At 43.7% G+C, this 144179-nt stretch overlaps 1 protein-coding gene across 2 annotated transcripts; it reads right to left on the bottom strand.

Moving 5' to 3' along the window:
• Positions 1 to 43368: 43368 nt before the first annotated feature.
• Positions 43369 to 133753, bottom strand: ADGRG7 (adhesion G protein-coupled receptor G7). 2 transcript variants are annotated; one of them, XM_063957362.1, is made up of 5 exons: positions 133430 to 133753; positions 126836 to 126911; positions 97334 to 97495; positions 86412 to 86571; positions 43369 to 44641 (listed from the first exon to the last, which is right to left on the bottom strand). In XM_063957362.1, exons 1-5 carry the CDS (start codon positions 133677 to 133679, stop codon positions 44438 to 44440), a joined length of 852 nt encoding a protein of 283 aa, XP_063813432.1. In that variant the 5' UTR covers positions 133680 to 133753; the 3' UTR covers positions 43369 to 44437. The 2 variants fall into 2 exon arrangements, with proteins under 2 accessions (XP_063813432.1, XP_063813433.1); XM_063957363.1 differs by lacking the exon at positions 97334 to 97495.
• Between the last annotated feature and the right edge of the window lie 10426 nt (positions 133754 to 144179).

Raw genomic sequence — 144179 nt, 5'->3', positions numbered from 1 at the left:
ATCACTACATCACCTCACTTTCAAAACAACTATGTACTGTATAAAACAACTTTAAAGGAAAACTAATAAAATGTGAAAGAGCTGAACATTCTGGGCCTTACATTATAAACTTGAAAATATGACAAACAAAAGGATATATATTACAATACTGCCATCTATTGATATCTTTGTAGCACAGCAGAAGTTTTAGATAAACGTCAATAAAAATATACTTTTATATCTTTTTTTAAACTTAATTATACACATAACATGCTCTAAAATTGTAACAATATCTATGTAAGGTACCAGGCAATGTTACATTGTCACTCATAACTATGGTGGCCAATCCCGGGATTTAGGCCCAAAAATGGCCGGGATTCAATCCTGGGATTGGAAGCTCCAATCCCGGGGATTGAGGGATCAGCGTTGAGCGTCTACAGGACGCTCAAACGCTGCCCGGCTTCCTGCTTCCGGGTCCCCAGCGCAGCGTGAGAGGTTACGCTGTGCTGTCAGCTGCTGGTAGGAGCCGCCAGCAGCGTTCAGAAGATGTTCCCCTCCCGCCCGCCCCCAGTATATGGTGAGTTATATGTGCGAGGTGGGCGGGGTGGGGCAAGGGGGCGGCCACCTAGGAAAAAGCCAATCCCGGGTATCCCGGGAATCCCGGGATTGGCCATTTTTCAATCCCGATACCCGGGATTGAAAAAATGGCCCGGGATTGGCTTCCCTACTCATAACAAAATGATTAGCGAGGCAATCATTGTCACAGCTTAATAGGAAAACTAATCTTTTCCATTATAAGTAGCAATCGATAATAATAAAAAGGTGTCAAACTTTAGCTGGATGTGTGTGACTGGTTAACTTTTATGTAATAGCATTAAAATATATATATATTTTTTCAGTTATTATGGAAATTCTTAATGGTCTACACAATCTACTTGAAGAAAAAATACATCAGAAGTTGAGAAACATGTGTGATCATATTTTTAATAATACAATACACAGGTTTATAGAAAATGTAAATGCAATGTGAAACATCATAAGAACTGTCTTACAGTATTATGATGATGGCCACCTGCACAATTACTAGTTTTGTCTTTCTATAACTCTAAACCAGCTGCTTGTCCTACCTTTGGATTTGAGGAAGGTTGCCGTTGCATGGGATTCTTCATGATGACATCACTGGGGTGAGATTTCATCCACCCTCAGCATGCCCATGAATTTTAACGCATGCAGTCTTACTAAAGCAGATTTGAGGGACTGCATAGTCTGCAGTCACTACAAGTGTTAGTAGTTTGGGCTTTCTGCTGGAAGCTCTTACTGCTGCTATTAGCTCACGGTACTGGCAGCCCCAGGTGGAAGACTTTCCTCCCCCTGGGACTGCCAACCTGGTGTAAAATGAGCACTAAGAGCTTTCAGTAGGATGACACTACTGATACCCTCTTGTTTAGGGGCCAAGCTATGTGCTGATGCGCCTTGTCCATCTCCACCTCTTTACTCCAAGTACTGCTGGGATTGGGGCTCCCTGGGGATAGTGTGTGGTGGTGGATTTTACTGGAGGTGCTGCACCTAAAAATCTGTTTTTAGCTACTTAACTGGCTAATACTTTTCCAAAAAAGTTATCAGAAATTGATGTTTTAGAAGGATTAAAATAAGTTAAGAACATCTATTTAGAAAATATCCAACACCATTTTGTTTAAAAAAAACAAATCCAAAACATCAATCTGAGAGATGGTGTCCTGTGTATCAGGGAAGTGCGGTGAGGTAAATGGCTCAGGAGGCACTGGCAAGTACCAGAGCCAGATTTACATGCAGTATATGAGACCATGGGTACATCTGGGCATTATACACAGGTGCAGCAGTATAAACTCCACGAAATTTGTTGAGTTTTGATCAGAGATGTGTAGAAACAATAAACAGAGAAGGCACTACCTCACATGCCATTGAGTTTTTACTACAGAGTATTGGATATAAAAATTATTACAATAATACAAATTACAAAGAGGATATTTCAAACATTTCCTGTCATACTAACATTTGTGCCAGTCAAAACTCTGGCACAAATGTTAGTATGACAGGAAAGGCTCTGCCTCACTCCACCGCGTGTCACTGCTGTATATCGGCCCATCGCTGATCGGATGATTGCAGCTTTACAATTTCCCGGCAGCTGCTTCTCTCTAAAGTCACCATGTTTCAAGGTAAGGGCAAGTTTTTTTTTTTGCCACCACCAGCGCGGGTGTTGCCAGGCTACTGAATCAGCAGTAATTGGCTGCATAGAAGGCATTAGGGGAGGTAACCATGAATCAGAGGGGCTAGGAGGTTCCTCTGTGAGTGGCAGCTGTGGGAAGATCATCCTCCACCAGCTGCCCAGTGGGAATTTCTGACAGGTCGCATCAGCATGTGCGAAAATATGCAATATTGGAATAATTTTTTATTTGCAGAAATTACTATTTTTTTCTGATTTGGCCTCACTATTTGTAAATCAATGCAAGAAGAAAAACCATGTAAGTGCATCAACCTCTCTACCCGTTATCTCAATTAAACAAAAACTCATCCTGAACAACAGAATCTTTTCTTGCCATATGGTGCATAAACTGTGCCTATTCTGTCCTCTGCAAGGAACCCCTCTGATCTACTCTGCTCTGCCCAGAAAATGGTGCAAAATTTTTCATACCCTCTGTTGGGGTTCTCACGTCACAAAAGGGCACACAGTTTTCCACTTTTCATTAAACCCTTACTGACCAGGTTGATTTTACCATGTAAATGATTGCCACTTTAAAAAAAAACAGGAGAACTCTCTCATGTTCTGATTCTCACAAACTATTACATTCCCCCCATAGTCTTTTCTATTATGCTACAGTGTTCAGGTATTTTTTCATTCATAGCTTTGTACCACACATACTGTATATTGCACCTTATATTGAACAGTCCCGATGCATGTTCCATCGGACACTGTCCGTTTGTGTAGTGCAATAAATGTAACTGTGAATGAGACTCTTATTCATATTCACAATGATAATTAAGCATTCATGCCTTTTTTTAATTCAGATGCGTGCATATGGCCTGTAACTATCACTGTTACCACTCTATAAACATATGTAAATTAGCTGGTATTTGCCAGCTGCCTGCATCTTCATCACAGCGGCCCGGGCTGTGTGTATCTCATTCAGGCAGAGCCACTATAGCCAGATCACTGATCACTCCTTAAGGGCCCTACACACTGGCAGATAATACTGCACGATATGAATGTTCTCGTTCATTAATGAGAACTCATTCATATCGTGCAGTGTGTAGGCACCAACGATTAACGATGTGCGGCCCCGCGCGCGTTAATCGTTTGTGCCCCGTCGCTTGTGCATGCAGGCCAATATGGACGAGATTGTCCATATTAGCATGCAGTGCTATGGAGCCGGGTGACAGGGGGAGTGTAAAAACTTCAATCCCTCCGTCACCTTCCCCCCGCCGTCGGGCAACTCGTCGGCGGATCTGCCAGTGTCTAGGACCTATCACTTTGAGCCGCTAAAGGCCCTGTACTGCTCGTATATATGTACCGGTCAGGAACACTACGGGCATATAATTAGATGCAGTGTATTTGGTGCATATCAAGATTCACATTTACAGCAGTCCCTGAAATGCCTATGTATGTTTCACACAAGGCTGCTTTTTCACTCTTTATTTTAGTATATTTCACTTTGACTGACATAATGTTCATGTCATTTTAATATATGTTAATAAAATTAATATGTTTTAACTAATTAATTAGGTGAGGTTCTTAATGCACCCACCCAAATGCTCTCTTTTTCTTGCGTAGGTGTTGTACAATTGTATACCTGCTAACATGGCCCACTTTAACTTCTATGTCCCACTTACAGTAGGTTCCTTCCTGAATTACTGTAACATAAGCTGTAGTATCAGATATTGAATCGTGTTGAATAACTGTTAAAGCCTGACCAGAACACTTTGTCATAGGAAAATAGATTATATGTTATAGAGGAACAGACATCTAAACATGCATCATTCTAGTCCATTGCTCCCTTTTTAAATATTCCTGTGTGTGTAAATGGTTCTTATAACACAGCAATTTATTCTCCGTGCAAACTACCATGGACCTAGAAGAAAGAAACAGTGATCAATCCTAGATGCCTAGGTTTCCAATCTCCACTCTGGGAGATCATAAAATATTATAGAATGTTGTAATTTGGAATGAGGAGTTATGCCTACTGTCCTTGGAGTCATGGAGAACTCACTGAAATTCAGAATTCTCTTTGACATTTACAGGAAAATATGGTTTAAAGAGGGCACACAGGTCAAAAATACTTATAAAATATCACAAACCTTAACATCCCAGAATCTGTTTCACAAGTGGACTTAGAACCCTGGGGGTTATTCAGAGTTGTTAGCAAACCAAAAAAGTTAGCAAATGGGCAAAACCATGCTGCACTGCAGGTGGGGCAGATGTAACATGTGCAGAGAGAGTTAGATTTGGGTGGGTTATATTGTTTCTGTGCAGGGTAAATACTGGCTGCTTTATTTTTACATTGCAATTTAGATTTCAGTTTGAAAACATCCCACCCAAATCTAACTCTCTCTGCACATGTTACATCTGTCCCACCTGCAGTGCAACATGGTTTTGCCCAATTGCTAACTATTTTGGTTTGCTAACAACTCTGAATAACCACCCCTGTCTTCATAACCTTTTCTCATTCTTTTCTAAGATCAGTCCACACAAGTTGTCGTTGGAGTGAATGCATTATACGCTTAGACCCAGACGTTGCCATATGCTTTCTAAGCTTCAAGGATAAATAATTTGTTCTCGCCCCCACTAGAGGTAAACCCCATATCTTGCATATATGACTTCATCAAGCTATAATTCTACCAAGACCTCAACCCATTGATGATAGCAAAGGGATGAGAAATCCAAGGCGCTTTGAGACAAAGGTATCTGATACTGCTGGGGCTTCCTCTTCAAACTCATTATTGATCTCAACAGTAAGAAGGTCCTCATCAGAAACCTATGTGAATACAAGGACTTACTAACAAATCTAGATGAGTATGGTTCCCTCTCTGGTGAAGCCTCCTCCACATCATGAGAGACTGTCCTCCCCAGTACTTAGCCTTGTTCCGGTTCTCCTCACCGACATTGGAAAGGGTAACATTATCTCCTATTGGTTTTATTTTTATTGGATGTTTCAATGTCTCCTATGTTTCCCACTCTGGTATGTGTTTTTTTTTTGGATCTTTTAGTTTATCTGCTGAGAGCCCTCCCTTATATGTTAATGTGTATGTGCTGACTATGTTAGTTATTGTTTATCGTATTCTTAGACTGCCACCTGTTATTACAGATGTGTCTGTTACAACAGTCACTGATATAGTTTTCATGTTCTGTTTAGTGATGAGCGGGTTCGGATCCTCGGGATCCGAACCCCCCTCCCCCCGAACTTCCCACATTTTACACGGGTCCGTGGCAGACTCGGATCCTCCCGCCTTGTTCGGTTAACCCGAGCGCGCCCGAACGTCATCATCCCGCGGTCGGATTCTTGCGAGATTCGTATTCTATATAAGGAGCCGCGCGTCGCCGCCATTTTTCACTCGTGCATTGGAGATGATCGTGAGAGGACGTGGCTGGCATCCTCTCAGTTTCTATGTTCAGTGGGCTGCAAATTGTGCTGCAAATATCTGTGCTCAGTGTGCTGCAAATATCTGTGCTCAGTGTGCTGCAAGTGCAAATATCTATGATCTCTGCCTGAAAAACGCTCCATATCTGACTGTGCTCAGTGTGCTGCAAATATCTGTGCTCAGTGTGCTAATTGCTTTATTGTGGGGACTGAGGACCAGCAGTATTATATAGTAGGAAGACAGTGCAGAGTTTTGCTGACCAGTGACCAGTGACCACCAGTATTATACGTTCTCTGCCTGAAAAACGCACCATATCTGTGCTGCATTGTAGTATATAGTAGGAGGACAGTGCAGAATTTTGCTGACCACCAGTATAACTATATATATAGCAGTACGGTACAGTAGTCCACTGCTCTACGTACCTCTGTGTCGTCAAGTATACTATCCATCCATACCTGTGGTGCATTTCAGTTTTGTGCAGTTTGCTGACCACCAGTATATACTATATTGCAGTATGGTACAGAAGGCCACTGCTCTACCTAACCTCTGTGTCGTCAAGTATACTATCCATCCAGACCTGTGGTGCAATTCAGTTTTGCACAGTTTGCTGACCACCAGTATATACTATATAGCAGTACGGTACAGAAGGCCACTGCTCTACCTACCTCTGTGTCGTCAAGTATACTATCCATCCATACCTGTGGTGCATTTCAGTTTAGCACAGTTTGCTGACCACCAGTATAACTATATATATAGCAGTACGGTACAGTAGTCCACTGCTCTACCTAACCTCTGTGTCGTCAAGTATACTATCCATCCATACCTGTGGTGCAATTCAGTTTTGCACAGTTTGCTGACCACCAGTATATACTATATAGCAGTACGGTACAGAAGGCCACTGCTCTACCTACCTCTGTGTCGTCAAGTATACTATCCATCCATACCTGTGGTGCATTTCAGTTTAGCACAGTTTGCTGACCACCAGTATAACTATATATATAGCAGTACGGTACAGTAGTCCACTGCTCTACCTACCTCTGTGTCGTCAAGTATACTATCCATCCATACCTGTGGTGCATTTCAGTTTTGCACAGTTTGCTGACCATCAGTATAACTATATATATATAGCAGTACGGTACAGTAGTCCACTGCTCTACCTACCTCTGTGTCGTCAAGTATACTATCCATCCATACCTGTGGTGCATTTCAGTTTTGCACAGTTTGCTGACCACCAGTATATACTACATAGCAGTACGGTACAGTAGGCTACTGCTCTACCTACCTCTGTGTCGTCAAGTATACTATCCATCCATACCTGTGGTGCATTTCAGTTTTGCATAGTTTGCTGACCACCAGTATATAATATATAACAGTACGGTACAGTAGGCCACTGCTCTACCTACCTCTGTGTCGTCAAGTATACTATCCATCCATACCTGTGGTGCATTTCAGTTGTGCGCAGTATATATAGTAGTAGGCCATTGCTATTGATATATTACTGGCATATAATTCCACACATTAAAAAATGGAGAACAAAAATGTGGAGGGTAAAATAGGGAAAGATCAAGATCCACTTCCACCTTGTGCTGAAGCTGCTGCCACTAGTCATGGCCAAGACGATGAAATGCCATCAACGTCGTCTGCCAAGGCCGATGCCCAATGTCATAGTAGAGAGCATGTAAAATCCAAAAAAATAAAGCTCAGTAAAATGACCCAAAAATCTAAATCAAAATCGTCTGAGGAGAAGCGTAAACTTGCCTATGTGCCATTTACGACACGGAGTGGCAAGGAACGGCTGAGGCCCTGGCCTATGTTCAAGGCTAGTGGTTCAGCTTCACCTGAGGATGGAAGCACTCATCCTCCTGCTAGAAAACTTAAAAGAGTTAAGATGGCAAAAGCACAGCAAAGTACTGTGCATTCTTCTAAATCACAAATCCCCAAGGAGAGTCCAATTGTGTCGGCTGCGATGCCTGACCTTCCCAACACTGGACGGGAAGAGGTTGCGCCTTCCACCATTTGCACGCCCTCTGCAAGTGCTGGAAGGAGCACCCACAGTCCAGTTCCTGATAGTCAAATTGAAGATGTCACTGTTGAAGTACACTAGGATGAGGATATGGGTGTTGCTGGCGCTGTGGAGGAAATTGACAAGGAGGATTCTGATGGTGAGGTGGTTTGTTTAAGTCAGGCAGCCGGGGAGACACCTGTTGTCCGTGGGACGAATATGGCCATTGCCATGCCTGGTCAAAATACAAAAAAAAAATCACCTCTTCGGTGTGGAATTATTTCAACAGAAATGCGGACAACTGGTGTCAAGCCGTGTGTTGCCTTTGTCAAGCTGTAATAAGTAGGGGTAAGGACTTTAACCACCAAGGAACATCCTCCCTTATACGTCACCTGGACCGCATTCATCAGAAGTCAGTGACAAGTTCAAAAACTTTGGATGACAGCAGAAGCAGTCCACTGACCCCTAAATCCCTTCCTCTTGTAACCAAGCTCCTGCAAACCACACCACCAACTTCCCCAGTGTCAATTTCCTCCTTAGACAGGAAAGCCAATAGTCCTGCAGGCCATGTCACTGTCAAGTCTGACGAGTCCTCTCCTTCCTGGGATTCCTCCGATGCATCCTTGAGTGTAACGCCTAGTGCTGCTGGCGCTGCTGTTGCTGCTGCTGGGAGTCGATCGTCATCCCAGAGGGGAAGTCGGAAGACCACTTGTACTACTTCCAGTAAGCAATTGACTGTCCAACACTCCTTTGTGAGGAAGATGAAATATCACAGCAGTCATCCTGCTGCAAAGCGGATAACTCAGGCCTTGGCAGCTTGGGTGGTGAGAAACGTGTTTCCGGTATCCACCGTTAATTCACAGGGAACTAGAGACTTGATTGAGGTACTGTGTCCCCGGTACCAAAAACCATCTAGGTTCCATTTCTCTAGGCAGGCAATACCAAAAATGTACACAGACGTCAGAAAAATAGTCACCAGCGTCCTAAAAAATGCACTTAACCACGGACATGTGGACAAGTGGAGCAGGGCAGACTCAGGACTATATGACTGTGACAGCCCACTGGGTAGATGTATTGCCTCCCGCAGCAAGAACAGCAGCGGCGGCACCAGTAGCAGCATCTCGCAAACGCCAACTCGTTCCTAGGCAGGCTACGCTTTGTATCACCGCTTTCCATAAGAGGCACACAGCTGACAACCTTTTACGGAAACTGAGGAACATCATCGTAGAATGGCTTACCCCAATTGGACTCTCCTGGGGATTTGTGACATCGGACAACGCCACCAATATTGTGAGTGCATTACATCTGGGCAAATTCCAGCACGTCCCATGTTTTGCACATACATTGAATTTGGTGGTGCAGAAATATTTAAAAAACGATAGGGGCGTGCAAGAGATGCTGTCGGTGGCCCGAAGAATTGCGGGCCACTTTCGGCATTCAGTCACTGCGTGCCGAAGACTGGAGCACCAGCAAACAGTCCTGAACCTGCCCTGCCATCATCTGAAGCAAGAGGTGGTAACGAGGTGGAATTCAACCCTCTATATGCTTCAGAGGATGGAGGAGCAGCAAAAGGCCATTCAAGCCTATACATCTGCCTACGATATAGGCAAAGGAGGGGGAATGCACCTGACTCAAGCGCAGTGGAGAATGATTTTAACGTTGTGCAAGGTTCTGCAACCCTTTGAACTTGCCACACGTGAAGTCAGTTCAGACACTGCCAGCCTGAGTCAGGTCATTCCCCTCATCAGGCTTTTGCAGAAGAAGCTGGAGACATTGAAGGAGGAGCTAAAACAGAGCGATTCCGTTAGGCATGTGGGACTTGTGGATGGAGCCCTTAATTCGCTTAACCAGGATTCACGGGTGGTCAATCTGTTGAAATCAGAGCACAACATTTTGGCCACCATGCTCGATCCTAGATTTAAAACCTACGTTGTATCTCTCTTTCCGGCAGACACAAGTCTGCAGAGGTTCAAAGACCTGCTGTTGAGAAAATTGTCAAGTCAAGCGGAACGTGACCCGTCAACAGCTCCTCCTTCACATTCTCCCGCAACTGGGGGTGCGGGAAAAAGGCTAAGAATTCCGAGCCCACCCGCTGGTGGTGATGCAGGGCAGTCTGGAGCGAGTGCTGACCTCTGGTCCGGACTGAAGGACCTGCCAACGATTACTGACATGTCGTCTACCGTCACTGCATATGATTCTGTCACCATTGAAAGAATGGTGGAGGATTATATGAGTGACCGCATCCAAGTAGGCACGTCAGACAGTCCGTACGTATACTGGCAGGAAAAAGAGGCAATTTGGAGGCCCTTGCACAAACTGGCTTTATATTACCTAAGTTGCCCCCCTTCCAGTGTGTACTCCGAAAGAGTGTTTAGTGCAGCCGCTCACCTTGTCAGCAATCGGCATACGAGGAAACTTCCAGAAAATGTGGAGAAGATGATGTTCATCAAAATGAATTACAATCAATTCCTCAGTCGAGACATTCACCAGCAATTGCCTCCAGAAAGTACACAGGGACCTGAGATGGTGGATTCCAGTGGGGACGAATTAATAATCTGTGAGGAGGGGGATGTACACAATGAAAGGGGTGTGGAATCGGACGATGAGGAGGAGGTGGACATCTTGCCTCTGTAGAGCCAGTTTGTGCAAGGAGAGATTGATTGCTTTTTTTTTGGTGGGGGCCCAAACCAACCAGTCATTTCAGTCACAGTTGTGTGGCAGACCCTGTCGCTGAAATGATGGGTTTGTTAAAGTGTGCATGTCCTGTTTATACAACATTTGGGTGGGTGGGAGGGCCCAAGGACAATTCCATCTTGCACCTCTTTTTTCTTTCATTTTTCTTTGCATCATGTGCTGTTTGGGGACTATTTTTTTGAAGTGCCATCCTGCCTGACACTGCAGTGCCACTCCTAGATGGGCCAGGTGTTTGTGTCGACCACTTGGGTCGCTTAGCTTAGTCACACAGCTACCTCATTGCGCCTCTTTTTTTCTTTGCATCATGTGCTGTTTGGGGACTGTTTTTTGGAAGTGCCATCCTGTCTGACACTGCAGTGCCACTCCTAGATGGGCCAGGTGTTTGTGTCGGCCACTTGGGTCGCTTAGCTTAGTCACACAGCTACCTCATTGCGCCTCTTTTTTTCTTTGCATCATGTGCTGTTTGGGGACTATTTTTTGAAGTGCCATCCCTTCTGACACTGCAGTGCCACTCCTAGATGGGCCAGGTGTTTGTGTTGGCCACTTGGGTCGCATAGCTTAGTCATCCAGCGACCTCGGTGCAAATTTTAGGACTAAAAATAATATTGTGAGGCGTGAGGTGTTCAGAATAGACTGAAAATGAGTGGAAATTATGGTTATTGAGGTTAATAATACTATGGGATCAAAATGACCCCCAAATTCTATGATTTAAGCTGTTTTTGAGGGTTTTTTGTAAAAAAACACTGGAATCTAAAACACACCCGAATCCAACAAAATATTTTCAGGGAGGTTTTGTGAAAACGTGTCCGAATCCAAAACACGGCCGTGGAACCGAATCCAAAACCAAACCACAAAACCCGAAAAATTTCTGGTGCGCATCACTAGTTCTGTTGTACTGTCTGGTGGTTGTGAGAGATCCCGGCACACTCAGTTATTTGTACATTGCTCTTCCCCAACTAGCCCACTTTTGTTGCTCGCGCCTGTTGCCCTTGCTGCTCCCCAGCCAACATTTAGGCTCACTCCTCACCTTTAGCGACTCCATTGTAAGCTGTTAGCCCTTCAGGTGGTCTCCCTCCTCTTCCTCTCTTGTTGCTCCCTATCCATCAACCTCTTTTGCACCACACTCCTCTCCTCACACCCAGGGGATGCACCTGCTCCTTACTACTCCCCCCCCACTACTCAAAAATGTAACATGCTCTTGTTACCACTTATCTAACCTACCTATGTTTTTATTTTCACTCCTTTATTTTGTAGGGGTCTTGTACCCAACCCTCTTCCCTCACTTTCCAGCTGCTTGTACCCCTCTTGTAATCTTTACTCTTCCTGCTCTCCTTCTTCCTAGCGAGTAGGGGATCTTACTTTCCTTGCCCTACCCCCTTCGTCCTCACTATGCCTTAAGCAAGAATGCCAATCACATTTGCTTCTATGAATGTCTGGGGCCTCAATACCGCCCAGAAATGGTCAGAACTTTTTCATTCAATTCAAAATTTGAAAGTGGACATTGTCCTGCTACAAGAGACCCATTCATGTGACCCCAGTCAAGTGCCAGAAATCCTTCAAGCCACCAGGTCCAGACGGACTCCCATTCTCTTGTGATAAAACTTTCCAAAATTCTCTCGTTCTTCATCTCATGACCACTTTTAATCGAGTTCTTGAAGGTCATTCTTTCATCCAGACACCACCAGAGCTTTAATAACGGTCATTCCTAAACCTGACAAGGTCCTTTATTACAACCTTTCCACATGTCTTGGCAGGCAGTATTCATTCAAACCCCTTTAGCATCTAGAATGGTACCATACAAGGATGCCCACTATCACCACTTACTCTCACCTTCGTTATAGTTACTTGCTAGGCGGATTCAATCCAACCCAGACATTTTGGGTATTCCTGTTGGGAACTCTCAATATAAATTTTCTCTTTTCATGGATGAAGTCCTCCTTACTTTTACTAGCCCTTTGATTTCCCTCTCTAATCGTTTTCAGGAACTCTCCATATGTTGTTCTAAAAAGTGAATCATGATATGTCTGAAGATCTGCCTTTGCATATCTCGATATGAATCCTGGATCTTTACTTTTCATTTCCCACCTCCCATGGCTTCTCCATCAACACAGACTATCCTCTGCTTTGTCAATCCCCATGGTCATTGTCATACTTTCCATCTGGGATTCTCTCACTGTCAGGTTTTCTGTTTTCACCTACCCTTCACCTCAAACTCCCCTGTTGCATTATTCCATCCTCTCCTCCCGGCCAGTCGTCCCACATGGCCTCTGCTGGTATAACCTGTTTCCAACATGTTTTTGGAAGATTTGCCTTGCAATCCTTCGCAGACCTTCAGGAGAATCTTATCCCTCATTCTTTTTTTTATCAATATCTTCAAATTCACAACTTTGTCACCTCTATTACTGACCATGGTTCCCTCCAGAATCCCACAGAGATGGAACGATTATGTATTATCAATACATGGACAAAGGTATAATCTGTCAACTGCTGTACCATTCCATTTTAATGCTGGACACCCCTTTTTTGGAAGACCACAAAATTGCCTGGAAAGCGAACATGTGCATAAACATTTCTAAGTGCTCCCTTAGTGTCTCCATTAAGGAGAACTCATACAAAGTTTACACCCGGCGGTAACTAGTCCTGACTCACCTGCAACAAATGCACACTACCACCTCAAACTTGTGTTGGTGGCAATACGGCCAGGTAGAATCTTTTTTTTTTCACATTTGGTGGACTTGTTCACACATTACAGTGGGGGGAATTCTGAGTTGATTGCAGCAGGTACTTTGTTAGCAGTTGGGCAAAACCATGTGCACTGCAGGGGAGGCAGATATAACATGTGCAGAGAGAGTTAGATTTGGGTGGGTTATTTTGTTCCTGTGCAGGGTAAATACTGGCTGCTTTATTTTTACACTGCAATTTAGATTGCAGATTGAACTCACCATACCCAAATCTATCTCTCTCTGCACATGTTATATCTGCCTCCCCTGCAGTGCACATGGTTTTGCCCAACTGCTAACAAAGTTCCTGCTGCGATCAACGCAGAATTACTCCCATTGTTCTGGACAATGATCCAGTCACTGATAATGTCTGTAATCCCTGTATGCCCCTTCTTACTATGGCCTCACTGCTCCTACTTTATACTGTATGCTAGAGATGAGCGGGTTCGGTTCCTCGGAATCCGAACCCGCCCGAACTTCATTTTTTTTTACACGGGGCCGAGCGACTCGGATCTTCCCGCCTTGCTCGGTTAACCCGAGCGCGCCCGAACGTCATCATCCCGCTGTCGGATTCTCGCGAGGCTCGGATTCTATCGCGAGACTCGGATTCTATATAAGGAGCCGCGCGTCACCGCCATTTTCACACGTGCATTGAGATTCATAGGGAGAGGACGTGGCTGGCGTCCTCTCCGTTTATAGAGAAGAGAGTGAGACTAGAGTAGAGAGAGACACAGTAGTAATTTTGGGGAGCATTAGGAGGAGTACTACTACTTGCTGAAGTGATAGATAGATAGTGTGACTGTATAATGTATATCTGACTTGTGGGGGAGACACTGACAGTGGGGAGCAGTTAGAGTCTGAGAGCAGGACTCAGGAGTACATATAACGTACAGTGCACACTTTTGCTGCCAGAGTGCCACACTGCCATTGTGACCACACTGACCACCAGTATAATATATATTGTGATTGTCTGCTTAGGAGTACTACTTGCAAGTTGCTGATAGTGTGACCAGTGACCTGACCACCAGTTTAATAATCACCACCAGTTTAATATATATAATATATATATATAATTGTATATAATATATATATAATATTGTATACCACCTACCCGTTTTTTTTTTTTCTTTCTTCTTCTTTATACATACTACTATAGTAGCTTACTGTAGCAGTCTGCGGTGCTGCTGAGCTGACAGTGTCCAGCAGGTCCGTCATCAGTCATTACATAATAAATATATATACCTGTCCGGCTGCAGTACTAGTGATATTATATATATATATATATATATATTGATTTCATCTCATTATCATCCAGTCTATATTAGCAGCAGACACAGTACGGTAGTCCACGGCTGTAGCTACCTCTGTGTCGGCAGTCGCTCGTCCATCCATAATTGTATACCACCTACCCGTGGTTTTTTTTTTTCTTTCTTCTTTATACATACTACTATAGTAGCTTACTGTAGCAGTCTGCGGTGCTGCTGAGCTGACAGTGTCCAGCAGGTCCGTCATCAGTCATTACATAATAAATATATCTACCTGTCCGGCTGCAGTACTAGTGTGATATTATATATATATATATTGATTTCATCTCATTATCATCCAGTCTATATTAGCAGCAGACACAGTACGGTAGTCCACGGTTGTAGCTACCTCTGTGTCGGCAGTCGCTCGTCCATCCATAATTGTATACCACCTACCCGTGGTTTTTTTTTATTCTTTCTTCTTTATACATACTACTATAGTAGCTTACTGTAGCAGTCTGCGGTGCTGCTGAGCTGACAGTGTCCAGCAGGTCCGTCATCAGTCATTATATAATAAATATATCTACCTGTCCGGCTGCAGTACTAGTGTGATATTATATATATATATATTGATTTCATCTCATTATCATCCAGTCTATATTAGCAGCAGACACAGTACGGTAGTCCACGGCTGTAGCTACCTCTGTGTCGGCAGTCGCTCGTCCATCCATAATTGTATACCACCTACCCGTGGTTTTTTTTTTATCTTTCTTCTTTATACATACTACTATAGTAACTTACTGTAGCAGTCTGCGGTGCTGCTGAGCTGACAGTGTCCAGCAGGTCCGTCATCAGTCATTACATAATAAATATATATACCTGTCCGGCTGCAGTACTAGTGTGATATTATATATATATATATATATATATATATTGATTTCATCTCATTATCATCCAGTCTATATTAGCAGCAGACACAGTACGGTAGTCCACGGCTGTAGCTACCTCTGTGTCGGCAGTCGCTCGTCCATCCATAATTGTATACCACCTACCCGTGTTTTTTTTTTTTTCCTTTCTTCTTTATACATACTACTATAGTAGCTTACTGTAGCAGTCTGCGGTGCTGCTGAGCTGACAGTGTCCAGCAGGTCCGTCATCAGTCATTACATAATAAATATATCTACCTGTCCGGCTGCAGTACTAGTGTGATATTATATATATATATATTGATTTCATCTCATTATCATCCAGTCTATATTAGCAGCAGACACAGTACGGTAGTCCACGGCTGTAGCTACCTCTGTGTCGGCAGTCGCTCGTCCATCCATAAGTATACTAGTATCCATCCATCTCCATTGTTTACCTGAGGTGCCTTTTAGTTGTGCCTATTAAAATATGGAGAACAAAAATGTTGAGGTTCCAAAATTAGGGAAAGATCAAGATCCACTTCCACCTCGTGCTGAAGCTGCTGCCACTAGTCATGTCCGAGACGATGAAATGCCAGCAACGTCGTCTGCCAAGGCCGATGCCCAATGTCATAGTACAGAGCATGTAAAATCCAAAACACCAAATATCAGTAAAAAAAGGACTCCAAAATCTAAAATAAAATTGTCGGAGGAGAAGCGTAAACTTGCCAATATGCCATTTACCACACGGAGTGGCAAGGAATGGCTGAGGCCCTGGCCTATGTTCATGGCTAGTGGTTCAGCTTCACATGAGGATGGAAGCACTCAGCCTCTCGCTAGAAAAATGAAAAGACTCAAGCTGGCAAAAGCACCGCAAAGAACTGTGCGTTCTTCGAAATCCCAAATCCACAAGGAGAGTCCAATTGTGTCGGTTGCGATGCCTGACCTTCCCAACACTGGACGTGAAGAGCATGCGCCTTCCACCATTTGCACGCCCCCTGCAAGTGCTGGAAGGAGCACCCGCAGTCCAGTTCCTGATAGTCAGATTGAAGATGTCAGTGTTGAAGTACACCAGGTTGAGGAGGATATGGGTGTTGCTGGCGCTGGGGAGGAAATTGACAAGAAGGATTCTGATGGTGAGGTGGTTTGTTTAAGTCAGGCACCCGGGGAGACACCTGTTGTCCGTGGGAGGAATATGGCCGTTGACATGCCTGGTGAAAATACCAAAAAAATCAGCTCTTCGGTGTGGAAGTATTTCAACAGAAATGCGGACAACATTTGTCAAGCCGTGTGTTGCCTTTGTCAAGCTGTAATAAGTAGGGGTAAGGACGTTAACCACCTCGGAACATCCTCCCTTATATGTCACCTGCAGCGCATTCATAATAAGTCAGTGACAAGTTCAAAAACTTTGGGCGACAGCGGAAGCAGTCCACTGACCAGTAAATCCCTTCCTCTTGTAACCAAACTCACGCAAACCACTACACCAACTCCCTCAGTGTCAATTTCCTCCTTCCCCAGGAATGCCAATAGTCCTGCAGGCCATGTCACTGGCAATTCTGACGATTCCTCTCCTGCCTGGGATTCCTCCGATGCATCCTTGCGTGTAACGCCTACTGCTGCTGGCGCTGCTGTTGTTGCTGCTGGGAGTCGATGGTCATCCCAGAGGGGAAATCGTAAGACCACTTTTACTACTTCCACCAAGCAATTGACTGTCCAACAGTCCTTTGCGAGGAAGATGAAATATCACAGCAGTCATCCTGCTGCAAAGCGGATAACTGAGGCCTTGGCATCCTGGGTGGTGAGAAACGTGGTTCCGGTATCCATCATTACTGCAGAGCCAACTAGAGACTTGTTGGAGGTACTGTGTCCCCGGTACCAAATACCATCTAGGTTCCATTTCTCTAGGCAGGCGATACCGAAAATGTACACAGACCTCAGAAAAAGAGTCACCAGTGTCCTAAAAAATGCAGCTGTACCCAATGTCCACTTAACCACGGACATGTGGACAAGTGGAGCAGGGCAGGGTCAGGACTATATGACTGTGACAGCCCACTGGGTAGATGTATGGACTCCCGCCGCAAGAACAGCAGCGCGGCACCAGTAGCAGCATCTCGCAAACGCCAACTCTTTCCTAGGCAGGCTACGCTTTGTATCACCGGTTTCCAGAATACGCACACAGCTGAAAACCTCTTACGGCAACTGAGGAAGATCATCGCGGAATGGCTTACCCCAATTGGACTCTCCTGTGGATTTGTGGCATCGGACAACGCCAGCAATATTGTGTGTGCATTAAATCTGGGCAAATTCCAGCACGTCCCATGTTTTGCACATACCTTGAATTTGGTGGTGCAGAATTTTTTAAAAAACGACAGGGGCGTGCAAGAGATGCTGTCGGTGGCCAGAAGAATTGCGGGACACTTTCGGCGTACAGGCACCACGTACAGAAGACTGGAGCAACACCAAAAACGCCTGAACCTGCCCTGCCATCATCTGAAGCAAGAAGTGGTAACGAGGTGGAATTCAACCCTATATATGCTTCAGAGGTTGGAGGAGCAGCAAAAGGCCATTCAAGCCTATACAATTCAGCACGATATAGGAGGTGGAATGCACCTGTCTCAAGCGCAGTGGAGAATGATTTCAACGTTGTGCAAGGTTCTGCTGCCCTTTGAACTTGCCACACGTGAAGTCAGTTCAGACACTGCCAGCCTGAGTCAGGTCATTCCCCTCATCAGGCTTTTGCAGAAGAAGCTGGAGACATTGAAGGAGGAGCTAACACAGAGCGATTCCGCTAGGCATGTGGGACTTGTGGATGGAGCCCTTAATTCGCTTAACAAGGATTCACGGGTGGTCAATCTGTTGAAATCAGAGCACTACATTTTGGCCACCGTGCTCGATCCTAGATTTAAAACCTACCTTGGATCTCTCTTTCCGGCAGACACAAGTCTGCTGGGGTTCAAAGACCTGCTGGTGAGAAAATTGTCAAGTCAAGCGGAACGCGACCTGTCAACATCTCCTCCTTCACATTCTCCCGCAACTGGGGGTGCGAGGAAAAGGCTCAGAATTCCGAGCCCACCCGCTGGCAGTGATGCAGGGCAGTCTGGAGCGACTGCTGATGCTGACATCTGGTCCGGACTGAAGGACCTGTCAACGATTACGGACATGTCGTCTACTGTCACTGCATATGATTCTCTCCCCATTGAAAGAATGGTGGAGGATTATATGAGTGACCGCATCCAAGTAGGCACGTCACACAGTCCGTACTTATACTGGCAGGAAAAAGAGGCAATTTGGAGGCCCTTGCACAAACTGGCTTTATTCTACCTAAGTTGCCCTCCCACAAGTGTGTACTCCGAAAAAGAGTGTTTAGTGCCGCCGCTCACCTTGTCAGCAATCGGCGTACGAGGTTACTTCCAGAAACTGTGGAGAAGATGATGTTCATTAAAATGAATTATAATCAATTCCTCCGTGGAGACATTGACCAGCAGCAATTGCCTCCACAAAGTACACAGGGAGCTGAGATGGTGGATTCCAGTGGGGACGAATTGATAATCTGTGAGGAGGGGGATGTACACGGTGATATATCAGAGGATGATGATAAGGTGGACATCTTGCCTCTGTAGAGCCAGTTTGTGCAAGGAGAGATTAATTGCTTCTTTTTTGGTGGGGGTCCAAACCAACCCGTCATTTCAGTCACAGTCGTGTGGCAGACCCTGTCACTGAAATGATGGGTTGGTTAAAGTGTGCATGTCCTGTTTATACAACATAAGGGTGGGTGGGAGGGCCCAAGGACAATTCCATCTTGCACCTTTTTTTCTTTAATTTTTCTTTGCGTCATGTGCTGTTTGGGGAGTGTTTTTTGGAAGGGCCATCCTGCGTGACACTGCAGTGCCACTCCTAGATGGGCCAGGTGTTTGTGTCGGCCACTAGGGTCGCTTATCTTACTCACACAGCTACCTCATTGCGCCTCTTTTTTTCTTTGCGTCATGTGCTGTTTGGGGAGTGTTTTTTGGAAGGGCCATCCTGCGTGACACTGCAGTGCCACTCCTAGATGGGCCCGGTGTTTGTGTCGGCCACTAGGGTCGCTTATCTTACTCACACAGCTACCTCATTGCGCCTCTTTTTTTCTTTGCGTCATGTGCTGTTTGGGGAGTGTTTTTTGGAAGGGCCATCCTGCGTGACACTGCAGTGCCACTCCTAGATGGGCCCGGTGTTTGTGTCGGCCACTAGGGTCGCTTAGCTTAGTCATCCAGCAACCTCGGTGCAAATTTTAGGACTAAAAATAATATTGTGAGGTGTGAGGTATTCAGAATAGACTGAAAATGAGTGGAAATTATGGTTTTTGAGGTTAATAATACTTTGGGATCAAAATGACCCCCAAATTCTATGATTTAAGCTGTTTTTTAGTGTTTTTTGAAAAAAACACCCGAATCCAAAACACACCCGAATCCGACAAAAAAAATTCGGTGAGGTTTTGCCAAAACGCGGTCGAACCCAAAACACGGCCGCGGAACCGAACCCAAAACCAAAACCCGAAAAATTTCAAGTGCACATCTCTACTGTATGCCCCTGTCAGCCAGCTGACCAAACACTCTAACAAGCTGTTTATACACATTACCTATGATGCCAAACTCCAGATCACTAAGGTTTGGAAACAGTCCTCCCCCCTCATCCAGCAGAAAACTATTAAATCAAATCTGGTTTGTATCTAAAATGCAATATATCTCCAGCCTCCACAATAACACAGTGGACAAGTTCCATGTGGTGTGTTTGCTCCAATCAAAATTCATATTACTTGTGTTCCCTAGACCTATTGTGAATGTACATTTTGAATTACTTCCATCCTCTAGCTTTTCTGCACTGCTAGCTGCAGTTACACAAGATATCTCTCACCCATCCCATTTCCATTCCTACACCCCTCTCCCTTCCCCACCATTCCCTTGCCTACCAAACAAGAATATTTGTACTCTCCTTTGGGTTCATCTGGTCATTTTTCTAAACTAACTTAATACTCTCAAATAATGTTTAATTCTTATTTGTTTTACTTGTTATGACCAATGTACCTTTTTGCTTTTCAACTATTCTGTTTAAAACCCTCTGTACTTTAACTTTGCACCTTCGATGCAAAATTTTGATTAAAATAAAAATCACAAACTTTGTAATTTGTGGCAGATCAGGTATTTAGCAGAGGTGGAATGTTCCTGCAGTATAATTTTTCCAGATCCACTTGTGTGTCATCATCATCATCATCTCAGGAATAGGTGTGTTTGTGATGTACTGTAAGGACCTTTTCAATTCATTCTGTTCTATTGTTATGGTATAAAAGAGAAATCCAGAAGGAACACAAATGACAGAGTGAATTCTGTATAAAACACTTTAGAACAAATTCCTCCATCGGAATGTTCAAAATTCTATTTGTGAATATGGAGTGAAGCAAATGAGCCACCAAACATTTTCTTTCAAAATAAAACCTCCCACTAATCATTAGATAAAATGTTTATTTACACCTGCTGTGCCATCAAACATTATCAGAGTAAACCTTTTATGTTACCAACTCCTGTTTATTTAATAAGCTTCAGTACATTGTCTCATATATTCAGTGAAAGCTTTCGGGCAGCACTGTTCAGAATTGTAGTGAAGTTACCACACCCAGAGCGACTGCCAGATGTCATTATGTACCGAGTACCTGCGAGGCTGGTTTACTTACTGCGATAAGCTCATGCAAGCATGAAGGTTACAGGCTGACCTAAATTGTATACGCACACAACAAAAACCTTGGGCAGATCATGACACAGGCACACAATGCTTTCTGCTCTACTGTTTGAAATAAATATTCAGTTAGAAGAATAGATAGTATATGATATTATTTTATAGTACAATAGATGTGCAGGTTTCTCATCCAAAGAATAAAGATGTATAATTGGCTATTAATGTAAACATTTGTAATGATTGTTGTCATGCAATAAATGGTATTTGTTGTAATAACTGCTGCTCATAATTTATGTTTCTATAATTCTACATAATGGACCTGATTGAGATGTGGTTGTTGATGCAACTGTTGCAATCTTTTGCCGTCCACAATTGTGGCTATATGCTAATATGGGCAGAATCTCAGCAGCATAGAGACGCCCACAGCTGCCTTCTCATTTCCGTCCAACTGCTGAAACATTGGTACCATTGTCACAAATCGACTTATCATGCAGATCCTGAGAACCCTGAAGACACGCAGACTGAGCTGCACTCTTGGGACGTAGATGTCTTTCCAGTAGGGTGTTGAATTAAATGCTTTTGCAAAATTTAAAATGCTTGGGACCAGAAAATGTTCTACCCCTAGGTGGTATTCAAGCCCCAAAGTCTCGTAGTCATAGCTCAATATCTTAGGGTCCCATAATTGGCTCAAAGTTTCAAAATTTCACTTAGATAGGCAGTTCTGCAGTGTATGCTATTCCTGGGCCAGGACTGATGCTGCGCTGACCAGATCGACTCAAATTGCAACACAAACATTACTAAAAAGCAATATAAACCAGAGATGGTATCTTTGGTGTGTCATAAACGTAAAAAAAAATCTTCATTTTACCTTGATTTTGTGATTGTTTTTGGAACAAATCAACTGCAGCTCTTAGTTTTTTCTATAGAGACAAAGTTGGAAATTACCCAGGATCCATCCCGAGGAGATGGCTGCAGTTTGGATACCACCCGTGCTCAAGCTAACCAAAATGTCTGAGAAGTTTCTCTCAGAAGGCACTTTAATTAGTAACCTTGTTCTTTGCTCTTGTTATAGTTTGCCTTAGTTGTGAATTGAGATATTTATTTTCTGGATCTTAGCGTATTGCTTATTATACCATCTCTAGTGAAAAAGCCACAAACAGAAGAGGAGGCTGCTGTTACCAGTTTGACTGTCCTCAACAGCCTGAGTGTGGCAAGGGAACATCCACAAGTCCAAAGGCTGAAATATTGTGGGGTCAGCAACTGCCATTTTTAGTTCATTATTTGACACATTTTTTCGAATTGGAGTAGAGGTCAAACTTATTTTGCTCCAGTCAAGAACATCAACATAATCATTAGCTTTAAAATTTAGCTTTGGAATTCGAAACTGTTGAACATTCTTCACATCATTGGTAGCTCTAGCTTGAATGATCCTTTCAACTGCCAATGCCCTGATGTGCTTGCAGTCATCAAAGAGCATACCTACAAGAATGTTTTCTGGATGCAATAAGAAAACATATGGGGTAATTAAGAGTTGATCGTAGATGTGCTAAATTTAGCACATCTACGATCACTTTCACAGACATGCAGGGGGACGCCCAGCACAGGGCTAGTGCGCCCTGCATGTCTGGCTCTACCCCACTGCACAGGTACAAAAGCATCGCACGGCGGCGATGCTTTTGTACCTAATGAGTAACTCCCTACCAGCACAGGTTCTGCGCATTGGCAGGGAAGTGCTTGCTGCATCCTGGGTCGCAGAAGCTGTGTGTGAAGTCACGCAGCCACCGCGGCCCACCCCCCCAATGGTCTGGACACACCTCCATTGTCCTGACCACGCCCCACCAAATGCATTCTAACGCCATTGGCACACCCCCTCCTGTCAATCAGGCAGAGGCGATCACAGCCCAGAGATGCTGATAGCATCTCACTGGGCTCCCATGGTGCACACGTGCAGTGCGGCTGCTGCATGTGTGCACTCCACAAAAAGATTCAGACTGCGATTGCTGCCACTGCAGCGATCCAGTCTGAATTACCCCCATTGTTTTGGGTAACTTTAGCTCTCAATGAAGCAGACAAGTACCTAGAATACTCCATGGCCCTCCAGGTACTGTATATATGCTTGTATGAGTGATTTTCCAGTCTTTTAATTGAAAACAATAGCCTTGCATATACTTAAATGACATATTTTGTCAGTGTTTGCAGGATGTTACAGGGTCACAGAGTTACCACATACATGCAGATGATATGATTCTAAGCTGTCAGCCATCCAGCGTAATTCAACTTCCCCGAGTCTCTGTTCTCCAGATCTTCTGGCACTAAGCCAACTGAAATGGCTCTACACATCTCAAAAAGGTACTTTTCATCAGTACTTAGATCAGTTGAATTTATATCAGGCAGTTCTGCTTTAATTTTATGAAATTTTGCAACTGGCTGAGTTTCACAGTAGATAACATTTTGCTAATGGGTCCAGCAAAATTTTCTCAGCCAGTTGCTTCGCCATCTAAAAATATGAAGAGTTGATGCAGTGGCAAATTTTTGGAAACTGAGAAGACATATTTGCCTTTGGAGGTTCCTCCCTAAATGACACTCAATGATGGCAATGACACCTACGTTTCCTGTGTTGACATTTGTGCCATCGCTCTTGATAACTATGAGATAGTCAAGACTTAAACCCTGGTTTTGCAAAAAGGTAAGAATACTGGTAGCAATATTGTTGGCCAAGCCTGATTCAGGAGTCACATGCCCAATATATTTGCACCCAGGTTCTGGAACAAGTGAAATGTGTTCTTCTACCACTATTTTCGTATGCAACTTTGTACCTATCTTTTCCTGCATTAATGTACAATTCTTTCTACCATCAAAATATAAGTCAAGCAATTCATTACATGGTCCCCTGATTGTGACCTCTGTCTGCTCATGCACCTCTCTCTCAGCAGTGTGCAATATGCCAAATTATTTGGCAACTTTGGATGTGGACGGTAGACTAACCCTCATTTGGTTGCCCTTAGGTAATCTAACAAACACATTTGAGACATAGGGATCAAAGTGATCAGCACCTGCAATTACTGATCCTTTGTTAACGACATCAACTGTGTCATGTACAACTCTGTTTTCTGGAGTGCAATTCTTAAGATTTGACCTGCAATTAATTAAAAATACCCCTAAAGAAGTCATGTGAAGAAACGCGTTTATGCTATATTCTTGTGGGTGGATTAAACAACTGAAAACTTTGTTTTAACATGAAGCACAATGAATCTAAATACTCGCTGTCAAAAATTAATATGACACAAATATGATATTTTAAATATATTATTGTAAATTTTTAGCGTGTACTCAGTATGTTTAATCATTCTCATCATTTTATAAGACATACGAACATAAAGTAAATCAATAAGAGGATTTCCTATTGGAACGATCAAGTGGGTGCTACCTTATTATTTGTTTGTATCTGTCCTATATATATATATATATATATAAACAAATTCATCAAGGCAGCACTCCTCATAAGATAATCAATGGAAGTAAAAGACATGGAAGTACGGTGCCCTCCGCTTAAAAGTCTGGACGATCGTAACTAAATATAGCATTTCTCCAGCGGCACTCAATAATAAGAGGAGTCAGCAGTGTGACCAACGTTTCAATGCTGTATTTGAACAAAGGTACAAACACAAACATACTTACTTAAATGCCCTCTGACTGTCCATGCCGCCGTACTCCGCCGGCCCTGGTGCCTAAGAATGACGTCACAGGCAGGCACGTGCAGAAGCACGGAGGAGACCAGTCACCTAGGAAACCAAGTGTAAACAGGAAGCAGAGCCAATCTGTGCACAGTCATTGTTACCGATACATGGGATGATAGTAACACTCTATACTAATGACATAATCTTACTGCTGGTCAAAATATAAACGTATAATTAAGACATAGCCTTTTTGCAAAGTATCTGACAGAAACATTGGCATCAGAGTCCAAATAAAATCTAGTGCCACCATATTGGTAGTTACAGCGTAATGGCAGCATCAATACAGCATTCAATATCTTTGACATATAACTGATAACCAAATAACTATACCCACAGATATCTGTCAGCACCATACATTATCTCATATAAGGGAACAATATATCTCAGATAAAGCATAAAATCAAAGAAAGCAGGTAAGATCCTCATGTTCATTCAAGCCTCTGGGAGCCAGAGTGTCCAACCTGTGTATCCACCTGCTTTCAGTCTGGAATAAAAATAATGCCCTATTACCCCCCTGAGATGGCATGGGGATATGTTCAATGATGCGGTGTCGCAATATAGACAAACTATGTTTGGCCTCCATGAAATGCCGTGCTACAGGCTTGTCACTAAAACCAGATGAAAGCGCAGTCCTAATGGACCAAGGATGTGCTGCCATACCCTCTTTAAAGGCACACTTAGTCTTTCCCACGTAATGTCTGCCACATGGGCAGTTGATCAAATAGACAATAGATTTTGTTGTGCATGTCACTCTTTGATGAATCTTGAACTTTTTCCCTGTATAGGGATGGTGAAACGAATCACCTGAGATCACGTGGCTACAAGTCACACAGCTAATGCATCTGAAGCAGCCTGGACGACTAATACTTAAGAATGTAGTGTTCTTGGTAATCTTGGTAAATGTAGACACATCATTCTTAACCAAATAATATTTCAAATTGCGTCCTCTATGGTAAGCTGTCATAATATTCTTGTTTTGTAAGGACTTCAATGCAGGGTCCGTGGATACAATGGGCTAGTGCTTTTTAATAATTTTACTCCTTTCAGAACTCAAAGTGGAGAAGTAATTCACCTAAATTACTTTATTAGCTGCGCTTGCTTTTTTGCGCGTTACACCAGTTAAGTCACGAGGTTGATTTAGAACTTTGTCTTTTACTGATATGAGATGTTTGCGGTCATATCCATGGGCTTCAAATTTATCCACCATCTTAGTCAAAGATGATTCAACTGATGAACTATCACTCGTTATCCTCCATACACCTAGCATTTGGGAGTATGGTAGCCCATTCTTCAATGCCAAAGGATGGTCGCTAGACTCAAGAAGTAAATTATTTCTGTCTGTGGGTTTAACATAGATTGATGTGACAAAAGCATTATTCTCAATTACAATCTTCACATCAAAGACATGCATAGATTTAGTGTCGACTTCATATGTGAACTTGACCGGTGATGACGTATTATTATGTTCAAGTATGAGGTTGGTAAATGCCTCCGCAGAATCAGACCAAACTAGAAGCAAGTCATCTATGTATCTGGTATACATCACTATCTTGTTGCAAATGTCATGATTATCAAAGAAAACTTGTTTCTCCACTTGAAACATAAAACAGTTTGCGAACGATGGGGCCACAGAGGACCCCATAACACACCCCTGTAATTGCAAATAAAACTGATTATTGAACAAAATGTAGTTTTTGTTCAGTGTTAGCTGTAACAACATCAAAAAGAAGGAGATGTTGTGTCTATATATAAAGGATTTTCTGCAATCAGCTCGTGAACTGCTACCACCCCCAAATCATGTGGTATACATGTGTACAGGGATTTCACATCCACTGTACACAGTAAACTACCCTCCGGAACATCAGTGATCAAGGATAACTTTAAGAATAATGCATTGGTGTCTTTGAGGTAGCTCTGCTGTGCTTGCACACAAGATTGCAATAGACTGTCCAAATATATAGATGCAGATTGGTAAACCCACGGGCTGATAAGATGGTTCTTCCTGGTGGTTGCAAACTGTTTTTATGGATCTTGGGGATGGTGTAGAGTAGTGGAGTAATGGGATGTAAAACCATCAATGCATTCATAACATACAGCGAAATCACACCATCCATCAACGCTGTATTTAATATCATATCCAACTCTGCTTTATAATCAAAAGTAACTTGTAAGTGGAAGAGTCACTCAACTGATGGTCGATTTCAGCAACATAATCGCTAAGATCTTGAACCACTATACCCCCGCCGTTATCGCCAGGGCGTATAGTGATGGATGTATCCTCACTCAAAGATTTAAGACCTACCCACTCTTGTTTAGAAAAATTAGAGTCCATTTTCATCTGATGTTTATCAGCTTCACTTGTATCCCAATCAACCAGACGGGTGTGGATAATTAGGTCGACAATGTCAAGGTCAACCACGATAGGTTGACAGTCACTAGGTCAACAGGGTTTCAGGGTCAACAGGGTTTCTAGGTCGACATGTTCTAGGTCGGCAGGTCAAAAGGTCGACATGAGTGTTTCATATTTTTTTGTGTCGTTTTCTCCGTACAGTGACCGGGAAGCCCAATTAGTGCACGTGTCCCCTCGCATGGCTCGCTTCGCGTGCCATGCTTCGGGCAAGGTGCCTCGCTCTGCTACCTCTGCGCTCGGCACAGGTTACTATTCCCAATCGTAGTCCGTGTGGATCGTTAAGTATGAAAAAGGTTCAAAAAAATAAAAAAAAATAAAAACTCATGTCGACCTTTTGACCTGTCCACCTAGAACATGTCAACATAGAGACCTTGTCAACCTTCAAAACCTGTCGACCTAGTGACTGTCGACCTATAGTGGTCGACCTAAACATTGTCGACCTAGGCACTGTCGATCTTCATACTGGATTCCAACCAGACAATTGAATGTTTTAATGGAAGCGTTAATTGAGGGGGAATCAAATGCTGATTTCTTATGCAGTGCTGGGCGAATCCAGGTGGCGACCGTTATTGATTCTGTGGGCCCTTTATCTTTGTTTTGAAAAAACTCCCAAAGACGCAACTGTCTCCCTAATTTGAAGTGTTCAACATTACTCTGAAATTAATCAAATTTGGTGGTGAGTACGAAACTCAGACCCTTTGCCAACACTTTAGATTCCATACTTGTAAGTGGACGTGTATGATAGATTGAAAATGGCATTGGTCATTTGCGTCTCGGTATCAGGGTTTTTTTGATTGGCCAACATTTTGTATTGGCCACCTCTTTTGGTGAAACGTCTGTGGCCAGTTGGGCTCATGTACGTGTCCCTAAAGGGACCTGACTGCGGCCAGAGGACCCATCAGCATCACTAGTAGATGAGGTATCTTCTCTGGATCCCTCAGTGTCTGGACCTTGACAATTACATTTGGACAGTGGCCGTTTTCTGTAAGTTCTCTCATGGCCCGTAAGCCACTGGTAAACCTGATGATGACTTTAATCTTGGTTGACCTTCTCCATTTTGTTCCTCTTGTATGCAATAAGATCTTTTTTATTTTTCTCCATCTGCATGGATAATTTCTCTTTCCAATTGGTCAGAGTATCTGCCTGCAATATTGAGTGATGCTGTTGTTCAAATGTCGCAATTTTGGCTCTGATGGCCGTTAATTCCTGTGTGACCTCCTATTACAGCCAACATCAGGTCAAACGAACATTTGTTGAGTATGGATGTCCATTTTTTGCAAAATGGTGCTTGGAAACATCCAATGGTTGGTATATTTTTAATACGGAATCCCCATGGGATTTTTTTCTCATTGAAATAATCCAAGAGTGTAACTCCATGATAGTAGAAGTCCATTTCTTTCTGATGTAATTTCAATAGTTCATAGTACAGTTAAAGATTCTCAGGTTTTCCAGCCGTAGATGTTAAATTCTCTTTAAATAAAATATCCTCAAAATCCGTGTCATAGAAACTGAATGTGGCTCCATGGGTTAATTCAACCCTGATGTTGAGACCAACATCGTCATCCGCATTTGTAGACATGATTAAAGTAATACTGGCAATACTTCATTCCAGAAAAGAAAGTGCTCAGTGCTCATGAAGTGCAGTGCAGTGGTGATTATTAGCATTATTATTATTATCCTTTATTTATATGGTGCCACAAGGGATCCGCAGCACCCATTACACAGTACATAATAAAATGAGCAAACAAGAAAACAGCACTTACAGTACAGGACACAAAAGGACAGGTATAGAAAACCCGGGGTTAGGTGCCATCAAAGGGAGTATGGAGTGTAAGATAGTGTAAGTAAGAAAATGAAAGGCACATGAGGAAAGAAGTCCCTGCTCTTGCGAACTTACAATCTAAAAGGTGAGGGGCTAACAGACCAGAGTGACACAGACGATGTAGACAGTGAGCATAGTCAAGAGGGTTAGGAGGAGAGTTGACTGGGTTTGGTGAAGAAGTGGGTAATGAGAGCCCGTTTGAAGTTTTGTAGAGAGGTGGAGAGTCGGATGGGGAGAGGTAGAGCATTCCAGAGATAGGGAGCAGCACGTGCAAAATCTTGTAGGTAGTAGTGGGAGGAGGTAATTAGTTGGCAGGAGAGATGGCGTGCATTAGCAGAGCAAAGAGGACGGATGGGAATGTAAAGAGAGATAAGGTCAGAGATGTAAGAGGGAGAAGAATGGGTGAGGGCTTTGTAGGTGAGTGTGAGAAGCTTGAATTGGATTCTGATTGGGAAGGGTAGCCAGTGAAGGCCCTGCAAGAGAGGGGATGTGGATGTAGTACATTTGGTGAGGTAGATGAGATGGGCAGCAGCATTGAGGATAGATTGAAGTGGAGAGAGGCATTTTTGAGGAAGTCCAGATAGGAGGAGATTGCAGTAGTCTAATCTGGAGATGACCAGTGAGTGATTGAGGGTCTTAGTAGCATCCTGGGTGAGAAAGGGTCTGTTCCTGGAGATGTTTTTGAGGTGGAAATGGCAGGTTTTTGAGAGATACTGAATGTGTGGTTTGAAGGAGAGGGATGAGTCAAGGATTATTCCAAGACATCGCACTTGGGGGCTAGAGGAGATAGTTGTGCTATCAATGGATAATGAAATTATGGGAGGTGAGGTTATGCTGGAGGGAGGAAAGATGATCAGCTCAGCCTTAGACATGTTAAGTTTAAGAAAGCACTGGGACATCCAGGAGGAGATAGCAGAGAGACAGTTGAAGATACGAGTGAGGAGAGCAGGGGAGAGGTCAGGGGAGAAAGGTAGATTTGAGTATCATCAGCGTAGAGATGATATTTTAAGTCAAAAGAGCTAATGAGCTCACCTAATGAGGATGTCTAGAGAGAGAAAAGGAGAGGCCCAAGAACAGAACCTTGGTGGACATCTACTGGTAGAGGAAGTGGGGGGAGGTGGAGTCATGAGAGGAGACAGAGAAGGAACCATCAGAAAGGTAGGAGAACAGCCAGTAGAGAGCAGTATCATGCAAACCAAGGGAGTAAAGGATTTGCAGGTGGGGAGGGTGGTCTACAGTGTCAAAACCAGCAGAGAGGTCAAAGAGAATAAGCAGAGAGTAGTGGCCCCTGAATTTTGCAGCAAGGAGGTCATTGCAGACTTTCATGAGGGCAGATCCAGTGGAGTGCTGAGGATGGAAATCAGACTGGAAAGGGTCAAGCAGTGAGTGGGAAGAAAGAAAGACAGTGAGATGGTTGTAGACAATACGCAGGAGTCAAAAGGGAGAAGAGAGATGGGTCGGGAGTTGGAGAGATTGGTTGGATCAAGGGTAGGTTTTTAAGAATAGGGGAGACAAGTGCATGCTTGTAGTCAGAAGGGACAGTGCCTGATGAGAGTGAGAGATTGAGTAGATGGGCAAGATGGGAACAGGCAGAAGAAGAGAGGAAGCAGAGAAGGCGGGAGGGAATAGGGTCAAGTGAAGAGGTGGAGGGGGGTGATGACCGGATGTGGACCATGACTTACTCTCCAGATACAGGGAAGAAAGATGTCAGAGTTGGTAGGAGGGAAGGAGAGGGGGGGTTGAGAAATGGAGGAGGGAGGTTGCTCATGTTCTGGTGGGATGTCATGTCCTGACGAATGGAGTAAATTTTGGATGTGAAGTAGGTGGCAAAGTCAAGAGCAGAAAGTGAAGAGGGGAGTTGAGGTGAGGGTGGGAAGAGGAGCGAGTTGACAGTGGCAAAGAGGCACCTGGGGATTGAGGTTTGGGAGGAGATGAGGTTTTTGAAGTAAGACTGTTTTAAAGTGCTGTTGCGTTCATGCGGTCCTCAGATATAAAAACATGCAGAGGGTGCCTTCCAATAAGCTGTCATTTACAAGCGGCCAGCCAGAGGTCACAGCAATGTAGGACTCCGTTGCTGTGACCTCTGGCAGTTGCTGGCCACTGGCGTCGGAGGTTGCTGCTGCTGTAATTCTGCATATAGGGTCATATATACAGGGAAAGCAACAGAAATCTTGGGGCCCGGTACACTGATATCTCTGCGGCCCCCCCACGACACCGGGATCCCCACAAGTGGGAATATGCCAGGGCCCCCTGCCGGCATTCTAGAGGCCGGGATCCCGGCGGAGGCATGCCACCGGGATCATAACTACATCCATAATTCCCCACCACCGCACAGACATTCTGCTCTAATCTGACATGCACATGCATGCATGCATGCAGATGCATCCATATGTGCAGAATGCAGATGCATACATAATGTGCAGAATGTGCCTTGCTACATCCCGCCCCAAACCAATCCTAAAGCCCTAAACCAAACCCAAATCCCTATACATGCATGAAGTGATAAAAGCGTTACCAGCAGGCTGCAGCAGCAACTCACTGACACAGCCGCTAATTGACCAGGCTCGCCTCCCCAAGTCCCGCCGCAGTACTGTCTGTCCCGGGCCACTCCTGCTTGGTGCTCCATCCGGCTCCTCACTCACACAGCAGAGACAGGGAGGCGAGCATAGCACCTGGCATAGTCGGGGACTGGCTGACAGCGTGACAGGTGACCTGGGGGCACTGAGGGGTGAACACAGGACTCGCAAGGGGGGGAAGGGCAGCGCTGAAAAAAATCTCAACCACACAGCAGGCGGCCAGCAGCTACCGTGATGCTGGGAGCAATATATAATTATTTACGCTTATGATGAAATGTAGCCGCAGCTGCCCGCTGCCTGGACCTTGGGGCCCCTCACAATGACGGGGCCCGGGACGGGTGTCCCCTTTGACCCCCCCCTGTTGCTGGGCCTGCATATATATGTGACACTGCTAGACCAGATAACCTGCCTGTGGTAAACCCTACAGATCAGTCTTACTCACTTTAACAGGTCAGAAGATCAAGCTAGAAAATGGCAGGCAGAGAGAGTTCTGGTAAGGAAGGCACCACTTTGATAAAGACCTCTTAAGTCGAAACGCGTTGGTACAGTACCTATGCCAACTATCCAGTGACTTTTTTGGGACTGACATCTCGAAGCACCATTTGGTATGACTTTCCTGGGACTTATCTAACTCTTTTCCAGTGGATCTTTTTAAGATGGAACTGTGACATCTGTGCTTTCCCTGAAACGAACTGGACTTTTGTTTTTATGCAAAAATGATGTCTAGTTGGATATTTTAACAATAAATTGTTAAAATCCCTTTTAATAATTGGAGGATTTTTTTGGAGTGGATTAGTAGTTGGCTCGACAGTAAAGATACCTTGATGTGTGGACTACATATCGTTAAAAAGTAAACGTTTATGTGAGCACTCCATTTTAAAGATACCTTTATGAATTTGACTATTGCATTTTAAATGTAAGAAAAAAATTGAGCATTCCAACTTAATTTGAAGCACGAAGGGTGAACCCTAAAGATATTGGCCCTCATTCTGAGTTGTTTGCTCGGTAATTTTCTTCGCATCGCAGCGATTTTCCGCTAATTGCGCATGCGCAATGTTCGCACTGCGACTGCGCCAAGTAAATTTGCTAAGAAGTTTGTTATTTTACTCACGGCATTACAAGGTTTTTTCTTCGTTCTGGTGATCGCAATGTGATTGACAGGAAGTGGGTGTTTCTGGGCGGAAACTTGCCATTTTATGGGAGTGTGTGAAAAAATGCTGCCGTTTCTGGGAAAAACGCGGGATTGGCTGGAGAAACGGGGGAGTGCCTGGGCGAATGCTGGGTGTGTTTGTGACGTCAAACCAGGAACGAAACTGACTGAACTGATCACAGTGGCAGAGTAAGTGTTGAGCTACTCAGAAACTGCTTAGAAATTTCTAATCGCAATTTTGGGAATCTTTCGTTCGCAATTTTGCTAAGCTAAGATTCACTCCCAGTAGGCGGCGGCTTAGCGTGTGCAATGCTGCTAAAAGCAGCTAGCGAGCGAACAACTCGGAATGAGGGCCATTGTTATTCCACTGCACCCTTAGAATAAGGGTCATATATGACCTGGCTGATTATGCTATTATATATATTACTCTAAAGACTGCGAAGTTAAGTGTGACCTGTTTTTCTTTCACGCTTATTGGGCCTAATTCAGACCTGATCACTCACAATGTTTTTTTTTGCACTGCTGCGAACAGATAGTTGTTGCCCATAGGGAAGTATATTTTTGCTTTGCAAGTGTGCGAACACATGTGTAGCAGAGATGTACAAACTGATCTTGTGCAGTCTCTGAGTAGCCCAGAACTTACTCAGCGTTCACTTCAGCCTGTCCGGGACCGGAATTGATGTTAGGAACCTTCCCTGCATTTTTCCAACCACTCCCAGAAAATGGTCAGTTGCCACCCACAAAAGGCTTCTTCCTGTCAATCTCCTTGCGGTCGCCCATGCGAATGGATCCTTCGCACAAACCCATTGCTGAGCGGTGATCCGCTTTGTACCTGTGCGATGTGCCTGCGCATTGCGGTGCATACGCATGTGCAGTTCTGACCTGTTCGCAGCACTGCAAAAAAACGCTAGTGAGCGATCAGGTCTGAATTACCCCCATCATTCGGAGATATACTTTCCCTGGTTTTGGAAGGTCACAGTGGACAAAACAAACAAAGGGAAGAATTCTACTCGTTTCATTTCTGACTGAAGGACCTGACCATTTCTCCTTACTATATAAGGTAGTATTTATTTGTATATTAATTATTGTGATTTTTTTTTTACCTGCACTGACTTTCTACCAGTGGAGCGCGGGGAATCTTCTTTGTATTTTGTTAAGCCATCCACAGTTAACAATTAGGGCCAAATGTAATAGAGTGACAGTGGCGCACCCAGGGGGGGTTTCCGAGTACCCAGAAACCCCCCTCCACTAAAAAAAAAAAAAAAAAAAAAAAAAAAATTTTTTTTTTTTTTTTTTTAGCTGCATGAGTATTATTAATGACTGTCTAGCGTCCTCTGCAGCCTGCTGTCTTCCTGGTGGCACTTGCAAGTGCAATAAAAGTTTACTTTTTTTTAATTATAGTACATATATATCCATGTGCCTACATATATACACATGTATATACATACATACGTACGTACATACATACATATAAACACACACACACACACACACACACACACACACACACACACACACACATATGATATATATATATATATATATATACATGTGTATATATATGTGTACTGTATGTGTGTATATATATATATATATATATATATATATGTATGCATGTTTAATATGCTATGTATATGTGTATATGGATTCACTACGATCTCCCGGCGGCCGGCCTCCCGGCGACCAGCATACCGGTGCCGGGAGGCCGGCCGCCGGCTTACCAACAGTGTGGCGAGCGCAAATGAGACCCTTGCGGGCTCGCTACGCGCGCCACACTATTCTATTCTCCCTCCAGGGGGGTCGTGGACCCCCACGAGGTAGAATAAGTGTCGGTATGCCGGCGGTCAGGCTCCCGGCGCCGGTATGCTGGTCGCCGGGAGCCCGACCGCCGGCATACTGAAGACCACCCGTGTATATGTATGTGTGTGTGTATGTGTGTATATATATATATATATATATATATATATATGTGTGTGTAGATATATGTGTATATATATATATATATATATGTGTAGATATATATTATATATATATATATATATATATATATATATACACACACAGACACACTAGTTTTACGGACCCAGCATATACTGGGTCACCTCAGTCCCCACCCCCGTGATTGGCTCCGCCCAGTTCTGGAAACCCCCCCATGCAAATCCTGCGTTTGCCACTGAGTGAGAGTTTCAAAAAGTGAGAGATTTGTTAAGGTATTGCAGTTTTTTTTAAAGTGACAATTATTTACACAGCAAGATCAACCTGCTTTTGCAGTGTAACTGATTGCCACTCTAAAAAAAACCCTGAAGAACCTTACCAAATCTCTCACTTTCTGAAACTCTCACTCTATTACATTTGGCCCTAAGTGTTTAACTGTGGATGGCTTAAACTAGGATTACTAGTGTTAGAGCCTACAGATTTTGCAGTATATATATATATAGTGATGTGCACCGGAAATTTTTCGGGTTTTGGATTCGGTTCCATGGGCGTGTTTTGGATTCGGACGCGTTTTGGCAAAACCTCCCTGAAATTTTTTTGTCGGATTCGGGTGTGTTTTGGATTCGGGTGTTTTTTTACAAAAAACCCTCAAAAACAGCTTAAATCATAGAATTTGGGGGTCATTTTGATCCCATAGTATTATTAACCTCAATAACCATAATTTCCACTCATTTTTAGTCTATTCTGAACACCTCACACCTCACAATATTATTTTTAGTCCTAAAATTTGCACCGAGGTCGCTGGATGACTAAGCTAAGCGACCCAAGTGGCCGACATAAACACCTGGCCCATCTAGGAGTGGCACTGCAGTGTCAGACAGGATGGCACTTCAAAAAAATAGTCCCCAAACAGCACATGATGCAAAGAAAAAAAGAGGCGCAATGAGGTAGCCGTGTGACTAAGCTTAGCGACCCAAGTGGCCGACACAAACACCTGGCCCATCTAGGAGTGGCACTGCAGTATCAGGCAGGATGGCACTTCAAAAAAATAGTCCCCAAACAGCACATGATGCAAAGAAAAATGAAAGAAAAAAGAGGTGCAAGATGGAATTGTCCTTGGGCACTCCCACCCACCCTTATGTTGTATAAACAGGACATGCACACTTTAACAAACCCATCAGTTCAGCGACAGGGTCTGCCACACAACTGTGACTGAAATGACTGGTTGGTTTGGGCCCCCACCAAAAAAGAAGCAATCAATCTCTCCTTGCACAAACTGGCTCTACAGAGGCAAGATGTCCACCTCCTCCTCATCGTCCGATTCCTCACCCCTTTCACTGTGTACATCCCCCTCCTCACAGATTATTAATTCGTCCCCACTGGAATCCACCATCTCAGGTCCCTGTGTACTTTCTGGAGGCAATTGCTGGTGAATGTCTCCACGGAGGAATTGATTATAATTCATTTTGATGAACATCATCTTCTCCACATTTTCTGGAAGTAACCTCGTACGCCGATTGCTGACAAGGTGAGCGGCTGCACTAAACACTCTTTCGGAGTACACACTGGAGGGGGGGCAACTTAGGTAAAATAAAGCCAGCTTGTGCAAGGGCCTCCAAATTGCCTCTTTTTCCTGCCAGTATACGTATGGACTATCTGACGTGCCTACTTGGATGCGGTCACTCATATATTCCTCCACCATTCTTTCAATGGTGACAGAATCATATGCAGTGACAGTAGTCGACATGTCAGTAATCGTTGGCAGGTCCTTCAGTCCGGACCAGATGTCAGCACTCGCTCCATACTGCCCTGATTCACCGCCAGCGGGTGGGCTCGGAATTCTTAGCCTTTTCCTCGCACCCCCAGTTGCGGGAGAATGTGGAGGAGCTGTTGACGGGTCATGTTCCACTTGACTTGACAATTTTCTCGCCAGCAGGTCTTTGAACCTCTGCAGACTTGTGTCTGCCGGAAAGAGAGATACAACGTAGGTTTTAAATCTAGGATCGAGCACGGTGGCCAAAATGTAGTGCTCTGATTTCAACAGATTGACCACCCGTGAATCCTGGTTAAGCGAATTAAGGGCTCCATCCACAAGTTCCACATGCCTAGCGGAATCGCTCTGTTTTAGCTCCACCTTTAATGTCTCCAGCTTCTTCTGCAAAAGCCTGATGAGGGGAATGACCTGACTCAGGCTGGCAGTGTCTGAACTGATTTCACGTGTGGCAAGTTCAAAGGGTTGCAGAACCTTGCACAACGTTGAAATCATTCTCCACTACGCTTGAGTCAGGTGCATTCCCCCTCCTTTGCCTATATCGTAGGCAGATGTATAGGCTTGAATGGCCTTTTGCTGCTCCTTCATCCTCTGAAGCATATAGAGGGTTGAATTCCACCTCGTTACCACCTCTTGCTTCAGATGATGGCAGGGCAGGTTCTGGACTGTTTGCTGGTGCTCCAGTCTTCGGCACGCGGTGGCTGAATGCCGAAAGTGGCCCACAATTCTTCGGGCCACCGACAGCATCTCTTGCATGCCCTTGTCATTTTTTAAATAATTCTGCACCACCAAATTCAATGTATGTGCAAAACATGGGACGTGCTGGAATTTGCCCAGATGTAATGCACGCACAATATTGGTGGAGTTGTCCGATGTCACAAATCCCCAGGAGAGTCCAATTGGGGTAAGCCATTCTGCGATGATGTTCCTCAGTTTCCGTAAGAGGTTGTCAGCTGTGTGCCTCTTATGGAAAGCGGTGATACAAAGTGTAGCCTGCCTAGGAACGAGTTGGCGTTTGCGAGATGCTGCTACTGGTGCCGCCGCTGCTGTTCTTGCTGCGGGAGGCAATACATCTACCCAGTGGGCTGTCACAGTCATATAGTCCTGAGTCTGCCCTGCTCCACTTGTCCACATGTCCATGGATAAGTGGACATTGGGTACAATTGCATTTTTTAGGACACTGGTGACTCTTTTTCTGACGTCTGTGTACATTTTCGGTATCGCCTGCCTAGAGAAATGGAACCTAGATGGTATTTGGTACTGGGGACACAGTACCTCAATCAAGTCTCTAGTTCCCTGTGAATTAACGGTGGATACCGGAAACACGTTTCTCACCACCCAGGCTGCCAAGGCCTGAGTTATCCGCTTTGCAGCTGGATGACTGCTGTGATATTTCATCTTCCTTGCAAATGTCTGTTGGACAGTCAATTGCTTACTGGAAGTAGTACAAGTGGTATTCCGACTTCCCCTCTGGGTTGACGATCGACTCCCAGCAGCAAAAACAGCAGCGCCAGCAGCAGTAGGCATTACACTCAAGGATGCATCGGAGGAATCCCAGGCAGGAGAGGACTCGTAAGACTTGACAGTGACATGGCCTGCAGGACTATTGGCTTTCCTGTCTAAGGAGAAAATTGACACAGAGGGAGTTGGTGGTGTGGTTTTCAGGAGCTTGGTTACAAGAGGAAGGGATTTAGTGGTCAGTGGACTGCTTCCGCTGTCATCCAAAGGTTTTGAACTTGTCACTGACTTCTGATGAATGCGTTCCAGGTGACGTATAAGGGAGGATGTTCCTAGGTGGTTAACGTCCCTCCCCCTACTTATTACAGCTTGACAAAGGCAATACACGGCTTGACACCAGTTGTCCGCATTTCTGTTTAAATAATTCCACACCGAAGAGGTGACTTTTTTTTGTATTTTGACCAGGCATGTCAATGGCCATATTCATTCCATGGACAACAGGTGTCTCCCCGGGTGCCTGACTTAAACAAACCACCTCACCATCAGAATCCTCCTTGTCAATTTCCTCCCCAGCGCCAGCAACACCCATATCCTCATCCTGGTGTACTTCAACAGTGACATCTTCAATTTGACTATCAGGAACTGGACTGCGGGTGCTCCTTCCAGCACTTGCAGGGGCGTGCAAATGGTGGAAGGCGCAACCTCTTACCGTCCAGTGTTGGGAACGTCAGGCATCGCAACCGACACAATTGGACTCTCCTTGGGGATTTGTGATTTAGAAGAACGCACAGTTCTTTGCTGTGCTTTTGCCATCTTAACTCTTTTAAGTTTTCTAGCAGGAGGATGAGTGCTTCCATCCTCAGGTGAAGCTGAACCACTAGCCTTGAACATAGGCCAGGGCCTCAGCCGTTCCTTGCAACTCCGTGTCGTAAATGGCACATTGGCAAGTTTACGCTTCTCCTCAGACGATTTTGATTTAGATTTTTGGGTCATTTTACTGAGCTTTATTTTTTTGGATTTTACATGCTCTCTACTATGACATTGGGTATCGGCCTTGGCAGACGACGTTGATGGCATTTCATCGTCTCGGCCATGACTAGTGGCAGCAGCTTCAGCAGGAGGTGGAAGTGGATCTTGATCTTTCCCTATTTTACCCTCCACATTTTTGTTCTCCATTTTTTAATGTGTGGAATTATATGCCAGTAATAAATCAATAGCAATGGCCTACTACTATATATACTGCGCACAACTGAAATGCACCACAGGTATGGATGGATAGTATACTTGACGACACAGAGGTAGGTAGAGCAGTGGCCTTCTGTACCGTACTGCTATATAGTATATACTGGTGGTCAGCAAACTGTGCAAAACTGAAATGCACCACAGGTATGGATGGATAGTATACTTGACGACACAGAGGTAGGTAGAGCAGCGGCCTATTGTACCGTACTGCTATATATTATATACTGGTGGTCAGCAAACTGTGCAAAACTGAAATGCACCACAGGTATGGATGGATAGTATACTTGACGACACAGAGGTAGGTAGAGTAGTGGCCTTCTGTACCGTACTGCTATATAGTATATACTGGTGGTCAGCAAACTGTGCAAAACTGAAATGCACCACAGGTATGGATGGATAGTATACTTGACGACACAGAGGTAGGTAGGGCAGTGGACTACTGTACCGTACTGCTATATATATAGTTATACTGGTGGTCAGCAAAATTCTGCACTGTCCTCCTACTATATACTACAATGCAGCACAGATATGGAGCGTTTTTCAGGCAGAGAACGTATTATACTGGTGGTCACTGGTCACTGGTCAGTAAAACTCTGCACTGTCCTCCTACTATATAATACTGCTGGTCCCCAGTCCCCACAATAAAGCAATTAGCACACTGAGCACAGATATTTGCAGCATACTGAGCACAGTCAGATATGGAGCGTTTTTCAGGCAGAGAACGTAGATATTTGCACTTGCAGCACACTGAGCACAGATATTTGCAACACACTAAGCACAGATATTTGCAGCACAATTTGCAGACCACTGAACATAGAAACTGAGAGGACGCCAGCCACGTCCTCTCACGATCATCTCCAATACACGAGCGAAAAATGGCGGCGACGCGCGGCTCCTTATATAGAATACGAATCTCGTGAGAATCCGACCGCGGGATGATGACGTTCGGGCGCGCTCGGGTTAACCGAGCAAGGCGGGAGGATCCGAGTTTGCCTCGGACCCGTGTAAAATGGGTGAAGTTCGGGGGGGTTCGGATCCCGAGGATCCGAACCCGCTCATCACTAATATATATATATATATATAGTACAGGAAATCCCACTTATGTGGGAAAAGATAGCACTCTCCAGACTAAGTATCCAATAAAGTCAAAAGTAAATTTAATGCAAAAGGTAATCTCACAGTTCATGTGAAGTTTCAAATGATCTCCAGCAAAGTCTCCAGTTTCCCTGCAAGATTGAATTGTGATGAACTACTGCCATTGTTGACTGTGTTTATTCCTTGAAGAAGGCCCCGCCAGGGACCGAAACGTTGGACTTTGCTGGAGATCATTTGAAACTTCACATGAACTGTGAGATTACCTCTTGCATTAAATTTACTTTTGACTTTATTGGATACTTAGTCTGGAGAGTGCTATCTTTTCCCACATAAGTGGGATTTCCTGTACTGTACTATGGGCCCGGTCCTCTTAGTGACCGGACTTTGATAGGGCACCCCAGCAGTTGGCTTTGTTATTGTGAGAGTGCAGGAACTCTTTTTTGTGTATATATATATATATATATATATATATATATATAAACTGGGTGGTGCACAATTACTATAACTCCTGCAATAATTAAATAACAGTGAAAATAAATAGGGATCACAGTCACTTGAAGGTACAGGAAAGAGGTATTTATTTTCTCTGATATAAAAACATGTCTGGTCCACCCAATGACCATTTCAATAACCTAATTATTAATATCTACATGAGTTGTTAATCATTAGAGAAGCTGAAACGTCAACTGAATCAACAACAAAAAATGTACAAATTTGAGCGAGTGGTTAGAAGAAATTAGGTTGATTGGTGTGTTTTAGCGTAATCCAATTGGATGCATTTAGTATCACAATGGATGGGATGCTGGCGGTCATGTGTGCGACTCTGGAATCCCACCACCACTCACGAGACCAACATCGGAACACCAATAGCTGGCATCTCAAAGGTATGTGTTGTGTAGGTAAGTGTAGCTGTTAGGGTTGGGACCCGGGGAGAGGGTTCGGGTTAGGCACTAATGGGGTTAGGGTTTGGCACTGGATGGGTTTGCCCTAGCTGTCACCCCCAAGGGTTATACCACAATGAAATAGAGAGAAAAAAAAGAAAAAAATACTTTTTTTTGGGAGCACTATAATCAGAAACCAATATAAATACTGCTATTAAACCAATCTATAACAGTCACTTATTTGTGGTGCTCCCAAAATATTTTTGTAGGTCATACTACAATGAAATTGAGAGAAAGAAAAGACAAAAATACTTTTTTTGGGAGCACTCTGATGATAAATTACAACAGATGTAGGTCAAAATAAAGGTTTTCTGGTGAATTGCCTAAAACTTAACTTTTATTCTGTTTATAACTTTAAAATACTGATATGAATGAATCAGCGGGGATCAAGGTGAAAGGCATTGTATCATAGTGAAAGTATTGCTGCATGTCCGTACTCCATTAAGGTTTAAATATAAGACATAAATAGTATGCAGCTTTAAGCCTCTGTCATAGCCTATTGAACACCAGCTAAAACCTATAATTGGAGGAGGGGGGAGGAGACATGTATTGTGTGGCAGCTCGGACCGGGGCTGTATAAGTATAGCGGTATATGTTACCAATCCTGGGTCACCTTGATCCCAGCTGATTCATTCATATCAGGGTGCACATACTTTGTTAACTAGTTTATTTGTTTATTGTGAACCTTTGCTACTTTGTCTAATTCTGATAGTGATTTTTAGGTTTTAGATGATATCTAATAGGCAATGCAGAGCTTTTATTCCAGCTGATTTATTCCTATTAGGATACATACACCTTGTTAACTATTTGATTTGTCTACTATGCACCTCTGATACATTGTCTGTTTCTGACAGTGATTTTCTATCTTTCATAGTTATTTGCGCTAACTCAATTGAATAATATCAATATACATGCAGATTCTCTGTTGGAACTCTTAAAATACACATGTAAAATATATAATTTTTTTGCAGAATATGTTTCTATATTCTCGTGTGTAGCACAGTTATCGGGATATTTATTCCTTAAAGTATTTACTGAATTCTGTGAACATAAGTGCTTTTTGTGCAAAAATCTGTATGACAATTCTTTTGCAGAATATGTTATGCTTTATAGATTTGCAGCCTATTTGTTCTGTATGAAGCGAGATATTATCCTGCCTATAACAACTATATCGAATTTATCCCATATACAGTGTGTATTATTTAAGAATTTATTGGTTAGTGTCAATACGAGTGTTATTTTTGTTGAAATATAATATCTGCATGACACTCTGTTTGTAGAATATACTACGCTTTATGTCACATAGATCTGCAGCTCACTTATCATTATGTGAGAAGTAAGAAACCATCCTGCCTACAATAAATACATTATATTTACTCCACAGACAATTCTTGTTGTATGGGAAAGTTTACTCCCTTACACAATCGGCATTAGAGCATTTATTAAGTTTACACAGTAATGTTATTGTCAATAATCCTAGAGCTCATCTGTGATGCAATCATTTTAATATCATCCTAAATGACCACAATCTTTACTATTTTATTAAATAATACTTTATCACTCTCTCATCTGACTGACAGCAGTACTGACTTGGGCCTTGCTCTCTTCAGTGAAATCAGTGCAGTCACAACAGACAGCAGAAGTGTATTTTCCTCCTTCAGGCCAGGGGATATGATGGATCAACCAGAGCCCTAATTGACACTCCCACTTTATTGGGATATTCTGTCTCCTTTTTCCAACACTCTCTCATCTGAAATAAACCTGGGACCAGCATTTTATGCTTCGGATCCAGGCAGAGTACAGACAGCAGAAGTGGGTTCTCTTCTTTCTTCCATCATCCAGGGACAATCGCCCACAGCTATACTGTCCTGGACACGCCCGATCCTGTTCAAATTCAGAAGCTACGCAGGATAGGCCCAGTTAGTACTTGGATGTGAAACCAACCGGGAACACTGGGTACTGTGGGCCTTTGTTCATAGATGGATGAATACTTTACTCATCTATACTTTTCATCACAGATTATCACTGCAAATTAGAGCCCAATTTGGATATGGCATCCTGAACTATATGTTCACCATTTATCTTGACCCTTATTGATTACCGGGTGAATCGACAATTTTAAGTCATTTGTACTATATGTCATTATTTTAAAGTTATAAACAGAATAAATGTTAAGTTTAGGCAATTCACCAGAACACCTTTATTTTGACCTACATCTGTTGTAATTTATTATAAGAGAGCACCTAAAAAAAGTCTGTGTTTTCTCCCTTTCAATTTCATTGTAGTATGACCTACAATAATATTTTGGGATCACCACCAATAAGTGTCTGTTATAGATTGGATTAATAGCAGTATTTATATTGGTTTCTGATTATAGTTATTATTCATATGATACTATGTTAAGTTGGTGTGGAACTGAATTTTACTCTATAACCCCTGAGGGTTAGCCTTAGCTGCCATACTCTGAGGGTTCATTCTAGCCGCCAACCCAAGGGGATTAGGGGAGGGGGGGGTGTTAAAGATACTTAGACACTCCAACGTCATGACTGCTGGCATCCTGATGCGCTGTATTTCATATCGAACCCATTCCAACAAATTAAATCTTCTCTGTAACGTTTTGCTACATTACAACAGTTTTATGTGACGATACAGTGGACAGAAACCCCTTTGTGTTTCACACGATTGTGGTATAGCTCATAGACAGTTAAAAGATAGACAGTCATTAGTTAGACACTATATGGTCGACAGTCAAAAGTCAGACGGGGTCAAAAGTCAGACAGGCTCATAAAACAAACACAAAAAATGTATAATTTTTATTTTGTGTTTTTTAACATTTTTAACCCAAATTTGGTGAAATTCATCCACTTGCATGCTTTGGGCTCGGTGCCTCGCTTCGCTCGCAACAACTTTACTAAAAGGTAATAGTTTGTGACATGGATAGTAAATGAGGCAAAAGTTGTAAAAAACCAAAACTTTTTTTGTGTCTGACTTTTGACTGTCGACCATATAGTGTCTACCTAATGACTGTCTATCTTTTAACTGTCTGTCTATAGACAGGAACCCATTTCACACACTGTTCCATAGAAAAGTGGGCTTGAAACCTTCACCATTAATATAAGATGCTGCCAAGTACCAAGACTCACTTCTGAAATGGAGGTATTACACAAATAAAGGCATCTTGCAATACAGCATTCTTTCTTTTAGGTGCCAAATAGTAGATAATGAGTACCCCACTCACTCTTTATAAAGAGTTGTTAATCATTAGAGAAGCTCAAATATCAACTGAGTAAACAATAAAATATACAAATTTGAGTGAGTTGATCGAAAAACTTGTGCTGATTGGTGTGTTTTAGTGTATTCCAACAAATGAAATATCTAATGCTTTGCCACATTACAATGTTTTTCAATATTTTTTTTCATTATTTTTAGAATTGCTATTATCCAGAAATTAATTCATCAGAGTCTGAAAAATGCCTAAATTTTTCTAGATGTCTCTTAGATTTTTTATGCTGCATTCTATTGACCCAGTACTTCTGTGAATTCATATATATCTTGCATTTATTAAACAGCCGAATTGCAGCAGCTATCTTCTCCAGAAATCTGCGGTCTCGCAGAGTATAAAATATGAAGATTTGAAGACCCTACGGATAAGAAAAGGTAAAAATTAACAATTTAAATATTTTAGGGTCAATTATCTTGTTACTTTTATCATTTAGCAACTTATTCAGAGTTGCACAAAACTTTTATGGAGAGAACGCATTATTTTTCGCACTGTGTGTGCTTAGGAGCCAGGCATACATGATTTTGATTAACTACTTGCAATTCAGAATTGTACACAGCACAATCGCATCTCCACCTGTAGAATAAAACTGGTGGTAGCTGGGTGTAACATGAGCATGTATAGTAGGTGGATTTAAAGGCTATACAGCTTGTGCCCCCTAATCCTATCTCAGAGTTTTCCCATTGTGCTTACAGGTTTCCAATTGCAGTTTTACATACTGTTTATGCAAGTACAGAGCAATACATGTTTGCGGTTCAATGCTGTTATCTGTATAACTGTCTTCATTTCAGTTTATTATAACGTAAAAGATTTAGGGGCATATGTATCTCATTCCACATCTCCGAAGCAAATGGGATGTGATAAATGTACCCCAATTTGCATTGTGATAACTGAATGCATGTATCAATTATTGAATGCAGGGACAGAGTTTGCATGAAAGCTCTGTCCCTGTGATCCATTCCCTGAACTTCTGCAATGTATTTATCACAAAAAATACCATGAGAGTGTAATGGCGCAAAGAAAGGACGAGCTATCCCACTCCAACAATAACTAACTAACTAACTAACTAACTAACTAACTAACAAACAAACAAACAACATGCAGTTCCAACTGATATTGTCATGGGTGTACACAAACCAAAAATTCCCAAACAGTTACTAACAATTGGTATCCAATCAACCTTCAAACATGACCACCCACCTGGTAGGATGATGACACAGCACCCATCAGGGTGTTCCAGGGGCCAAACAAGTCAATGAAGATGAGCACACCGAAAAGCATAACATTATTCAACTTAACAAATCTGAACCCAAATCGGTGACCTGCCATTCTTTCCCATCTAAAAACAGCTAACAACAAAACTGGGGAGGGAGGGAGAGTGGGAAAATAAAAGGTTTTTTCATAGCCTACAAAGCCTCACATACCACTTAACTACACACTTCTAATCATCTTTGAACAATCTAATCAAAAGGAGTATCACCAGCGGCCCATGTGCAGCCTCTGTCCAGGCCCTCTCCTCTCTAGCCAGCATGCAAAAGACTCTGGGCACTAAGTTCACTAGGAGACCCTACCGCTATCCCAGAGTCTAGTATGCATTTGTCCAATGAGTTTCCAACTGTGCACGTGCAAAGTGACAGGAAAATGGAAGCTGTGCCATTTTTCCCAGTGTTTTCTGGAGTGCTGTTGCTGCTGACGCAGGACTCTGGAGGGTAAGTACTGAAAAACTGTGTGGTCTCCCCTAGACCCCAAGGGCCCATGTGTATCTCACACACTGCACTCATTATAGATACACTGGTGTGTCTCTCAACACAGTCCCTAGACTTGAGGTTTAACCCAATCCACTCTCATGCAATCACTCTTTTTCACACAGTGATCAGTCTCTGTGTCTATCAGATGGTATCCGGACAATAAATAGACAGTAATAAGGTCAACAGTCAATAGGTTGACCCAATGTGGTCGACATGCATTAGGTCGCCCGGTACAAAAGGTTGACATTGTCAATAGGTCAACGTTTAAAAGGTCAATACTGCTTAAGATTGACAGGTACAAACGGTCAATATGAAATTGGTCGACACAAGTTTTATATATTATTTTTTAATCTTTCATATTTTACCATCCACATGGTATATAATTAGGAATAGTAACCTGCTGAAGCTGTGAGGGGGCACGGTACACTAACTGGGGTCATATGGCTAAGCATACAAAATGACACCCAAAAATGCAAGAAAATCTGTGTCAACCTTTTTGGTGTCAACCATTTCCATGTCGACCTTTATACTATGTTGACCTTTTGTACCTGTCTACCTTTTCACTGTCAACCTATTGACAACCTTTTGAGGTGTCTACCTTTTCACTGTCAACCTTTTGACCATGTCGAACATGTGCATGTTGACCATATGGGGTTGAATAATGTATTATTCGAAGAAAAGAAGACTCTTTTGCTGGGGCACTCTCTTATATAACAATTTTGTTAAAACATTAAATATTTCCTGATATTAATTAAAATATCATCTTTTCTTCTGTTGAGAAAAGCCTATACTTAGTGAAACGTGTGTTGAGAAAAGTAGGTCTAAGTCCGTGCACAGGTTCTGGACACACTGCATGAATACTCTGTTAAGTATCTGATTTATTATTGACTTTATTGAACTATTATTTATTTGCAAGAAAAATGTGTTTGAACTTGCGCATCCTCCCCTGAGGGCACTTTTTTCTAAACTGACCTGTAGGAGGAGGCATAGAGGGGAGGAGCCAGTACACCCAGTTGAAGAAATTTAAAGTGCACTGGCTCCTTTGGACCCATCTATAACCCATCAAACTAATCTGTCCCCAATATCCCTTATGGATGCTGGAGAAAATTAATTTTTTCCCTCAAAATTCTGCACACAATACCCCATAATGACAATGTGAAAAAAGTTTTTTTGAGATTTTTACAAATTTATTAAAAATAGAAAACTAAGAAATCATGTGTACATACTGTAAGTATTCACAGCCTTTGCTTGATACTTTGTTGATGCCCCTTTGGCAGCAATTACAGCATCAAGTCATTTTGAATATGATGCCACAAGCTTGGCACACCTATCTTTGGGCAGTTTCGCCCATTCCTCTTTGAAGCACCTCTCAAGCTCCATCAGGTTGGATGGGAAGCGTCGGTGCTCAGCTATTTTCAGATCTCTCCAGAGATGTTCAATCGGATTCAAGTCTGGGCTTCATGGCAAAGGCTGTGGATACTTATGTACATGTGATTTCTTAGTTTTTATTTTTAATAAATTTGCAAAAATCGAAAAAAAAATGTTTCACATTGTCATTATGGGGATATTATGTGTAGAATTTTGAGGGGGGAAAAAGTGAAGCGCTGTGGATACTTTCCGGATGTACTGTATGCATATTTAATATGGAATGTTTAAACTTTTCCTGACCACTTACGTTATTTATAAATATGTTTGCCACACAATGTTTTTTAGACCCTCTCTCCTACTGCCTGTACTACTGACCAATGTTTCCCACACTTCATCCTAAGGTAACCATAACAGTGCATGGTTTATAGATCACCTTAGTATAATAGAAATAATTAGCACCATCTGCAGATCATTTAAAATTTGTAATGAATACACCTATACTGTCTATACAGCAACTAGGAGATCTGGAAAACATGTGTTCTGTACTTACGCCCTCATTCAACACTGATTGCATTTGCAAAGCTGTGCACAGGCAGCCTTGCAAATGCGTTCACTAGAAATGCACATGCAGTAGGAGGTGTTAAACACCTCCTTGCTGCATTTGCAATCCCAGCACTGCAACCGGCGTCGCAGCCTGGGATTAACATTGTGACCAATTGTTGCGATGTTCCCCTAAAATGTCCAGATGAGTAAACTTCAGCTTACACAGGCTGGGCGTCGCAGGGAACCATGCAAGGCCAAGAAATCTGTGTCTCTAGATGCAGACCTTGGCCTCGCCACTACTGGAAAACAGGGCGACACGTCCCCATTTTCAGCAATGCTGGTGGTCCCCGCCCCCGAATGCCTCTGCCTGTCAATCAGGCAGAGGCTTACGGAGGGCTGCCTGCGATCATGCAGGAACCGTTCTGCACATGCGCAGAATGGGACTGGCGCCTGTGCAGTTTCTTGATAATTGTGAAACTGCGCAGGGTATGACAATAGAGATCAGTACTGAATTAGCCCCTGAGTTTGGGAAACATTGTGAAAATAGGATTTTGGTACTGACTAGATAAATCCTTTTCTTTGAATCCACAGGGGGCACTGGAGTACTCTTGGGATATGGACGGGGCGTCAGCAGGGAAAGGCACATTTAAATATTTAAATTAGTAACCCTCCACCCCCTCCATACTTCCAAGATACCTCAATGTTGTTTTACTGAGCTGAACAGGAGCAAAATGGAGGATGAACAATGGAGAATTACATATAACATTATAACATAACGGACAACTAGAAAGCTGACACTACAATAGATAACAATCACCGTAATATTTCAACAAGTCGGTGAGAGTGTGTTACCATAAGATTTACTGAACTTACCACAAGCCGGGTGAAACAGCTCTGGGTGGGCGTCCAGTGCCCCCTGTGGATTCAAAGAAAATAATTTATCTGGTAAATCCTATTTTCTTTTTCATCCACTAGGAGTCACTGGAGTACTCTTGGGACGTTCCAAAGTTTCCATCTTGGGCGGGAGAGCTGGTTGGCAGCTGTAACACTAGACAGCCAAAGCTAGATGCTGATGCCGCAAACGTATAAAACTTGTAATAGAGCACAAACGTGTGAACTGATGACCGTGTAGCCGCACGGCAAAGTTGCGTCGTAGAAGCTCCACGACCTGCTACCCATGACATTCCCACAGAACGCGTGGAATGTGCTGAAACGGATGCAGGCGGTTGTAGACTATCATAAAGTGAGCTTGACGAATGGTCAGCTTAATCCATCTAGCCAAGGTCTGTTTGGAAGCTGGCCAACCTATCTTAACTGCATCATAGAGTACAAACAATGTATCCGTTTTACATACTGTTGATGTTCGGGCTACATAAATGCGAAGTGCGCATACCACATCCAAAGTAGCTGGAGTTCCTGAACCTTCTGAAAAAAACAGGAACTACGATTGGTTGACTAATGTGAAAAGAAGATACTACCTTTGGTAGAAAAGCGGGATTCGTCCAAAGTTCTGCTCTGTCATCATGAAACACCAGATACGGTGGTTTACATGACAACGCACCTAACTCTGAAACATGCCTTGCCGAAGCTTAGGCTAATAGAAAAACTGTTTTTCAAGTTAGAAATTTAACATCCACTTGTTGTACAGGTAAAAAAAATTGAAGACTGCCCAAAATCTAAAACAAGATTCAAGTCCCATGGAGCTATAGGTGGTTTAAATGGAGGTTGAACTCTAAGGACACCTTGCAGGAAAGTGTGAACTGTTGGCAAAAGAGCCAAACGTCTTTGAGAGAAAATTGACAAGGCAGAGACCTGGACCTTCAGTGTCGCTAAACGGGATAACTTGAAAGAAGATGTCGTAAACTTCCGAGCTTCACACCAACCTTTATAAGCTCGCCAAATCCTGTGATAATGAGCTGCTGTAACTGGCTTCCTAGCACGTTATATGGTTGGTATAACCGACTGTGGATGTCCTCTCGTCTTAAGAGAGTGGTTTCATCAGCCACCCCATCAAACGCAGCCAAGCTAAATCGGGGTAAAGAAACAGACCCTGTACGCAGCAGAAGCGGCCACGGATCGTCTACAAGTAGACCGCGGAGATCCGAGAACAAAACTCTCCGAGACAAATGAGGCGCCACTAGTATGACGGTTGTGGACTCTCATTTGATTCGCTTTAGCAACCGAGGTAGCAACGAAAATGGTGGAAATAGATACACAAGGCTGTACGGCCATGCTATTGTGAGCGCATCCACTGCCACTGCCTTTGGATCTCTTGTTCTGGACACATACTGATTTGATGATTTGGTGAGATGCCATTAGATCCACCTGTGGGTAAACCCACCGCAGGACCAACATCTGGAACACTTTATGGCAGCAGTGACACCTCTGAATGAGGCTCATAAAGTACAGGAATAACAATGGAAGCTGCTGCTGAAAGTGCATATGGCAAATGTCAGGCAGCAGCATTACCAGCCACCAATAACAAAGCAGCCATTGGTGACTGGCCTTTCACTGCAGCTAGTGGTGGTGTGGCATGGTTGGAATGAGGAGAGACAGCAGAAGGTGGAGACACAATATAACAATCAGTCACTGAACAGTCATCTGCTGTCACCCATAATTGTCCTTCACCATTATTATAACTGAGCGTCCTTCCTCTGTCGATTCTAGAGAAGGGATTTCTGTAGGCCGGGTGTTTTACTTTAGTGCCATGCTCATTGCTGTAACAGGGCCAGGATAGTTATTCCCCATGTTTGGCAGCTGTTACCATAGAGAACACTGGAGATCACCATAGGTGACAACTGAGCTCACTGGGTCCAACTGCTGAACTGAGATAGTATCAGTAGATGCCCCATACGACCCTGCCATCAGTACTGATAATGTCCCTCTAACTAAGGCTGGACAAATACCTAAAGATTTATTGTCCAATCTGGCTGGTTGTAATGAACACCTGGTAATGGATGGGAGCAAATGACAGTTGAACATTTGCTCCCAAACACTGAAAAACAGACAAAAATGGTCAGACAAATTTGGTTGAATCCATTTGATTTAACCAATTTGTGTGAACGACGTTTTTTGTCAGCTTTCCAACACTTTGAAGTAAATGGTCAGTTGTCATTTGCTCCCATACATTACCAGATTTTCATTCAAACCAGCCAGATTGAACAACAAATCATTAGGTGTATGGCCACATAACCCATCTTCTCACAGGAGCTATTACACAGTTACTAATGTGTGACACACGGCCATCACCAACTGCCACCAGCTTTAGCTGACACTAGGGAAAGGCCTCCAAGTGTTACTAGTATCTTATACTAGAACTAGTAGTCTACTTTCTGCTGTTGGACAACGCAGGATGAGTTGGAGAGAGTTATCCCAGCTTATTGAATTTAATGGTAAGTAAAACTTTGTGGGTTTTTTTTCCAGTAAAATCAAGCCAATTTCTCATTCCTTAATATTTGTCCTTTGAAGTGTGAGGAATTATCACAGTGATCTCCTTTTCTAAAAAAAAAAAAAAACAATGGCCAGTATTTACTAAAAATCCGAGTTTGTCCGATTTGTGTTTTTTTTTTCTAAGTCCCAATCAGGGAATTCACTAAACACCAATCTCGGCAGTGTTTGGACTATTCGTAATGGTTTGAATGACAACGTTCAGAAATACGAATGAATAGACCATCGGTCAAACGTGGCTGTTATTTCATGGAATACGGGAATTCACTATTCATTCGTATTTGGGTGTTAGTTTCTGAGTGCTCAATTGCGGTCGTATTTTTTTGCGAATCGGTAAAAAAAGCGGCAAAAAAATAGACCTGCTTTTTTCAGCTGTGTTTACATGTGTTGACACTTACAAATCATTCTAACCTGAATTAGGATGCCTATAAAAGGGACACAAACTTCTCTCATGCAAAATAATTTATTTCCTTATGTTTGCAGCCCAAAATTTGTAGATTTGTAAGGCAATACACATTTTTCAACATATATCCATTATTACAAACATTTGTGTTCAACTTTCAAATATTTCAAATGTTGTTGTTTCTGCATCATGTTTTTAAATCTGATTACTTATTTTTAACACACACAAACATGGCACAACAATAATGTTAGTCATTTTCGTACTGAATTATCTAAATATTATCCCCAACATATTAGGACACTTTTAGCCAACTCAATTGTGTTTTTATTGTCAATTAATCTAGAGAAGAAATGTTAAACAGTTACAATTCACATTGTAAATTGTATTGGTCATGGATGAATCTGGCTGGCTGCCAATTAGTCTGTCTACTGGCTCAAAGAATGATTAGAATCTAGAAAGAGTAATGATTAGAAAAAAATCAAGTGTTCTGCTTTCTGCCTGCTTAAGACAATCTGCCTGGCTGCCAATTAGTCTGTCTCCTGGCTCAAAGAATGATTAGAATCTAGAAAGAGTAATGGTTAGAAAAAAAATCAAGTGGTCTGCTTTCTGCCTGCTTAAGACAATCTGCCTGGCTGCCAATTAGTCTGTCTGCTGGCTCAAAGAATAATTAGAATCTAGAAAGAGTAATGATTAGAAAAAAATCAAGTGGTCTGCTTTCTGCATGCTAACATCTATGTGCAGCTCAAACAACAGTTTCCTGCTAACAAAAAATACAAAGATGATAAAGAAGAAATGTGCGTACAAAATTCCTGTTGTTGTTTGTACCAGTTATAATTAATGATGTTGTACAAATTGTCAAGGAGCTAAGTGTTATATATATTCTGTTAATCATACACTTGGTAAGGGTTTTGTTTCTCTTCTCTTTAATGAAATGTGTGGGTGTTTTTTTATGTTTATTTGGATGGTTGCTTGTCCTGGCCTTTGCCTTTACCACTGTCGTGTTGGCGTGCTCTGGTGGAGCGCCTTGGTGGTGATCACACTGGCGTTACATTTGGAGTAGTCGTACCAGAACTGCTGCTTGTTTGCTGTTGCTGCAGGGATCTGAGTGTTTCATTGAGGTTAGTGAGGGTGGCATTGAGTTCACGTGTTGCAGCATTTTGATTGTCTACAATTCTGGACATGGATTCATTGATCATTTGATTGCTTTCTAAAATGTTGATATGGCTTTGCTGTTGTCTGTGCTGTTCTTCCATTATGCGCTGTAAGTTGCCCATGACATGTGTAATGTCTGCACGAATGATTTCCATGGTATTTGCAATTCTTGTGTTTGTTTCATTTTGTCTACTCAGATTTCTGCTGATTTGTCTGAGGTGAGATGGTAGGCTTGCAAACATTTGGGTCTGCCTACGCAGGCAATCTTCATTAGTGGCCTACTGTCTAGCCCAAATGGTCCAGAACACTTGATCAGGGCCTTGTGTTACTGGTGTTGTTGGGCTGTGTTGGGGTGGTGGTGTGCTTTGCTGTGGTGGAGTACTCACAGGTGCTGGGGGCTGATTCCTTCGATTACTGGATGCATTTCTAACATGATTGTGTCATCCATGTCACTGTGTTGCTGTTGTTGCGGAGGGATACTGGTACCAGGACTAGAAGCTGAAATTAAAAACATTTATCCGTTACTTATCCATATGTTTAATACATTGGTACAAAGCACTAAACATGGAACACATGTAATGGACTGGTGCTTTCAGATATCCGGCCTAGCAACATCATCACTCATTACTTAAATACATACATACAGTATGCCTGTTTGTGGCAAATGTGTCTGGTTACTTCATTCTGAAAGCAAACACATGAGTTGTATGGTACATCATACATACTCCTGCCTAAAAACACATTGTAATCCGTAATGTGTTGCCTTATAGTGTCTCCAACCAAAACATAGTAATGTTTTTGTATGCAGTTGGCAATGTTAGGACAAACACACATGTGTAAATGATTCTAACAACCTTACTATTTGCAAAGCTTACACATGAGTTTCTGTTGCAGCATCTTCCACACATTGTGCTACTGTATGGCTGATGTGGACATACATATCTTTACTGGATGTTGTGAAGGCCATTTTGTTAGGTTTCCATTTCATGTTTTACTGACTTGTGTAAGTATAGCAGATTTTGATGGGTATTTACTTAATGAGTTTAAGTAAATGGTTTTTTAAAGATCTGACATTTTAATTGTTATCACAGTTTGTTACTCACAATCAAGATGAGGAGAGTGTGGTTGGCGTCTTGGAGGTGTGTCCAAAATTTAGAGTGGGGGCACCGAACAAACAGTAGATTAACTTCGTGGCGGGGTAGCCTGCTGTGGTTGGCCCTGGACATCAGACCTTGCTTTCTTTGCTGGCAGATGTTTTTTGTGGTGTGTTCCAGAAGTGCGCCTTCTGCTGCTTAAGACTTCTTTGGATGGACCTAGTATTGAAAGTGACATTTTGTTATGGCCATTCATTTACAAACCTAACCTATACTACAATGGACACTTTACCTGCTTCCGCAGCGTCATCATCATCAGATGTGATGGGAGTGACTGTAGGACGACCAGTACTGCTTTTTTTCAACACTGTAAATCCCCCAAAAAAAAAAATATTCATGCTATTCATCCACCCATTATGCTTATAAACATTACATCTTTAAAAAATGGATGTTTTATTATGAATTTAAAAATAAGGACATTAAACACAAAAAGCACAACATCAAACCCAAAACATCATCCAATAGCCATATGCACTATGGAAAGTGCAACACAGGGAATCATATACAGGACACAGACATAGGACACAATTCCAAAAACATACACTAACAAGTCAAAACACACACAGCTTCATTTTCTAATAAAAGGAAAAAAATTACAGATGCAATATAGAAATAGGTCTGTGATGTGGCACTCCAAACACACATTACCACAATATGAGGCCAACAAAAAGAACTAATAAATAATTAAAAAAAAAAACAGTAAGGTAACTAAGTCTGCAGTTGTTGTGTCAGTGTACAAATACAGACTCAAAATGAACCAGCAAATAGTGGCCTTGACTTAAACAATATTACATTGAGTACTAATGAAATTACACATGTAACTGCCTTCAAAGACACTTTGCACTACTCCAGCCTCTAACATATCAACCACTGATTTGGAAACATTGCACATGGATAACTGAAATAAAAAACATATTCCAACTTTCAAAATGTACAATGTGCAAAAGGAAAACATTATTGCGGGACAATTCAATGACACACCAAGTCCAAACTACACATGGAAAATGTACTGTCCAAAAACCACATGACATACAAGCAAGTAAGACGTTACATTGACTTTTGTATGAAACATGACCCAAAAACAATGTATTTGATGACGTACACTTGAAGATGGGAGTAATATGCAACGTCACATAACACACATTTAAAACATACAGTAAGCCAGAAGTAATGTCATAGTATGTTAAGGCAAATACACATGCTCACCATCCTTCCTGGGGCGATCGGAATCCCGAACATGGGTTGCAGACACTACTTCTGGAGGGATTATAGTCCGCATGGGCTCCTCATAGTCTAGATATGTGGCAATAAAGGGCAGACCACCACCGGTTTTGCGAGCCGACTTCGCCACCTTGGCCATTTTGGACTTGACACGTCGCTTTATGTCATAGTACCGTTTGCGGCACTTGTCCTCCGTCCGCTTCACCACCCCCTCACTATTTACAGCAGCAACTACTTTCTCCCACAACACCGTCTTCCTCTGTGTTGGCACCTTGGCTGACTCAGGCCCAAATAGCTGCCGCTGATACTTCATCAGCTCCCGCACCAATGCCACATTTTCTGCATAACTAAACTTTACATTACACCCAGTCTTAGTAGTGGTGCGTGGCTGCGGAGCTCTCTGACTGTCACTATCACTGTCACTTGAGGCTGCTGCAGCAACCTCACCCACCTCCTCCACCTCACTAACCTCACTCACACTCACCTCCTCCACCTGACCGACCTCCTCCCCCTCACTCACACCCTCCACCTCACCCACCTCTGAGTCACACATAATTGTGTGTCTAAACACTTAACACAGAAAAATAAAAAGACAAACAACACACTCCTCCACTACCACTGCACAAATCACACACACAAACAGTGACAAGGGACTATAAATGAAAAATACTTGGACCAAAAATTAGATAAAACCACAAAAAACAAGACTACAAGAATGACAAGACTACTTTCAAACACAATACTACAATCAGAAATCGCCCAAAAAACTCCTCACCAAACCAACTACTCACCAACCTCCACAGCACAACCTCCCTCCTCACCACTAACTAAACCCACGAGATGCGGACGGTTTGGGGCGTATTTATATGGTTGCGCACAGACACTCCTACCATCTGAAACACAACCAATCATGAACGGGGATGAAAATCAAAAGTAAAAAAATGCGGCCGCGGGAAAAAAAAAACCCTGCCGCGTTTAACTTAGAAGAGAACCCAGCAAAAACAACAAAAACATGTACGCAAACGACAATGACAGCCGCAAATGTGCCAAAAAAAAACGACTGGCATCGACATCGGAAAACACGAAAACAATAAACTCGAATGCTTAGTAACTTGGCGTATATGGATTCAAAAAGTTGCATGAAAATGCACCCGAAACAAAACGAATTTAAACACTACACAAACCGACTCAAATATGAATATTAGTAAATATTGGCCAATGAATATAATACTTGGGACTGTGTTTATGACAAATGATACATGAATGGGTTGTTTGATCAAATGTTAATGCCATATTCAGGTGTTACTATAGTAAAGATATGTCATAGGGATATGGGCAGAACGGATGATGTAATGGTTAGCATTACTGCCTCACAGCACAATCCAAATATATACTGGTAGCTTAAATGGCTCCCAACAAAATTAACCCTACTGCACCCATTGTCTCGAACGCCGGCTGGCCCCGCCCCTTCCCAAGAATGCCTCTGCCTGTCAGTCAGGCAGAGGCGTCCGCATTGCTGCGCTGAGATTGCAGGCCCTGTTCTGCACGTGCACAGAATGGGTCTGACCATCGGGGTAAATGCAGTAAGGAACGCATCGCGCCCTGTGTTCTCTATTACCATTCTACACAGTGGAGTCACATTAGTATGACCACCTCCTACATGTGACGTCAGCAGCACGTAGCCCATGAAGTACGTCAAGTGGTTTGGTGGGTATACAAGGTGTGTGATAGGCCATCTGCACATATATCACTCGTTGCTGTCATGGGTAAAAGAGTTGCAAAAAGAGATGATTATTGGCTTTTGGGCCACGGTGGCATGAAGGTGTATCGTGACTGGACAAATGTCCCCATTGTGAATAACCGACATGGAAACTGCAGAGTACCACGTGCCATTGATGTGAGAGGTGAACGTTGTCTAGGAAGGTGCGTGAGGGCCGACCAAAACTACAGTGGACAGCTCACAGACAAAAAGTCCCTGAGCCAACCTACCAGCACCTTATTGAGTCACTCCCAGCCCGTCTAGCTGCTGTCTGTGCTGCACACGGCGGTTACTCTGGTTATTAGCTGGTGGTCATAATAATGTGACTCCACCGTGTACGTGGCCGCCTATTCTTTGTATAACTACAGCAGAATATTTACCTTTGTGATTGGGGAATAAACATTTGGGGCCTAAAAATTGTGATATTTGCATAAACGTTTAGATGTATACATGTAATTACACTTCTGCTGCTCGATTTCAGTCGTAAGTATCTTATGATATTATATAAATCATATTATTGCTTTAACTCAAAGTGTAAACCAGTGATAATTGACCCTTACTTGTTACCTTTGGCTATTTATAATATATGATCTATACTTTCAGATGTACCAAACATCATTGAGCCCTGGCTGAGGTCTGGGCGGATGAGACCACCCCCAGGAACTGGTGTGCGGAGACAACGCCAGATGCCTCCAGTGAGGAGAGGAGGAGGAGAACAATCACGGCTGCAGGGACATTAGGAGAGTGGAAGGAGCAATACTCCCTATCAGAGACCGGCTTCTGCTCGCCCCGCGCACCTATACCAGATGCACTGCTGGAGAGGGTGAAGCTGGCCAGGCATGTGCCATCTGCATGGAAAATTATGCACATGGGGAGAATACTGCCGTGTTACCCTGCTCCCATAGATACCACATACGCTGCATAGCACCATGGCTCTACATACACCATGACTGCCCCATCTGCCGTCAACGGTGTGCTAATTATTGAGCACTGGAGCTGGCTCGGAATATGTTTCCAAAAGGACATCATAGGCACTTCTACCCTACCTACACCATTCTCCACATAGTGGCATACAGAATGGACATTACATTGACGTGCTGTCATGGGATAGCGATTATTGGAGTTCGAGTGGGGCATGATAGTGGGTGCCTGCTGGATGGGACATCCCATTTCCAAAGCTGTGTGGACACTAGTCAACATTCCTTGATTTACGGTGTCACAAATGTACCAGGAATACCTAATTGAAAGCATTCCCACCCACCATGGACAGCGCAGTGGCCGACCACAGGTACTTAATGATCCTGACCAGCACGTCTGGTCAGAATTGTCTGTGACCACAGACAAGTGACACTAGCTCAAATCACATCCACATTCAATGCAGACGGTACCAGTAGCATATCCAGCAGGTCCTGAACCTGAGCAGCCGAATGTGCAAGGACTGAGATGTTCCGGTTTTAGTGCCCATGCACACTGTAATAATGATTGGCATACTCTACCATCGGTCACATCATCGAGACTTCCTTATACGGCACCATCCTTGTGGCAGGTGCAGTTTCAGAGTACATTAATTTGTAACATTAAACTGCATAAATTTCAATAAAACCTGAAAAAATGGACTTCTAAAACTTATGACCAGTAGTGTACTGTATGTGAGGCCAATTTTTGAGAATGGTTTCTGGGGGCCACTTTAAGTAAGAAGTGTGGTGAGAATGTTCTTTATAAGAGGATAGGGTGTGGTTGGGGTGTATTAGTGTTCTCTAATGTTACAGCCTTATTCCAGAATGGAATAAATAAGATTTTAAATACCTACCGGTAAATCCTTTTTTGTAGTCCATAAGGGATATTGGGGACAGATTAGTATGATGGGGTATAGACGGGTCCAAAGGAGCCAGTGCACTTTAAATTTCTTCAACTGGATGTGCTGACTCCTTCCCTCTATGCCTCCTCCTACAGGTTAGTTATAGGTAAAACAGTGCCCGAGGAGAATGACAGAGAAGGAACATAACAACAATAAGTGTGGTGAGATTTACACACCAGCACACCAATACATAATCAGGCCAGCAATGGCTGGCAACATTAACAGCAACAGCTGAACAGGTAACACCCAACTGGGAACCTGCGGAAAGTCACCACACAGATGCGGGTGCCCAATATCCCTTATGGACTACGAGAAAAGGATTTACCGGTAAGTTTTTAAAATCCTATTTTCTCTAGCATCCATAAGGGATATTGGGGACAGATTAGTACGATGGGGATGTCCCAAATCTTCCAGAATGGGAAGGATCGTGCGGAGAAATCTGCAGCACCGCCTGCCCAAACTGGGTATCCTCTTTGGCCAGGGTATCAAATTTGTAGAACTTCACAAAGGTGTTCTTTCCCGACCAGGTAGCAGCTCGGCACAGTTGGAGGGCCGAGACTCCACTGGCAGCCGCATTAGGAAGACCCCACCAATCTTGTAGAGTGGGATTTCAGAGACTGTGGAACAGGTAAGGCTGCTGACACATACAGTAGGCTTGTTGGATAGTAAGCCGGATCCAATGAGCAATAGACTGCTTTGAAGCAGGGCAACCTTTATTCCGCGCATCATACAGCATGGACAAGGAATCCGTCTTTCTGATCCGAGCCGTCCTCTTGACATAGATTTTCAAGGCTCGCACAGCATCCAATGCCTCCGGAGGGGCAGAAGTGTCAGAACTGGACTGAATCACAATAGGTTGATTCAAGTGAAACACGGAGACCACCTTCGGCAGGAACTGCTGTCTAGTCCTGAGCTCCGCTCTATTCTCGTAAAAGACCAAGTAGGGACTTTTACACAGGTTTCCATAGCCAGCACAAATGGAGGTTGTATGTGAAGCACCCTTTGCAAGAAGGCCTGAACTTCTGGCAGGAGAGCCAACTCCTTCTGGAAGAAGACGGAAAGGGTTGAAATCTGGACCTTAATGGGGATCCAAGATTTAAGCCTTTATCCACTCCAGCCTGCAGGAGACAAAGGAATCTCCCCAAGTGGAATTCCGCAGATGAATATGTGCGTTCCTCGCACCAAGAGACATATCACCGCCAGATATGATGATAGTGTTATGATGTCACAGGTTTTCTGGCTTGCACCATAGTGGCAATGACTTTTTTGTTTACCTCTGGAGCCTCTAGATGCGTTGGAGGCCTCCCTGGCCCTAGATTGAAATTTGGAGGACTGAAAGGACTGAGTAGACAGTGCCGGGTAGATACGCCTAGCAGGCGGAGCCCGCGAAGGGATAAACGTGGATTTCCCAGCAGTAGCTTTGGAAATCCATGCTTCCAATTCACCTCCAAAAAGCCATTCACCTGTGAAGGGAAGAGATTCCACATTATGTTTGGAGTCAGCATCAGCGATCCACTGACGCAACCATATGGCTCTGCACGCAGACAAAGCCATAGCCGTGGTCCTAGCATTAATATTGCCAATCTCTTTAAGGGAGTCACAGAGGACTCTTGTCGTGTCCTGAATGTGTTTCACAAAGTTACAGTAGTAACCGAGGTCATATCACCTGCAAGACCTTCCTAAATTTGAGTATCCCAGGAAGGAATTGCATGTGTCATCCAGCAACCTGCAATGACTGGCCTTTGAGCTACACCTGCAGCAGTGTAGATAGATTTCAGAATTGTCTCAATTTTCCTATCTGCCGGGTCCTTTACCATAAAGGAGCATGGAGCAGAGAGTACTGCCTTTTTAGAAAGGTGAGAGACGGAGACGTCTACTGCTGGAGACTTCCCAGAATTTCATGCCTTCAGGGGCAAAGGGGAATGTATGCAAAAACCGTTTGGACACCTGATATTTTTTATCTGGATTCTTCCAGGCTATTTTAAATAAATCATCCAATTCCTTGGAGTCAGGAAATGTTATTGTCAGTTTATCTTGTGGGAGGAAAAATGACTGCTGATTATTAGCATCCTCCAGGGGGAGCTTTAACACATCCCGAATAGCCAATATGAGGGGTTCAATACCTTGTGTAGGGGTGGAATCCCCGCTTATGGGGTCCATATCATCCCCATCATCCTGTATATAATCAGTTTTTGATAGAAGTACAGGTAAAGTATGTTTTTGTGCACCTGTAGTGGACAGGGGGGGATGTTTAGCAGCTACAGTTGCCACTGCTTGTTGCAGTTCCTGAGTCTTATTGGCATTTGCAGTGAGCTGAGATGACATATCAGACATCATAGTTTTTATAGCCCCCAGCCAGGAGGGCTCTGGACTCTCCACCACATTGTTATCAGCATTTTATGATTACTGACTACACTGCTCACATGGGATTGAGCCAGATGAGCTAGGGGAAAATCTAGTATGACACACACTGCATGACTTTTGTTTTACCATTTGTGAAAACAGGTATAATACACATACAACACAGCCTAAAATACAATACCAGCCTGTCCTATTGCATGTTAGAGGAGACACAGGAGAGAGGACACCAGCGCACCCAACGCTGCACAGTCCAAGTGAGGCTGTCAGCGTTTCACATAAACATATAAACAGTGAGACTGTCTTTGAAATTTCCTGAGAGGGATGATATTTGTGCACAATATAGTGGCTCTCCCCCTCTACACCCGGTACCAGTGATCCAGCGTGTGACTGTTATGGAGGAGCTGTGTGAGGCTGCTGCTGCTTATGCAGAGGAAGATGCCAAAATGCAGCTGAGCCCGCTCTGGCACCAGAGCTACTGTGTAATCTTTATACTGGCTATGTCTCCTAAGTGTTTGTAGCCTCACATAAATGCTTGGTACAAGGTATATTAGCCAATCTAATCTCACACAAAGGCTACAGCAGTTCCCCCCCAGGAGGGGCCCGTACGCCACACCTGCGCTTCTGCCGCACAGTGAACCGGAGGACCCTCCTAGCAGGGTCCCCAGTGTGTACTGACCACTGATGATCACCTTCAGGCAGCGTTAGGGGTGTGCGGCATGCTGCGACAGCCAAGGCGCCATGTCCCGCTGAACAAACAGTCCCTTAGGACGGTGGTCCTGCAGCAGGGATGCAGCTCTGCACCTCAAGAGGCCGGTGACCGTCCCCCCCTAACTCCCACGGCGCAGGTATGCTGTTGCCCAAACAGCATACCAAAAGAAATAAAAGTTTAAAAGAATTTGAAGAAAAACTCTGTAGCTTGCAGAGTGTGCATGATGTGTGCATTAAATACCTGATGTGCCTCTAATAACAATGTGCTTGTAAGTTACAAGCACATTGTTATTAGAGGCACATCAGGTATTTAATTAGGTATTTACCTTAAATTCCGCTAATTATCCACATGTGACATGTATTAATAGTAATCACAAGCAGATTTAGCTCCTTTACATTCACTCTAGCAGTGCTTTATACTAGAGATGAGCGGGTTCGGTTTCTCTGAATCCGAACCCGCACGAACTTCATGTTTTTTTTCACGGGTCCGAGCGACTCGGATCTTCCCGCCTTGCTCGGTTAACCCGGGCGCGCCCGAACGTCATCATGACGCTGTCGGATTCTCGCGAGACTCGGATTCTATATAAGGAGCCGCGCGTCGCCGCCATTTTCACACGTGCATTGAGATTGATAGGGAGAGGACGTGGCTGGCGTCCTCTCCATTTAGATTAGGAGAGAGAGAGATTGACCTGAGGCTGATACTGTAGAAGAGAGTGCAGAGTTTAGTGACTGACCACAGTGACCACCAGCAGTGCAGTTGTTTTATTTAATATATCCGTTCTCTGCCTGAAAAAAACGGTACACACAGTGACTCAGTCACATACCATATCTGTGTGCACTGCTCAGCCCAGTGTGCTGCATGCCTGCATCATCTATGTATATATTATATATCTGACTGTGCTCAGCTCACACAGCTTATAATTGTGGGGGAGACTGGGGAGCACTGCAGTGCCAGTTATAGGTTATAGCAGGAGCCAGGAGTACAAGACAGTCACATACCATATCTGTGTGCACTGCTCAGCCCAGTGTGCTGCATCATCTATGTATATATATTATATATCTGACTGTGCTCAGCTCACACAACTTATAATTGTGGGGGAGACTGGGGAGCACTGCAGTGCCAGTTATAGGTTATAGCAGGAGCCAGGAGTACATATTATATTAAAATTAAACAGTGCACACTTTTGCTGCAGGAGTGCCACTGCCAGTGTGACTGACCAGTGACCTGACCACACTGACCACCAGTATAGTTAGTAGTATACTATATTGTGATTGCCTGAAAAAGTTAAACACTCGTCGTGTGACTTCACTTGTGTGGTGTTTTTTTTTTATTCTATAAAAAACTCATTCTGCTGACAGACAGTGTCCAGCAGGTCCGTCATTATATAATATATATACCTGTCCGGCTGCAGTAGTGATATATATATATTTTTTATATCATTATTTATCATCCAGTCGCAGCAGACACAGTACGGTAGTTCACGGCTGTAGCTACCTCTGTGTCGGCACTCGGCAGTCCATCCATAATTGTATACCACCTACCCGTGGTTTTTTTTTCTTTCTTCTTTATACATACATACTACTACATCTCTTTATCAACCAGTCTATATTAGCAGCAGACACAGTACAGTACGGTAGTTCACGGCTGTGGCTACCTCTGTGTCGGCACTCGGCAGTCCGTCCATAATTGTATACCACCTAACCGTGGTTTTTTTTTCTTTCTTCTTCATACATACATACTACGACATCTCTTTATCAACCAGTCTATATTAGCAGCAGACACAGTACAGTACGGTAGTTCACGGCTGTGGCTACCTCTGTGTCGGCACTCGGCAGTCCGTCCATAATTGTATACCACCTACCCGTGGTTTTTTTTTCTTTCTTCTTTATACATACATACTACTACATCTCTTTATCAACCAGTCTATATTAGCAGCAGACACAGTACAGTACGGTAGTTCACGGCTGTGGCTACCTCTGTGTCGGCACTCGGCAGTCCGTCCATAATTGTATACCACCTACCCGTGGTTTTTTTTTCTTTCTTCTTCATACATACATACTACGACATCTCTTTATCAACCAGTCTATATTAGCAGCAGACACAGTACAGTACGGTAGTTCACGGCTGTGGCTACCTCTGTGTCGGCACTCGGCAGTCCATCCATAATTGTATACCACCTACCCGTGTTTTTTTTTTCTTTCTTCTTTATACATACATACTACTACATCTCTTTATCAACCAGTCTATATTAGCAGCAGACACAGTACAGTACGGTAGTTCACGGCTGTGGCTACCTCTGTGTCGGCACTCGGCAGTCCGTCCATAATTGTATACCACCTACCCGTGGTTTTTTTTTTCTTTCTTCTTCATACATACATACTACGACATCTCTTTATCAACCAGTCTATATTAGCAGCAGACACAGTACAGTACGGTAGTTCACGGCTGTGGCTACCTCTGTGTCGGCACTCGGCAGTCCGTCCATAATTGTATACCACCTAACCGTGGTTTTTTTTTCTTTCTTCTTCATACATACATACTACGACATCTCTTTATCAACCAGTCTATATTAGCAGCAGACACAGTACGGTAGTTCACGGCTGTAGCTACCTCTGTGTCGGCACTCGGCAGTCCGTCCATAATTGTATACTAGTATCCATCCATCTCCATTGTTTACCTGAGGTGCCTTTTAGTTGTGCCTATTAAAATATGGAGAACAAAAATGTTGAGGTTCCAAAATTAGGGAAAGATCAAGATCCACTTCCACCTCGTGCTGAAGCTGCTGCCACTAGTCATGGCCGAGACGATGAAATGCCAGCAACGTCGTCTGCCAAGGCCGATGCCCAATGTCATAGTACAGAGCATGTCAAATCCAAAACACCAAATATCAGTAAAAAAAGGACTCCAAAACCTAAAATAAAATTGTCGGAGGAGAAGCGTAAACTTGCCAATATGCCATTTACCACACGGAGTGGCAAGGAACGGCTGAGGCCCTGGCCTATGTTCATGGCTAGTGGTTCAGCTTCACATGAGGATGGAGGCACTCAGCCTCTCGCTAGAAAAATGAAAAGACTCAAGCTGGCAAAAGCAGTAGCACCGCAAAGAACTGTGCGTTCTTCGAAATCCCAAATCCACAAGGAGAGTCCAATTGTGTCGGTTGCGATGCCTGACCTTCCCAACACTGGACGTGAAGAGCATGCGCCTTCCACCATTTGCACGCCCCCTGCAAGTGCTGGAAGGAGCACCCGCAGTCCAGTTCCTGATAGTCAGATTGAAGATGTCAGTGTTGAAGTACACCAGGATGAGGAGGATATGGGTGTTGCTGGCGCTGGGGAGGAAATTGACCGGGAGGATTCTGATGGTGAGGTGGTTTGTTTAAGTCAGGCACCCGGGGAGACACCTGTTGTCCGTGGGAGGAATATGGCCGTTGACATGCCTGGTGAAAATACCAAAAAAATCAGCTCTTCGGTGTGGAACTATTTCAACAGAAATGCGGACAACAGGTGTCAAGCCGTGTGTTCCCTTTGTCAAGCTGTAATAAGTAGGGGTAAGGACGTTAACCACCTCGGAACATCCTCCCTTATACGTCACCTGCAGCGCATTCATAATAAGTCAGTGACAAGTTCAAAAACTTTGGGTGACAGCGGAAGCAGTCCACTGACCAGTAAATCCCTTCCTCTTGTAACCAAGCTCACGCAAACCACCCCACCAACTCCCTCAGTGTCAATTTCCTCCTTCCCCAGGAATGCCAATAGTCCTGCAGGCAATGTCACTGGCAATTCTGACGAGTCCTCTCCTGCCTGGGATTCCTCCGATGCATCCTTGCGTGTAACGCCTACTGCTGCTGGCGCTGCTGTTGTTGCTGCTGGGAGTCGATGGTCATCCCAGAGGGGAAGTCGTAAGCCCACTTGTACTACTTCCAGTAAGCAATTGACTGTTTAACAGTCCTTTGCGAGGAAGATGAAATATCACAGCAGTCATCCTGCTGCAAAGCGGATAACTGAGGCCTTGACAACTATGTTGGTGTTAGACGTGCGTCAGGTATCCGCCGTTAGTTCACAGGGAACTAGACAATTTATTGAGGCAGTGTGCCCCCGTTACCAAATACCATCTAGGTTCCACTTCTCTAGGCAGGCGATACCGAGAATGTACACGGACGTCAGAAAAAGACTCACCAGTGTCCTAAAAAATGCAGTTGTACCCAATGTCCACTTAACCACGGACATGTGGACAAGTGGAGCAGGGCAGGGTCAGGACTATATGACTGTGACAGCCCACTGGGTAGATGTATGGACTCCCGCCGCAAGAACAGCAGCGGCGGCACCAGTAGCAGCATCTCGCAAACGCCAACTCTTTCCTAGGCAGGCTACGCTTTGTATCACCGGTTTCCAGAATACGCACACAGCTGAAAACCTCTTACGGCAACTGAGGAAGATCATCGCGGAATGGCTTACCCCAATTGGACTCTCCTGTGGATTTGTGGCATCGGACAACGCCAGCAATATTGTGTGTGCATTAAATATGGGCAAATTCCAGCACGTCCCATGTTTTGCACATACCTTGAATTTGGTGGTGCAGATTTATTAAAAATATGACAGGGGCGTGCAAGAGATGCTGTCGGTGGCCAGAAAAATTGCGGGACACTTTCGGCGTACAGGCACCACGTACAGAAGACTGGAGCACCACCAAAAACTACTGAACCTGCCCTGCCATCATCTGAAGCAAGAAGTGGTAACGAGGTGGAATTCAACCCTCTATATGCTTCAGAGGTTGGAGGAGCAGCAAAAGGCCATTCAAGCCTATACAATTGAGCACGATATAGGAGGTGGAATGCACCTGTCTCAAGCGCAGTGGAGAATGATTTCAACGTTGTGCAAGGTTCTGCTGCCCTTTGAACTTGCCACACGTGAAGTCAGTTCAGACACTGCCAGCCTGAGTCAGGTCATTCCCCTCATCAGGCTTTTGCAGAAGAAGCTGGAGACATTGAAGGAGGAGCTAACACGGAGCGATTCCGCTAGGCATGTGGGACTTGTGGATGGAGCCCTTAATTCGCTTAACAAGGATTCACGGGTGGTCAATCTGTTGAAATCAGAGCACTACATTTTGGCCACCGTGCTCGATCCTAGATTTAAAGCCTACCTTGGATCTCTCTTTCCGGCAGACACAAGTCTGCTGGGGTTGAAAGACCTGCTGGTGAGAAAATTGTCAAGTCAAGCGGAACGCGACCTGTCAAGATCTCCTCCTTCACATTCTCCCGCAACTGGGGGTGTGAGGAAAAGGCTCAGAATTCCGAGCCCACCCGCTGGCGGTGATGCAGGGCAGTCTGGAGCGACTTCTGATGCTGACATCTGGTCCGGACTGAAGGACCTGACAACGATTACGGACATGTCGTCTACTGTCACTGCATATGATTCTCTCACCATTGAAAGAATGGTGGAGGATTATATGAGTGACCGCATCCAAGTAGGCACGTCACACAGTCCATACTTATACTGGCAGGAAAAAGAGGCAATTTGGAGGCCATTGCACAAACTGGCTTTATTCTACCTAAGTTGCCCTCCCACAAGTGTGTACTCCGAAAGAGTGTTTAGTGCCGCCGCTCACCTTGTCAGCAATCGGCGTACGAGGTTACATCCAGAAAATGTGGAGAAGATGATGTTCATTAAAATGAATTATAATCAATTCCTCCGCGGAGACATTGACCAGCAGCAATTGCCTCCACAAAGTACACAGGGAGCTGAGATGGTGGATTCCAGTGGGGACGAATTGATAATCTGTGAGGAGGGGGATGTACACGGTGATATATCGGAGGGTGATGATGAGGTGGACATCTTGCCTCTGTAGAGCCAGTTTGTGCAAGGAGAGATTAATTGCTTCTTTTTTGGGGGGGGTCCAAACCAACCCGTCATATCAGTCACAGTCGTGTGGCAGACCCTGTCACTGAAATGATGGGTTGGTTAAAGTGTGCATGTCCTGTTTTGTTTATACAACATAAGGGTGGGTGGGAGGGCCCAAGGACAATTCCATCTTGCACCTCTTTTTTCTTTTATTTTTCTTTGCGTCATGTGCTGTTTTGGGAGGGTTTTTTGGAAGGGACATCCTGCGTGACACTGCAGTGCCACTCCTAAATGGGCCCGGTGTTTGTGTCGGCCACTAGGGTCGCTAATCTTACTCACACAGTCAGCTACCTCATTGCGCCTCTTTTTTTCTTTGCGTCATGTGCTGATTGGGGAGGGTTTTTTGGAAGGGACATCCTGCGTGACACTGCAGTGCCACTCCTAAATGGGCCCGGTGTTTGTGTCGGCCACTAGGGTCGCTAATCTTACTCACACAGTCAGCTACCTCATTGCGCCTCTTTTTTTCTTTGCGTCATGTGCTGATTGGGGAGGGTTTTTTGGAAGGGACATCCTGCGTGACACTGCAGTGCCACTCCTAAATGGGCCCGGTGTTTGTGTCGGCCACTAGGGTCGCTAATCTTACTCACACAGTCAGCTACCTCATTGCGCCTCTTTTTTTCTTTGCGTCATGTGCTGATTGGGGAGGGTTTTTTGGAAGGGACATCCTGCGTGACACTGCAGTGCCACTCCTAAATGGGCCCGGTGTTTGTGTCGGCCACTAGGGTCGCTAATCTTACTCACACAGTCAGCTACCTCATTGCGCCTCTTTTTTTCTTTGCGTCATGTGCTGATTGGGGAGGGTTTTTTGGAAGGGACATCCTGCGTGACACTGCAGTGACACTCCTAAATGGGCCCGGTGTTTGTGTCGGCCACTAGGGTCGCTAATCTTACTCACACAGTCAGCTACCTCATTGCGCCTCTTTTTTTCTTTGCGTCATGTGCTGATTGGGGAGGGTTTTTTGGAAGGGACATCCTGCGTGACACTGCAGTGCCACTCCTAAATGGGCCCGGTGTTTGTGTCGGCCACTAGGGTCGCTAATCTTACTCACACAGTCAGCTACCTCATTGCGCCTCTTTTTTTCTTTGCGTCATGTGCTGATTGGGGAGGGTTTTTTGGAAGGGACATCCTGCGTGACACTGCAGTGCCACTCCTAAATGGGCCCGGTGTTTGTGTCGGCCACTAGGGTCGCTTATCTTACTCACACAGTCAGCTACCTCATTGCGCCTCTTTTTTTCTTTGCGTCATGTGCTGATTGGGGAGGGTTTTTTGGAAGGGACATCCTGCGTGACACTGCAGTGCCACTCCTAGATGGGCCAGGTGTTTGTGTCGGCCACTAGTGTCGCTTAGCTTAGTCATCCAGCGACCTTGGTGCAAATTTTAGGACTAAAAATAATATTGTGAGGTGTGAGGTATTCAGAATAGACTGAAAATGAGTGGAAATTATGGTTTTTGAGGTTAATAATAATATGGGATCAAAATGACCCCCAAATTCTATGATTTAAGCTGTTTTTTAGTGTTTTTTTAAAAAAACACCCGAATCCAAAACACACCCGAATCCGACAAAAAAAATTCGGTGAGGTTTTGCCAAAACGCGGTCGAACCCAAAACACGGCCGCGGAACCGAACCCAAAACCAAAACACAAAACCCGAAAAATTTCAGGCGCTCATCTCTACTTTATACTTTACATTAGCATACAACTTACTTCTTTATCTGGGACTCTTATTGTGCAAGATCACGCCACACTCCCTGCAATGGATTTCATACAGGTAGCCACAGTTTGGTCTGATGTGCAACAGCAGATCCTTCACTTTCTTTTTTTCATTCATCTCTGACCCACTCCCCTGTACGCTCACCCTCCTGTTCACTGTTCTTATTACCACACAGGTAGGTAGTAGAACCAGGGCATGGGCCATGTGAATCTTCTATCTATACTTTCTCAGATACCAAGACATTGTCCCCTTGTTTAGTGAGGACATCTTACACTTTCTATACAGTTTAATACCTATCTACAGATACCATTTACTCCTTCTCAGAGTATTTGTGCCCCTTTTGCCGCAATTGCTCCTCCAGCACACGGGAGATTCAGAGTGTGCATCGGGTTTCACCACACTGGGTGACGTCTCTGTAGATCTCTATCCCATACTGAGAATCACCAACAATATTAGCTGAAACATTCATTGCACTTTTTGCACTTTATAATGTGATCTACTGTCTCATTTTGTTTACTAAAAAGTGTTGACTAATATTCTATGTATGGTTTACCCTCTCTATACCCCTAAATTCATCCCTTATTCCTAATTAGTTACCCAACAAGTAGATTTCTCATATATTGTCATAATTGTATTGTATGTTATATCAACACTTGTCACATTTGAATCTATGTATATACTATCTGATGTGCTGTACGATATGAAAGAGCAAGGTTTTTCTCAACAGAAGAAATGACAATGTTTTAATGTACTGTATAACAATAAACATTTAATGTTTTAATAAAATTATAATTAAAAGAACGCCCCAGCAAAAACGTCTTTTTTTCTTCAAATTATCACCACCGAGTAATGCCTGAAAAGAAGTCTCAAAATGCCACTTTGACCTCATCCAATGCCAGACTGACCTATCCACATGCCTTAAGAAATGCCACTCCTATTTTCTCTCAAGGCACACTGACCTCCACACATAACACAAAATATCCACCCATATAACACTGACCTTCCCACATGCTGCAACAAATCCTACTTCTACTTGACCCTGAGCTGTGCGTGACAGTGTCTGTGTAACTGCCCTCCTTTTTTTTTCTTTTTATGGGGTATTATTAATATGTAATGCCTCCACCCAAGCTATTTAAAAGGCTTAGTGCTTTAGAATAGGCCAGCTTGGGACAGCCTTATTTTGTCTTTATGATGTTGGGGTATGATTTACAACTCCAGCTGTAATATCAAATATCTTTGAATACACTTTATACCTTGGTACTGATCTTCTGGTCCTTTGGCTCTTCTTGGTAATGACTATTAACCACCAGGTAAGCGTCTGTTTAGGTTTTGCTTTATACAATACTACAATAAATAGTGTTACATATACTGGTATAGCTAGTGAACCAACCATGTAAACAGTGTGTACATACTTTCACATAAACAATTAAGTAGCAGAATATTATAAAGGGAAATGAATGCAATACATCACAACCGTCGCTTAAAACTACCATTAAATGATGGACTGACCCGGGTAGTCTTAGTATAGTTGTGCGCAGTTGGGGCCCTTACATGTGGTATTCTAATAATAATGTTTAGATTAAGATAAAAGTAGTAACTAAAATCTATTACGTATCTGTTGATATCCTCCACTCGAGTTAACGCTCCAGCTGTAAATTTGGGCAGGCTGTCTATAAGCTGAACTTTCCATATGTAAATTTATATCATATGCCCATCAAGCAGCTACTTATGTTTCAACGAAGCTGCCTGTCTATTACTCATTGCTTTTGCTCCATAAACATCTCGGTGTCATGTGATAGAACTGAAATTGTTTCAATTGGCTGTCAACTTGTAGCTAGTTAACGTGTTAATCCTTATAATAAGTCACTACAGCAAGTGCAAATGGAAATTGATATGACTTTCCAAAATAGTCTTTCCTATAAGGAGAGCGAAATGATAGCATAGGAATGGAGAGCGTTAAACCTCCTGTGAGGGGTGGACCTAACTGTGATGAAAAGTACAGCCAATGTTAGAGAGGGGAGGGATCAGTATATATAGGGATGTATAGCCTAGCTTGGTCTCTCTTGCTGCTGGTTTTCCTTCTGGTGAGTGTTGCTGAGTGAGAGCTGAATAACAACAGTGCTGCTGCACCTACACAACACCCAGCAGAAGATTTAGCACAGCAGTATGCACAGAAGCCAGTAGTACCAGAAGCAGCAGCAAGTGTTTGGACATCTGGACTAATAGGACAGTGATTGCATCACAGAAAGGAGAGCAGCATGACCACACATGCTCACTCACAGACACACATAGACTTTGGCTAGGCAGTGCAGATGCTATTTTTTTTTATTAGATCTGTATTGCTGGGCTGTATTGTACTTTTACCTTTCATTTTACAGCATCAGATTCAGGAAGTGAAAATCCAGTGAAGTGAATGAGACAGTGAGAAGCCTAATGCAGCTGCTGGCTCTATTCTGTCTGTGTCTGTGTCTGACTCCTCCTTCCTGATGAACTAATCTTTGCCAAAGCTGTGAACTGAACGAACTAGTTCACTTTGAAGATTAGTTCATTTTGAACTAATCATTCATGAACTACCCATCACTAGCCAGTTTTAACGTCTCCCCTGCTGCCTCCTTTACAGCCGGAGTCCGGTGGGGAGCGGCGGCGGGGGGAGGGGGGCGGCGTCCCATGATAGGGCGCGGCAGCATTGAGCCCCGCAGAGGTGCCTTCCCTGCAGACGGAGAGAGCTCCGGCCTGCGGGGGGAGGGCACGCTCGGGGGGGGGGGGGGGCGGTGGCAGGCACAGCAGCGATAGTGAGGGCCAGCAGGCGCAGGATAGGATAGATGATTGATGGGGGGCCACGCCAATTGTGGTCAGGGGGGCCAGCGGATCACCAGAAGGCCAGGCGGGGCATTGGCCGTTGGGTCCCTTATCGGCGCCTGCCGGCCGACGGGCCGGGAGAGGTGCGCTTGCATCTGCGGGGGCTCCCGCCGGTGCCGGCCGCGACTTTTGGGGAAGTCAGGAGGCTTCCGGAGAGTTGGCGTCGGCTCTGTCGACGGTGGTGGCGGCATTGGGCCCATTGGCCGCAGCCGCATCCCCGGGGGCAGCAAGGCATTCCGGCGCGCGCAGAAGCGAGGGCGTCCAGTACGCAGCCGGGGTCAGTGGCTCAGCGAATAGCGCTTGCTTGCCGTGACCTGGGGGCGGCCGCGGCGCAGTTGGGACACCGTCCAGTACGGATGGAGCGCGGACGCGAGGTGGGGACATCTTTGCCCCGGAGTGCTAGGCAGGCCCCGGGAGTGGTTTCCGGGTCCCGTGCTTTGTCTTCTTTTTCAGGTGATCGCGGAGAGGTTGAGGTGGACGTGAGCGATGAGGAGGATTTCGAAGTTTCCACACTGGAGGACTCCCAGTCCGAACAGTCGACAGCGTCAGGTGAGGTTGAGCAGTCGGCGTTGGGCTCCAGCGCGTGCTCCAGTTCTCTCAGTTCTTCCTCTTCTTCATCCCTGTCGTCGCAAGTGTCCGACATCAGTAGCACGACTAGGGCAAAAAAGCGTGTGACGAAGTACGCTAAGAGGGCGGCAGGGCAGCAGGAGAGGCAAAAGAGACGCAAGCGGCTTAGCGAGGACGCTCGCAGGGCCAAGAAGCGCCGTGATTTGCCGGGAGTAGTCCACTGTGATTATACGGCAGTGTTGAGGGGGTTGCGGGATAGCTGCCGTAGGAAGATCTGCAGAGGCGATTACGTGGATATGTTCGTGCTGACTAAGGACGCGAAGAAGGAGTATAAGGCAGCGACAGCTAAGAAAGGCATCGGAGCTGAAGCTTTCCGTACTTTCGACAACTGGCTGGCCGGTTTTTGCGTCTTTGCGGCGTGTTATCTGGAAGATAGGCCTGAGGAACATATGCACGTCATACGATACCTGCACTTGATACACGATATGCAGCGCACATCGTCAGGAATCGAATGGCGGATGTATGATGAGAAGTTCCGGGAGAAGCAGGACTGCTTACAGATTATTGACTTTGGTTGCAAGGACATGGAGGTCTGGCTCCAGGTCACCCGGGCTTCTCAACCCGCAAAGGAGCCCCGGAATCCGGGGGCGGACGGGCAATGCACAGGGTTGTCCGCCCAGGGGAGTAGCGCGGAAGGGGGACCGGGTAGGATAGGTAGGTTTGCTATTCGCGGGGGAGGACAGGCCCCCGCGAAGGGGAAGTGCTTTGCATTTAATAATGCGACCTGTTCCTTCTGCAAGCAGTGTCGGTTTCGACATTCGTGCTTGCAATGTGGCGGCTTCCACCCGGCCTCCAACTGTTTTAAAGGAAATCGGCAAGGCGCGAGGGGAAAGCAAAGCTACGCAAAACCCGGCGCGAGCGGGATCACTCAACAGGGCCCCAACGCCAATTAATTTGGACGCCATGTCCAAATGGTTGGATTGGTATACGAATAGTACGGATGCCCAGTTTTTGTTTCAGGGTTTTAAGTTTGGTTTCCGCTTGCCAGTTGCGGGCGAAGTATCGGTCAAGGCTTTCCGGAATCTTCAGTCCGCTCGCGCCTTGCCGTCTGTTTTGCGCGAGAAAGTTGATAAAGAGGTGCGAATGGGTAGGATGGAGGGCCCGTTTAGCTTGCCCCAAGTGGATGACTTGGTCATTTCCCCAGTGGGGGTAGTCCCCAAGAAGACTCCGGGTGCCTTTCGGCTCATTCAACATCTTTCTTACCCATCAGGGTCGTCGGTCAATGACGCGATACCGCCGGCACACTGCTCGGTGGTGTACCAGTCGTTTGACGAGGCGCTGGAGTTGGTTCGTAGTTACGGCCCGGGAGCTCTGATGGCTAAGATCGATGTTGAGTCCGCGTTTCGGTTGCTCCCGTTGCATCCGGACTCATTCTGTTTTATGGGTTTTCGGATCGGAGCGGAATATTTCATTGACAAATGTTTGCCGATGGGATGTTCCGTTTCCTGCTCGTTTTTTGAAAGGTTTAGCACATTCTTGCATTGGTGCGTGGAGTCTTCTTCAGGGGGTCATGGAGTTGTGCATTACCTCGATGATTTCCTGTGTGTGGGACCGGCGAATTCGCCGCGCTGCAGCGACTTGCTGTTCAGCATCCGAGCGTTGTTTTATCACTTTGGCGTTCCTGTGGCTGAGGATAAAACGGAGGGGCCGGTTTCCTGTTTGTCGTTCTTGGGGATTGAAATCGACACGGTGGCAGGCTCGTGTCGCCTTCCTCAGGCCAAGGTCGCGAAGCTCCGCGAGGTTATTTGCCAGTTCGTGATGTCGCGCAAAGTCACGCTGAGGCAGGCGCAGTCCTTGCTGGGCCTCTTGAACTTGGCTTGCCGGGTGATCCCGATGGGCAGGGTTTTCTGCCGAAAGCTGGAGAGGGCGACGGAGGGGTGTGCCAGGCCGCATCATTTCATTTGTTTGTCCTCCGAGATTAAGAGGGATTTGGCCGTCTGGGCCTCGTTCCTGGAGGACTTTAATGGGGTGTGTATCTGGCTGGCCCCAACGATTGACAATGCTAGGTTACAGCTGTTTACCGACGCGGCGGGTTCCTCTGGGTTCGGTTGCTACCTAGAGGGATCTTGGGGTGTGGCCTCATGGCCTGAGGAATGGCGTCGCGAAGGTTTCACTAAGGACCTTTTGCTGCTGGAGCTTTTCCCCATTATGGTAGCACTGGAGGTTTGGGGCGATCGTCTGGCTCATCGCAGCATTTTGTTTAGATGTGACAATCTGGGCGTGGTGCATGCGATCAATAACCAGTGGGCGAAGTCGCTGGTGGTTCTGAGGGTGCTTGGGCGATTGCTGCTGACATGCTTGCATAAGAATGTATGGTTCCGCGCGCAGCATGTGCCAGGACTTGAGAACGGAATTGCCGACTCGTTGTCCCGCGGTCAGTGGGAGAGTTTCGTTTGTTGGCACCCGAGGACGATGAGCGGGGGTTTCAATGTCCCGGTTATGTCTGGCAGGTGATCGGACCGGACTGGAGGGTCTAGCGATGGTCAAGCTTGGAGCGAGTGGGAAGAGTTTGTCCGCGGACGTAGTCAAGAAGGTAAGAGCGGGCATCGGATGATGCTTTCTTTTATTTGGCAGCTTTTTGTCACGGGTAGGACCAGAGCGGTGGTGTCCCGGTACTTAGCAGGGATTTTGTTTTTTAATAAAATCAAGGGTGTCCCTGACGTGACAAAGAGCGGGCTTCTGGTAAAGGCGATGAAAGGGTGGGCGCGCGTGGCCTTGCTACCGGCTGTCATCGATGCGGTAGGCAGTATCGCGTCGTCAATTTTTGAAACGCTTTTGTTCCAGTTGGCGTTCTCCATGGCTTACCACGGAGCCTTTCGGGTTTCGGAGCTGGTAGCGCCATCTAAGCGGGCAGACTTGCGCATGCTTCTGGATGACGTGGTGGTGTGTGGGAGGTCCTTGCTGTGCAGATTGCGTCGCTCTAAGACGGACCAAGTAGGTAGAGGGCGATGGGTCACTTGGTACCGTCTCTGGAGGGGAGCATTTGCCCGGTGAGATTGGCATAGAAATATGCAGCAGTTCTGCCCGGTGTGCAGGGGTCGTGGCTGCTGCATTATGACGGTTTACCTTTGACGAAATATCAGTTTCGTTGGATGCTGAGTCGCTGTCTGGCGAGCTTGGGCCTTTCACCGGCTGCTTTCGGTACGCATTCTTTCCGAATCGGGGCAGCGACGTCGGCTGCGTTGGCGGGGTTTTCCGTTGCGGAAATCCAGGCAGTGGGGCGATGGAAGTCGTCAAGTTACAGACGATATATTCGCCCAGTTCCATGAGTTGTTTGTTTGACTAACAGTTCAGTTTTATTAGTCGTTGTATAAGTTCATGTTGTAAAGTTAAGTACGTCCTTGTGTAGTGTGTCTGTTTGTCTCCCCTGTTCATCCTACTCAGGGATTAGCTACTCGCCGCTGCGGGGGTCTGGAGTTCTTTTGCGATTTTTTGCTTGACTTGACGGACTGAATTCTAATCTACAATTCGGCTGATCAGTTCAAATCAAAGTCCCTCAGCAGGTTTTTACGCTTTCACCTCCAGCTGAGTTCTTACATGTTTTTCCCATTTTTATACCCCCCCCCCCGTTTTATTTTCCTTATATTATTTTGATTTTTCCCGTTGTGTGTTTATGTTATGCTTCGATTGGCTGGAAGCTTGTTTAGATCGGCTAGGCCGTGACTTCTGCAAGACACGAAAAACCCCTTTTTTCTTTTGGCAGATCCTTCAGGTTAATGCGTTTAATAAACTCCTGTTCGGATACTTATTAACCGATTTTTACTCCTTTCCTTCTCTTCAGGTTGGGTAGAAGACGATTTGGCAATCTGGGTGGTTGGCCACTCTTATGTTTACTGGGCAGCCAGGTTTTTGGCCTCGGAGGGGGCTCAGATGTTTCCTAGGGCTCATAGCGTTCGTTGGCTTGGTTGGCGGGGGATGATGTGGAAAGATCTGAAGAGTAGATTGGTCACAAGGGAAAGAAAGACCTGGCACCGGTGTAATTTATAATGGGATAGAAGGGAGTAGATTGGTCAGTCAGGTCAGCGAGCATGGAGTCCCTAGGGTGCTGGTTGTCCATTTAGGTGGCAACGATCTGGGGAAGAAGACATCTTTGGAGCTGCGGTGGGCCATGATGGAGGATCTGGCCAGTGTGGCCGCAGTGTGGCCCAATTGTGTTTTGGTGTTCTCTATGATGGTGCCAAGGTTGCATTGGCAAGGAGTGGCGGACGGTCGCCCGATTGATGAGGCCAGGCAAAAGGTGAATGCGGCGGTGGCGAAGTGGGTGTTGGCCCACAGAGGGAAAGTGGTTTGCCACCCTAGGATTCGGTTTCGTGACAGTCACCTTTTTCGGCCTGATGGTGTGCATCTGTCCAAGGAGGGGATGCTCTTTTTCCTGGAGGATCTGTTTCTGGTGTTGTAGGAGTTAGGTTGAGGGTATGGTGGCGGTGCGAAGACTCTGGGGAAGAGTCTTTCGCTGTTGGCGGAAAAGAACGGCAGGTTGTAATTTGACTTGTAAGTTGCAGTTGTTTACAGTATTGGTGTGGTTTATGTGCACTCACCTCCATTGACTTTTAAGGCCGCTAGATCACCCATCAGGGGGCAGCGTCATCACCCATCCGGGTGGGCAGTCAGCGTGGAGATCTGAGTCGGGCACCTATTACCTATGTATGGTTTGTGGTAAATTAGGATCGTTTGGGTTTTAATGTTTTTTGAGGTTATCGTCAGTTGAATATAGCCATTCTTTTTTCTGCCACCATATGCCGGCTGAATCGGCACGTTAACTTAAATTTTACTTTGCAGGTTTTTTCTAATGGTTAGGGTACAATAAATAGCTAACAATTTTCTGCCAAATTCAAGTCTCCGTGTCATTATTTCTTGGTATTAAAGGTATTGAATGCTTTACTTTTGAATAAGGGTCCACACACTATCATTAGGAGGTTTAAAGGTATAAATCTAATAATGCCAGGCGAAATTTGTCCTTTCCTTTACAGCTCCCTATGCACTTTATCATGCAAAGAGATATTACACTGCAACTGCAGTATTTGTCTAGGTAGACTTTACAGCCACCTGAGTGCGGTCTCCTTTTAGAAATACCCATTTCTGATTGATGGTATTTAGCTTCTAAAGTCTTTAGTACTTTAACTATTACCAAGTTCCATATAAACGTATTAGTACAGCTCTATAAACATACAGTGACTTAATGAAGGACACAGGGCCTAATTCAGACCCGGTCATTGTTGTGCGAAATCGCACAGCGGATGATTATCGAGACCTGATCATTGTTGTGCGAAATCACACAGCGGACGATTATCGAATGACTGCACATGCTTATGCGAGCCCAAACAGCGACAGAATGGTGCGAAAATATAGATCGCTAGGCATACACAAGGTGATTGACAGGAAGCAAACTTTTTGGGCAGTTTTCTTGGAGTGTCAGAAAAAGTGCAATTGTACCCAATCGTTTTCTGAGAGGGTGTGTGACGTCAGCTCCGGCCCCGAACAGGCTGATTCTATCGCACTGTAGGAGTAAGTCCTGGGCTACGTACAGACTGTACAAATCGGAAAAATCATTTGATGGTGAGTGAGTTGCGAACGGATTTGCAGTTGTCCGCTGTCTGGCAAAGTTTTTGCATGGCGTACGCATGCATCCGCACACTTGCACGGGGCGAGTTTTCACTCTCTGTGGGTGGCAACTATCTGATCGCAGCCCTCTGCAAAAACGCAGAGGAGTGATCAGGTATGAATTAGGCCAACTACAGGTTGAGTATCCCATATCCAAATATTCCGAAATACGGAATATTCCGAAATACGGACTTTTTTTGAGTGAGAGTGAGATAGTAAAACCTTTGTTTTTTTATGGCTCAATGTACACAAACTTTGTTTAATACACAAAGTTATTAATAATATTGTATTAAATGACCTTCAGGCTGTGTATATAAGGTGTATATGAAACATAAATGAATTGTGTGAATGTAGACACACTTTGTTTAATGCACAAAGTTATAAAAAAATATTGGCTAAAATTACATTCAGGCTGTGTGTATAAGGTGTATATGTAACATAAATGCATTCTGTGCTTAGATTTAGGTCCCATCACCATGATATCTTATTATGGTATCTAATTATTCCAAAATACGGAAAAATCCGATATCCAAAATACCTCCGGTCCCAAGCATTTTGGATAAGGGATACTCAACCTGTATCACCCTTCATTTAACACAAGTTCCTCCCAATCTATCTTTCTCTCTCTCTCTCTCTCTCTCTCTCTCTCTCTCTCTCTCTACTACAACTGTTTATAATTAAATATAGGGTGCCATGCTCAGCTCCTATTAACTAGTATCTCCATGCACCTTCCCAGACGCTAAATTCTGCTATTAACTGGTAATGCTGGGCTTCTCTTCTAATAGCCAATGGGCTGCCCTATGCAAACTACTTTAAGCAGATTGGATGTAGCAGTTTGTGATATATAATTGTGATCTCACCACTCAATGTACACAAGCTGCCTGTTCTGCTCTCAACTGTTCCTGCTGGTAAGCCGCTCCCCCAGCTCTCTAGTTGGCTGCTACTGCTGACTTTAGCCTTGCCTGTATGTTCATATAATGGACCCTGCAACACAGACAGCTCCTGATATCCCTGCTAGGGAAACCCGGGGCTCCTGCTCCACAGACACTCACGCTACTGCGGCAACCATCTCTCAACTGTATACAGCTCTGTACTGTAGGGAGGACCACTACTGTGTGGTTAGGAGCAATGTCCCTGTCACTGCTGCAGCTGCTTGTGCTCTAGCTATAGCTTACTGATTTCATCATCCGCTGCTGTGTTTATAGCCAGCTCGTTCTGCTAGCAGCAGCTTGAGGAGCTCTGGTACACACTGACCAAGGGTCTCTGTAGACTACTGTCAGCTGTAACTGACAGTTCTTTTATACCCCTCAGCTGAGCATCATATGACCCCCATTTTGTGTCGCGAGGTGATGCCCTCCCACTGGCAGTCACCCCACTTTCACTGGGTAACTGACAGCTAGGAACATAGGGGGCCCAGAAGCTTCTCTACAGCAGTGGCCACCAATGTACATTTCTTTATTGGGGTCCATGGTCTCCACAAGGTTATTACTTAACCTTGGGTATGATGGCTGGTGGAGACTGGGACTGACACCAAACAATAAGCTTGTGAGCCTCCCAGGATGCACTGGGCTACTCCCCCTTCATACCCCATCCCCATGCTCAGTTTTTTTGGTATCAGCATGGAGCGGGACACACTGAACAGGGGCTGCAGCTTGCAGCTCAAGCTTTTATTTTTCTCTAAATTGTTATAATTTTTGATAACTTTTCTAATGACATGAAAACTCCTGGCAGTAAATGGGACACCAGAGCTGTCTCTCCAACACTCACACCGGTCCACAACACCATGAGTGGGTAGGTGATTTTGGAGGGGTTCCCCACTGCACCTTTCACTAGCAAGATGCAGGGGCATCCAAGGACTGCAATCTGGAGACATGGGGGACAGGTATGGCAGGTTTCTGCTTGTGGGACCCGCGATTTATGCAGTCCATATGCCGGGTCCCCATAAGTACACTTACTGGACTGGGAGCACATCAGCGGTCGCACAAGACCACCAGCGACCCCTCCCCAGCCCAGGGCGTCATTCCACATTGGTCTTCCCGCCCTGGGCTGCTCCTCCTTCCTCACATGGGACTCTTAGCAGCCATCATTTAGAGCTCTGCAGGGCTCCAGAGGTGGTAGTCTGTGTCTCCATGTATACCTCTCCTACATTGCAGGTTATACAAATTCTGAATCCTACCAGCCTCCTCAATAGGCTGAGTAGTTGATACCAGTGTCCATTGCAGTTACATTTTCTGTATTGTACTGACTTATGCTAATGCTGCTGTTTGATTTCTCCGTACTTCAAACTGTACATACAGTGTACTGTATTTGCGTTCTCTGTACCTCTTTTCTCTCTGTGACCCTTGAATACTGGTGTGTTGGGTTAACTCTGCCCCACTACTAAATATTGTATTTGTGTGCGCACATTGTCACATACTGTGCCTGTTATAAGCTGCTCACTACCATATTGTGTGTGTGTTTACTACTTGCTGTACCTATGTCTAACAAAAGTAAGACAAGACAGGCAGGAGCACCTACTTTGGTACCATGTAATACCTGTCACACTGAGGTTTTTTACCTAAGGATTTATCACAGGATGATCTATGCCTTGGCTGCTTAGTGCCTCCTAGCACCTCAGCTCCACCAGTTACTGTACAAGAGCCTCCATGGCTTCATTTACACAATACTGGCTAAAATTGCTGACCATACAGCTATGGGTATACCCCAGCCATTACAACCCGCACTGGCTCCTCCAGGGACTGGTCCACAACCAGTGCAGCCAACAATGGCTCTCCCTGTAGCAGTTCCAAAGCAACTGCAACCTCCAATGGCTCCCTCTATGGGTTTTCACCAGCCATTACAACCTGTTTATCGGGCCATTGCACCCCACCCATCGACCCCTAGTGGTTGGATTCATTCTCTACATCTGTATAGATTCTAGCTGCCTTATCTGCTGCTTTTCAAAGCATGATACATGGGCAAGGCACACTGCCAGCAGCTACTGTTGCTAAACGAACTATACCTTCCTCACAATCCACACCACACCTGGATTCGGAGGAATCATCACTACTTGCTGACATGGTTGAGGTTTCTGATGCAGAATCTCACTCAGGGGATGAGGAGGCCCCATCTAAATTCAATGTGGCAGCATTAATCAGGGCGGTCAAATTCTCTCTTCAGCTTGAGGATGCTGAACCAGCCACTACCTCTAAAGATGTGCTACACAAGCAGCAGAAAGTAGTCCTTGCTGAGTTTCCACCTACTAGGAAATTCACAGTACCTAAGAGGTTCAGCTCCTTTTAGTCATTACCCACAGAGGATGGTGCACAGTGGGAAAACCAACCTATTGTGGATACTCATGTTACGCACTTACTCAAAAGTTCCATCCTACCTATCCCTACTGTGTCCTCACTTAAGGAACTGCCGGATAGAAAACTTGATGTATGTTTAAAAAGTCAGTGTACAGTCTTACAGGAGCTACTGCCAGGCCAGTCATCCACTCCTTACTGCAATCTGGAGTGGTCATCCCTGTGCCACGACATCAACAGGGTCAAGGGTTCTATTCTACACTGTTTTTGGTCCAAAAACCAAATGGGTCGTACTGCCCCGTTCTGAGTCTCAAGCTGCTGAATAAGTTCCTCAGAGTACCTAAGTTCCGTATGGAAACTCTCTACTCCATTCTCCTAGAAATGCAACCTGGGGACTATATGGTTTCCCTGGACATCCAGGAAGCATACATGCATGTACTTATAGCACCCTGCCTCCAACAGTACCTCCAGTTTGCTGTTTTCCAACAGCATTTCCAATTAAATGTCATTCCCTTTGGACTGTTTACAAAAGTCATACGGATGATGGCGGCCCATCTCTGAGGGCAAGGGATTCAAATCCTCCCTTACTTGTATGATCTATTACTCCTGGCACAGTCTCCAGAAATATTGAATCATCATCTCCAACTGCCATTGTCCTTTCTCCAGGCCAATGGTTGGATAATCAACTAGGCCATGTCCTCACTCATCCCTTCTCAGAGGATGCTCCACCTCAGGGCTTTACTGAATGCCAGCCTACAACGCATCTTCCTACCTTCCTTTCTATTTCATCCCTGTTTGATATTCCATGGTCAACTGTAAGTGATATTATTAGAAGGTTAAAGCATTTAGGAACAACAGTAACTCAATGTCAATAGCCATGAAGTGAAAGACCATGTAAAATCAGAGTGGGGTTTAGGACTGCTAAGGCACATGGTGCATAAAAGTCACCAATGCTCTGCTGATTCCATAGCTGAAGAGTTCCGAACTTCCACTGGCATTAATGTAAGTACAAAAACTGTGCGGCGGGAGCTTAATGGAATGGGGTTCCATGGCTGAGCAGCTGCATGCAAGCCTCACATCACCAATGCCAAGCGTCAATGGAGTGGTGAAAAGCACACCAACACTGGACTGTGGAGCAGTGGAAACGTGTTCTGTGGATTGACGAATCACACTTTGTTTGGCAGTCAGATGGGCGAGTCTGGGTTTGGCAGATGCCAGAAGAACATTACCTGCCTGATTACATTGTGCCAACTGTGATGTTTGGCGGCAGAGGGATAAAGGTATGGGGCTGCTTTTAAGGGTTTGGGCTAAGCTCCTTTTCTCCAGTGAAGGGCAATCTTAATGCATCAGCAAACCAGTACATTTTGGACTATACTATGCTTCCATCTTTGTGGCAACAGTTTGGTGAAGGCCCTTTTCTGTTTTAACATTACTGCCCCAGTGCACAACGCAAGTGCTATAATGACATGGGGGGTAATTCAGACCTGATCGCTCGCTAGCATTTTTTGCAGCGCTGCGATCAGGTCAGAACTGCGCATGCATATGCACCGCAATGCACAGGCATGTCGCACAGGTACAAAGCGGATCGTTGCTGTGCGATGGGTTTTACGAAGTATCCATCGCACAGCCGATCGCAAGGAGATTAACAGGAAGATGGAGTTTGTGGGTGGCAACTGACCATTTTCTTGGAGTGGTTGGAAAAACGCAGGCGTGTCCAAGCATTTGCAGGGCGGGTGTTTGACGTCAATTCCGGCCCCGGACAGGCTGAAGTGATCGCAGCGGCTGAGTAAGTTCTGGGCAACTCAGAAACTGCACAAAGTTTTTTTGTACCACTCGGCTGCACATACGATCGCACACTTACACAGCTAAAATACACTTCCAGGTGGGCGGCGACTATACGAACGCAGGACTGCAAAAAACAGCTAGCGAGCGATTAGATCTGAATTACCTCCATGGTTTAATGAGTTTGGTATGAAACAACTTAACTGGCCCACAAAGAGCCCTGACCTCAACTCTATCAAGCACCTTTGGGATGATGGAAGTTGTAAGCCAGACCCAACATCACTGCCTGACCTCATAAATGCTCTACAAAATGAATGTGCACAATTTCCCACAGAAACACTCCTAAATCTGTTACACAGTAGCTGCAAAAGGGGGACCAACTCCATATTAAAATAAATGTGTTTGAATATATATATATATATATATATATATATATATAAAATCATGTAGATATAAATATAACATTAACAATTACACATATATAATTATGTACCCTACTAATAGGATTACATCTGCACACTGAACCTGCGCAAAAAAGTCTTATGTACAAGATGGAGCAGCTATAATGCGGAATAGTGTGAGCCGCAATTGGCTATATTTCAGGGTAGAAGAGGAGGGGCAAGTGTCTAATCTGAGGCTCCAATGATCGCAGGCTGATGAGGGCCCATCTGAGCTGGTCACTGCCTGTGAATAAGGAGCAGTTTGCAGCTGTGATTATCTGTACCAGTGAGTTCACCTCTAAATTGATGCCCCATGCGCCGGAATCCCCTATAGCCCCCTGATGGAGGACCTGAATATATGAGAGGGTGCTTCTTAATCAAGCTAAATTATTGTCAATGTTTCTCGAAATGTCCACAATCTAAAGGATTACAGACAGGGTCAGACTGGCACACAGGGGAACAGGGAAAACCACCGGTGGGTCCTACTGCCTGTGGGCCCTCCTCATCCTCTAGGGATCAAGTTCCAAACTATCCTAGTGCACTGGATTTATGCATTATACAATTATGTTACATTATACTTCACAATAATTTGGTTTTTTATATATTTACCAAGGGGCACAGCACATGTAATGGCTAGCCAAACCTCTGTGGTGGCTGCCCATGCCTCCACTGGAACCTGGCTACACCTTTAAGCATGGGCCCCTACAGCAGCATTCCCCCAGTGGGCCCTTCATGCCCCAGTCCAACACTGATTATAGATAGTTTACTTTACCAACAGTTACATGGAATGGTACTACATTTCAAGCAGGAAAGTACATGGTATACTCAATAGCATTCATATTTCATGATAAATTACTTATTTTAAAAGAGAGGGAGGGCGGAGAGAAGTATCAGTACATGCAGATAAAGGTATAAGATTAGGCTGTGATCCTTAGGGAGTATGAAAAGAGCAGACAGAGAGAGCTTGCTGCAGAGAACATGGAGAGGTTCTAGCTGATGAGGTGATGTTAACAACTAACCAGTGTGGAAATGTAACATGGGCTGAGTTTGTGGAGTTCCAGGATTTCTGCCGAGATTGCCTGTATTTTCAAAGCGGCAATTATTTACACATTTGAAAATGATTGCCGCCTTAAAATCTCGGTTGAAATCCCGGACCTCCACAAACTCGGACTCTGTTACATTTCCTGCTACAATGAGTTACAGTGATGCTCCTGGTAGACTCACTGCAACTGTCCCAGAAATAATAGTGCAGGAGGAGCAAGGAGCATGTGAACTGTTCTTTTTGTCAATTAAGAACTGCGTAGGAGAAGTGACATTTTTTAGAGGTTTATCCAAGAAAACCTGTTATTCCATTTGCACTGTGGGATAACCCATGGTTACTTATTCCCACACTCCAAATGCCAGGATGGACAGAGAGAAAGAGAACACAAGGTAGAAGGTACATTAATGCCAACACACAAACTGCACCACTCTGCTCAAGGTGACTGCACCCAAAATAAAGTTTAGTATAATACAGGGGTGGTTTAAGAGAGGAGGGGGATCATGTACTCTCACCAGTGCAGTGTGCTGAGTAGCCCATGCACCATGCCAGAGTCTATTATTCATGCCCATATCTTCGGGAATCTGGCACAGGGTTCCATGAGCATTGTACACCCTGTACCCATGGTATGATACCATTAAGCAAATGACTTGTGACATACAGATGTATCCACATTTATCTTGACGGTTAATAGGATTAACTGTGACTGGCGAGTCAGACTTAATCCCCTGCTGTATTGTTCTCTGTATTGTATTGTATTGCAGTTGAGAAAAATAGCTGAAGGGTTTATGCTAATAAGTCATGTTGTGACTAGGCACAGAAAACTACTCAAGATAACGGTGGATACATCTGTATGTCTGGAATATGCATACAGTATATATAACTTGAAAGATGCATTCAACCACTGGAAATGTAAATGTAAAACTTCAACAAAATATGGAGAGTAATTCTCAAATTTGCAAAAAGGTAATCAATGCTGAATTATTTATGTAATGTATAATGTATGCACACAGCTGCATTGCACATTTTATAGATAGATAAATGAACAAAGCGACATATACTATATACAGTACACATTAGAACCAAACAATGAATACACCACTTGAGAAACACATTTATAATTCATATTCATTTATTCTTGGTTACTTAAGACCACAATAATTACCTGAGTTGAGCCACATATGCAGAAAATGAAGCTGAAAATGATGTGAGCATTGTCATCCGTATCTAGGAGCGTCAAATAGCCAAACACCCATGTGACTCCAAGCAAAGACGCAACTGAGAATGTGGCCAATGTGTTCTTTAAGAGTGAAATTCTTCTAGTGCTGAATATAATACACAAGTATAGAATAGATGGTTAACACTTATATAAAGGTTTATTCCAAAAGTCGTGTAAATTGCTTTATTTGGGAACTTGATAGCATTGGATTATTTGAAGTTGCTGGAGTTGCATAGGGGAAATCAAAGGGGTATGTGTTTAGAGTTCACACTTAATATTCACATACTGTACATGATGTATACCATTCATGCATAAACACACTGCACACAAAGCTGGCTGTGCCTCAACAACACTACAGAGAGAATTTGGCCATAGTGTATTACCACATTCATAAGGGGAGGAGCATTACCAGGCAATGAAGTGCATCCAAAGGGGACATGGTTTAAACGGGTTGGGATTGTGTGACCAGTGGTTGGGATCCCGGCCGTCAGCATCCTGACGCCGGATCCCGGCCACCAGTTTGCCGGTGGGGGGCGAATGCAACGAAGTCCCGTGCGGGCTCGTTGCGCTCACCACGCAGCGGGCTCAGTTGCTTGCTGTGCTCGCCACAGGTTCTATTCGCTCTCTATGGGTGTCGTGGACACCCACGAGTGGGAATAGTCCCTGTTAGTCAGCATGCTGACTGTCGGGATGTCTGGTGGTTGGGATTCCAGTGTCGGTACACTGTCCAGCGGTATCCCGATCGCCGGTAACATGACTATATCCCGCTTAAACCTAGCAGCTGCTAATTAAATACTAAGAAGTAGAAGTACTAAGCCTTGGAGAGAGATAAAGTCAAAGTCAATCAACTCCTACCATGTTACAAGCTGTGTATGAAATATAGTAAGAGCTGGTTGGGTGGCACTTTATCTCTCTCCACTTTATCACTCTCTAAGGCTTAGTACATCTACCCCGAAGGCTCCAACACATTATCCCAATACTTGGAGAACATCGGGCAGTCCCACCCAGATGTATAGTTAAGTCCCTACTTGACCACATTGTCGCCAACAAAGGTCCAAAGTCTTTGGGAAAATGTGACTTAGCCTTTCCAATACCAAATACCAATGTAAGTACACAATAAAAGAATTTTCTTTCAAATTGGTATTGAGGATTTAGCCACACACTGCCGGATGTTTGTCCATTCTTCTAAGCACAATGCCAGGTCTCGTTCCCAGGCCTGTTTAAAAGGTTCCTTGAACATGGGTGGGGAAGGAGAAAGTAGTGAATACAAAATGGATATGGAACTTCTACAACCTGTGTCATATACAGTATGACAAACGGAGTGAGGTGCCGCCAATTACGAGTCTTGCTTACGGACTACAGTGCTTTGGGACCCAGTGGTGATTCTTTAAATACTGTTCTAACTATATAGGTGATGCCACTTATCCATTAGGACTAAGCTGCTTTAGGATGCATTTGTCTTTACCTTTTCTGTAATATTATAACCTGGAATAATTGTTCATATGATTTTGTGATATGTGTTCCCAAATAACTAAAATTGAGCGCTAATAGTTTTAGTGTAGTAAAACAGACATGAAAAGCTAAGACTTCAGATTTAAAGCCATTCACCTTGTGCCCCGAGCATTCGCCATAAAATTCCAGTTCAGCAATTAAATGAGGGAGAAAGGTCAGGGATAATGTATGGGTTAAGAGCATATCATCCACATACTTGTGATCCCTGCACTGAAACCCCCTGGATGTTGGGGTTATTGTGAATGCTAGCTGCTAAAGGCACAATGCTTAAGGCATAAAGCAATGGGAACAATGGGCAACCCTAAAGTGTACAATTCCCCAAGTTAAAAACCATGGAGGAAAGCCCATTAATCGATACCAGAACCGTTGGGCCGTAGTATAGGCCTTTTTTATTTATTTGTTATTTTATCATAGTGATGCTTAACACAGACATAACACAACAACACACCTGAAATTGAATACAAATTTTAACATTCGGTGAATAGGACCAAAGCCTAATATACTGTATAGGGCCTAGATGCATGTTAAAATATACTTCCACATTGAACCATTACAGTTATAATAATTGAAATGTTCTAAATATAGTGACCTAAAACATAATAATTATTATAGTGATTTAATGTAATAATAATTATGGTGATTACAACTAACTTAATTCAAATAACTAACTTAATTCAAATAAATACTAACTTAATTCAAATAAATGTAACTATAGTGAAACTCTACATACTGTCGTTTTTATGGTTATTAAACCTATACACACATAAACTATAAATTTATTAACCTCAAATATACTAGCCACGACCTTACTTACTATAAATATAGTGATAGTAAATATGAAAGCGTACTTTATTATTTATAAGTGCATTTATTTCACATGTGTTTACTACAGTTATAATAACTCTACGTGTATTAACTCTAGGTGTGTTTTCAAGCATATTAATAACTAAATACTGTATATAGTGTTGTTGATAATAATAATAATAATAATAATAATAACAACAACCATGAATGACTTATTATCATTATCAAACCTTATATATTGTGTTTGTAAATATAATAACTACAGAGATACTAACTATAAATACAACCTTTATATACTTAATAATTATAAATAACATCAATACAACCAAACTATATAATTCATGAAAACATATGTACTTGCAGACATTTTAAAAGTTTCTGTTCCCCTGTAAAATGTAAACGCTGTCTCATTTTACAATATACAGTTTATGCCTATACATAGCATCACTTATAGATACAAAAACAAAGAAAGAGAAGAAAAAGAAAAGAATATATAGAAAATGTAAAATTGAAAAAGTACTCTGGCTCTCCTCATAACTTAAATACACAACAAAGTCATACATTGCTATATACCTCTATTACTTGGTAAATGTTCGCCTAGAGATAGACTACTATGAGATCCTCTTTATTTCTTTATTTCTTTATAATGAGGGAAATCTAGACTCCAGCCATCTATCTGATTAAATGTAATTTCTGCCTTTCTGTATGTGTAATATAAATATGTCTTTCATGTTGAACAGTAAGGAAAATCAAAGACAACCAGGCTTCAACTTCCCATCCCTCAGAAGCCATCCATAAGTGAGCAATAAACACTTTAGTTAAGGTACACATATTTATTATAAACTGTTTACTGTTTTTATTAACAAGATTTCCCTCAATCTTTTTAAAAAAACATGCTGCTGAGGTATTACATTGGGAATTCCTAGTTTGATTAGAACAGACTTAACCTGCTCCCAGAATTGGCTAACTAATTGGCACTCCCACAATAAATTCCTAAATGACCCTTCCTTAGTGTGGCATTTAGGACAACGATTGGTAGAACGACCTCCATATCTAACTAGATAGACCGGAGTAAAATAAACAATTGAATTTATTGAAATCTAGTTGATGTTGTAAAAAACTTAGGAGACTTCAAAGCCTCAGCCCAAGTCTCATCTTTAATAGAACCCAAATCCTCTTCCCACTGAGAGTTAAGTCTAGGTATATTTTCAGTCTAATGAAGATATACAAAAAATTAATATATAAAGGCTTATAGGGACATAGAGTCAGCAAAAATGTTTTTAATAATGGGGGTATTAAATTGTGGTGAATTTGAAAACTGTGTAAACAATGTCTAAGCTGCAAATAGCAATAGAAATACTCTGATAATAAATAATACTTCTGTCTCAGATAATCAAAATGGAGTTATCATACAACTGGCCTACAGTATTGATGCCAACAGACTGCCAAACTAAGTTAGGCAGTAAACCAGCCAGTTTGGTTAGTATGCTCAAGGTACCAGGATCTAATCCAGGAGCCTCTATCATCCTGGAGACCGGCCTCCAGATTGTAATTGGTTGTTTTCATAAGTGTGGGCTAGATGCAATAATTCTGACTTCTAGTAAAATTTATAGAGGTGAAAACCCAGGGTATGACTGAGATACTAAAAGAACATGCAAAGCCTCAGGTTGAACCCGATGGGCATTTTACCTCTTTTCAACCTCACTAACCATGTAACTATGTACTATGCCTCACTAGCCAGGTCCTCAGATGTACGATTTGAGCTGCATAATAATAGTATTTAAAATTCGGCAATGCAAGACTTCTGGCAGATCTAGTCCTGGTAAGAGTATCTAAACTAATATGAGAAAGATGATTTGCCCAAGCCAGTGAAGACAGATTTTTTTTCCTAAATATATAAGTAAATAGAAAAACAGGAGAATCTTGAAGTAGATATAAAAGCTTGGGTTGCAGGGCCATTTTTATTAAATTGACCCTACCCATAACTGTAAGGTAGAGTCGGCTCCACACCCTAATTTTATCCTTAACATAAATGAAAAATGGGTTTATATTAGGGTTGTGTGACAGCCCCCATCATAGGTTTTGAATCTGTAACTCCTTCGTATTTTAGTTCTGTAATTTGGTTTTGCAAAGCCGCTTTTGAGGGTTTCGAATCTATTTTTTTTATTACAAAAATCACAAAAACAGCAAAAATCACAGAATGTTGGCCTGTTTTTATTCCTACAGTATTATTAACCTCAACATCATTAATTTCCACTAATTCCAGTCAATTTTGACAACCTCACAACTCACAATATTGTTTTCATCCAGTTTAGACCAAAAGGTTGCTGGATGACTAAGCTAAGCGAAAGCAGTGGGCACCACAAACATGTGGCACTTAAACTTTCAGCATGGCACATCTAGGAAACAAAATGGCACTGCAGTGGCCGACAGGGTGACAGGTTAATAAACTATGAATTTACAGGGTTTGCCCTGTGTGGTGTAGGGGTACGCTCGCCTGCGTTGCATATTATTATAATAGCTTCAAATAAAATGGTTATTATTATCCTAATTAATTTTACAGGCTTTGCCATGTGTGTGTTTGGTTTAAGGGTACGCTTTCCTGTGCCACCAATATTGTGCGTGTATTACATCTGGACAAATTCCAGCATGTCCCATGTTGTTTGTGCCGCACACTTGTGTCGCTTAGCTTAGTCATTCAGCAACCTCATTGCACCTATTTTTCTTCTTTGCACGATGTGCTGTTTGGGGCCTAGTTTTTTAAAGTGCCATCCTGTCTGACACTGCAGTGCCACTCTTAGTTGGGCCACGTGTTTGTGCCGCACACTTCTGTCACTTAGCTTAGCCATACAGCTACCTTATTGCACCTCTTTTACTTCTTTGCATGATGTGCTGTTTGGGGCCTAGTTTTTTTAAGTGCTATCCTGTCTGCAACTGCAGTGCCACTCCTAGATGGGCCAGGTGTGTGTGCCGCACACTTGTGTCACTTAGCTTAGTTATACAGCGACCTCGGTGCATCTATTAGGCCTAAGGTGTGAGGTGTTCAGAATAGAGTGGAAATGAGTGGAAATTAATGTTATTGAGGTTAATAATACTGTAGGATCAAAATTACCCCCAGATTCTGTGATTTTAGCTGTTTTTATGTTTTTTTCAAAACTCATCCAGATCCAAAAGCAAAACCAAAACACGAAAAGGGTGGAACCAACCCAAAACCAAAACACGAGTGGGGTATTAGAAGCAAAACCAAAACACAAAATATGAAAAGTGCCCGCCGCACATCTCTAGTTTTAATAGATAGCTATGATTGTAGCTAAAATCTTTATGTCTTTGGGGAGTAACAAAATAGGAGAGTAGGAATCCAGTAGTTTGGGATTCTTTTCCTGGTTTTGAAAGAATAATAATACTTGCCTCTAACATAGATGAAGGGAGGCAGCCCTCTTCAAAGATAAAGTTGAATATTTCTAACAATTTTGAAACAAATACTCATGTTTGTCATGTTTTTTATATACCTCAATAGGAATGTCATCAGACCCTTGTGCTTTGCCACCAGAGAAAAATGCTATGGCGGCCCTACCTATTCCACTGTCAGAGGAGGATTAAGGTATTCTCTGTCCTCCTGAGATAACTGAGTGAGACCTACCAAAGTTACATATGTCTGCAAAGCAGAAACATAACATTTCAAGCGAGTAGCATATTGAGATTTAAAATAAGAAGTGAATGTCTCAACAATGTGTGGAGTAGAGGTAACTATGGACCAGTGTGCCTTTAGTAATTCTGAAACACAAATTGTTGTTCGTTCAGCCTGTACCAGATGTGATATTAAACTACAATACTCATCTTATCTGCCTGCATATAAAATCTGTGTATACAAAATCTACAGCTTGCTTTATCTGTTAGATGAGCACACCATGCCTCCTGAGCAGCCAACCATTGGATACGGGTAGAATCTAGTTTGTCCTCAAGATATTGCATCTCTAGATTGTTACAAGTAGTTTCCATTTCCATTTTCCTATATTGCATTTTTATCTCAGCCATTTGCCGTATAAAGGACACTGAAATAAAAGACTTAAAGGCATCTCATAAAGTTGACATCGGGGCCTTGCCAGTATTACCTGCAAGGTATTCTTCCCACATCTCTTCCAACTCTAACCCCGCCCTCATTTGTAGCAACCATGAGGGATGTCATTTCCATAATTGTTATCCTTTGGGAATGCCGCAATCCAATTTTATTATCAGATGTTGAATGGTCTGCTCCACCTCTTGCTTTATATTCCATATGCAGTATCGTGGGCAACAGTGTACAAGAAACCAAGGCATGGTCTATACAGGAAAAGGTGCGATGGGTGGAAGAGAAACATGAACATTTACTATCCTCAGGATGTTTAAATCTCCACACATTTACTCACCCTAATACTGTTGCAAAATTTGAATAACCAGAAGTACTCTGACTAACAGAACTCATAGAGGCCTGCCACTATGTGACTGGGTCCATAACGGCATTGAAATCTCTTAGGCATGCCACAGGTGTAGGTGATTTTGCAATAAAGTCGGCAGCCCATCTTTAAACATCAAATGAAAAGGGAGGGGGAATATAAACCAGGAATAAAAATAGGAATAGAAGAAATATTACAGTCAAGAAAAACAATGGCCATAAGTGTCCATTTGTAATGACTACTACAAATGGAACCTTTTTTTAATCAAAATGGAGACCCCTCTGGATGATGAAGTATACATAGTATGGTAGGCCCAACCTACCCAGGGGCATTTGAGAATCAATAATTTACTCCCCACTAAATGTGTCAAGGAGAGACCAGTGCAGAATAAAATAGAAACATCAAGAACACATTATCTACAATTAAATCCCAACCAACTTCCCACTACACCCCCTTACCTGAGGTATATTTATCCCCTTAACTAAGGCAGACAAAATAGAAAATTAGAAAAGCAGCCACTAATACAAGGGAGCTCTCTGTATAGCCTTAATGTCCATAGATCTAACACTATATAAGCCAACATATTATTAAAATGACATGCCTAAAGGAACGTCTCCTCCATAATATTCTATCTAATCTTAAATTAGTGAGACAAATCAGAAGCTAACTGTTTACTGTCAGGCTTTTGAGGATCTAACCATGCCGCAGCCTACTTCCATGGGGAAGGGAAGATCATCTCATATTGAAGATTCAAGTCATGGAGCTGAGGTTTGATAGGAAGAAATTTAGGGCCTAATACAGAGGTGATCACTGCAACGGCAGCGATCGCACTCTGAAGCCTTTTGTGGAGTGCGCTTGCACAGTGGGCGCACTGCACCTGTGCACCCAGTGAGATGCGAAAGCATCTCACTGGTGCGATCGCCTTTGCCTGACTGATAGGCAGAGAAAGTCGCAGCGCAGGAGGGTGCGTGGCAACGGCATTAGAACGCCATTGGGGGTCATGGTCTGGACAACGCAGGCATGTCCGGACCTGTGCAGGGGGTGGGAAGGTGGGTAGGGCCTGACATGTGGGGCGGACTAGCCCTGTGCTGGGCGTCCCCCGCATGTCAGAGAATCTGATCGTAGATGTGCTAATTTTAGCAGATCTACGATCAGCCCTGAATCGGGCTTTTAGCTCTGTGCTTTTGTACATCTACAGCAAAATCTGGAAAAACTGAGATAGTGATTCCTTTTTATACAACTTTTAACTTGAGCCATTCTCAATATTGCATCTCGATTCTGATAATGAGGAAGATTTGCAATAAATGTACAAGGATGTATACCAGGAGGAGGTGTTTTGGTGGGTATTCGGTGGCTTGCTCCACCGCAAAAGTAGTCATAAAGGAGTCAGAACCATAAGTAGTGATCAGACATTGTTCCTTCCTCATTTCCAGGGAGACCCACAAAACAAATATTATTTCTGAACAACCTGCCTTCCACATCTGAGATCTTGTTTTGCAGATCTGCCATTTGAGCAGATAGAGAAGCAACTTCTGCTTTTAATGGAGTGTGCACATCATCTAGTGTAGAAAGTAGGCGGACCCCTACTTCATTTTCCCCCCGTATTTTTGGAACCAGGACTGATCCAAAAGCCTGGTGCTGTTTGTAAAAATATGGAGGACTCCTACTAAATTTCCCCCCTGAATTTTTGCAACCAGGACGTCTCAAAGTGCCTGGGGTTGGTTATGGTTAGGGGAAGGGGGGTGGGGGCTGCACGTCTGTTTTACAAATTTTTTTTAAAATATTTAAATAGTTTTGCAGATAGAGGCATGCACGGATCTCATTGATCTGTGCATGCTTTTGTCAAACTCGCACATTGGAATGAAACTCACATTACTAAGTGTGAGTTTTCATTCCAGAAAACTCACACACACTCCAACAATGTAATAGCCTAGAACACTTGCAGGCTATTACATTGGGTGGTTTTGTACCATGTGAAAAATTTACACCCCATTCCTTAACGCAGAAAGTCTTAATCTTCTTTTTTGGTTATAATTTTAGATAATTAATTGTTTTATTAAGAAAGAGCCCAAGCAAGGATTTAAAGTACATTCAATAAATGGCAAAAAAAAAAAAAAAAATCTTACTTTCTCTATTCAAATGTTATTCATTTCTGTTGCCCCTTTCAGACCTTATAGTAACCTTTGCTATGAAGATTATTTTGAATAAATGTATCAAAAAAATCGCCCACCCCTCGAGGGGGAGGAACTACAGTCTGTGCTCTTGGATCATTTATATCTGGATAGATGGGATGCTATGCTTAATACTGAACATGGGGGGCAATTCTGTGTTGATCGCAGCAGGATTTTTGTTAGCAGTTGGGCAAAACCATGGGGGTCATTCCAAGTTGTTCGCTCGCTAGCAGATTTTTGCAGCATTGCACACGCTAGGCCGCCGCCCTCTAGGAGTGTATCTTAGCTTAGCAGAATTGCGAACGAAAGATTAGCAGTTTCTGAGTAGCTCGAGACTTACTCCTACACTGCGATCAGCTCAGCCCGTTTTGTTCCTGGTTTGACGTCACAAACACGCCCTGCGTTCGGCCAGCCACTCCCCCGTTTCTCCAGACACTCCCGCGTTTTATCCAGGCACGCCTACGTTTTTCCGCACACTCCCAGAAAATGGGCAGTTTCCGCCCAGAAACACCCACTTCCTGTCAATCACACTCCGATCACTTCAACGATGGAAATTCTTCGGTCGGACATGAGTAAATCTACTAAGTTTTGAGTTAAAATACTTAGCGCATGCGCACTGCATACCATGCGCATGCACATTTTCGCCTTAATCGCTCCGTTGCGAAAATCGGCAACGAGCAAACAACTCGGAATGACCCCCCATGTGCACTGCAGGGGAGGAAGATATAACATGTGCAGAGAGAGTTAGATTTGGGTGGGTTATTTTGTTTCTGTGCAGGGTAAATACTGGCTGCTTTATTTTACACTGCAATTTAGATTGCAGATTGAACACACCACACCCAAATCTATCTCTCTCTGCACATGTTATATCTGCCTCCCCTGCAGTGCACATGGTTTTGCCCAACTGCTAACAAAGATCCTGCTGCGATCAACTCAGAATTATCCCCATGGTGTTGAGCATTTTATAGAAAATGGGAACCATACTTCTTGGCTATTCCGTCAGAATCTCTTCACACTATATGCAAAGTCTTTGAAGCAATTACTTGGTACATGCTTTGACAACTACAATAGGTCTACATTTCCTAGTATTATTATATTTTGTGTTGGGCGGGCTGGCTCTATGAATATCTGATTCCACACCCCTTACCCCTCCTCTCCTCCCCTAAACGAGTTTGTTTATTTTGTTAAAATTATGCTTTTGAAGTATGTCAAGTGTGTGTTCCCACGGTGCGATATGCACTTAACTTTTCTTACGATTTTGACTATATAGTCAAAATTGTAAGGAAAGTATGTGCATATTGCACCATGTGTACACAGCTTGTGATGCCGATACGCGGTTCCGTGGTATCGGCATCGCAAGCAAAAATAGACTGTGCAGGCAAGTCAATTTTGACTATCTCATGTAAAAGATAGTTAAAATTGTCACTTAGCCAAAATCGGTATCACAAGCACAGTCATTTTTGCTTGCGTACCGACCACAGTCCATGTCGCATAGTGAGAATCAGGCATAGCCCGAATCTCACCATGTGTATGGACCGTAACTATGCCAATATGTTGATAATATATTGTTTATATTTTATTTATTTGCCTGATTTGTACAGTACTTGCAAGATATGATATGCTCTGTTATGTGTGGCATATTATGTACCATGTTATATCGAAACACTTTAAGAAAATGTGTTTTTTTTTTTTAAATCTCTCTCTCCATGCAAATAACAAGCAATGTAATACAGAGATTAGGCTAATATGAGAGTCACCATATTGATCATTTACATGTCATGGTAATAAGTAGAGCATAGCCCACCTTCCCTAAGACTACCTATTTCCCCAATGAAATTGGTGTCATTCAGCCCATCCCCATTCAGTGATACAGTGATTTACTGCATTTTTGTATGCATGGGTATGACAGTGATGATTAGCAGAAGTAGGTAAGTACTGTGTGGTTTACCTTTTTATTTTGGGATTTTTTTTCCAAATTACAAGCACTGCAACTGCTAAAACAATGCAGATATTTGCTAGAAGGATTATACCCACTGGCAGGAGAAAAGATAACAGCATCGGTTTTGCAGGGTCAAGTTGCTTTTTTTCATTTTCAGCAACTAACCAACAACTGTAGGGAAACAAAATGATAAAAACTGTTATCACCTAATAGAAATGTATACAGTAGATCTATAGATAATATCATAATGTCCTCTCCTGATAAGTTTCAGACCTACTTGATGATATGGCTTCCATGGCTGGAATTCTGTGAATCTGACAGGTACAAATCCCTTGCTGGTATTCCTTAGCTCTCCCTCTGACTAGTTACCTGTGAACAACCTGGTACTTTATTGGAGTCCCAGTGGTGACTCCATTCCCTCCCCTTCCTAAGTCTCCTCCCTCTTTTCCCTGATGGCCTCTATTTCTTTGTTTCTTTCTCTTCTCTTTTTCTCATTTGTTATTTTATAGCATATATTTTCTTCCTTTTGATCCTGTTGATAAACCATAGTCATTCACAAGCTATGTATTTCTTTCTGTATTTTGATATGTATCAACACATGCATTTGTACTGGAATGTAACTGTTGCTACATTTACCTGCTGTGGTGTACAGTTGTCTTCTTTCATCCATTTATAGAAAAATGTTCAATCAAGACTACAGTACTTGCACAAAATTTTTTTTATTACCTACTTAATAATTAGGTTTCCCTGCCCTATTGTGTGTCTAATAATGGTCTTTACAAAACTAGCAGTTTGAAAGGCTAAGTTCAATTTTGTGTTCTACAGGTCCATTTATGGGCAGAACATTTATTGCTGGGCCCAACTTCACAACATTGGTAGGGGCTGCTGATGGTGCTTAGCCTTTTGAACATCCCATCTGACACTAAGAACAGTGAGGGACTCTCTTGTGATCATAAGTGTCTGGGTTTTCTCAGTAAAGATCGGTGGACACTAAGGAGTGCTGTAATTGTTAACGTACTGTATCACGGCCCTCATTCCGAGTTGATCGCTCGCTAGATTTTTTTGAAGAGCAGCGATTAGATAGTCGCCACCTCTAGGGGAGTGTATTTTCGCTTTGCAAGTGTTCGAACGCTTGTGCAGCCGAGCAGGATGAAAAAGTTTATTGCAGTTTCAGAGTAGCTCTGGACTTACTCAGCTCTTGCGATCACTTCAGCCTGTCCGGCCCCAGAATTGATGTCAGACACCCGTCCTGCAAACGCTGGGACACGCCTGCATTTTTCCAAACACTCCCAGAAAATGGTCAGTTGCCACCCACAAACGCCTTCTTCCTGTCAATCTCCTTGCGATCGGCTGTGCGAATGGATTCTTTGTTTAATCCATCGCTCAGCAATGAACCGCTTTGTACCCGTACGATGCGCGTGCGCATTGTGGTGCATACACAGGCGCAGTAATAACCTGTTTGCTGCACTGCGAAAAACGGCAGCGAGCGATGAACTCGGAATGACCCCCACATGGCTTGAACCCCCAGTCTTGATATCAGTTTTTCTAATATACATTTATTTTTAATGATGATGCCTAATATATCTCTTTGCTACAATGAAACAATCCAATATTTAGATAGAAACAAAAAATAAAAGGGACATTTATCAATGGTGGCAGTGGGACCAAGAAACGTATAATTTCTTATTAGTGATGTGCACCGGAAATTTTTCGGGTTTTGTGTTTTGGTTTTGGATTCGGTTCCGTGGCCGTGTTTTGGATTCGGACGCGTTTTGGCAAAACCTCCCTGAAATTTTTTTGTCGGCCGACACAAACACCTGGCCCATCTAGGAGTGGCACTGCAGTGTCAGGCAGGATGGCACTTCAAAAAAATAGTCCCCAAACAGCACATGATGCAAAGAAAAAAAGAGGCGCACCAAGGTCGCTGTGTGACTAAGCTAAGCGACACAAGTGGCCGACACAAACACCTGGCCCATCTAGGAGTGGCACTGCAGTGTCAGGCAGGATGGCACTTCAAAATAATTGTCCCCAAACAGCACTTGATGCAAAGAAAAATGAAAGAAAAAAGAGGTGCAAGATGGAATTGTCCTTGTGCCCTCCCACCCACCCTTATGTTGTATAAACAGGACATGCACACTTTAACGAACCCATCATTTCAGCGACAGGGTCTGCCACACGACTGTGACTGAAATGACTGGTTGGTTTGGGCCCCCACCAAAAAAGAAGCAATCAATCTCTCCTTGCACAAACTGGCTCTACAGAGGCAAGATGTCCACCTCATCATCATCATCCTCCGATTCTTCACCCCTTTCACTGTGTACATGCCCCTCCTCACAGATTATTAATTCGTCCCCACTGGAATCCACCATCTCAGGTCCCTGTGTACTTTCTGGAGGCAATTGCTGGTGAATGTCTCCACGGAGGAATTGATTATAATTCATTTTGATGAACATCATCTTCTCCACATTTTCTGCAAGCAACCTCGTACGACGATTGCTGACAAGGTGAGCGGCTGCACTAGACACTCTTTCGGAGTACACACTGGAGGGAGGGCAACTTAGGTAGAATAAAGCCAGTTTCTGCAAGGGCCTCCAAATTGCCTCTTTTTCCTGCCAGTATACGTACGGACTGTCTGACGTGCCTACTTGGATGCGGTCACTCATATAATCCTCCACCATTCTTTCAATGGTGACAGAATCATATGCAGTTACAGTAGACGACATGTCAGTAATCGTTGGCAGGTCCTTCAGTCCGGACCAGATGTCAGCACTCGCTCCAGACTGCCCTGCATCACCGCCAGCGGGTGGGCTCGGAATTCTTAGCCTTTTCCTCGCACCTCCAGTTGCGGGAGAATGTGAAGGAGGAGCTGTTGACGGGTCACGTTCCACTTGACTTGACAATTTTCTCACCAGCAGGTCTTTGAACCTCTGCAGACTTGTGTCTGCCGGAAAGAGAGATACAACGTAGGTTTTAAATCTAGGATCGAGCACGGTGGCCAAAATGTTGTGCTCTGATTTCAACAGATTGACCACCCGTGAATCCTGGTTAAGCGAATTAAGGGCTCCATCCACAAGTCCCACATGCCTAGCGGAATCGCTCTGTTTTAGCTCCTCCTTCAATGTCTCCAGCTTCTTCTGCAAAAGCCTGATGAGGGGAATGACCTGACTCAGGCTGGCAGTGTCTGAACTGACTTCACGTGTGGCAAGTTCAAAGGGTTGCAGAACCTTGCACAACGTTGAAATCATTCTCCACCGCGCTTGAGTCAGGTGCATTCCCCCTCCTTTGCCTATATCGTGGGCAGATGTATAGGCTTGAATGGCCTTTTGCTGCTCCTCCATCCTCTGAAGCATATAGAGGGTTGAATTCCACCTAGTTACCACCTCTCGCTTCAGATGATGGGAGGGCAGGTTCAGGAATGTTTGGTGGTGCTCCAGTCTTCGGCACGCAGTGGCTGAATGCCGAAAGTGGCCCGCAATTCTTCGGGCCACCGACAGCATCTCTTGCACGCCCCTGTCGTTTTTTAAATAATTCTGCAACACCAAATTCAATGTATGTGCAAAACATGGGATGTGCTGGAATTTGCCCAGATGTAATGCACGCACAATATTGGTGGCGTTGTCCGATGTCACAAATCCCCAGGAGAGTCCAATTGGGGTAAGCCATTCTGCAATGATGTTCCTCAGTTTCCGTAAGAGGTTGTCAGCTGTGTGCCTCTTATGGAAAGCGGTGATACAAAGCGTAGCCTGCCTAGGAACGAGTTGGCGTTTGCGAGATGCTGCTACTGGTGCCGCCGCTGCTGTTCTTGCTGCGGGAGGCAATACATCTACCCAGTGGGCTGTCACAGTCATATAGTCCTGAGTCTGCCCTGCTCCACTTGTCCACATGTCCGTGGTTAAGTGGACATTGGGTACAACTGCATTTTTTAGGACACTGGTGACTCTTTTTCTGAGGTCTGTGTACATTTTCGGTATCGCCTGCCTAGAGAAATGGAACCTAGATGGTATTTGGTACCGGGGACACAGTACCTCAATCAAGTCTCTAGTTGCCTGTGAATTAACGGTGGATACCGGAACCACGTTTCTCACCACCCAGGCTGACAAGACCTGAGTTATCCGCTTTGCAGCAGGATGACTACTGTGATATTTCATCTTCCTCGCAAAGGACTGTTGGACAGTCAATTGCTTACTGTAAGTAGTACAAGTGGTCTTTCGACTTCCCCTCTGGGATGCCGATCGACTCCCAGCAGCAAAAACAGCAGCGCCAGCAGCAGTAGGCGTTACACTCAAAGATGCATCGGAGGAATCCCAGGCAGGAGAGGACTCGTCAGACTTGACAGTGACATGGCCTGCAGGACTATTGGCTTTCCTGTGTAAAGTGGAAATTGACACTGAGGGAGTTGGTGGTGTAGTTTGCAGGAGCTTGGTTACAAGAGGAAGGGATTTAGTGGTCAATAGACTGCTTCCGCTGTCATCCAAAGTTTTTGAACTTGTCACTGACTTCTGATGAATGCGGACCAGGTGACGTATATGGGAGGATGTTCCTAGGTGGTTAACGCCCTTACCCCTACTTATTACAGCTTGACAAAGGCAACACACAGCTTGACACCTGTTGTACACATTTGTGTTGAAATAATTCCACACCGAAGAGCTGATTTTTTTTGTATTTTGACAAGGCATGTCAATGGCCATATTCCTCCCACAGACAACAGGTGTCTCCCCGGGTGCCTGACTTAAACAAACCACCTCACCATCAGAATCCTCCTTGTCAATTTCCTCCCCAGCGCCAGCAACACCCATATCCTCATCCTGGTGTACTTCAACAATGACATCTTCAATTTGACTATCAGGAACTGGACTGCGGGTGCTCCTTCCAGCACTTGCAGGGGGCGTGCAAATGGTGGAAGGCGCAAGCTCTTCCCGTCCAGTGTTGGGAAGGTCAGGCATCGCAACCGACACAATTGGACTCTCCTTGGGGATTTGTGATAAAGAAGAACGCACAGTTCTTTGCTGTGCTTTTGCCAGCTTAAGTCTTTTCATTTTTCTAGCGAGAGGATGAGTGCTTCCATCCTCATGTGAATCTGAACCACTAGCCATGAACACAGGCCAGGGCCTCAGCCGTTCCTTGCCACTCTGTGTCGTAAATGGCATATTGGCAGGTTTACGCTTTACTCCTCCTATATAATACAGCTGCTCCCCAGTCCCCACAATTGAGCAGTGTGAGCACAGATATATGCAACACACTGAGCACAGATATGGAGTGTTTTTCAGGCAGACAACGTATACTCGTGGTCACTATCAGCAAAACTATGCACTGTACTCCTCCTATAAGCTCGGCGGTTCCACCGCTGACCTCTGCGCCGGAGGTCTCGCAGGGGAAGTCTCGTAGTCCGCCTCCAATATAATTGGGTGCAGGCAGTTGGAACCGGGGGGCACTCTTTCGGCTGATACTTAACGCGTTTCTCAGCCTCGTGTTAATGGCTGTTTCATCAGAAGTATCAAAACAGCCATTAACACGAGGCTGAGAAACGCGTTAAGTGTTACCCCTACACTTATGGTGTCAAAGTCAGAAAAATATCACGCTACACACTGCCATATATGCACCTCATGCGAGTGCCTGCTGCGTGTATATGAGGCCTCCCGTGCGTGCGCATACTCTCAGGTGCGTGCACCTGCAGGCGCACGATATGCGCATTTACGGTAGAGTTTGTGTGCGTCTAGCGGGCGACTCAATCGTAACATATTTTAGTCATATAATTTATTTTGTAGATTATGGTCCCTTTGATAGAATCTGAAAGTTTAGTTAATGTAGTATGTTCAGAGACAAAGAGATCCCTCTTTGTATGATACGAAGGGTCAGACAGGGGTTACACAGTGGTGTTTAGTATCCATCGGAAGAGAATATAATTAGCAATATTCCGGTGTTGGTTTGAAGCGGATTAATCGCTCGTGCGTATAGTTATGGACATAAGAAGTTTATGGACATTTACTATATTTGCACTTTATTACCCATGCGGCGGGAAACCCAGTTTCCCACCCACCTGAGCAGTTAGGAATAGTCACAGCCCACCTGTATGAACCAACCTATGACCTTTTGTTATAATGCGAAGACGAATTCCTGTGTCCAATGAACAATAAGAATGTAGGGACCATTGTACTGTATTGTGTGTAGTGTATAAAAGGACAAGCCGATCTGGGCCAGCTCTCTACTCTCTTCAACGGTTCTCATTGCTGATAATCGGGAGCTGGATATCCAGAAAGGTGCTTGCGATTGTTTCCCCTGGTGCGTAAGTTCTCTGCAACCATATTGTCTCTTATTTTAATGTTATAAGCCATTCTCTCTCTCCTTCCCCCCTTTAAATGTAACTGTATCTGTATTGTATTGTATTGTATTTTATGTGTAGTGATTCGGTTAGGTATTTTATGTTATCTTGGTAGTGTATAACTTGTATTGTATTATTCTTTTGCAATTGAACGTTCATTCATTTCCTTAAAAGGCGTTAGACCCTTAGACCGGTATTTGAGTGTTTATTATATTGCTAAGGGGTTCTCAGAGCGTCACATACGCTCATACAGCTTTTAAACTAACAAGGTTACACTGTGTTGCATTTACACCTTATCACTGCACAAGGGTTTACAGTACATTGTTTATGGTATAGTTATAAAGGTATAACTCTGTGAGCGTCAGCGCCGCTTGTGATCTCCTCGTGGTCTCGAGCGTCCGCTACGCTGATAGCGTATCATTACGTTAGTCGGCAGCCTATAGCGTGCTTGCCTTTACGCTCTAAGCCGTGAGCGAACATGCCGCTCGTGCGTCTCATCCACGGCTAAGCGTTCGCTACGCTACGTGCGTACTCTTACGGTATTCCATACGCCAATTGCGTACTGTGTTCTTTAACCTTTTAGAGTGTTTTATACAAGGTATAGAATAGGCATTGTCAATTGGGGACTCGCCCGCTCTTCACATATCTGCACTAGGTAATTCCAGCAGACATTATCGGTCATCAAAAGGCGGGAGGTAATATTCCTCGTAGTGCTGACCAGATAAGCGTCTGCTTCGCTTAGTAAGGAGTGCTGAAGGAATCCGGAACCAAAAGGTAGGAACAGTACGTTATTGTCTTTTAAAACCTGTTTAGTTTCTGTTTTGCGAACGTAAGCAATAAGCATACACATCTGTATTTCTTGTTTAGTATTGTTTTCGTGCCTCATTCTCCTGATTGCCACATACTAGTGATAAACGTGTTGAGACATTTGTTGTTATTAATAGTTAAAAGTAATATTTAAGGGACTAATTGTAAAAGGCACGCACACAATCTCGCCTAGAATACAAGGGAGATTTGAGTGGTGGTCAGTGAAGGATTACTGTTAAAGATCATTCACATTGATAAACGTGTAGTGTGTAACTGTGGACGTACTTGGTCTGTGTACACGTGTCCTTACAAGGGGCGTACGCAGCAAGGGTCGACGCACGGAGCGTGTATTACGCAACGGAGCGTACGGATACGCCCACATGATACAAACCGCACGATAGTATTGTTTAGTAAGCGATAAGGAAGTAACGCGAAAAATAACACAAATCTATCTCAAATCCAAAAGTTTAAAAGTTAAAAGAAAAAGACTTTCTCTGTTGCAATTCTTCTGGGTTAGGCTAATACCGAATGAAAGGATTTCTGCGCAGAAATAAAAATTAAAGTGTACATGTGGTAAGAGTGTGTGTATATATAAGATTTCTCTTTTATTACGGAAGTGGGAACCATAGGCCAGTAGAAAGAGATACACCAGCGAGAGTGATATCGTGGGGTGGCTTGGGAGGCGTCCCTTGTTAGACTCGACACATTAATGAGCAGTAGAGTCTGCTGTACATAACAGACAAGGAGGTCACAGACCAGGAGGTCACAGACCAGGAGGTCACAGAACAAGAGGTTCAGGTACAGCAGACTAGAAGTAGAGAGCACAACCGAAGAGGGTTGGTGCGAGACCCATATAGGCCAACAAAGCTCAAGGCTGAAGGAATTCGCAGCAGAAATTTTCGATTCCACTGATCGTTCCGCACATAAGATTAGTTGCTTGTGTGCAGATACGATTGTACCGCATGTGATTGTGTGCATTAGCATGTCTTGAATTCTGAAGAACGCTACTTGCACATTGTTAACGTGATTTGTGTTTTTTTTTTTATTTTAAGGGAAGTAGCCTGATCACTCGGGGACATTCCAACAACCGATACTTGCTGGGGACTGGAAGGTCCAACACGCCCCAGTAAATAAAGGTTCATAGGGGCCCTAGGATGGGTACAGCAGCTCTGGGAACAGTGATTGCAGTACTGGCCAACGTGGGCGGAGTTAAGTGGGCGGACCTCGAGGCAAAACCCCCACCGCAGCTTTACCCCGGACATTTTGGTTTTCTGTGAGGGTTGCCGGAGACCCTGATTAGAAGTCAGAGGTAGTGAAAGCAACGCCTGCAGAGATGGGGCCGCTTGTTCAGGTAAGGGGCGATCAACCCTGGTTCAGGTTGATTTGAAACCGATCAATCAGGTCGGCAAGGTAATGTGTGAGAAATCAGACCAAGATGGTCATCACACAGAAATATTATGCAATGAATGGGAAGGGATGACTGTGCATGACGGGGAAAAGTTTTCCCGGGTAGGTACTTTTAACCCAGAAGTATTACAGAATTTAAGGAGAAGAGTGTGCCTGATTAAATCTTCAAAAAGGCGTATTAGACATTATGATGATTTAAAATTGTGGCAACAGGAAAGTGAAATGCAAAGAAATTTAACTTACATATCTGACTCTCATCTTGGGAAGAGAGACATGGCAATGGAGAGGATTATGGTTGCAGAGAATGGCGCAATGGTGTACGATAAAAATGCACTTAGCAACTGTATTATAGATGATAAGACTAATTGTAATAACGTAACGATGATAATTGTAATACTGTTAAATGTACAACTATTAACCCATGCAAGTTGCACCCCATGTTAAACTTCCCTCAGGATTACAAACAAGAAAGTGAGCCCAGCACGATGTCGGTACCTCTTCCAGAAGCCATCCTACAAGACATCCAGGTTGACGCGACCAAATCGGTAAAGGCAGTAATCAAACCCCCTAACGGAGGGTCAGGTGAGGTCGTGTCCACAGGTACGTACGGTGTTATATATCACGCACAAACAAATGTACCTCATATTGTAGAACCAACACAAGGTGATGTAATTGAATTTAGTCCTGTCAGGGTGATCACAGTCCCCAATGGGAAGACTGACGATCAGGGAAGCATTCCCGTCAAGGACAGTGCAATGTGCCGTCCCTGGTCCCGGATGGAATTGAGAGCAATTATGTCTGAATTCCCTGATCCTAGGAAAGATCTAGTTGCATGTCAGAGATTTATTAAAGAACTAGGAAACTCAACAGAACCCACCAACAAAGATTGGCGGACAGTGCTGAGGGCATGTTTGCCCTCCAGTGTTGACCCTGCGAAATTTATTGCTGATTGTAAATTAAACACAGAGGTACCTCGTACGGAGGAACACAATCAGGAATGTATTAAGCAGATCAACCAACAGTTAGCAGTATATTTCCCAGCCATTGCCAAGTGAAACAAAATCCTCACCATAAGACAAGGAGAAAAGGAAAGTACTTCTGACTACTTCAATCGAGCACTGCAAGTAATGGCTAGAGACACTGGGATCACAGACATCAAAACAAATGCACAGCATAAAGAAGTAGCGGTTAAGTTATTAATGAATGGTTTAAAGGAGGTGTTGAGAACAAGGGTACAGACCACCAACCCAAACTGGAGAAATATCTCGGTGGCTACATTAAGAGAGGCCGTTATTGATCATGATCAGAACATCACCAGACACAGGGAGTCACGGAGTAATAAGCTGATGGCTGTAAGTATACAGGCTCTAACCAAAAAGCCACACCAGCTTAAGACCCAAAATCCTGTGAGAAATTCAAATGTGGTAGTCTGTTACAGTTGTCATAAAGAGGGACACTTTGCAAGAGATTGTAGATCAAGAAATATACAAAAGTCATATCAACCCCCTAGACAACAACATAACCATGGTATCCAAGAAATCAGGGAAGTACAGGGAAAGTGGTTGATGATGATGAGCATCCAAGCATTAGAGGAGGCATCAAATCGACCGAAACCCCAGGCCACTGGCACATGGAGGAAGCCAAGGGTTTGTTATCTTTGTAAAAGAGAAGGGCATTATGCCAGCAACTGCAACAGCCCACATAAAGTCAGATCCTCTAGACAAGAACACGAGCAGAGTTACGACACTTGGAAATATAAATCAGGGATCATATAGGAAGAATTTTGTGCCACACCCATGATATGTAGTCAGGAAAAGGTGATCATTAGGACTGATGGTAAGCCTGAGATAATTGTTAATAAATTGGGAGGTCATTCCCTGAAGACACAGGAATGACCGGGAAAAATTTGTAATGTATCTGTGAAATGTTTTTTTTTTCCCATCTCTGACGGTCATCAGCAGGACTCAAACATTGCATAGCTACTTGGTCTTTGCAGAAGTCTACCAAACCCCAGCATGACCTACCCGCATCAATGTATCCTGGCCAGATACAAAGGGTGGAGTATGGAGGTGCTGGTGGGAGGGACTGAGCAAGGATACCATTGGACATGTAGATATGACAGCCTGATGATGAACGGCAGATCTGACAATGTTTTAAAATGTTTGAAAAATGTTTTCTTTCCTGTTGTTGTTTATTGTTGGTTTATGTAATATATATGTATATGAATTGCTCTCTCTCTCTTTTGTTTTTTTGTTTTCTCTCTTCTCACTCATGTTTTCATGTTTTAAAGATGGTATGTCACACATTAGTTAGACAAATGGTAATGCAAGATTTTTGCTCCTTACAGAGAGATCGCTGATTTGGAAGGAATATTGTATCACCAGAATGTTCGGTTGGAAGACTGAGAGACAGCACCTTTGAGATGACAGCAGAACAAGAAGAACAACAAGACTAGAGAACTAATTATCGTAACAAGTTTCTCTCCCCCTCAAACTGTTTTTTTCTGTACCCCCATTACAAATTTCTCCTTTTCGCCTCCTGTAAGATGGACTTGCCCCAAGAGACTGTGATATGGATTTTCCTGTTGACCATGATGTTGACCAGAGCAGTCTGTTCCGGCGAGAGTACCATGGAGGTCGAGAGAGGTTCTGGAATGGGTTCTGATGACAGAGATGGAGGCGTAGATTTCCAAGAACAACATAATCACCGAGTAAAGGCGAGTATCAGAAAACGATCTGGTAGCATTGACAATAGAAGAAATTGTGAAGGATTGTTAGCTGAGGAGAACTGTATCTGTAGACTCTGTGACAGTGTAGTCGAGGATGGGTGTATCAAGAAATGTCAGTCCAGTTTTAATATCCACATGGACCGGCATCCATTGAGTGACTATCATTCCTTAGTGGGTAAAGTGTTAAATCAGACAGATTGTTGGGTATGCTCTCAAGTACCTCAAGGCCATAGCAAATCAGGATTAGTACCATTCCCTTTAACTATAGGGGAGGTACTTGAGCTAAGTGGTGGGAGGCCAGTGGACAGGAGGTTTAATATCTCCAGTCCTCCTAGTTTGAAGCTCCACCAATATCATGTGGATAGATCCCTAGTATGTTTTAACATTTCCAATCCCCGAAAGCCGGGAAATTGGGAAGTGTCATGGAATAACCAAACCATGACCTTTTCATACAGAGCCGATAGAATGCCTACAGATACAGAACTTATACGCCACATAGCCGGTAGTGGAAAATATTTCCGATATAGGTATACCCTAGGAAGTAGGACCATGAGAGTTGGAGAGGTATCACCAGGATACTGTGCACATATCGTACAAACTGATACGTGTACTAAACAGATGGGAGAATTAGGGTTAAGAGATTTCATATGGAAAATGTGTAATATGGTAATGTCCTACTCCGTCCCATATGTTCTCCCCGATGATGCATATTTCATATGCGGGAGGAAGGCGTATAAGTGGCTTGCCCCAAACTCAGAAGGGTTATGTTATATTGGAAAAGTACTGCCTGAGGTAATGACCATATCCCACACTAAAATGAAGGATATTCACCGCAGTGCCCAAGCTCCTTATACTCACACTCATTACGAACACATCGTTTAACGGCACCTAATAGAAAGAACAGAGCATCCGGCCTCTGACCTGATCAATGAATCCACCGGGATTCAATTCCTAATCGCGTTAGATATCACTCGTACCGCCAGAGGAGTGATAAATTATAAATACATATCTGCGCTTGCAAATTTATTAGACAATATCACTGAAATGTATGATGACACATTCAGGTATACCGGAAGGGAGCTCCAAGCTTATAAAACAGAACTGGTTCAGCATAGGATGATTCTCAATTATCTCACAGCTGTGACGGGCGGGTATTGTGTTACCCTAGCGACTCAGTATGGAATAAAGTGCTGCACATATATTACAAACAGCACCGAGGACCCGGTCGAGGTCATAGACAAAAAGATGGATGACATTTTGCAATTAAAATGGGAGTTCCGAAGGAAACACAATCTCACCCTTGCCGCTGTGGGTAATGAGCTGACCAGTTGGGTGTCATGGTTGAACCCACGAAATTGGTTATCTGGTTTAGGAGAATGGACCCAAGGTATTATCATGGATGTAGGGAAATTTCTTTTGTGTATTCTGGGTGTCATCATATTGGTCGGTCTGATATTTAGATGCGTTCGGGTTTTAACAAAGTGTAAACGTAGCGCCCGAGTGATGAGTTTAAAAAGTGAAGATACTGTAATAACAATGACTGATTTGGTTTATGACCCAACGATAGAGACAATGTTGTGATGAAAATGTGATTCCACGGTCCGTTTCTTTCACCCGTTTCTCCTTTGTTTTCCTCCAAGGTACAAAGACATCCGCTTGGAAGAAGAATTTGACAACCTTTTACACAGACAACTGATGGACTATGCCATAGACCCCCCATATCCCTAGTACCTTTAATTTTACGCTAGCCCAACACTTTTTGTAAGTCTATGGACATTGAAAAAGCTTTTTGCACACCGTCTATAGCAAAAGCATCGGGAGACTACAGTCAACATGTACATCGAGACAAGACAAGACAAGACACAAGACAAGACCTCAATCGGCAAAATGTATATTAAACTCACATAGTTTATCACTGCATTTACCATAATTGTTCTTTATCTTCATCTCTACAACCTTCAGGTAATAACACACATAGTCGATAGGGAATATAGGCACAGATATCAGCACTCACATATTCCCGTATTCATGTATCATCAACTAAAATGTGCTCCCCCATTTTGTTGCAACCAAAAGCCGAAGAGAGCTCGGTAAAGTTTGACAGCCCATCCACAGACCCGTACCACGGGATAAGAAGGAATTCAAATGTATACTTCGCAATACCTCGAAGCTTGATTTAAAACCCCCCAAACATGGATTCATACACACATGCTTCTGCTATCTCACTAGGTCATACCCTTTTCCTACCTTCTCCTCTCCTCCCCTACCCAATCATAGAAATGTATTATACATGACATATATTTTTCTCTTTTTGAACTGTTTTAGGAAGTGGCAGTTATTGGTGACTGCCAAAGGGTGGACTGTCAAAGTCAGAAAAATATCACGCTACACACTGCCATATATGCACCTCATGCGAGTGCCTGCTGTGTGTGCATGAGGCCTCCCGTGCGTGCGCATACTCTCAGGTGCGTACACCCGCAGGCGCACGGTATGCGCATTTACGGTAGAGTTTGTGTGCGTCTAGCGGGCGACTCAATCGTAACATATTTTAGTCATATAATGTATTTTGTAGATTATGGTCCCTTTGATAGAATCTGAAAGTTTAGTTAATGTAGTATGTTCAGAGACAAAGAGATCCCTCTTTGTATGATACGAAGGGTCAGACAGGGGTTACATAGTGGTGTTTAGTATCCATCGGAAGAGAATATAATTAGCAATATTCCGGTGTTGGTTTGAAGCGGATTAATCATTCGTGCGTATAGTTATGGACATAAGAAGTTTATGGACATTTACTATATTTGCACTTTATTACCCATGCGGCGGGAAACCCAGTTTCCCACCCACCTGAGCAGTTAGGAATAGTCACAGCCCACCTGTATGAACCAACCTATGACCTTTTGTTATAATGCGAAGACGAATTCCTGTGTCCAATGAACAATAAGAATGTAGGGACCATTGTACTGTATTGTGTGTAGTGTATAAAAGGACAAGCCGATCTGGGCCAGCTCTCTACTCTCTTCAACGGTTCTCATTGCTGATAATCGGGAGCTGGATATCCAGAAAGGCGCTTGCGATTGTTTCCCCTGGTGCGTAAGTTCTCTGCAACCATATTGTCTCTTATTTTAATGTTATAAGCCATTCTCTCTCTCCTTCCCCCCTTTAAATGTAACTGTATCTGTATTGTATTGTATTTTATGTGTAGTGATTCGGTTAGGTATTTTATGTTATCTTGGTAGTGTATAACTTGTATTGTATTATTCTTTTGCAATTGAACGTTCATTCATTTCCTTAAAAGGCGTTAGACCCTTAGACCGGTATTTGAGTGTTTATTATATTGCTAAGGGGTTCTCAGAGCGTCACATATGCTCATACAGCTTTTAAACTAACAAGGTTACACTGTGTTGCATTTACACCTTATCACTGCACAAGGGTTTACAGTATAAGTACATTGTTTATGGTATAGTTATAAAGGTTTAACTCTGTGAGCGTCAGCGCCGCTTGTGATCTCCTCGTGGTCTCGAGCGTCCGCTACGCTGATAGCGTATCATTACGTTAGTCGGCAGCCTATAGCGTGCTTGCCTTTACGCTCTAAGCCATGAGCGAACGTGCCGCTCGTGCGTCTCGTCCACGGCTAAGCGTTCGCTACGCTATGTGCGTACTCTTACGGTATTCCATACGCCAATTGCGTACTGTGTTCTTTAACCTTTTAGAGTGTTTTATACAAGGTATAGAATAGGCATTGTCAATGGATACAAGAAACAAATGTATACTCCGCGCTATATGTACACTGTATCAAATTAAACTATAGTGTGCAGTCTGTCATATGGAATAATTGACTCAGTAGAACTATGAAAGTATATCAATAAATTATTTTTCTAATAATTAAAAAGGGTGTACATTTCAAACAAGATAAGCAGCATGTATTAAGCAACAATTGATTTATAATCACAATTAGTATAGCATACAATGAGATGAAATATCTTTGTTATAATGCTAGAAAAAATAGAAATACACTGGCGTCCCAGTGTTTAATAAATGTCTCGTAAAAATAATCACAGCCTTATTAACAGGGACGTGCAGTCAGGGGAGGCAGGGGAGGCAGTGCCTCCCCTGTCATAATGATTAAGATAATACAAAGAAGATGCATATGACACATATTCTGTGTCATATGTATCTTCTTAATATTCTTCTGATCATTGCTCCCCAGTCTGTATGTGTTTGGGAGGCACCGATCGTGGTGCCTCCCGTTGTCACTGGGGAAAGTATGGGGAGCGGGGGGCGGGCACGGGCGGGGACTAGCCTTGGGCTTTAAAAGCCCATTGAAAATATATGGGAAAGCGGCACCATTAGTGGTGCCGCTTTCATACAGGGACGTGCTTTCAACCTATGAAAGCACGTCCCTGTCAGTGAGGCCACAGTGATTGGCCAGCGGATCCGTCACTGGATCCGCTGTCAATCACTGTGTGGGCGACGCTGGCGGAGGAGGTGCGGGCGGCTGGATGCGGCGATGGTGCGGGCGGCGGGATGCGGCGGCGGTGCGGGTTGCGGCGGCGGTGCGGCGGCGGAAATGTACCTTAATCCAGCAGAGTTTGGCAGCGGAGCGGTTCCAGTTTCAAAAATGGCGCCTCAGCGTCATTTTTGAAAATCAAGATGGCCGCCGCGAGCCAATCACGGCTCGCCGCGTCATCGCCCCACCCCCTCCGGCTGACTTATATAAGTCAGCGCGAGGCGGAGGAGGTCAGTCCGACGGCGGAGGAGGAGCTGTGAAGAGCTCCTGAAGAAAGAAGACGCCGCAAGTCCTGGCTGGGCGGCGGCTATGCAAAAGAGCTTAGCAGCCGCCGCCCACCAGGTGAAGACGCTGGAAGCCCTGGGGAGGTGGCGCCCCCCCCAGGTGAAGACGCCGGAAGCCCTGGGAAGGCGGCGGCCACGCAAAAGAGCTTAAAGGCCGCCGCCCCCAGGTGAAGGTCCGGTTTAATAAAGCTTATTTTAAAGACGTGTGGTGTTTTTATTTTAATATTTTCTTTACAGGTGGACTACAGGTGCCAGCGGGCCCTTTATGTCCGGGCATGCTGGCACTTGTGGTTCTCCAAGTGCCAGCATGCTGGGGCAGGCTTGCTGGGACCTGTAGGCTACCTGTAAAGAACAATATTACTATTCTTTGCAGGTGGACTACAGGTGCCAGCAGGCCCTTTATGTCCGGGCATGCTGGCACTTGTGGTTCTCCAAGTGCCAGCATGCTGGGGCAGGCTTGCTGGGACCTGTGGCCACCTGTAAAGAACAATATTAACACAATGAACTCCGCACCCACCGCCACCAGGGGTGCGGGGCATAGCACTGGGCTATCAGCCCAGTGCTGGTTATTGCTCGGGAGGGGGGACCCCATTTTTATTTTTTGGGGTTCCCACTTTCCGAGGAATTCCAACCCTGGGCTGACTGGCTGGGGGGGGCAGATTAATGTTATGGCAGGGGGACCCCACACTGAGTGTCTCCCCTGCTATGGCATTACTCCCCCTGGCTGGTTCTGCCTAGTGCTGGTTTTGCTGATGTGTCGGGGGACCACACTTTTTTTTTTTTTTTCGAGGGGGGGGGGGTGTTTGGAGGGCTTGTTAGCTGCCAGTGCCTCCCCAACCAGTAACCTCACCGCACGTCACTGCTTATTAATGATGAACTTGTGTGTATATTGATGTATAATTACCCATGTGCAGGTTCCTGAGAGTAAGAATAAACAGGGTCCGTTAGGATGTCTGTGCACATATATGGGTATACAGTTAATTGAGCTGATTATAGCTGGTTTGGAAAAAGCCGTATATTTATCGCGGCTATGCTCCGGATAGAAAGTAGTTCTTAATAACCTGTGTGAAGATCTCCAAAGGACCCACCTCCTCAAACCGGGTGTTAGACCTCACTGCGGAGGCCAGTAGCAGTCACTCGGTACGGGTGAGCGGAGAACCAGACGTCTGCAGCACGGCACGTAGATGGATGTCAGTGCTCTTGCCGAGAGCTAAAATCTAAAGTTAGTCCATTCTTGGTTATTCTCTATCTGAATTTGCTTATCAAATACGGAGTTCTTTATATCTATTATGGATTTGTAGAATTAATTAATCAACTCAAGATAAATGTTTGAAACTCTTGTTTTATATATGTACTAATCGTATATATTTTACTGGTATATTATCTTTATACAAATATATTGTAAAGATCTAAATACTGATTATTTTGTCTAGGAGTTTATAATGTTTGGGGACTCTTGTTTACTAATAAGAGAAAGTCGTTTAGTCAATAGTATATATAATATAGAAACATATGCCTGAATTTGATGTTTGACTAATAGACAGAAATTATGGTAATTAAGTTTAAATTGAGAAAAATACTCATTAATGTATAAAATTTGTTAAATTGACTCAGTAGATGTTTAATATATTATTAATTGTGTTGTATGATCAATTTTTAACTACAAACAATAATTTTCTATTATGCGCAGCATATAATTTAAACATTTCAGCCTATTAAACAGATCCAGCTGTTGCAAGTAATCTCATTAGAAAGAGTATAAATGTGTGACCGAATAGAGGGGAGGTATTCGTCCTGAGGAAGTCTCCGGTTGCCAAGGAGACGAAACGCGTTGACGCCCACTTTTCAAAGTTCAGCCGTTCGGCATTACCTGCTGATCGATCTTGCTAAACGGCCTCACAGCTAACGGCCTTCACAGCCACATTCCACTACGGTTTGGATAAACGCCGGGCACTTCAGCCGGCGGCTCTCGGCAAGAGCACTGACATCCATCTACGTGCCGTGCTGCAGACGTCCGGTTCTCCGCTCACCCGTACCGAGTGACTGCTACTGGCCTCCGCAGTGAGGTCTAACACCCGGTTTGAGGAGGTGGGTCCTTTGGAGATCTTCACACAGGTTATTAAGAACTACTTTCTATCCGGAGCATAGCCGCGATAAATATACGGCTTTTTCCAAACCAGCTATAATCAGCTCAATTAACTGTATACCCATATATGTGCACAGACATCCTAACGGACCCTGTTTATTCTTACTCTCAGGAACCTGCACATGGGTAATTATACATCAATATACACACAAGTTCATCATTAATAAGGCTGTGATTATTTTTACGAGACATTTATTAAACACTGGGACGCCAGTGTATTTCTATTTTATCTAGCATTATAACAAAGATATTTCATCTCATTGTATGCTATACTAATTGTGATTATAAATCAATTGTTGCTTAATACATGCTGCTTATCTTGTTTGAAATGTACACCCTTTTTAATTATTAGATAAAGAATTTATTGATATACTTTCATAGTTCTACTGAGTCAATTATTCCATATGACAGACTGCACACTATAGTTTAATTTGATACAGTGTACATATAGCGCGGAGTATACATTTGTTTCTTGTTTTTCAATTAGTTGGCAACCTAGCTAGTTGTCATACTCATCTGCTTTTGATGCACTTTAATTAATTACTAATTGTTATCAGCGCCGGAAGAATAACAGTTAAGGACAGGTGTCCTGTTCTGTTTATTCCTTTGAATTTCTATTGTCAATGGATACAACCATCTGAAACGAGATTAATCTCCAAGTGCCGGTGAGATTTCGTTTTACTCCCGGAGATCGTGAGGTGATCCTGGTCAGCCGCTAAAGCCGACCCCGTATCAGCCGAAAGAGTGCCCCGTTTCCAACTGCCTGCACCTAATTATATTGGAGGCGGACTACGAGACTTCCACTGTGAGACCTCCGGCGCAGAGGTCAGCGGTGGAACCGCCGAGCTTAACATGGGGACGAACGCTTGACGGGAGATGCAGCTCTAGGCGGCCAGATTTGAAAAGACACGGGTGAGCACTAATTACAGATAGCTGTAGCGGCTCCACAATTGACTGTGAATTACATCTGACAGTCTCCACAACGCAATTGCCATTTGAAAGTGTCAGTAAACGGGGACGCCCGTTAAAATCACATACAAAGAGATCAGTAAAACTGACAGCTTTTTCACCTCATTTGATGGATTTTATTTCAACAGCACTGTGAATAATAATTACCTTCTACCAGCGGGAGGATATAAGCAATTATAAATACTATTGTATGCAGTATTTTAATCCTCTAGATAAGTCTGGACTTATAGATTTCAGTAGGCTGTATTGAAATGAATAGTGTTTCACTGTGGTATGGAATATGAAACAATTGTTTCAGATGGTGTAGCCAGTGTTGATTTATTAGCAAGTGTAACTATTGTACACAGCTGTGCTAGTAGTAAATTTTAAGCGAAGTGTTTTTTAATAAATTTTATGTTTTATTGAATAATTGAAGAATAGTAGCAAAAGGGTATATTATTTTTCATGTCTAATTACAAATTATTTTAATAAATAGTCTCTATTCTGGACAGCGCCTTCAATTTGTTTTTTTCGATTGGATGTTAGGATCTGCCTGGTTCTTTAAGGAATGCTTGTTATCAGCTCTAAAGGTTTGGTTGATTTTTTCTAATTAAGTACTAGGTTGGTCATGTTTTGAAAAGAGCTGCTGAATTCATGGAACTCTCTTCTAATGATTTTGGGAGTCATTCAGATCTGGTCGCTGCTGTACGTTTTCTGCAATGGGGATCGCCAGTCAGCGATGGTATTGTTCGAAGGATCCATTCGCACTGGTGTTTGCAAGGAGATTGATAGGAAGAAGGCATTTGTGAGTGGCAACTGACCGTTTTCATGGAGTGTCTGAAAAAATGCAGGCAGGCTCAAGCCTTTTCAAGGAGGATGTCTGATGTCAAATCCGGTCCCGAACAGCCTGATGTAATCGCAGTGGCTGAGTACGTCCTGGGCTGTGCAGAGACTGCACAAAATCAGTTTGTGCAGCTCTGCTACACATGTGTTCGCACACGTGCACAGAGAAAATACACTCCCCCTGTAGGGGGCGACAATCTGAACGCAGGACAGCAAAAATAGCTGCCTAGCGATCAGATCTGAATGACCCCATTTGTCACTCATTTATTCATGATTGGTGCTGCTCCAGCATATTTTTCCACTTCTGATATTCAGGCTTTGGGTCATTAGAAGTCGTTAGCTAATCATAGGTATTTACAACCAGGAAAAGCTATTCAACTCCAGTCTGTGGTGCTTGTGTTTTGCATTAGTCTGTGAGGGATTTATTATTCCTACAAAAAGGCAACAAGTAGTTTATTCTAAAGCAAATGAAAATATATGGAAAAGATCCTATAGATTTTTTGTTTTACTTCCGGTCTGGTTACCATGTTTTGTTTTACTAACCAGTTTGCAGTGTCATTTCATGTAGTTTATCTTTGTTTGTTGTTTGGGTGAATGTTGTTTTGGATGAAATTTTTATCTAGGTATGATTTTATTAAAGTATTTCTTCCATAAGGTTTATTGGATATAAATTTTTTGAGTTTTAGAGGCAGCTTGTGAGCTGGTTAGTTTTCTTTTAACTACAGATGTGCGTTAGTTAGGTTATTGGGGAATGTTATGGATGGAGTTGAAGGAGAAATTGTTGGAGGCAATGCAAAGTTTTGATCTTCCCAAATGTGTAATGATTAGAGATGAGCGGGTTTGGATCTATCATCCTGCTGCCGGATTCTTGCAGGTTTTAGATTCCATAAAAGGAGCTGCGTGTTGCCACCATTTTCACTCTGGATTTGGAGAGTGAGGGAGACAGACCTCTGTCTTTCTGTGGGTGGTGGCATCGGGTGGGGTCAGTGTGAGCTCTTTAGGGGTGTTTTTAAAATAAAGGTACACTGGCCCTATCATGTATGCTGTAAAAATACAGGAGTATTGTTAAAATACAGGGGTGCTGGCACTGTCCTGTATACTGTAAAAATATAGGGGTGTTGTGAAAATACAGGGGTGCTGTGAAAATACAAGAGTGCTGTGTCCCTATCTTGTATGCTGTAAAAATACAGATGTGTTGTTAAAATAAAGGTACACTGGCCCTGTCCTGTATGCTGTAAAAATACAGGGGTGTTGTTAAAATAAAGGTACACTGGCCTTGTCCTGTATGCTGTTTAATACAGGGGTGTTGTTTAGAGATGACCTGGTTCCGTTCTCAGAGAATGGAACCCCCCGAACATCACGTTCTAAGCCAGAATCCGAGTCCGGCTTGGGACTTTCCACCAGACTCAGATCCCAGAACGAGGCAAAACATCATCATCCCGCTGTCGGATTCTCGCAGGTTTTGGATTCCATATAAACAGCCGCGCGTTGCCGCCATTTTCACTCCAGACAGACCTCTGTCTCTCTCTGTGGGTACTGGTGTCAGTGTGTGCTCTCTAGGGGTGCTGTTGTTGTCACTGTGGTGTCCCTGTGCTGTTTGGGGTGCTGTCCTGGCTGTCACTGGTGTTTATGTGCTGTTAGGGCTGCTGCAGCTGTACATGGGTGTTGCTGTCCTGGCTGTCACTGTGTTGTACAGGGGGCACTGTCCTCCTGTATGCAGTGAAAAAACAGGGGTGCTGGCTGTAAATATTCAGGGGTACTGTGTAAATAGATGTACACTGGCCCTGTCTTGTATGCTATAAAAATTCTAGGGTGCTGCTGTGAAAATAAATGTACACTGGCCCTGTCTTGTATGCTGTAGAAATTCTGGGGTGCTGCTGTGAAAATAAATGTACAGATGAAGCCATGCTAGTCGTGGATCCATCTGTAACTAGGCACGCCTGCTTGGGCATGTCTAGCGCTGAGAGCGTACCCGTCAACCTGGGCGCGCCCACCCGTGGCAAAGACGTGCCCAATTCACTTGAACGGAGAGCATCTCTGTCCATGCGACCAGACAGAGATGCTCTGAAGGGGAGCATAGCTCCATCTGCACAGTGGCCCTGTCTTGTATGCTGTAGAAATTCTGGGGTGCTGCTGTGAAAATAAATGTACAGATGGAGCCATGCTAGTCGTGGCTCCATCTGTGACTAGGCACGCCTGCCCGGGCATGCCTAGCACTGAGAGCGTTCCCGTCCACCTGGGCGTGCCCACCCGTGGCAAAGACGTGCCCAATTCACTTGAATGGAGAGCATCTCTGTCCATGCAACCAGACAGAGATGCTCTGAAAGGGAGCATGGCTCCATCTGCACAGTGGCCCTGTCTTGTATGCTGTAATAATTCTAGGGCGCAGTGAAAATAAATGTACACTGGCCCGGTCTTGTATGTTATAAAACTTCTGCTGTGCTGCTGTGAAAATAAATGTACACTGGTCCTGTATGCTGTAAAAATACAGGGGTGCTGCTGTTAAAAAAAAGTACACTGGTCATGTATGCTGTAAAAAAATAGAGGGGTGCTGCTGTTAAAATAAAAGTATGGTGGTCCAGTAAGCTGTAAAAATATAGGGGTGCTCCAGTGAAAATAAATGTACATTGGCCCTGTCTTGTATGCTGTCAAAATTCTGGGGTGCTGCTGTGAAAAGAAATGTACACTGGCCTAAATAATTGATTTGTTTGAATATTATTTCTCTGTGAGGATGAGGATGTAAACACTGAAGGGGGGAGAATCTGAGGATGACATCTTGCCACTGTAGAGCTAGTTTGTGTAAGTAGAGATTAATTGCTTCTATTTTGGTGGTGGCCCAAACAAACCAATAATTTCAGCCACAGTTGTGTGGCAGACCCTGTCGCTTAAATGATTGGTTTGTTAAAGTGTCATGTCCTGTTTATACAAAATTGGGGTGGGTGGGAGGGCCCAAGGAGAATTCCATCATGCACGTCTTTTTTTCTTCTTTGCATTATGTGCTCTTTGGGGCCTAGGTTTTTTAAACTGCCATCCTGTCTGCCACTGCAGTGCCACTCCTAGAATGGCCAGGTGTTTGTGCTGCCTACTTGTGTCACTGAGATTAGTCATCCAGATATCTTGGTGCAACCTTTTGGTCTAAAAACAATATTGTTAGGTGTGAGGTGTTCAGAATAGACTGAAAATGAGTGGAAATTAATGTTATTGAGGTCAATAATACTGTAGGAACAAAAAAAAACAAGAACAAATTTGGTGATTTTAGCTGTTTCTATGTTTTCTTTTTTTAAATCCAGACCCAAAACCCGAAAGTGTGGTTTTGGCAAAAATCCAGATAAAAAAACACGAACGGAGATCCAGATCCAAAACCAAAACAGAAAACCCGAAAAGTGTCCGGTGCACATCTCTAGTAATTATTCATTTAGGTGATAAAGACATGGAATAACGCACAGCTTTGGATCTTTGTTAGGCCATTGTGAATGGTTTGGACCTACTGCTGCAATCTTGCCCATTTTGTTTCTTTGGATGGTCTACTATGAAACCAAATGGAAAAATAGAAAAAAAAATGTTGCACTTCTAGATAATATAATGTATTGAAAATAGAATTAAAATCAGATGCTGCTCATGTAATTCTATCAAACTTGACAAACATTGAAGTTGTGCATGGTCATGGGTGAGGCTAGGCCGAAGGTCAACTCTGCTGTTACTTGTCTGTTATGTTTGAATGGGGGTGTGATGAATGAACAGTCTTTGATTAGATCAGGGAACTTTTTTACCTTTTACCCGAAAATATATTTAGATACGCCGACATTACCCCCTTGACTTGAAAGGAAGGAAATCATATATTATTGTGCATATATACTGGTTATCACTGTTTACATGGCATTTCTGAGATAGTGTGTGTGTGTGTGTGTGTGTGTGTGTGTGTGTGTGTGTGTGTATTTTTTTATTATTATTATTTTTGCCAATTATTTTTGGCAATGAATGGGTTAATTAACACTTTCTCCCCAAAACACCAGAATGAATGTAAGAAAGATGGATGGGGGGGCACGACGACATGAATTTTAGGAGACAGATGGTCACATCCTCACCTCAGTAATGACAGTGGGAATTTCCCACTGTTATGTGGGCCACTGTCTGATCCTGCGGAACTCCGTCAGCGGTCAACCAGAGAACATTTCAAGTTCTGTGTGTGGGTTGGCGGGCCGCGGGCTGGAGGATAGGACAGTGCAGGACCGGCGGGCATAAGGGAGCGTGATGTGATGTCAGCACGTCACACCGCGGCCAGGAACACGGCACAGGACGGCCAGGAGCAGAGCGCAAGGCGGGAAGGAGGGAGCGCGGTGTGATGTCAGCACGTCACATCGTGAGCCGGCCGGTGATGGACGGAGCTGTGTATCAGCAGCATGACTGTCCCTTACCCGCAGGAATTTCATTTTTACCCCATTTGGGATAATTTACCCCTGTTCTATGACCACTGGATTAGATGCAGATATGCTTATTTGTTTTAGCCTGATGATGTACATCCGATGGACAGAGGTTTATTTTTGTTTGTTGAATATTTGTTTAGAGGTATTATCTGGTTGGTTTAGCTTAGTTTAAACGGGTGTGTGTGGTGGTGCTGCTGCAGCTACTTTAGTTGCCTTGCTGTGGCTGTATAATGGCTGCATTGTATGCATTTGCTCAGGTTTTAGTGGATATGCCCTCCTTTGTATGATGTGATGCCAAGTAAATGTCCCTCCTGGGAATTAACACAAGCCAAATGTAATGGAGTGAGAGTTTCAAAAAGTGAGAGATTTGGTAAGGTTTTGCAGTTTTTTTTAAAGTCACAATCATTTACACAGCAAGATCAACCTGGTTTTGCAGTGTAAATTATTGACACTTTAAAAAAAACTGAAAAACCTTACCAAATCTCTCACTTTCGGAAACTCTCACTCTATTACATTTGGCCCTGGGTGTGTTTTTGATTCAAGGGCCAATATTTACTAAGAATTCGAGTTTGTCCGATTTGTGTTTTTTTTTCTAAGTCCCAATCCGGGAATTCACTAAGCACCAATCTCGGCAGTGTTTGGACTATTCGTAATGGTTTGATTTGCAAAGTTCCGAAATATGAATGAATAGACCATCGGTCAAACACGGCTGTTATGTCATACAATACGGGCATTCACTATTCATTCGTATTTGGGTGTTAGTTTCTGAGTGCCCAAGTGTGGGTCTGTTTTTTTTAGATTCGTTAAAAAAAGCAGCAAAAAAATAGACCTGCTTTTTCCAGTCGAGTTTGGATAACCATGCACGGATCAGTGAGATCTGTGCATAGTTATCTATGGGAAAGGGTCTGTTTAGTGTAAAAACTGAAAAAAAAATTGCGTGGTGTCCCCCCTCCTAAGCATAACCAGCCTCTGGCTCTTTGAGCCAGTCCTGGTTGGAAAAATATGGGGAAAAAATGACAGGGGTTCCCCCATATTTAATCAACCAGCACAGGGCTCTGCGCCTGGTCCTGGTTCTAAAAATACGGGGGACAAAATTGTATGATTTTTTTAGTTGTCATGTTTGTCATCAGTTTTCGATCCAGCACCATACAAGCTTTAATAGTATCTTAAATAATTTAATTAGATTAATACAATTTTCAATTTGATTTGTCAAAATAAATTTGTCCATGATTTAAATACAAAAAATAAGATACTGTGCTCATATTCGAGTTCTGGTATGGCAGAAATATTTATCTAGACACACATTTTTATACAATATAAACAATTTATGAATTAATTATATTACACATGTTTATAAAAACCAAAGTGTAACTGGATGCCACTACGATAATTAAAAATAAAAAGTACCAAGTCTCAATAGTGAATAAATACTATTTGTTATAGAGGTGGAGTTTAAAAATACATATGCTGTATATCATAGTAACATAGTAACACTGGGGCAGATGTATTAACCTGGAAACGGCATAAGGAAGTGATAAACCAGTGATATGTGCAAGGTGATAAAGGCACCAGCCAATCAGATCCTAACTGTTAATTTACATACGGGAGCTGATTGGCTGGTGCGTGTATCACCTTGCATTTATCACTGGTTTATCACTTCCTTATGCCTTATCCAGGTTAATACATCTGCCCCATAGTAACTAAGGTTGAAAAAAGACAATTGTCCATCGAGTTCAACCTATTTGTGGTCTCCTATGCAGTCTTATTATAGGACTAGTTATTTTTATGTTAGGACTAGTTATATTAACTATAATGCGTGCTAGTTATATTAACTATAATGCGTGCCTATGCTCCGTAACCCTGAATATCTTTATCCAATAGGAGTTTATTTAACCCATTCTTAAAGGTGTTGACTGAGTCCGCAGTTACTACTCTCTCAGGCAGAGAATTCCAAACACGTATTGTCCTTACTGTGAAAAAACATTTTCGCCTCAATGTGCGGAAACTCCTCTCCTCTAACCTAAGTGAGTGACCACGTTTCCTCTGTGCTGATCTTATAGAAAACAGGTCCCTCCCAAGCTCTGTGTATTGACCCCTTATATATTTGTAGATGATGATTATGTCCCCTCTTAGTCGCCTCTTTTCCAATGTAAACATGCCTAGCCTTACAAGCCTTTCTTCGTATTCCAGCGTCTCCATGCCCTTGATTAGTTTGGTCGCCAGCCTCTGAACCTTTTCTAGCTCCAGGATATCATTTTTGTAATATGGTGCCCAAAATTGCACACAGTATTCAAGATGAGGACTCACTAGTGATTTATATAATGGGAGTATAATATTCTCGTCCCTTGCATCAATTCCCTGTTTTATGCATGCTAATATCTTATTAGCCTTCTTTGCTGCACTCCTACTTTGGATACTGCTGCTTAATTTGTTATCTATGTGAACTCCTAAGTCTTTTTCCAGTACAGAATCCCCTAATATTACCTCATAGGTGTTATTTTTGGTCTTGCCCCCACAGTGCATTACCTTACACTTGTCTGTGTTGAATCTCATTCTCCATTTTGCTGCCCATGCTTCCAGTTTAGTTAAGTCATTCTGAAGAGACTCAGCATCCCCCTCCGTATTTATAACCGTACACAATTTCGTGTCGTCTGCGAAAATTGATACCATGCTCTCTAGACCTACTGTTAGGTCGTTAATGAAAATGTTGAACAAAAGTGGTCCAAGTACAGACCCTTGTGGCACACCACTTAGTACTTTAGTCCAATTTGAAAATGATCAATTGACCACAACGTGCTGCCCCCTATTATCTAACCAATTACTGACCCAAGTGCATATTGTGGTCCCTAGCCCTATTTCTTGTAGCTTGCAGATAAGACACACGTGTGGTACAGTGTCGAAAGCTTTGGCAAAGTCTAAAAAAATTATATCCACCTCCTTACCCTGATCCAGGTTCGCACTTACTGTTTCATAAAAGCCAAGTAAGTTGGTCTGACATGATCTGTCCTTCACAAATCCATGTTGCTTCCTTTTAATGACCTTATTTGCTTCATGGAACTTTTGAATACTGTCCTTTAGAATACCTTCCAATACTTTGCCCACTACAGATGTAAGACTAACTGGTCTATAATTACCTGGTTCAGCTTTGCTCCCCTTTTTAAATATTGGCACTACCTCCGCAATACGCCAGTCTTTGGGAACCATACCCAATTTAACCGAATCCATGAAGATCAAAAATAGAGGTCTTGCTAGTTCAGCGTGCAGCTCCATAAGAACCCTCGGGTGAATTTCATCAGGACCAGGTGACTTATTAATCTTTAACTTTTTAATCGGTCACAGACTACCTCCTCCCATAAATAAGCATTTAGCAGTGGGACATTATCTTTGTTGAGATTTTGTGTTAGACCCAGCATTTGGTCCTCTCTGGTAAATACCGTTGAAAAAAACTTGTTTAGTTTGTTTGCTATGTCATTATAATTTTTATCTATACTCTCCTTCTATAGTCTCTTGCTGTTGATGTACTTAAATGTGACTTATATCACATGCATAAAATAATCAGAGTGTACCGGTACAAGGCTTAATATCCAGAGGCTAGTTATAATTGTAAGCACTTGTGAGCACTGTGTCCATAACCTGGATAAGAGTTATTTTACCAGCAGGCATTGATTTCTCTTATTCACAGGTAAATTCCAACAGTGATCTTAAGTGTTAGTGCAATCATCTGTAATTCTTCACAGTTTACAGGACCACTGGGGAGATTATAGGGTGAGCGCCTGCTGCCGAGATGCTGTCTTTAAACCGGACGTTCATGTTATTGCCCCTTGATAATGGTCCCTACCAGCACAATCTCTGAGAGACACAAACAGCAGATCCCACTAATGCATTTTGCTGCATTCCTGGAGCTTTGTGAAAGAGCCGCCTCCTATAGTATATGAGCGCAGTATCTTATTTTTGGTGTTTATAGTGATTTTCCTAAGTTGTGGAAAACTTAAGTGTGCGTCTAAAGGCACACAAAGAGTCTGCTGCAAGTCTGCATATACAGTATAGTTACTTTACTATTGTACATTTTATGATCTATAGAATAAAACAAATATATATTAGTGCCTGGATAATTTAATAAGCATGATTTTTAAATGCCAACCAGTTGTCTCTGCTTTATTTTGTAGATGTGTTTTTATAGTATTAAGAAGGCTCTATGTGGAGAATGTAACTGATAGGGCACTTTATGACATTTTTTACTAAGTGTAAACCCAGTGCCTGTATTACAGAAATGCAGTTATCAAGTTGATAATGATGATTGGCTGCATATTTGCTCTAGAGCAGTGGTTCTCAAACTGTGTGCTGTGGCACCCTGGGGTGCCTTGAGACACTTGCAGGGGTGCCCTGAGTTGGTGATCCAGGACCAATTCATATAATTTCTGGTCAATGTAATAGGCAAAACCATATGTGTACAAGCAGAAGCAACTCTTGTCCCTCACTACACAAATGGACCTAAGGATGACATACTGTATAATGCCAATTTACTTGATTTAAAAAAACAAATCTAAATTACTCAATAAGAAACTTTTGGCCTAGTGGTGTCATGAAAGATATTATGATACTCTAGGGCACCGTGATTAAAAAAAGTTTGGGAACCACTGCTCTAGAGGCATCTATCAATCGTATTTAAGATTAAACTTATCTTCAGATGTGTGTAATTAAACTATAGATGTGGAATTATAATTGTACAGACAGATGTTGTACAAAATAGCTATGTATTGAATGTGGACATTCATAATGTCAACATGGATATAATGTTGAAATTGCCAGATTGTGAATATCGCTTTTTTTGCTGAACCCTAACTGCAGCCTAATAATACTAAAATGGTCTGTCAACATTCTGGCTGTTGACATCATGACAATGTCGACAGTATGTAAATGTCACATTCTGAATATCAATGTTCTGAATGTTGATATAATGACTGCATACCATACATACAAATGGGCAATATATATTTTCAACTAACTAGTTGGTAGTTAGTATTAAAATGTTGGATAACCTTGACTTAAGGAAACCAAAAAATGGGGGGAAAAAATTATAGATTCTTATATTACTTACAATTCTTTTCGGTTATAACCATTTGTTCCCGGGAGAGTAGCTGCAATGGTTATCAGGACAATCAGTGCTGGAAGTCCTAAAGGCAGAGCACAGGAAATTGGTAATGTATTACGTTTCTAATTTGCAATGCAAATTTATTTATCATTAATCAACAATTAAATGCTGAGGAAAAATCAAATGATATTTTTTTTTAGGTACAAAAGATAGATGTAAATTAAAGGGTATAATCACAATTGATGTTAACACAGCTACTGAATGAGCCATTCGTTTCCTTAGGTCTTACTGCTGACATCTGTTTTAGTAGAATGTATTCAAAATCCATAGGTTAAATGCCATTAATATGGTTATTCAGGTGTCAATTGGAGAAAGGTAAGTAAGATTACTCGCCCATTCTGAGTATGATTAGACTTATTCAGATGGTTGATGACTGCGGCCATTGCCACTGATGGTTGTGATGGTGAGTCGTCCCTGTGTCTTTGGACACAGCATTCAGATCCGCAATGCCGACAGGAGGCTTCTTTTCTCCTCAGACGTCTCCTGCACAATTGGCATATTAGTTGTACGGTATTACACAGCCAAATGTGCAAGACTGTACAACTATGAATCAGTTCCTATCTACAGACTGGTCTAATTATATTTATGTCTGTCTCAAGCTGATAAATAATGTAACAGCCAGGGCATTCTTTTTGTATAGGCTCAATGGGCACTTGACCAAGGGCCCCATGAGTATTAGGGCCCTATGATGATAGCTAAGGGTCCCCTCTTCCCAGGGTTACCAGATTTATTTAAAATCGGACCTGGGGAACCGAAGACATCTGACTTCAAAGCAGGGGTCCTCATTCGAGCCTGTTAATTTCTCTTCCTAGCGAGATATCTCAGGTCTGACTTAGAGTTTGTCTGAGGGTATACTCCAAAAGCTGTGATTCTCCCCTTTCAGGCAACACAGGCAGCTTGTCTCTACTATGCACAGAACCAGAGATATCATCCCTGCTCCAGCTCCAAATGACTGGTATGCAGTTTTATATATTTGTCTGAGGATTACTCTGGCTCCTGAAATCTGATCCCCAAATCCCCAGTACCTCCTGAAAGGTGGGACTCTCTAGTTTTTTATACCATTGAAATCTAAGAAATCTATTTCCAGGACTGGAGATAGCTACAGTCAAGCAAGCTGCCTTCCCACCGGAAAATTATGAATATTAAGCCCACTCCACTATCCACCCCTCCACTGCGTATTAAACATCCCCTTCCAGGGGCGGATTGGTCTACCAGGAAACCATGACAGATTCTGATGGGCTGGTCCCATACCCACCTCAGCCAGGCCGATTCACACTCCGGCTGGGCTGGCTCACACTGCTTCCAGTATTTGCGGGTCATTGGAATGCAATCCAGAAGTTAGGCTAGCGGGCTCTTCCAGGTGCCGCTAGCCGTGAACAGTGGCGAAGCTGTTCTACCAATGAGGGACCTGGAAAAAGTTAACCAGCCCAGCAGCATCCTCTCTCTGGCCTTGGCCAAAGGTCTCTTCAATGAGCCCAGCCCAGGAGCAGCAGCACATCGATGGTCGGAGCCAGGTTCACTACACCCGCCACCACCCCAGCTCCCGCACTCTCACTGAACTGGCCAGAGCGGCAACCTCTGAGAAGTGATCCTGCCCTCTTAACAGACCCCTTCCCCTTAACAGACCACACCCCCAATAGGGCTGCTTCCATAAATTCCCCAGGTTGGTGTTTGATCCCAATCCGCCACTGCCCCCATCCACACTGGAAGTCATGTACTGGAGCCCCTTCATTCAGCCTAATGTCCACTTCTACAGTTTAGAGTTCTCCCTCCTGCCCCATCTCCCACCATCTGTGCAGTAAAGGAGTAATTAGAAGAAAACAGAATACCCCCTACCGCCCGTGGGACATCAAAGCTGATAGCACCCCCCACCCCTACCACTGAATGATGGGTTGGGGCCCCAGTGCATTGCTTTGCCCAGGGGCCTACACAGCTGTTAAGATGGCCCTTGTTACAGCTGTAGTCTATAAGGTTGCAGCTGTCTCTTAGTATTGTATAAAGTAATGAGCAATTTCAATATGAAATACTGCAAGAAAGAAGATCCCATTTTACTTGGGCAAAACAATAAATCTGGAGGTGCTTGTATTTACAATTACATCATAGTTAAAGTATTGTCTGCACTGGAACACCAAAATATTATTGATCATAGTAAAACCATTATAACTGATAAGTTATCTTGAAAAACTCTGTTCAGGTAAGTCACTATTACTAAGTAATTAAATAAAGAGATAAATAAAATCCCCCACATTCCTTTTCTGTATGTGCAATCAATAAAAATCCAAGAATTTGATCCAAGATCTGCAGCAGGATGTAATGCCGCCAGAGCCCGGCAGCCGTACGGGATGGTGACTGAACTCATACTTTTTTTTAAAGGGCCAATCACTTATGAGGCAAAACCATGTAAGTGATTGCCCCTTTAAAAAACTGTCCGAGTTTGGCCGCCTTTCAGCACAGCCGCCAGACTCGGGCGGCATAACATCCCGCCGTTGGTGTTAATCTGAAGATTAATAAAATAGAAACATTTAATGATAAAATAAAATCAAAATATATTAAACACAATATAAATACTGTATTCTTTAGCCAATATATATTGTTTATTCAATTTGTGCAAAGATTGTACAGTGTAAAGGCTGTAAACAGGTGATGTCTCTTAGTCCTAATTAATCTAGTGTAACATTAGCCAAGTTCTGACTGCATTTAGAGAAGTGGTTCTCAAACTCGGTCCTCAGGACCCCAAACAGCTCACGTTTTCCAGGTCACTTAGCAGGTGCATATGTGAACTCATTACTCGCTGACACATATTAAAAGATCCACAGTTGAAGCTAATTACTTCACTTGCGACTCAGTGAGGAGACCTGAAAAACATGAACTGTTTGGGGTCTTGAGAACCGAGTTTGAAAACGTATGATTTAGAGAAAAAGAATCTACAATTGTTAATGTTGACTTCTGTTGCTGGTATTGTGGTAAATCCTCACACTTTGCACCAGAGGCGCCGATTCCCCGAGGCCCGAGCACCCACGGAAAATGAGAAGCACCCATGGAACCAGCCGCTGCCACAGTAACTTTACCGCTAGTCCCCTGCAGCCCTGCAGTGGATTGAGATGCGCTGGTGGCTGCGGAATCACTTCCGTCCATTGCAGTATAAAAACCACCCACCAAAAATGGCCGCCACCAAAGAGGAGACAGACGCTAGAGGTCACATTTGACCTATAGTGTCTGTCTCCTTGGCGGCAGGCATTTTAAGAGGCTTGTTACACTGCAATGAACAGAAGCACTTCCGCAGCTCCCAGCGCATCTCAATCCACTGCAGGGGCTGCAGGGGTGAGCGGTAAAGTTACTGATGCTTCCCAAACTTTACTTGATTACTTCACATTAATCCTCCACAGCAGCCATCATCTACATTATCACAGTCCACAAGCTGCTGCTCGCTCAGCACAAGTAGCTCCTTATTCTGGATACAATAATGTCACTCAATCACACACACTTTAAAACATACAGTTTAGAGCTTCGTAATGTTTTGAAATAATATTACATTGGGAAAAAGCGGTTAATATTCACAGGTATCTTTCATCACTGGTTGTAAATTTTCTGGCTTATTATGATCCTTTGGACAAGAGAACTGTATGGAAAACATTACTTTAAAAGTTTGCAGTTTTGGTACTTTGACTGTATTATTATATTACTATATTTAATACTATATTTTTACTCTCACATATGCACATACAGTATGTACTAAGCCTTGAAGAATGATAGCAGTAAACTTACCGATTACCCACCCTCCCAAACTTTACTTGGGAGACCCCTGGCAATGCGCAGTAGACCCCTGGAAATGCGCATCAAACCCTGGCAATGCACAGGAGACCCCTGACAACAGACAGGTAATTTAAAAGTAATTAGAAGCCTTACTGTGTGGCATCATTTGTAAGGGGCATTATTGTGTGTGGGCATAAAATGGTGTCAGGGCCTTAAATGTACCGTATGTGGCAGAATATGTCATTGGCATTACAGTGTGTGGCATAAAGCATAATGGGTGTTATGGTGTGTAGCATAACGTGTAATAAACATTACGGTGTGTGGCATAATGTGTTATAGGCATTACGGTGTGTGGCATATTGCATAATGGGCATTATGGTGTGTTGCATAATGTGTAATGGGCATTACGGTGTGTGGCATAATGTGTAAAGGGCATTACAGTGTGTGAATATTGCATAATGGGCAATAAGGTGTGTTGCATAATGTGTAATAGGCATTACGGTGTGTGGCATATTGTGTAATGGGCATTACGGTGTGTTGTGTAATGGCCATTACTGTATGTTGCATAATGTGTAACGGGCATTACGGTGTGTGGAATAATGTGTAATGGGCATTACGGTGTGTTGTATAATGTGTAATAGGCATTACGGTGTGTTGCATAATGTGTAATGGGCATTACGGTGTGTGGCATAATGTGTAATGGGCATTAGTCACTGCCGCGGCCGCCCGTTCATTCCCGCTGCCACCTCCTGCCAAGCACCCACCAACAAAAACACAAATCGGCACCTATGCCTTGCACAAGTGTTATTTATCCAGTTAACTGCCAAAAAATTTTTTCACAAAAACTGCTCAGAAATTGTTGGGGTATTTGTATGGGTGAATTACATGAAGAACATGTATTTAAACTTATCCAAAATGATTTTATAAAATGAATAAATAAATATTTTTAAAATATATTTTTTAAACATCCGAACACAGTGTTCACAAGATAAGCCCTATAGCACATTTTTACGCAGTACAGGGTCCTACAGGACGTACTAGGAGCCAGAGTCCTGTGTGCGCCTCAGCCAATAATCAAATGATATTGGCTGAGGTGCACACAGGACTCTGAATCACACCACGTCCTCCAGGAAACCGCCCATTCCTTGGTGCCCGTCTCCCTAGGCAATCACTCCTAGCGCCTCCTGAGACTTCCCTCCTACCTGCCCACCAGCGTGCTGCTCCAGCCTCCAAGACAGGTATGAGATTCAAACTGTCTCCATCTCCTGGAGATTCAGAAGCGCTGGAGCGGCGGCCAAAGACGTGCCAGCTGTCAAAATACCGACAGTGGCTTCCTGGCCGTTAGTATGCTGACAGCATGCCGGCAGCGGGGTGAGTGCTAGAAAGCCCCTTGCATGCTCGCTGCACTCTCCATGCTGAGGGCACGGTGGCTCGCTGCGCTTGCCACAGGTTTTATACTTCCTCTATGGGAGAATAGCCTGGTTCGCCGGTTTTCTGGCGGCAGCATTTCACCGCCTGTCGGGATTCCGGCATCAGCATTGTGACTCCCAGAATCCCAACAGGCAGTCTCCAGATTACCTCCACTATGTACATATACTGTACTGCTAGCAACCATAGATGTGCATCATTACCATGCACACTGATAGCAGTCACATAACACGGGTGCTGCTGGGCAAAGCACTGGGTACTGCATCTCTGGGTGCAAGTTTCTGTGTGCTACTTCTCTACAAAGGGCATTGGTAGGTAGGATAAAGATTAATACTGTACCTTTCTGATAAAAGGGCCATGCCATTGGGTATGAGACTAATGGTGGGTAAACACTAGGTGATGCGACCTTCTCCTAGCACTGCATAAGCTACTACCTGACACCCACCCCCAACACTATCCAAACTGCTGCCTGCCTTTACCCCCCCATCCCCCCTCTGCCCACAGCACTACACCAGTTGGCTATGTGAGATCAAGGCAATGCATTTACAAGCATTATCAGTATGTAAAATATGAATATGATTTGCCATACTGTATGTGTAGGGCATGTAAGGTGGTTTAATGCTATATGGGGAGGAATATGGAGAGCTCAAAGGCATAAATTGTGATAGAACCCAGAAACAGTGAAGTAGGACCAACATATTTTTCTGCTTAGTGTGATGACTTGAACATCAGATCATCACAATTGTAACATCTGAAACCATTGGTAACCATTGCGACTATCAAGTCTTTAATTTCCCCTCAGATGAGCAGCCCCCAGGTACATCATGTGGGGCTCGGTGGGGTTAATCTACATTTTCCAGGTGTCTGCTCCCCTGTGCAGCAGATGGGTCAGGGTCCTGCCATGCTGAATGATCAGCAGTGATCGGCAGCAAGGCAGACACTGGTTGAGTGTGCAGGGAAGCAGAGGGGCTGGGAGATCCCTCTGTGATTGTGGCTGCAGAAAGATTCTCTTCCAGCAGCCGGCCACTCCGTGTTTCTCAATGGTCGCATCGTTTGCGACCAGGACAAATAACGTACAGTCTGGTGTGACCATGCCGGGCTAGTGGTTAATAACAATAAAGTGTATGTACAGTAACACTGCATGTTTAGTGGTGCAGTGTAGTAGCTGCTAGTGATGTAATGAACTGGTGCCAGACCATCACTTCTGATCGGCCTCTTGACCTGTGAAGGACACTATTTAAATTTTTAGTTTTAAATGGGGAAAATGTTACATTTCACAGTCACTATACTTGTCTGAGTTTCTGTTTGAAAATAGAAAGTTTTGCCAAATCCAAGTACAAGTTGATAATAATGATTTACCCCATCCAATTGAGAGTGCGCTCTTCATGAAGTGTTCTGGCAAGGAAGGAGTGAACCAAATAAAGCGGATACAAAACTCAGCTCCCAGCATTGTTGTGAATACAAATGTTGTGAGGAGAAAGTAGTGCTGTAAAGCAGCCAGGGCGGTACACATCCCCTCATTATTTCTCATTTCCAAATCGGTTAAAAACACTTCGTTTTCTGAATCATTGCTGATGATATTGTCTGTATCCATGTGTGAGATTTCCATTGCAGCAATAAAGATTATGTAGAAGACCAGCAAAGATGTGCAGAGACTTATCAGAATCCATGAAACAGGTTTTTTGTTCCTGAAAATACATGAAAGTCACAAATAAGTTCATATTGTATTGTGAATCATTAACATACTGTAGAAAATGATAATTAGTACTGTATTTAGCATCCCATTCTCTAAATTACAGTATAAGGGTAGTAGTAGACACTAAGAAATGCCTTTGTAATGCTGGGGATACACGCTAGACGACACATCGGCTGAGCAAACAGCCAATACATCACAAGGTGGTCTGCAGCTGTACACACCCGATATGTCTGTGAATGGCATCATTCATAGACATATCCCATTGGCTGTGCAGCACAACCAATAACTGATAAAACTACAGATATATTGGCATATCTGACTGTGTGTATGGGGAGTCTGCCGACCGCTTATACACTGGCTGCAGGTACCGATTGGGTGCACTGGGTGCAACTCACTGTGTGCTAATTCTCTACAAAGGGCACTGGTAGGTAGGATAAGGATTAATACCTTTCTGATAAAGGGACCATGCCATTGGGTATAAGACTAAAGGTGGGTACACACTAGGTAAGGCATTCCCAACCACGGTCCTCAAGGCACACTAACAGTGCAGGTTTTAGTGATATCCAGGCTTCAGCACAGATGACTTAATTAATTGCTCAGTTATTTTGATTTAACCATCTGTGCTGCAGCCTGGATATCACTAAAACCTGCACTGTTGGTGTGCCTTGAGGACCGTGGTTCAGAATGCCTGCACTAGGCTATGTGCTCCGTGAGCAACATCACCTAGTGTGTTCCCTATTGGCCCGGACTGCCTGACAGCGGGCATATACACTGTGCGATATTGCAGCTTCCCCCCCCTACATACAAAGTAAGGTACGTTAACACACCTCTATTCTGCCTCTTTAGTGGAATATATGCCTCAATATCTATACAGGCTGAGTCATATTCCATTTTACTGCACATGCACAGTACAAAAAAACAAATAGAATTCTGTGATTCTCTGCTGTAGTCTTACAAACAATTCTTCATGATCTACATAAAGGTGGTAATTCTGAGTTGATCGCAGCAGGAACTTTGTAAGCAGTTGGGCAAAACCATGTGCACTGCAGAGGAGGCAGATATAACATGTGCAGAGAGAGTTAGATTTGGGTGGGGTGTGTTCAATCTGCAATCTAAATTGCAGTGTAAAAATAAAGCAGCCAGTATTTACCCTGCACAGAAACAAAATAACCCACCCAAATCTAACTCTCTCATCACATGTTATATCTGCCTCCCCTACAGTGCACATGGGCCCTCATTCCGAGTTGTTCGCTCGCTAGCTGCTTTTCGCAGCAGTACACACGCTAAGCCGCCGCCCTCTGGGAGTGTATCTTAGCTTAGCAGAATTGCGAACGAAGTATTCGCAATATTGCGAAAAGACTTCTCCGTGCAGTTTCTGAGTAGCTCGAGACTTACTCTTCCACTACGATCAGTTCAGTGCTTGTCGTTCCTGGTTTGACGTCACAAACACAACCAGCATTCGCCCAGACACTCCCCCGTTTCTTCAGCCACTCCCACGTTTTTCCCAGAAACGGCAGCGCTTTTTCACACACTCCCATAAAACGGCCAGTTTCCGCCCAGAAACACCCACTTCCTGTCAATCAAACTCCGATCACCAGAACGAAGAAAAAACCTCGTAATGGCGTGAGTAAAATACCAAACTTCTTAGCAAATTTACTTGGCGCAGTCGCAGTGCGAACATTGCGCATGCACAATTAGCGGAAAATCGCTGCGATGCGAAGAAAATTACCGAGCGAACAACTCGGAATGAGGGCCATGGTTTTGCCCAACTGCTAACAAAATTACTGCTGCGATCAACTCAGAATTACCCCCAATGTGAAAAAGGGGAAGGAAAGGAGTAATAGAAAGAGTGTACTATATTGCAGCTCAGTAAAGCATTGTATTATTTCATTTCCATAGAATTTAGCACAATTTTTCAATTTCTGCTCAAATAAACATGAACTTTTCCCATTCCTCACCAAAATACTCCCTGACTGCTTTTTTATTTTGCTTATGCTGGGTTATTAAGAGTTGACTTTTTTATTTTTAATTCTTCCAGCTGGATAGCTCCGCTTAATTGGACAGATGTCATGTAATGTGTGGCTAAGAGCAGACCCAGTGTTGTGAAAGGCCACTAAGGCAATGGTTTGGAATGCAGTACTATCATGCAGTCCTTTTTTATCATCCTAACACATTCTGCATATCTACTGTACAAGCAGAAACGTGCAGCTCTCTTAGCAATATTTTGCAAGGGCACATAATAAATAAAGACATTCTTTCTTCACTGCACTTACCTTGCTCGGACTGCATGCTCAGGGCGGGTGGTATAGAATCTAGTTTAAAAACAAAGATAAATGTTATTCTATACTACCAAATATATACAGTTTGTTGAATGGTTTATTCTTTTATTTTAACTTTTTAAACTGATCATTAACTTGGGTCATCTCCTGCTCTTTTGCAGTGTTACAGGTTGTTTCCGTTATACTTATCAATTCTCCCAGAGTTGGCAAATATGGTTTACATGTAAAATAGCATCTTTTAGAGAACCTATGAACCATCCTGACAGCAGACATTATCAAGGCTGGAATAAATTAAAAGGTTCCAGGAAAGAATAAGAGATGGCTCTATTAAGCCTGATGAATGTTAGTCTATGAGTCTGTGGCAATTTTTAAAACGCCTTGAGTCCTGTTGGAGAAAGAGCGCTATATAAATACATTTATAATTATTATTTTTATTATTATTTTTACCTTTATGTCATTTAGTTATGGGAGTATGTATAATAGATGTTAATTTAGGTGACAGATTGTAGAGCCAATAGGATTTATAGTAATTTTTGGGGGAGGGCAGGGGGGTTGGGTTGTAGGAATTTTTAATATACTGGCTTATCTGGTGAATGGACTCTTTGTCGCTGATGTTTTGGCCAGGGAAAAACATTGCATTTCTTAACTTGAGTGCTTGTGCTTTTATTTACTGTCTTTCTCTGCTCTACTGTTTTTCTTCCTTCATCTGCTTGCATTATATTTTCTGCCTTTATGTTAACTGTATTGTTATTGCAAATTCTCTCTAGTCTGTGTCCTTTTTCCCTGCTTTTCTTTCCATTATTCTGTCTCTTTTTCCCCTATCCTTATTCTTGATGCTATTACTTCAGTATTCCCTGTCCACATAGCCTTGTGAGAATGCCCACCCACTTTCTCTAGGGGGGTGGCAGCTCAAAACAGCAGGCCTGTGACCTTTGCAGTAGCATACCAGCAGACACCCATTTCTTCTTTTAGTAGGCCCATTACCCCACGTGGAGCTGAGAGAAATCTATATTATATATAAAACATCTGAAATGTGTTTTATTTATGGCGATCCCTCAACTGCAATGTATGAGACAATACCTTTTATTCCAATCCCCATAATGTTTATTTTCATATAGATCTTTTTTTTATGTTGTGCTTCCCTATCACAGACTGCATACAGTACCTCTATCCTTCCAAACATTTGACCACTCCATACTAGAGGTCCCCTTTGGGCTTCTCTAGGAGACTGTGGGTTGGTCATCTTGGAGACTGAATGAGACTTTACTTCAAATTCCCCAAATCCAAGATTTGGTTAACTCTAAACTTCAAGATCATCTTACTGTTTATTCCCAGGGGAGAGTAATATGTCTATGAATTGGGAGGCCCATAAGGCAGTTATCCAAGAAGATATCATTCAATATGCATCCTGCTTTTCTGACTACTAGCATTGCTAGTTTAGACAGAGAACACAAATGCACACACTCCAAATGAGTGCTCACCCAGCTATCCCAGAAGCGGGCTGACCTGCATTCCCTCATGGCTGCACATATTGAGTTAAACTTGTACTAAGTTAATCAAAACATTTTTTGAGAAAGTAATAAAGCTCAGCTCACACCCTTTTGGCTAACAAACTTCGAGCCTCCCAGGCCATTTACTCCATTAAGATGCCATAGGGCATCTAATCTACAACCCCAAGCAAATCAATAACACAGTATATCACTACAGAACAACATGGTAACCCAGTCACAACAGTATGGTCCCCCTGGTTTCTAACACAATCTCCTGGACTCTGCTGACTTCTTAGTTTTCATTCCCTTTCTTCCTTTCCCTCCTTCTTGCTTTTTTCTTCTTCTAAACTAAAATGAAAACTTGGATGTAGGCCAAAATATTTTGAATTTCTCTAAGTATGTCTTGTTATATTTTCATTTGTTCTTATTATGTTTGTTAGATATGCTCCATGTAGTCTATATATATATTAGAGATGAGCGCCTGAAATTTTTCGGGTTTTGTGTTTTGGTTTTGGGTTCGGTTCCGCGGCCGTGTTTTGGGTTCGAACGCGTTTTGGCAAAACCTCACCGAATTATTTTTGTCGGATTCGGGTGTGTTTTGGATTCGGGTGTTTTTTTCCAAAAACACTAAAAAACAGCTTAAATCATAGAATTTGGGGGTCATTTTGATCCCAAAGTATTATTAACCTCAAAAAACATAATTTACACTCATTTTCAGTCTATTCTGAATACCTCACACCTCACAATATTATTTTTAGTCCTAAAATTTGCACCGAGGTCGCTGTGTGAGTAAGATAAGCGACCCTAGTGGCCGACACAAACACCGGGCCCATCTAGGAGTGGCACTGCAGTGTCACGCAGGATGTCCCTTCCAAAAAACCCTCCCCAAACAGCACATGACGCAAAGAAAAAAAGAGGCGCAATGAGGTAGCTGTGTGAGTAAGATTAGCGACCCTAGTGGCCGACACAAACACCGGGCACATCTAGGAGTGGCACTGCAGTGTCACGCAGGATGTCCCTTCCAAAAAACCCTCCCCAAACAGCACATGACGCAAAGAAAAAAAGAGGCGCAATGAGGTAGCTGTGTGAGTAAGATTAGCGACCCTAGTGGCCGACACAAACACCGGGCACATCTAGGAGTGGCACTGCAGTGTCACGCAGGATGTCCCTTCCAAAAAACCCTCCCCAAACAGCACATGACGCAAAGAAAAAAAGAGGCGCAATGAGGTAGCTGTGTGAGTAAGATTAGCGACCCTAGTGGCCGACACAAACACCGGGCCCATCTAGGAGTGGCACTGCAGTGTCACGCAGGATGTCCCTTCCAAAAAACCCTCCCCAATCAGCACATGATGCAAAGAAAAAGAAAAGAAAAAAGAGGTGCAAGATGGAATTATCCTTGGGCCCTCCCACCCACCCTTATGTTGTATAAACAAAACAGGACATGCACACTTTAACCAACCCATCATTTCAGTGACAGGGTCTGCCACACGACTGTGACTGATATGACGGGTTGGTTTGGACCCCCCCCAAAAAAGAAGCAATTAATCTCTCCTTGCACAAACTGGCTCTACAGAGGCAAGATGTCCACCTCATCTTCACCCTCCGATATATCACCGTGTACATCCCCCTCCTCACAGATTATCAATTCGTCCCCACTGGAATCCACCATCTCAGCTCCCTGTGTACTTTGTGGAGGCAATTGCTGCTGGTCAATGTCTCCGCGGAGGAATTGATTATAATTCATTTTAATGAACATCATCTTCTCCACATTTTCTGGATGTAACCTCGTACGCCGATTGCTGACAAGGTGAGCGGCGGCACTAAACACTCTTTCGGAGTACACACTTGTGGGAGGGCAACTTAGGTAGAATAAAGCCAGTTTGTGCAAGGGCCTCCAAATTGCCTCTTTTTCCTGCCAGTATAAGTACGGACTGTGTGACGTGCCTACTTGGATGCGGTCACTCATATAATCCTCCACCATTCTATCAATGTTGAGAGAATCATATGCAGTGACAGTAGACGACATGTCCGTAATCGTTGTCAGGTCCTTCAGTCCGGACCAGATGTCAGCATCAGCAGTCGCTCCAGACTGCCCTGCATCACCGCCAGCAGGTGGGCTCGGAATTCTGAGCCTTTTCCTCGCACCCCCAGTTGCGGGAGAATGTGAAGGAGGAGATGTTGACAGGTCGCGTTCCGCTTGACTTGACAATTTTGTCACCAGCAGGTCTTTCAACCCCAGCAGACCTGTGTCTGCCGGAAAGAGAGATCCAAGGTAGGCTTTAAATCTAGGATCGAGCACGGTGGCCAAAATGTAGTGCTCTGATTTCAACAGATTGACCACCCGTGAATCCTTGTTAAGCGAATTAAGGGCTGCATCCACAAGTCCCACATGCCTAGCGGAATCGCTCCGTGTTAGCTCCTTCTTCAATGCCTCCAGCTTCTTCTGCAAAAGCCTGATGAGGGGAATGACCTGACTCAGGCTGGCAGTGTCTGAACTGACTTCACGTGTGGCAAGTTCAAAGGGCATCAGAACCTTGCACAACGTTGAAATCATTCTCCACTGCACTTGAGACAGGTGCATTCCATCTCCTATATCGTGCTCAATTGTATAGGCTTGAATGGCCTTTTGCTGCTCCTCCAACCTCTGAAGCATATAGAGGGTTGAATTCCACCTCGTTACCACTTCTTGCTTCAGATGATGGCAGGGCAGGTTCAGTAGTTTTTGGTGGTGCTCCAGTCTTCTGTACGTGGTGCCTGTACGCCGAAAGTGTCCCGCAATTTTTCTGGCCACCGACAGCATCTCTTGCACGCCCCTGTCGTTTTTTAAAAAATTCTGCACCACCAAATTCAAGGTATGTGCAAAACATGGGACGTGCTGGAATTTGCCCATATTTAATGCACACACAATATTGCTGGCGTTGTCCGATGCCACAAATCCACAGGAGAGTCCAATTGGGGTAAGCCATTCCGCGATGATCTTCCTCAGTTGCCGTAAGAGGTTTTCAGCTGTGTGCGTATTCTGGAAAGCGGTGATACAAAGCGTAGCCTGCCTAGGAAAGAGTTGGCGTTTGCGAGATGCTGCTACTGGTGCCGCCGCTGCTGTTCTTGCGGCGGGAGTCCATACATCTACCCAGTGGGCTGTCACAGTCATATAGTCCTGACCCTGCCCTGCTCCACTTGTCCACATGTCCGTGGTTAAGTGGACATTGGGTACAACTGCATTTTTTAGGACACTGGTGAGTCTTTTTCTGACGTCCGTGTACATTCTCGGTATCGCCTGCCTAGAGAAGTGGAACCTAGATGGTATTTGGTAACGGGGGCACACTGCCTCAATAAATTGTCTAGTTCCCTGTGAACTAACGGCGGATACCGGACGCACGTCTAACACCAACATAGTTGTCAAGGACTCAGTTATCCGCTTTGCAGTAGGATGACTGCTGTGATATTTCATCTTCCTCGCAAAGGACTGTTGAACAGTCAATTGCTTACTGGAAGTAGTACAAGTGGGCTTACGACTTCCCCTCTGGGATGACCATCGACTCCCAGCGGCAACAACAGCAGCGCCAGCAGCAGTAGGCGTTACACGCAAGGATGCATCGGAGGAATCCCAGGCAGGAGAGGACTCGTCAGACTTGCCAGTGACATGGCCTGCAGGACTATTGGCATTCCTGGGGAAGGAGGAAATTGACACTGAGGGAGTTGGTGGGGTGGTTTGCGTGAGCTTGGTTACAAGAGGAAGGGATTTACTGGTCAGTGGACTGCTTCCGCTGTCACCCAAAGTTTTTGAACTTGTCACTGACTTATTATGAATGCGCTGCAGGTGACGTATAAGGGAGGATGTTCCGAGGTGGTTAACGTCCTTACCCCTACTTATTACAGCTTGACAAAGGGAACACACGGCTTGACACCTGTTGTCCGCATTTCTGGTGAAATACCTCCACACCGAAGAGCTGATTTTTTTGGTATTTTCACCTGGCATGTCAACGGCCATATTCCTCCCACGGACAACAGGTGTCTCCCCGGGTGCCTGACTTAAACAAACCACCTCACCATCAGAATCCTCCTGGTCAATTACCTCCCCAGCGCCAGCAACACCCATATCCTCCTCATCCTGGTGTACTTCAACACTGACATCTTCAATCTGACTATCAGGAACTGGACTGCGGGTGCTCCTTCCAGCACTTGCAGGGGGCGTGCAAATGGTGGAAGGCGCATGCTCTTCACGTCCAGTGTTGGGAAGGTCAGGCATCGCAACCGACACAATTGGACTCTCCTTGTGGATTTGGGATTTCAAAGAACGCACAGTTCTTTGCGGTGCTTTTGCCAGCTTGAGTCTTTTCAGTTTTCTAGCGAGAGGCTGAGTGCTTCCATCCTCATGTGAAGCTGAACCACTAGCCATGAACATAGGCCAGGGCCTCAGCCGTTCCTTGCCACTCCGTGTGGTAAATGGCATATTGGCAAGTTTACGCTTCTCCTCCGACAATTTTATTTTAGGTTTTGGAGTCCTTTTTTTTCTGATATTTGGTGTTTTGGATTTGACATGCTCTGTACTATGACATTGGGCATCGGCCTTGGCAGACGACGTTGCTGGCATTTCATCGTCTCGGCCATGACTAGTGGCAGCAGCTTCAGCACGAGGTGGAAGTGGATCTTGATCTTTCCCTAATTTTGGAACCTCAACTTTTTTGTTCTCCATATTTTATAGGCAGAACTAAAAGGCACCTCAGGTAAACAATGGAGATGGATGGATTGGATACTAGTATACAATTATGGACGGACTGCCACGGTTAGGTGGTATAAAAAAACCACGGTTAGGTGGTATATAATACAATTATGGATGGACGGACTGCCTGCCGAGTGCCGACACAGAGGTAGCCACAGCCGTGAACTACCGCACTGTACACTGGTTGATAAAGAGATAGTAGTATACTCGTAACAACTAGTATGACGACGGTATAAAGAATGAAAAAAAAACCACGGTTAGGTGGTATATATTATAATACAATTATGGTTGGACGGACTGCCTGCCGAGTGCCGACACAGAGGTAGCCACAGCCGTGAACTACCGCACTGTACACTGGTTGATAAAGAGATAGTAGTATACTCGTAACAACTAGTATGACGACGGTATAAAGAATGAAAAAAAAACCACGGTTAGGTGGTATATATTATAATACAATTATGGTTGGACGGACTGCCTGCCGAGTGCCGACACAGAGGTAGCCACAGCCGTGAACTACCGCACTGTACACTGGTTGATAAAGAGATAGTAGTATACTCGTAACAACTAGTATGACGACGGTATAAAGAATGAAAAAAAAACCACGGTTAGGTGGTATATAATACAATTATGGTTGGACGGACTGCCTGCCGAGTGCCGACACAGAGGTAGCCACAGCCGTGAACTACCGCACTGTACACTGGTTGATAAAGAGATAGTAGTATACTCGTAACAACTAGTATGACGACGGTATAAAGAATGAAAAAAAAACCACGGTTAGGTGGTATATATTATAATACAATTATGGATGGACGGACTGCCTGCCGAGTGCCGACACAGAGGTAGCCACAGCCGTGAACTACCGCACTGTACTGTGTCTGCTGCTAATATAGACTGGTTGATAAAGAGATAGTATACAATACTACTAATATACTGGTGGTCAGGCACTGGTCACCACTAGTCACACTGGCAGTGGCACTCCTGCAGCAAAAGTGTGCACTGTTTAATTTTAATATAATATTATTTATCATGTACTCCTGGCTCCTGCTATAACAACCTGCAGTGCTCCCCAGTCTCCCCCACAATTATAAGCTTTATATACAATACATTGATGTGCAGCACACTGGGCTGAGCAGTGCACACAGACTGAGTCACTGTGTGACTGTGTATCGTTTTTTTCAGGCAGAGAACGGATATATTAAATAAAACAAACAACTGCACTGTCTCTGGTGGTCACTGGTCACTGTGGTCGTCAGTCACTAAACTCTGTCTGCACTCTCTTCTAATCTACAGTATCACAGCAATCTCTCTCTCTCTCTCTCTTCTAAATCTAATCTAAATGGAGAGGACGCCAGCCACGTCCTCTCCCTATCAATCTCAATGCACGTGTGAAAATGGCGGCGACGCGCGGCTCCTTATATAGAATCCGAGTCTCGCGAGAATCCGACAGCGTCATGATGACGTTCGGGCGCGCTCGGGTTAACCGAGCAAGGCGGGAAGATCCGAGTCGCTCGGACCCGTGAAAAAAAAAGTGAAGTTCGTGCGGGTTCGGATTCAAAGAAACCGAACCCGCTCATCTCTAATATATATTACAGTTATGCCTATTCTCCCAGTTCAAGTTCATCTAGTTTGGTTTACTATACGGTCAGTTATCGCATACCTCACATTGCCATAGCTAAAATGTGTTTGCCTAGATAGGAAGGTAGATTGGGATTGCCTGACATTCTATCATTCTTCCAAGCAGTTTTTTTCCCCCATTATGTGACAGAATGGTTGTTAAACATTGAAAAAAGTACCCACAAATCCAATTAATTAGAACTGTTTCCCCTTTTCCCCCTGCAGATCTCATACTGCATATGCTCCTAAGAATAACGTCCCATATTTTTGCTAATATTCTCTTTCATTACACCTACTGTAGTTTTCT

Source organism: Pseudophryne corroboree, chromosome 2 (genome assembly GCF_028390025.1).
Source record: "Pseudophryne corroboree isolate aPseCor3 chromosome 2, aPseCor3.hap2, whole genome shotgun sequence".
Taxonomy (NCBI): domain Eukaryota; kingdom Metazoa; phylum Chordata; class Amphibia; order Anura; family Myobatrachidae; genus Pseudophryne; species Pseudophryne corroboree.
Note: the sequence above shows the minus strand (reverse complement) of the source record. Positions and strands in the feature narration are given on the sequence as shown.

Coding starts and splice junctions, on each gene's coding strand:
- ADGRG7 (XM_063957362.1), bottom strand. CDS start 133,679: ATGGAAATCTCACACATGGATACAGACAATATCATCAGCAATGATTCA. Junction 86,572..97,333: donor AAAAATCCCAAAATAAAAAG/GTAAACCACACA, acceptor TATTATATTCAG/CACTAGAAGAATTTCACTCT. Junction 44,642..86,411: donor GCATATGTGGCTCAACTCAG/GTAATTATTGTG, acceptor TCTTATCCGTAG/GGTCTTCAAATCTTCATATT.